At 43.0% G+C, this 144,179-nt stretch overlaps 3 protein-coding genes across 3 annotated transcripts; 1 reads left to right on the forward strand and 2 right to left on the reverse strand.

Annotated features, from left to right (window-relative positions):
- Positions 1 to 13,591: 13,591 nt before the first annotated feature.
- LOC122748281 (sialic acid-binding Ig-like lectin 10) lies at positions 13,592 to 44,774 on the reverse strand. The gene is given in 14 exon segments (XM_043993945.1): positions 13,592 to 13,682; positions 13,876 to 13,990; positions 14,091 to 14,375; positions 14,474 to 14,734; positions 16,385 to 16,669; positions 17,281 to 17,643; positions 17,729 to 17,787; positions 40,656 to 40,758; positions 40,859 to 41,143; positions 41,243 to 41,491; positions 42,902 to 42,952; positions 43,309 to 43,593; positions 44,227 to 44,589; positions 44,675 to 44,774. Coding segments are annotated over 14 exon segments (2,838 nt in total). The 5' UTR covers positions 44,718 to 44,774.
- Positions 44,775 to 45,549: 775 nt separating this feature from the next.
- On the forward strand, positions 45,550 to 104,308 carry LOC122748282. The gene is given in 16 exon segments (XM_043993946.1): positions 45,550 to 45,564; positions 46,690 to 46,794; positions 66,119 to 66,343; positions 66,537 to 66,668; positions 70,406 to 70,550; positions 71,408 to 71,770; positions 72,373 to 72,657; positions 85,168 to 85,282; positions 85,529 to 85,888; positions 100,105 to 100,166; positions 100,252 to 100,614; positions 101,446 to 101,730; positions 103,169 to 103,429; positions 103,532 to 103,829; positions 103,924 to 104,031; positions 104,218 to 104,308. Coding segments are annotated over 16 exon segments (3,213 nt in total).
- Positions 104,309 to 132,788: 28,480 nt separating this feature from the next.
- KLK14 (kallikrein related peptidase 14) lies at positions 132,789 to 135,275 on the reverse strand. The gene is made up of 5 exons (XM_043993947.1): positions 135,233 to 135,275; positions 133,993 to 134,161; positions 133,505 to 133,758; positions 133,223 to 133,359; positions 132,789 to 132,941 (listed from the first exon to the last, which is right to left on the reverse strand). Exons 1-5 carry the CDS (start codon positions 135,273 to 135,275, stop codon positions 132,789 to 132,791), a joined length of 756 nt encoding a protein of 251 aa, XP_043849882.1.
- Positions 135,276 to 144,179: the final 8,904 nt, after the last annotated feature.

Genomic DNA, 144,179 nt, shown 5'->3' on the forward strand with positions numbered 1-144,179 from the left:
CTTCCAAGTATGAGCTTGTCATATGGTAGAGGAGCTAAGCTCATTCTTCCAGGACAGGATTAAAAGTTATGGGTGGAAATTGAAAAATGCAATTTTCGAATTGATCTAAGGAAAAGCATCTTAACAACTAGAAATCTGGGGCAACTAGGTGGCACAATAATAATAATAACAATTAGAACTCTCCAAACATAAAATGGGTTACTTCAGGACAGATTAGTACTTCCTCCCTTCTCCAAGGTCTCTAAGTAAAGGGAGGGTGACTATTTATTAGGTATGTAATAAGATATGTTTCTTCAACCATGGATTTCACTGGGGTTGATTTGTCTCTCAAGCTCCTTCCATCCTTACGAGTCAAAGTTTTAAGAGATTATTATCACCTTAATTGTTCTTTTTTTTCTGATAAAAGTATTTTATTTTTTCCAGTTACATGTAAAAATAGTTCTCAACATTTGTTTATACAAACTTTCCAATTTCAGATTTTTTTCTCCCTCCCTCCCTTCCCTCCCCCTCCCATAGACAGCTTAATGTAGTTGAAGAGGAAATTCATTTAATGGACCTCACTTTCCTTTTTCTCCATTGCATTTCCCAGAAGGCTGGGTGCTTTGTGAGGTATTAAGAAAAATCTTGCAAAGAGCAAGAAATGTGGTTAGAGAAGGTATGGGGCTAGTCAGAGCCAACAAGAAGAAAAGTGGCAGCTATATTTTGAACTCTGGTTTGGTTTACATCTTTTTTTTTTCTTAAATCTCTATTAGGTGCTTTTATTTATTTATTTGGTTGTTTTTTGTTCATTCATTCATTCATTCATTCATTCGTTTATTTATTTATTTTGTGGGGCAATGAGGGTTAAGTGACTTGCCCAGGGTCACACAGCTAGTAAGTGTCAAATGTCTGAGATCTGATTTGAACTCAGGTCCTCCTGAATCCAAGGCTGGTGCATTATTCACTGTGCTACCTAGTTGCCCATACTGGATCCTTTTTAAGGAAGTCATGCTGATCTGGAAGTTAAAGTGTTAAATAATTCTTGAAAAATCAACCAGGACCAGGGCCCCAGACCTAGCAGAAAAGGAGAAGAGAAACAGAAGGGAAGGGGAGACTAGAATGTTCCTTAAATCTCCCTGAACCTAGGCTCCCTTCAATGTACCCAACACTAAGGTCAATCTTAATAAATGAATGAATGAATAAAAATATTTATTAACTGCTTACAGTGTTCAACATACTGTACTGACTCTTGGGAATATAAACACAAAAACTGAGATAGTTTCTACTCTCAAGGAATTCACATTCTATAAGAGGAAGAAATAAAACTGACTCTAAACCAGAGGGAAAGGCCTCATGGTTCTCGGGGTAGCCAGCCAAACTCACGGCAGTGCCTCTTCTTTATTGTCACTTCCATTAATAAAGCCGTATATATTTCAGACACTGAATCCTTTGATATACCAAGGATTTTGGTGTTGAGAATTTTCTTTTCTGGGTCTTCAGTAATTTCAACTTCAGCACTTGTCAAAACAGTTGCCAGACCACATCTCCATAGAGACTAATGCCTGGGCTTATGCCTCTGAAGGACATGCTGGAATCATGGATGGTGGTCTGGGGGTGGTGCTATCAATCCCCAAGTTCTTGGGTTTACCTGCCCCATTTAATTTTAATTTTTTTTTAATTTTAGTGAGGCAATTGGGTTAAGTGACTTGCCCAAGGTCACACAGCTAGTAAGTGTTAAGTGTCTGAGGCCGGATTTGAACTCAGGTCCTCCTGACTCCAGGGCCGGTGCTCTATCCACTGCGCCACATAGCTGCCCCTTACCTGCCCCATTTAGCAATCGGTCAGCAGTTGTTGGTGGTGAGCAAGGTGAGACCCCTTCCCACAGGGATTGCTCCCTCAATTATGGCTGCAGGACATGGGTTGGAAGTAAGACTGATAGTCTAGGGGCAGCTAGGTGGCACAGTGGATATAGCACCGGCCCTGGAGTCAGGAGTACCAGAGTTCAAATCTGGCTTCAGACACTTAACACTTACTAGCTGTGTGACCCTGGGCAAGTCACTTAACCCCAATTGCCTCACTAAAAAAAGAAAAAAGACTGATAGTCTAGGGACTAGCTTCTTAAACTGTGAGTTGCAACCCCATATGGGGTTATGTAAATGAATGTGGGGGTTGTGAAAAATTTGACAATAGTAAAAGGTTATGTATGCCTATTTTATATACCTATATGCCTGAGGTAAAAATTTCTCAGGTAAAAAGGGGTCACAGTAGAAAAAGTTTAAGAAGCTTTGGTCTAGGGTGTGCTGCTACTCCCAAGGTTCTTGGATTTACCAGTCAGAAACCATTAGACTCCCTACCCCCTTGCTACACTCTGTTCTCAGTGACATTATAAATGCTGTTCTTTCAGTGTCAGAAAGAGGATCAGATTATTAGGGAGCTGAGAGGACCACTTTCCCAAAAGACAGTTGTATGTATGTGTTTCTTTCAAGGAGCTTTCTTGATTTCACTTCCCACTATGATTTCATTAAATGTCTTGTATTGATGATTTAATGTCAGACTGGCTTGATTTTGAAAGAGTTCATTGGCTGGGGTTGGACCATGCTAACCAAACTTGCTTAAAACTGCTGACAAAAATTATCACTGCAAGCCCAGGAAGCAGCAAGAGTACTCAGAGTCATCTGGGGAGTGGGAACTGAAAAACCATGTGAGTTTGGCAACTGCAGTGTGACGCTTCTGCATCATATCGAGCTTGCTAAGCATTCAAACCTGTAGTTTTTTTTTCTTATGAGCTATTGTCTAGGCATGCTTGCCCTATGGTACAAAATGTTTTTCCAGTGTTTTAAAAATGATTTTATCTGTTATTCAGACTAGTTTCCCTGTACGCAATGACCAAATTACACACACACACACACACACACACACACACACACACACACACACAGAGATTGTTTGATTGTTTGTGTGTCTCATTGCATAGTCTGGCAAAGCAAATTCCCACATTGGTAATGCCTGAGAATATATGTCCCTTCCTGAATTTAAGTTCCTCACCTCTCTGTCAGGACTCATCTCTGTTCTTTTAGATTTGTGGTTTGTTATTGTTTTGACCAGTGTTTCTAACTCTTTGAAAAATGTTCCATTACCAGGGCATCTACTTGGTGCAGTGGATAAAGCACCAGCCCTGGATTCAGGATGACCTGAGTTCCAGTCTATCCTCAGACACTTGTCACTTACTAGCTGTGTGACCCTAGGCAAGTTACTTAATCCTCATTGCCCCACAAAAACAAAAAGTTTCATTACCACCTCCCACACCTTACAAGCACCATTTCCCCCAATCTTAACAGTATTTTATTTTCTCCAGTTAACATGTACAGATAATTTTTAACATTCATTTTTATAAGATTTTGTAGTTCCAAATTTTTCTCCCTCCTTCCTTTTCCTCTACCCTCCCCAATATAGCAATCAATGTGATATAGATTATATATGTACAATTATGTTAAACATATTTCTACATTAGTCATGTTGTGAAAGAAGAATCAAAACAAATGGGGAAAACATCAATAAAAACCCCACAAAAAAATGAAAACAATATGAAAAGCACCTTTTTACAAGGAAATTAGAGATTCTGAGAAACAGGTGAAGAGGGAGTGCATTCCAGACAGGACAGTTTGGCCAAAGATACAGAGGTAAGAAATGAAGTGCTGTGTTTGGGTAACAGTAAGAAAACCACTTAAAGCCAGATGGTACTTTAAATAAAGGAGAATGATGTGCAATATGGCTGGAAGGGTAGGTTGGGGGCCAGTTGTGAAAGGCCTTAAATATCAAAGAAAGGAGATAATATTTTATCCTAGAGGTAATAGTGAGCCCCTGGAATTGATTAAGTAAGGGAGTGAGATGGCAAGACTTAGAGTTTAAGACAATCACATTGGCAGCAGTGTCATGAATGGAAGGAAAGGAGAAAGTCAAAAGGGAGAAAAAGATCGCAGGAAGATCACTTAACAGGATATTGTGCTACCCTAAAGATAGCCAAGAGAGTCCAGAGAGGGGTGGGTGAGACTGTATGGATGGGGGGACAGACATGACACATGTTGTGAAGGTCTAAAGGACAAGACTTGGCAAGCAACTAGATAGGAAGGTGAGGAGAGGAATTGAGGATGGTACCAAAGTAAACCTGGGGCCCTGGGAGAATACTGGTGTCCTTGACAGAAACAAGAAAGTTTGGACGTGGGGCAGTGGCTTGGGGGGGAGGTGGCAAAGATAATGAATTCAGTTTTGGACATGTTGAGTTTGCGACACCTACAGGACATTCAGTTGGAAATGTCCTAAGAAACACACAAGTCATTCCCAGTTGTGTATTTCAATCAATCAGTCAATCGACAAGCATTGATTAAGTGCTTACTCTGTTCCAGGCACTTGGTTAAACACTGCGTATATAAAGACTGGGAAAAACACAATCTCTCCCCTCAAAGAGTTCACAAGCTAATGGGGGAGACAATATGGCACTTCCAGGATATATATTGAGAAAATGGAAGGAAATCTCAAAAGGGAAGGCACTAGGGGCAGGGTGGGGGTGGAAGGAACACCTCCTGCAGAAGGTGGGATTTGAATTGAATCTTGAAGGACGCCAGTGAATCCAAGGAGGGAGAGATGAGGAGGGAGAACATTCCAGGTGAGAGGGACAAAAAATCTTGTTGGTTCCCTGGGACCTCCTAGAGTTTGGGTTATGCAGGTAGAACCTTGCAAAGTCTGCATTGTCCTCCACACCATGATGAGATACTGAAGGGGGACTTTAGTCAAGGAGCAGGGCTCCCTACCTGTTCTGTGTCTCAGATCCCTTTGGCAAACCTATGGGCTCCTCAGATCCCTGGTTTTAAATAATTGATGGAAATGCTCATTTTAGGTGAGAGGTTAGTGATGATATAGATGTAACATTTCCTCCAAGTTCATAACCCCCTGAAATCTATCCAGAAACCCTCACTTTAAAAGCCCTGCCTTACAGTGTGTTTATTAAATGGAATGGAAAGGGGGATCCCCCATGCCAAGCTGACAGATGTCTTCGAGGATGTTTTCCCTTTCCCTGGTGAGACTCATGTGCCCCCCTTTTGCAATATTCCCCCCTTATCTTACCTCCCTTTAGCTCCCACCCCCAGATTTCTGTTCCAGCAAAGGAGGAAACTGAGGGACAGAGGGGAGGTTACTTGTATTAGGTCACAGAGAATTGGCAGCAGCTTCAGTAGTAAAGCCCTACTTTCCTCACTCCAGCACCAATGAATTATTCCATTAACACATTCCCCCAATTTATATTTTAATTACATTTGTGTGAAACAAATTTTACATATATCATATATGTGTATGTATATATATATATATATGTATATATATATATATATATATATATACGTGAAGAAATCTCTGTCTGGCTATCTATGTGTCTGTCTCTATAGCTATCTGTCTATCTCTATTTCTATCTAATTCTATTTATCTATATCTATCCATACCTGTCTATCTATATCTATTATCTATCCATCTAACTAGCTATCTTTCTGCCTGTCTCTAGATGTGGGAATTGTAAGAATTGAATGAAACACACTGACTTCATATTGTGATTCAGTTCTAGATCTATCTCAGCTCCCTTTCTTGTGAGAAAATTTTATTCAGTTATGAGAATTGTGAGTAAATTTTGTTGCATTGTTTGAACCTATCCCTGTGTGCCTGGGAAGGTAGATCACCTCTACCAGTGCTTATAGACCCTTAATGAAGAATGTAGGTTATGACGACTAGAAACATGGTTAGATCAAAAGACTGATGGAAGTTTTCTGAAGGAAGGAAGGAAGGAAGGAAGGAAGGAAGGAAGGAAGGAAGGAAGGAAGGAAGGAAGGAAGGAAGGAAGGAAGGAAGGAAGGAAGGAAGGAAGGAAGGAAGGAAGGAAGGAAGGAAGGAAGGAAGGAAGGAAGGAAAGAGAGAGAGAAAGGGAGGGAGGGAGGGAGGGAGGAAGGAAGGAAGGAAGGAAGGAAGGAAGGAAGGAAGGAAGGAAGGAAGGAAGGAAGGAAGGAAGGAAGGAAGGAAGGAAGGAAGGAAGGAAGGAAGGAAGGAAGGAGAGAGAGAGAGAGAGAAAGGGAGGGAGGAAGGAAGGAACAAAGGCAATAGTAAGAAGGTGAGTTCTAACCTTATCCTTCCCTGGTTGTGTTATCTTGTGCATTGCTATATAGAAGATGAAGTTCTGGACTCACAGTTAGGAAGACCTGGGTTTGATACCTCCTTGGATATACACTGTATGTGTGTATACCTTGAGCAAATCTCTCTTTGCTTCAATTTCTTTTTTCATAAATTGAGAGGTTTGGGCTCAGTGTCTTCAACGGTTATTATATGTCTAAGTTTATGATGTTATATTTCTTTCTGAGCCTCAGTTTCCTCATGAGTGAAGTGAGGTGAAAAAATACTCAAGCCCTAGGCAAAGGGGTTTCATAGTAGGTACCTGGTAAAGATTAAGCTAAAATGTTTGATAAATGACCTTACTACTGGACTTCGTACTTTGTCCTGTTTCTCTCTAATGCTCTTATATCTCATGACATATTAGCATTCATTGAGTTTATGTCTTATTTCTTTGTTAGACTAGAAGCTGCATGGTGGGGGTGGGGGGAGATTTGGTTGATCCAAATCCTGTGTCTCTCCCAACACAGAATGGAATGGGAAAGTCTAGAGGCTATAGCTCTAATCACGGAGCCAACCCAGCTTAGCAAAGGAACAGTAAAGAAGCTCAGCCAAGTGGGTCCAATGGACTGACCCATCCAGGTGAGATGCTCTGCCCTGTAAAGAGCTAACCCAGCTCAGTGGTAGGGTGACCCAGCCTAGCAGTGGATTGGATTAGCATAGCACAGGGCCACCAATCTAGCAGATACCACATTCATGAGTGAACTTCACAAGGACATGTCAGGAAAGACAAAAGTCACTGAGGCCCTACAGTCCCAGAGTTGTAAGTTGCCTTGGACACATATTTTACCTGTACAGATGCCTCATTATGATTTACTAAAAGTATGTGCTCACTCTCTTCCCCCATACAGACATCCACTATGAGCATTGGTGGGAAAGTGGGTGTCAGGTTTATATGAGGGATGCTTGTATGTATTGTTCTTGTTATGCCATTGGACTGTTATTGGGAAGCTCACTAATAGGGGCTCAGGAGCTACAGCATTGGATAGACAGTGGCCCAAAAAATTATCCCTAGAGCCCAAGTAGCAGCTGACTCTCAGGGGATCCCAATCTGTGAAGAGAAGTATAAGTTTGGGCAGAGGCTACTACAATTGACTTGTATTTTATCCCTTTATGAGACTGAAAATTGATTCTTTGACTGTGTCTTATCCAAATCTGTATGGAGCAGGTGTTTAATTAATGTTTGTGGAATGAATGATCATGGAAGGGAGGAAATGACTTGCAAACCATCCAATGTAGAACCAAGGCTGAGTCCTCACCAGTTGTTCAGTGGAACTTAATCTCTGAGTACTCAGTGAGGGGGTCTGTGGATCCATGGTGTTCTCTTGCTTTCATTCCTTGGAAGTTGAGACAGGCATAGTGCAACTCATCTGGTGCATCCTCTGGAGATGCTGGGGTATTGACTGTGTCTGTAGCTGGTGAAATGGGATGCAAGGACTGGTCACCCCAGGATGGCATCTTGGGATTCTGGAATAAAGTCAAAGGGGAGTTCAGTCAAATCAGGTCCCCAGGATTCTGAAAGAAGGAGAAGGTGGGGAGATGGCCTTGGGACAGAGAGGGAGCTTTGGACTGAGAGAGTTGGGTGAACAGTTGGGGGCTGGGGGTTAGCATACTCTACCTCCACTCCTACCCCAGATGCTGTTGCTGCCGCCACTGATTTCTTCCTGAGCATCTTTACTCTGAGAAGGTAGAAAGGCAGAGTTGTTGCTGTGCAAGGAACTTCAGACTTGGGTCCTGTTATTTACACTCTGTGTGACCCTGGGCATGCTGTTTTCCTTAATGACCTCCTCCTTTCTCATTGGCAAAATGGGTCAGTCCTTAGGGTCTTCGATGGGACTTCCAGCTGTGACATTCTACTATTCTATGATCTCTAAGCTCCAAATTCCATGAACCCATGAGCCCCAGGAGTGTGTAGGAAAGACCATAGGACTGAGGATCAAAAGACTTGGACTTGCCACTATTTCCCTCTGGGGTCTTGGGTCAACCTCCTTACTCCAAACCTCTGTTTTCTCATCTGTAAAAGGAAAGGCTGACATGAAACTGTCTCTAAGGTCTCTTCTTGTTCTAAATCCTGTGATCCAATGGGATAATACTGCTTCCTGTCATTAAGGAATGAATTTTCCACTATGCTTCCCAAATGGGTTCTCCGTTCAGCAAGGCAACCCTTCTTCTTCTGCATAAACAAGTCTCCATCCCCCTAACCACAGCAGTAATTTCACACCTTGTGAAGCCTCTCCTAGCACCTCACCCCTTACCCTCACAGCTGAGGACCGTGCCTCAGACTTCACCAAAAAGATTAAGGCCATTTGCTGAAAACTTCTCTCCTTGTCCTTTCCTTACATCACTGAAACACATCACTGAGATGTCTTCCTCACCTCCTCCTTTACTCTTATCATGGTTGAAGAAGAGGTCCTCTTCATTGTCAAGGCTAAACCTCTACTGCACCCTTGACCCCATCTCTTCCTGAATTAGATGCTTTCACTCTCTCACTCACTCTCTGTTATCTTCAATCTCTGCCTACCTACCTACCTACCTTCCTCCCTAAATACCAATGAATATTTCCATGTTTTATCCATCATTAAGAAATAAAAATCACTGATCACTTCTTGAAAGGATGCCAAAATGAAAACTCCTAGCAATATTATAGCCAAATTCCAGAGTTCTGAGGACAAAGAAGATATTGCAAGCATCTAGAAAGAAATAATTAAAATACTGTGGAAGCACAGTGAGGATCACATGAAATTTAGCTTCAACTATTGTAAAGGAGAGCTGAGTAGGGCAGCCCCAGGCTTGAAGTCAGGAAAACTCATCTTCAAGAGTTTGACCCTGGGAAAGTTCCAATTTCTTGATTCTCAAGTCTCAGTTAGCTATGTGATCCTGTTTGCCTCAGTGTAAAATAAGCTAGAGAAGAAGATTGGAAACCATTCTAGTATCCTTGCCAGGAAAAACCCAAATGGGGTCACAAAGAATCAGGCCCAAATGAAACAATTGAACAACACCTATAAAGGAGCTAAGAGCTTTGAATATGATGTTTCAGAAGGCAAAGGAGCTAGGATTGCAACCAAGAATAACCTAGGTGGTGAAATGGAGTATAAGAAGACTTTCAAGCAATCCTGATGAAAGAGCCAGAGCTGAATAGAAAACTTGACATTAAAACAGAAGACTCAAGAGAAGCATAATATTGTAAACCTGAAAGGGAAACCATAAGGGATTCATAAGGTTACACTACTTATATTGCTATATAGGAAGCTGATATGTATAACTCCTAAGAACTTTATCATTATTGGGGCAGTTAGAAACTGTATATATGGAGAGGTAATGGGTATAAGTCTATTATTCTGGGAGGATATCAAAAAAGGATAGAAGAGTGTGAAAGGGATTCACTGGGAGAAGAGGAAAAGGAGAGAAAGAGTAGGAGGAATTACCTAATTTAAAAGGGTTGTGCAAGAAAGAGCTTTTATGATGCAGGCAGTGGGTTTCATTTGAACAGCACTCGTCTGAACTGACTCAAAGAGGGTACCCCCCCCACACACACATACATTGAGTCAGGTCTAGAAATTTATCTTACCCAACAGAGGAAGTAGGAGGGGAAGGAGGTCTAGCAGTACCAGAACTCTACCACAAAGCCATAATCATCACAACATTCTCATAGTAGATGAGAAATAGAGGGTTGATGAATGGATTAGGCACACAATACTCCAAAGCAAACAACCACAGGACCTAGTGTCACTCACAGACAAGCTCCAAGATCCAAGCTATTGGATCAACAAACACAGTTGGGAAAACTGGAAACCAGTCTGGCAGAAATGAGGTAGAGACCAAATCTCACCTCATAGAGTAAGATAAGCTCAAAATGATACAGGATTTAGATGCAAAGGATAATATCATAAGCATGTTTGAAGAACATGGAAAAAAATTACTTGTCAGATCTATTCCTAAGGGGAAGAGTCTATGGAAGAGCTAGAGAGGATCACAGGAGGCAAAAAGGATATTTTTGGTTACATGAAATGAATGTATTTCCACAAATATAATCAATGAATCCATTAGAAGGAAATCAGGATACAGAAAAAAGTACATCACATTTCTTTTTTAAAGAGTCTTATTTCTCAAATATATTGGAAACCTAGCCAAATTTATAAAAATAAGAGGCATTTTTCAATTGATAAATTGTCAAAGCATATGAACAGGTAGTTTTCAGAAGAAATCAAAGCTTTCACCAGTCATATAAAAAATGCTCTGTCACTCATTAGAGAAATCAATATTAAAACAACTCTGAGGGGCAGCTAGGTGGTGCAGTGGATAGAGCACTGGCCTTGGATTCAGGAGTACCTGAGTTCAAATCCGGATTCAGCCACTTGACATGTACTAGCTGTGTGACCCTGGGCAAGTCATTTAACCCCAATTGCCTCGCCCCCCCCCCCAACAAAACAAAAACAAACAAACAAACAACTCTGAGGTGCTTCCTCATGCCCATTATACTGACTAATAAGACAGAAAAGAAAAATGTAAAATTCTGGAGGGGATGTGCAAAAATAGGGTCACTAATGCACTTTTGGTGGAGCTGTGAAATGGTCTAACTGTTCTGTAGAAACTTTGGAATGATGCCCAAGGGCCTATAAACTGCTGATCCAGCAGCCCTGCTACTAGTTTTGTGCTCCAAAGAGATCAAAGAAAGAAGAAAAAGATGTCCCTGTACAAATATATTTATAACAGATCTTTAGATGGGGGCAAAAAAATTGGACATTGAGAGAATAGCCATCAGTTGTGGAATGGATGAACAAGTTGTGGCATATGATTATACTACTGTGTTATAAGAAATGAAAAAGTTGGGGACAGAGGAAAGGCAGTGACTTGCCTGACCTCTCTCCAAGACCCCTTAAAATACCTTCAAATAATACCATAAGACAATTCAACAATTCCTGGAGCAGCAGAATCCACAAAAAGATGATGAAATAATTTTCCTTTCAAAGACAACTTAGAAGGGGTAGCTAGGTTGCACAGTGGATAAAGCACTGGCCCTGGATTCAGGAGGACTTGAGTTCAAATCTGGTCTCAGACTCTTGACACTTAATAGCTATGTGACCTTGGGCAAGTCACTTAACCCTCATTGCCCCACAAAAAAGAAAAAAGAAAGATAACTTAGAAGGTTGGCAGGAAAGGTCTTTTGTACTAGGGTTAGAATGGAGCATAGTCCAGCACAGGCTGCACCAACACACACCCAGCCTAGCCCCAGCACCACAAAACCAGAAGCAGACCTTGGTAGCCTCTGAATCATTACCAGCAGCAACTGCTTCTGAAACTCTTAGCCCACAGATGGTCTGGGAGTCAAACAGTTGGCCAGAAGGAGACTATAAGGGTTTCTGCTAGCACTGAAGCAGGGCTCTGTGGTTTTTCCCATACTCCCACCCAGGTCACAGTCTTGGGTGGTGGTCCCAGGCCAGGGAGGACTACAAGCACACTAGAACTTGTGGCCACAGTGGAGTGGGATTCTGTTCATAGTTTCAGGGTAGAAAAGTAGGCCTGTGGTTGCTTGCAGGGTAGAACACAGGCCAGGAAAGTAGAAAATATACCTCTCCTTAAACCATACTACTTTGGAAAAACTAAAAACTTACAAATCCCTAGAAGTATCTCTAAAAACAGCTGCACAAACCCCATGAAGCTTGGGACATTGTGCCCTTCACCATGGAAGCAGTGCCCCACTTTAACACACTTAAAAGTCAAAATATATATAAAAAAAGTCAAGAAATAGGCTTTGAAAATAAGCAAACAGAAAAAATATACTGACCATAGAAAGTTTCTATGGTGACAAGGAAGATCAAAATATGGCCTCACAAGAAGATAACAAAGTCAAAGCTCCTACATCCAAAGCTTCCACGAAAAATATGAATTGGTCTCAGGACACAGAAGTGCTCAAAAAGGATTTTGGAAATAAAGTAAGAGAGGTAGAGGGAAAAATGGAAAGAGAAATGAGAGTAATACAAGAAAATCATGTGGTAAAAGTCAACAGCTTGGTAAAGGAAACAGAAAAAAAAAATACTGAAGAAAATAATGCCTTAAAAAACAGACCAGGCCAAATGGTAAAAGAGGTACAAAAATCCAATGAGGAAAAGAATGCCGAAAAAAGCTGAATTGGCCAAATGGAAAAGAAGGTACAAAAACTCTCTGAAGAAAATAACTCCTTAAAAATTAGGATTCAACAAATGGAAGCTAATGATTTTGTGAGAAATCAAGAAATGATCAAACAAAACTAAAATAATGAAAAATTAGAAGGCAATGTGAAATATATCATTGGAGAAGCAACAAACAAGAAAAACAGATCTAGGAGAGATAATTTGAAGATTATTGCACTACTTGAAAGCCATGATCAAAAAAATTACCTAGGCATCATCTTCCAAGAAATTGTCAGGGAAAAGTGCCCTGATATTCTAGAACCAGAAGGTAAAATAGCAATTCAAAGAATCCACCAGCTAGCCATACCAAATCTGAAGCTATACTATAAAGTGGCAGTCATCAAAAGTATTTTGTACTGGCTAAGAAATAGAGTGATGGATCAATGGAATAGGTTAGACACAGGAAACACAGTAGTAAATGACTTTAGTAATGTACTGTTTGATAAACCCAAAGACTCCAGCTTCTGGGATAGGAACCCAGTATTTGACAAAAACTACTGGAAAAACTGGAAGACAGTATGGCAGAAACTAGGTATAGACCAACATCTTACTTACACCATATACCAAAATAAGGTCAAAATGGGTACTTGATTTAGACATAAAGGGTGATACCATGGATAAATTAGGAGAGGAAGGAATAGTTTACCTCTCAGATCTATGGAGAGGAGAGCAATGTATGACCAAACAAGAGATAGAGAATATTATGAAATGAAAAATGGATGATTTTGATTACATTAAATTAAAAAGGTTTTGTACGAACAGAAGCAATGCAGACAAAATGAGGAGGGAAGCAGAAATCTGGGAAACAATTTTCACAGGCAGTGTTTCTGAGAAAGGCCTCATTTCTAAACTATATAGAGAACTAAATCAAATTTATAAGAATGTAAGTCATTCTCCAATTGAGAAATGGTCAAAGGCAGTTTTCAGATGAAGAAATAAAACTAACATTTATATGTCACTTAGGGCACTGTGCCAAGCACTTTAGAGATATGATCCCGTTTAATTATGATAGCTAACATTTATATAGTGCCCTGGAAATTAGGTGCTATTAATATCTCCATTTTACAAATGAGGAAACTGAGGCAGAGTTAAGTGACTGGCAGGGTTCACACAGCTTCCAAATGTCTGAGGCAGGATTTGAACTCAGATCTTCATGACTCCAGTCCCACATACATATATAGATATAGCTGTGCCGCTGGCTCCCCCTTTTGATCGTGGAAGCTCCACTGGATCTGGAATCAGGCCTGGATTCTTTGAAGTGATGACTTGACAACATGCCAGGTCATACGTGTGACCTTGAGCAAGTCACTTCTGCTCCATGAATCTCAGCTTGTTTGGATTTTTTATCTGCAGAAGGAAGGGCACGGGAACTTCCCTTCCAATCCCACATCTCACAGTCCTAGGAAATCTGTGCCTGAACTCAGGAATTCATCAATATCTGAGGATTTCTGAGACCTCAGAGCAGGTTGTAATTTCCTGAATCCCCCCCAACCCCCGCCCCCAAGCCCCTGCACATCCCAGCCCTGGCACTCACAGGAGGAGGAGGAGGCAGAGGGCCAGCAGACTTGAGACACCAGCTCCACAGAGGACCCCGGTGATGATACCTTTTTGGAACGCATGGGACAGAGTGCTCCTATCTGCACAAAAGAGAAGTTTGGGGTGAATGTGGGGGTGGCCATGGTGGGCCCTCTGCCTCACTGCCCTCTGCCCCAAGAGCCTCCCTCCTCAGTCCTTCACCTGGCACTAGCTGGAAGAGAAGGGTGTGGGTCCCTTGTAGGTTCTTCCCCTCACAGCTGATGTCAATGTTGGGGACCCTGTCCATCTTCACACTCAGGGTGCTGTTGGCCCATGGCCCAGACCTGGATGATATCACCTGGAAGGTGTTACTGCTACTATTGCTCTCCACAAGCTTCCCCCCCACCTGCCAGTGCAGGGAGGGGGCTGGCTCTGCTTGGACAGAACAGGTACAGGACAAGCCTTCCTCAGCCCAGGAGCAAGAAGGCCTGAGAATCCTTGGGGGATCTGTGGGAAGATACAGGAGACCCCCCCCCTTACTGGGTAACGCTCCTTTACCCACTATGACCCAAACACCCTGTGGTACACAGCCCTCTCACACTCACACTGCACAGAGAGGCTCAAGGAGACCTGCTGGGAGCCTAGAGTATGCTGGGCATGGCAGGTGTAGTTCCCTCCATCTTCTGGCCTCAGGTGGGGCAGATCCAGGGGCAGGACTCCATCATCTGAGAACTGGGAAGAAGCCAAGGTCTGGTCCCCCAGTATCCAGCTCAGTGTAGCTGGGGGATTGCTGTGGGCAGCACAGAGCAGGTGAAGGGATCCTCCCTCCTGTACCACAAGAGGTGAGCTCCTTCCTGGGACCCAAACTGAAAAAGATCAGGATGTCCAAGTGAGAACCTGGAGAGACTTCAGAGATCACACAGTCACCACCTTCATTGTACCCAGGAGGAAACTGGGAGCTGGAAAGCTGATGTGTCTTCCCCAGGGTCAGACAAGGAAGGGGAAACTGGAAGAGGACAAGAGCCCAGGCAGGAAGGAAATGCCCCAGGCCCAGCCCAGCCTGGACTTCCTGCCGCCTTCTCACTCCCCTCCATCTTACCTGACTGGTCCCCAGGGCCAGGAAATGGAGTCCTCACCTGTTTCTCTTTCTGCTACCAGCCCACACTCAGCCCGGGTTGTGTTCTCTTTGTTTCTGTTTTTTGTTTTCTTCCCCCCTCCCCTCCCTCTTTCTCTGCTTCTTTTTCTCCTTCCTTCCTTCCCCCCTTCTCTCTTTTTTCACTGTACAAATTTATGAAACGATAATATTTTTTTTAAAAGGAGCTCTCAGGGGACTGAAATGTCCATGCAGTGAGCCTGGGAATCTTGTATCATTTGAACCCAGTGTTATCACCTGTGGGAGGCAGATTCCTCCACCCAGCCCCCTGTGGCCTGAAGGCAAATACTGCACTTTCATGACTGAAGGCTAAAGGGTCAACCTGGATGGCCATTGTCCAGGCCCCAACTCACAGCAGCTCCTAGGCCCATTCCCCCCATGGCCTCTTCCTCCACAAGCCCCTCAAGCTCCCCAGGTGAGCCCTGAAACCACAGTGATTGGACCAAGTTAGCAATGCCTCCCATGTGACCTGGACTGTTCAGTCCCAGTTCAGCTTCCCCAACAGGGAAACATTGATAGGGACAGTGGATGGAGCAGTGCCCTGGGAACTGGAACAACCAGGTGGGTCTTGTACCTCTCAGCCTAAACCGAGTTTGGTGGAGAGGTTACTACTGTTACACCCTGCATTTAGAGTTGACATCTCTGGTGCTGGGTCTGAACTGAGCCAGGCCTTCCTCACAGCTCTGAGCATCAGCTTTTTCATCTGGGAAATGCGGATAAGAACTCTCCATCTCCTTACTCATGGGGAGGAGGAAAATTTTCTATCCCTTAAAGTCTTAAGTAAATATGAGATGATGAAATTCCAAGGGGAGGGGCAGTACAGGACAAAGGGCACCAGGTCCAGGGGAGTGAGAGTCCCTGTCTCTCCTGTCTCTGACAATAAGGCCCACCCTCAGACTAAAAGCTGAGGCACCTGAGGTCCCCTCCCTGCCCTCACCCTTGGGCTCTGCTCTTACCTGTTTTCCTGTTGTCTTGGGAGATGGTGATGGTCGCATTCTGCACATCTGCAAGAGAAGGAGGAGTCTGGCTGGGGGTGGGGGGAGGGGGCTCTCTGTCCAGCCCAGCATCATGCTGGGAAGAGATGAAATCCCAGACTCAGAGAACATCAGAATGGGAAGGAAGCTCAGAGTCTGTCTGGGCTAATCCCCTTCTGACTGACATTGGTACATGAAACATGGAAGCTGAGAGAGAGAAAAGATAGGAAAACCCAGACTATGTCTCTACCAGGAAGCAGCTTTCCCTGACCTGGTCCAGGAAAAAGGCATCTGACTTCCCAGGGCTGGACCGTGACCCTGGCATCTTGATGCAGCCCTCCCTAGCCCCCCTCCCCTGGGGGAAGCAGACCCCCTGCCCCAGCACTCACAGGACACATTGAGTTGGATGGTTCTCTCTGGGCTCAAACGACCTCCAGGCAAGGTCACCTGACAGGTGAGATTGGTGCCATGATGCTGGTGTCCAGGGATGAAGGAAACCTCTGAAGAGTGGGAGGCCCCAGAGCTTCCTGGCTGGGAGGAGACGGTAGCCCCCATCCAAGAAAAGTTGTAGGCCAGATTTTCTCCACAAGCCCAAGGAAATGTGCACTTCAGAGTCACTGGGTTCCCTGACTCTAGCACCTCTGGAACATCCATGTCTGGCTTCTGGATCAAGTCTGGAGAGGAGAGAGACAGTGATCCAGGGGAGGGGGAGGGGAATTAGGTTTCAAGTGTCCTTGCAGATGTTGGTACCTGCACCATCCCCCAGGTCCCTCAGGTGTCCCCACATAGTATGGCACCCTTGGTGCCCCTAATCCTTACCAGGAGCCTCCCCTGCCATCCTCAGGGCCTGAGACACTCAGAGATTAGAGGGCAAGAGGAAGTTCCATTAAAAGCATCATTTTACTTCAGGGGATACTGAGTCTCAGAGAGGGGAGGGATTTGCATGGTAAAAGGAGGAGTGGGGAAATCTGGGATTTGAACCTAGTTCCTTTCTCAGCAGATATAGGCTTCTTTCCAGCACAAACCTGGCCCCTCTCAGCCTTGCCTGGGGCCTAGTTGCTCATAAAGAGGAGCTCACCAAGTTCCCAAATTTTATAGCTCTGGAGTTTCAGGAAAGCTCTTCAGACCCTGCTCTGGATCTGCCCCCTCCCTAAGTGGGGTCCCCACCTGTGCTCCATGGTCTCTCACCCCTCCACATGGAGCTTGAGGGGTCTCCAAGGCCAGGCCATTCCCTAGACCTTCCTGCCCCACACAATGAGAACCTCCCATGACAGGAGCTTCCTACCTGTCACATTCACATAAAGTAGCTTCTGTGTGTAACTGTATCTTTCCTTTCCATTTACAACCCGGAAGAAGTATCTGCCACTGTCTGAGAACTGGATGTCTTTGATGCTCAGAGAGCAGTTGTTCATCTTGGGATTCCCAAGGAGATGGAATCTCCCCTTGGCTTGCTCCTCCACCATCTGATATAGGTTATTTGTGGCCACAGGCTTTCCACTAAAAACATCAGTCCCTTCTCTGAACCAGAATCCATAAACTGGCTTGCTGTTAAAGGGTGAGGGGTAGTTGAAGGTGCAGGGAACTCGGGCACACAGCCCCTCCTGCACACTCACCCAAGGCTGCATCTCCAGTGTCTGGGACGAGGACCCTGAGGGCAGACAGAGGCCTGGTCAGCACCTGCAACTCTTCCCACCCCCCTCAGCCCAGTTTCCCTCTGCCCCAGGCCCACTCACCCTCCCAGAGCAGGGGCAGCAGCAGCAGCAGCATCTCTGGGGCAGCAGAGAGCCAGGTTCTGGTGGGTCACGATGTCACTCCCCCAACACCAGGGCTCCCTCTGGTCATCTCTGTCAGGCTCAGGGCAAAAAGGAAGCTAAAAGAGGAAGCCCCTGGGTGGACAGAGAGGGAGGCCTGTCCTCAGAAGAGGAAGCCCTGTCTTCTTCCCCAGTGGGCTCCTGTCCTCCTTAGCTGAGCTCAGTAGGGAGGGGCCTCCTGTCCTGGAGCAGCTCCAGGGATATTCAGGACTCCAGGGCTGGGGGAGGACAGAGCTGGTGCACAGGCTGGGGCCAGGGATGTTGTCTGGAAGAGAGGGTCTGTGTGGCTCATAGAGCTGCAGGGACCAGAGCAGGGGCTGCCCATCACACACGGCTGCACCTGTCCTGTACAACTGACACAGTAACACCTGAGGTGAAATCCTGACTCACGCATTTCCTGCAGTGCCTTTCCCCTGGGTGAGCCTCAGTTTTCCTCTCTGTAAAATGAGCTTGTGGTGAGGAGTGAATGTTATATTTCTGAAGTGTTTTGCAAACCTCAAATGCTACAAAAACATTGGCAATTATTAATAGTACTTTACTCCCCTCTAGGAACTCTGTAATGCAGCTCTACCCACCAACTGCCTATTCCTTGGGCATGTCATTCCCTTGCTCATCCCCAGGTGTTTGCCCTGGCTGTGCCTCATGCCTGGAAGACTTTGACCCCTCATTTCCTTCCTCCTGGCTTCTATTAAATCTCAGCTCCAGTGGTTGTTCTGCTTCCCCTTTCTGTTTGTCTCCTCTACTCTCCATCTTTCTTCTACATGCCTGGTTGTTGACGTGGTGTTTTCCCATGAAAATGAGAACTCCTGGTGGATGGGGCTGGTTCTGCCTTTCTTGGTATCCTCAGGGCTTAGCACAGTGCCTGACATACAGAAAGGAATTGATAAATGCTTAACTCTTAACAGAAGGCCAGTTCTTTGTATTCTGATTCCTGTGGTTTTTGCTCACAGTGTTTACTAGGACTGACATTCCCCTTGCTTCATCAGTTCATACTGATCTATGCTTCTCTGAATTACCATATCCGCCCTTCCAATTTCCTAACACCATATTCTAGTATTTTCATATAACATAACTTAGATTTCCCACCACCTTTGCATATCCACTTACCCATTTCTATGTGGTGGTGGTAACATTTTTGCCACCATGATTTTATGTTATGGGCATTCTGATAGTTATGGGACCTTTCTGCCTTGTCTTTAACCTTCTGAGGATTCAGTCTCAGTAAAAACAATAGCCAGGTGTCAACAGGCAATGATAAGGTTATGAGACATGTGAAAACCAGGTTTATTGTGAGAGAAATGAACATGTATATGGAGCCCAAAGGGTTCCCAGTCTTTATAGAAGTTTGGAGGACAAAGGAAAGAGAGAATCCCAGGAAAAGGTTTGACATTGGAGGGGGAACAGTGTAGTAAAGATGGGAAAAAAGACAAGAGCACTCCCCACAGGGAGGACCAAGGTGATGGCAAAAGCCTCATTCTTTTCCCTTGCAAACTGTTAGACTCTTTTTGGAGGGGGGTTGTTCTTTTTTTTGGTGAGGCAATGGGGGTTAAGTGACTTGCCCAGGGTCACACAGCTAGTAAGTCTTAAGTGTCTGATTTGAAGGCTGGATTTGAACTCAGGTTCTCCTGAATCCAGGGCCAGCACTCTATCCACTGCACCACCTAGCTGCCCCACTGTTAGACTCTTTTAGCAGCCCTTAACACAGGCCAATCATACAGCTGGAGACCTGTCCTTCAACCTGGAGATTACAGATTCTGCAAAGACATATGAAGGGACTACTGTAAAGTGCTACTGATTCAAAGAGAACAAGTATGATTTGTACGCCCTTAAGAAGCGTACTGTAAAGTCAGGGCAATGGGAGGATAAGCTCATGCCTAGACTAATCAAAAGCTCCCCTGGACTTACTCTTCCAGCTCCCATTCTTCAAACTGACAGTTTCCGTGTCGGTGAGAAGTGGAGTGATTCCCAATGGCAAAAAAATTTTGCTTTTTTTTCCATTCACTTTTTTAAAAAATTGTGGCAATTTATATGGAAGATTCCAATTTCAAGTTTGTTTATTTTTTTCATTTCTCTCTCTCTTTTCTGTCTGTCTGAAAAAATAAAGCCTTCAAAATGTTGTGGGCCCAAAGTTCCCCAGAAGTTCTCTGGGGCACATTGAGGAATCTTCTCCTTGAGAAACTAAACCAGAGGACAGATACACCTAGAGAGATAAGCAGAACCAAATCAGACTGAGCTAGCTTCGGGACCTCCACCCTTCATTCTGATCCCCCTTACCCCTGGGGAGATAACTTTGGGTGTGGCTGTGGTCTTTTTGTCCTGAAGAGAGAGATGGCTTGAGAGATCCATAGCCACCCCTCACCCAATTCCTCTAGCCACCACCAGTGGGGGATGGTCCTCCCTCACTAAAGAAACTTTCCACAGGCAGATGGTCACTCCCATCAGTCCCCTATAAAAGTACCTACCAGTCTCCTTCTTGAAGAGATTGGTACCTCAGAGCCATGTGCTTTGTGCCATACCTATCTCCCCATGAGAAGCCCAAGGATTTCTTTCATGGTTTCCCTTCCCCGCCCTTCCCTTCCCTTGCCCCTAAATAAACTACCATCTTATTCTAACTACTTTTGTGTACAAGACGGTGTAATTCTTTAAAGAGGAATTCCTAAGAACCCCTACCCCTAACCCAAACCCCATACCCCATTTTCCCCCATAACATTTTGGCGCCCAAATGTTTGAAGGGACACAGGAATTTCCTCTTTCCTCTTAGCACAAAAAACTGGGGTGGGGGGGAGGGGAACCTCCCTTCTGGGTTTCCTTTCTCCTTCTCCCACCTGACTCAACCTCCCGTTCGAGTCACAGAGAGGTAGAGAGAGGATCAGCTTTTGCATGTGACAGTGGAGGGCAGCCTGGGTCTCCCTCCCTCGCCGAAAGCTCAACCAGACATCTGGACCATGCTTGGCACACAAAACCTGGAGGTAGGACCCTCCCTTCTGGGTTTCTCTTCTCCCTCTCCCACCGGACTCAACCTCCCGTTTGAGTCACAGAGAAGTAGAGACAGTTGGCTTCTGCACAACAGCAGAGGGCAGCTTGGGACTCCTAGATGTCCAAACCAAGCTTGGACCCTCCACGTTTCTGGGTAAGAACTTTTATGCTTTGCCAGCACCCTGCTCTTCCACGAGACAGGCAGCTGTGTTTCTCTCCCTTGAGAAAGCTAACCTCACCCAATAAGAGACTCTTACCCACCCCATCTAAGCCCTATTAATGGGGAATCATTACAAGTCTAAGGAACAGGTTGACTCATCTGATATGCCTTCCTCCCCTATTACTCCATCCCCTCAGGCCACACCACCCTCTTCTCCTCCAGTTTTCCCTTTACTCCCTGCTTCTCACCCCCTCCTCTTTACCCCTCCCTTCCAAACTTCTCAGCCAACTCTTGGAAGGGGCTTCAGTACCCTTCTCCATATTTTCTCCCCCTATCCAGTTTGTTCCCCACTCTCCCGTCTCCCACGCAGCTGCTCCCATCTGCATTACCTGGTATGCCCTTTGCTCCACCTCTACCCACCATGGCCACCCCTCCCCCATCCACCACCCCCTCCGCTCCTCTCCCTCCACGGATTCCCCACAGGTGGCTATCTCCATTCCTTCAGCAACCACACCCCGTCCTACTCAGCCCTTTCGCCTGGCCAGGCCTCAGGAAATCTGCATACCAATTCCACCTGCTCCTGTATCCCCACCAGCCCCCCTGCGCCTCTTATGGGAAGTCCCCATGGGGGATTCCACAACTAGGGTCCATATTCCTTTTTTGATGGGTGATATGTATCAGATTAAGGAGAAATTGGGGCGTTATTCAGAGAACCCCACAATGTTTCTAGATGGTTTTATGTCTGTGACCATGCAGTTTGACCTTTCTTGGTCTGACTTACAAGTTATCCTTGGTGGCTATTGTATCCCCATGAGAAAAAGCGAATCATAGACCTGGCTATACAAGCTGGTGATGAATATGCCACAGGATGACACCTGGGCAGGAACCCCAGGCACCATGGCAGTACCCTAGAGCAATCCCAGCTGGAATTATCATGACAGGGAAGATAGAGCTCAGAGGGACCACACGGTTACTTTTCTCATTGAGGGTATGAAAAGAGGGGTCAAGAAACAGGTCAATTATGAAAAAGGTGAAGGAGATAACACAGGGGTCTGACAAAAATCCTGCTGACTATGCCAAAAATGTTATGGGGGGGAAATGGGGTATGGGGTTTGGGTTAGGGGTTCTTAGGAATTCCTCTTTAAAGAATTACACTGTCTTGCACACAAAAGTAATTAGAATAAGATGGTAGTTTATTTAGGGGCAAGGGAAGGGAAGGGGGGGAAGGGAAACCATGAAAGAAATCCTTGGACTTCTCATGGGGAGATAGGTATGGCACAAAGCACATGGCTCTGAGGCACCAATCTCTTCAAGGAGGAGACTGGTAGGTACTTTTATAGGGGACTGATGGGAGTGACCATCTGCCTGTGGAAAGTTCCTTTAGTGAGGGAGGACCATCCCCCACTGGTGGTGGCTAGAGGAATTGGGTGAGGGGTGGCTATGGATCTCTCAAGCCATCTCTCTCTTCAGGACACAAAGACCACAGCCACACCCAAAGTTATCTCCCCAGAATGAAAGGTGGAGTTTCCAAAGCTAGCTCAGTCTGATTTGGTTCTGCTTATCTCTCTAGGTGTATCTGTCCTCTGGTTTAGTTTCTCAAGGAGAAGATTCCTCAATGTGCCCCAGAGAACTTCTGGGGAACTTTGGGCCCACAACAAAAACATAGTTGTATAATCTGGCAAAGCAAATTCCCACATTTGTAATCCCTGAGAATGTATGTCCCTCCCTGCATTTTAAGTTCATCACCTCTTTGTCAGCAGGCATTCATCTCTATTCTTTTGGACTTGTCATTTGTTATTGTGTTGACCAGTGCTCTGAAGTCTTTCAAAATTGTTTCCTTCATAATGTGGTCATCATTGCATAGCTGCTCTGCCTCAGCTCATGGAGAGTCCCTTGTTTCCTTTGAAATTGTCTACTTCATCCTTTCTTTTTTTTTTTTTTTTGGTTTTTTTTTAATGTATAAGGTATTTTATTTTTTCCGTTACATGTAAAGATAGTTCTCAACTTTTGTTTATACAAGCTTTACAATTTCAGATTTTTCTCCCTCCCTCCCCTCCCTCCCCCCTCCCCTAGACAGCAGGTATTCTGATATAGGTTATATCTATATATCTCTATACATATACATATATAGATATATACACACACATATATATACACATAATAACATTAATCCTATTTCTGCATTAATCCTGTTACAAGAGAAAAAATCAGAGCAGTGATGCAAAACCTCAAAATAGAAAAAAACAACAACAGCACCCAAAACAAAAGAAATTGTATGGTTCAATCAGCATCTATACTCCACAGTTCTTTCTTTCTTTGTTTTTCTTGGATTTGGAGATTCTCTTCTATCATGAGTTCCCTGGAACTCTTCTGTACCATTGCATTGGTGAGAAGAATATAGTCCATCACAGTAGGTCAACACTCAATGTTGATACTTCATCCTTTCTAATGGCACCATAACATCGAACTGCATTCGTCTGCCACAGTTTGGTTAGCCATTCACCAACAGGATAAAATTCCTTGGTTAACAGTTTTTGAGCCCCATGAAAAGAGCTGCTATCACTATTTCTATCCCCATGAATCCTTTTCCTTTTCCTTTGATTTATATGGAAATAGGTCTACTAGAGCCACAACTGGGTCTATGCAGAATTTGGTGACTTTCTGGGAATAGTTCCAAACTGCTTTTTTTTTTTTTAGTGAGGCAATTGGGGTTAAGTGACTTGCCCAGGGTCACACAGCTAGTAAGTGTTAAGTGTCTGAGGCCGGATTTGAACTCAGGTCCTCCTGACTCCAGGGCTGGTGCTCTATCCACTGCGCCACCTAGCTGCCCCTCCAAACTGCTTTTTAGAATGGTTGAACCAACCTGCAGTGCACTAGACTTGTACTTCATTCCCCTTTTGGATCCCTTTTTTCACTCTTTAAATTTCCTCCATCTTGTCCCTGGTTCCCCACCCCTTTCAGTTTCCTTTTACCTGACATCTTCCTTCATTAGAATGTGAGTTCATTGAAAGCAAGAATTGCTTTCCTTCCTGCCTATATTTGTATTCTCAGAGCTTAGCACAGAATCTGGGATATAGGATGGGATTAATAAATGCTTGTTGACTTGACTTGTCAACCAATGTACCTGCCCCACCCCCACCCCCAACAAAATTTGTCATTTTCTTCTGTTGTTAATGTTATGGGGTTGGGACACATCAAAGAATTTGGGACTATTAAAGTTTAAACTGGCCTCCTTAGCTAAAGGATGAACACACGGGGCACTAGGAGGCACAGTGGATAAAGCACCGGCCCTGGAGTCAGGAGGACCTGAGTTCAAATCCGGCCTCAGACACTTAACACTTACTAGCTGTGTGACCCTGGGCAAGTCACTTAACCCCAACTGCCTCACTAAAAAAAAAAAAAAAAAAGGATGAACACACCTAGAGAAGTAAGAGAGATAAGCCTATTAGGCGTGGCTGCTGCTTGATCAGCCCCAGGGGACAGGCGTAACTCCTGAAGTCCAGACCACCACCTCTCATTCAAGCCTTCCTTCACCCCCAAAGGGAACTTTTATCAGGTGGTGATCACCCCATCCACCATCTATAAAGCTCTTGCTTTTCTCCTGTTCTGATTTCAGAGAATCATATCTCTAAACCATTCTCTACCCTAGAGAGTTTATCTCTCTCGGTTCCTTTCTCTAGCACCTAAATAAAAGATTATTTTATCCTAATTGGATTTGTGTGCTAGAGGGTGTAACCCTTTAAAGAGGATTACCTAAGGACTCCCACCTTCACCAAATTCCCTTGTGATAGTTATCTTTGGCAATCTGATAAATGTGAAGAGGAACCTCCAAGTTCTTTTAACTTGCCTTTCTCTAATGTTGAGCGGCTTAGAACATTTTTTTTCCTTATGATTATTGCTACTTTAGTTTTCTTCCATTGAAAGCTCCCTGTTCTTATTCTTGACCATCAATCTATCTGAGACTCTTTCATGTTTGTACATTTTAGTCTGTGACTGATATGTCTTGGATGTGAGATATTTATCAGAGAAAATTCATGAAACCTTTCTCCTCAGTTGCCTATTCCCCTTTTAATTTTGACTATAGCAGTCTGTGTAAAAACTTTTTAATTTTCTAGAAGTAAAAATAGCCTATTTTGCTGAACTCTTCCCCTCTCCATAGATCTGAAAGGTAATATCTTCCTTGTTTTTCTAATTTGTTTATGATCTGACCTATTTATATGTAAGTGATATAGTCTTATCTTAAGGATACTAAGATCTTAAGCTTATCTGGATGTACCAAAAAAAGTGTTAGCTTAACCCTAATTTCTATCAAATTGATTTCCAGTTTTTCCAGATGTGGAAGTCTTCGTGTTTACCAGACACTATGCAGCTAGGTGGCACCTGGGCTTAGAATCAGAAACATTTATTTTCCTGAGATCAAAGTTACCTCAGCCATTTTCTAGCTGTGTGACCCTGTTTGTCTCAATTTGTGAAATGAACCAGAGCAGGAAATTCAAACTACTCCAGCTTCTCTGCTGAGTAAACCCCTAAAAAGGGTCATGGAGAATCAGAAATGACTGAAAAATGACTTAACAACAACAATAATGCTTTTCTATGTTGCCCACCTAAGTTGTTCCATGAATGAATTTTTTAAATTAATGATTTATTATGCACCTAAAAAAACAAAACCAAAGGAACAATTTTTTTTTTGTACTTCAAGGTCAATTTAGATATACAAAATGAATATAAATCTGACAAAGTATTGCCTCTGTATTAGTTTTCATTGTCTGTGTCTTCATTTGGCTCTGTATTTACAAATATACTCCTTTTCTCATGCGGTCCTTAGGGATTTTACTGTTTGGGTGCCCTTTTTCCGCTTTCACATTACTTCATATGAGTATTTCCAAATTCCTTCATGTTCCTTGTGTTTATTAACCAATGTCATTGAGTCATTTCCTTATGTTGATAGCTATTCAGCCATTTGCCAACTGTTGATCACTTCTCCCCAGTTTTTTAAAAGGCTCTATCCAGATTCAAAGGCCCCAGGGAAACACTGGGAACCTCAAAATGCTCTGGTTCATTGCCCCTGTCTGTATAGGCAGAGAACCTGGGAGCTTCAGTAGCTGCCCCTCTCCAAGGGGAGCTACCATCTCCAACCCCTTACAAGCACCTTTTTACAAGTAAATTAGAGACTGAGAAACAGATGAAGAAGGAGTGCATTCCAGGCAGGACAGCTGGGCCAAAGACACAGAGGTGAGAAATGAAGCATTGTGTATGTGGAACAGTAAGAAAGCCATTTAAACCATAGGAAGGAGAATGATATGGCTGGAAGGGTAGGTTGGGGGCCAGTTGTGAAATGCCAAATAAAGGCAATCACATTTGATCTCAGAGGTAATAGTGAGCCACTGGAATTGACTAAGTAGGAGAGTGACATGGCCAGACTTGGAGTTTAGGACAATCACATTGGCAGCAGTGCCAGGAATGGGAGGAAAGGAGAAAGTCAGAAGGGAGAAAAGGATGGCAGGCAGATCACTTAGCAGGGTATTGTGCTACCCTGAAGATAGGTGAGAGAGTCCAGAGAGCGGTGGGTGAGGCTATAGGGATAGGGGGACAGACATGAAACATATTATGAAGGTCTAAAGGACAAGACCTGGCAAGTGACTGGATATGAGTGAAAGGAGAGAAGTTAAGGTAAACTTGGGACCCTGGGAGAATACTGGTGTCCTTGACAGAAATGAGAAAGTTTGGAAGTGGGGCAATGGTTTGAGGGGTGGCAAAGATAATGAGTTCAGTTTTGGACATGTTGAGTAAGAGACACCTACAGGACATTCAGTTGGAAATGTCCCAGATGTGTATTTCAATCAGTTAATCAATCAACAAGCATTAATGAAGTGCCTACTGTGTGCCAGGTACTGGGTTAAACACTGGGTATATAAAGATTGGGAAAAATACAATCTCTCCCCTCAAAGAGTTCACAAGTTAATGGGGGAGACAATATGGCACTTCCAGGATATATATGGGGAAAATGAAAGGAAATCTCAAGGAAAGGCACCTAGGGGCAGGGTGGGGGTGGAAGGAACACCACTGAAAAGCCTCCTGCAAAAGGTGGGATTTGAATTGAGTCTTGAAGGAGGCCAATGAATCCAAGGAGGGAGAGATGAGGAGGGGGAGCATTCCAGGTGTGAGGGACAAAAAATCTTGTTGGTTCCATAGGCCCTCCTGAGTCTGGCTTCTGCAGGTAGAACCTTGCAAAGTCTGCATTGTCCTCTGCACCATGATGAGATACTGAAGGGGGATTTTAGTCATGGAGCAGGGCTCCCTACCTGTTCCATGTCTCAGATCCCTTTGGCAAACCTATGGGCTCCTCAGATCCATGGTTTTAAATAATTGATGGAAATGCTCATTTTAGGTGAGAAGTTAGTAATAATATAGATATAACTTTTTCTCTGAGCTCATAAACCCCTGAAATCTATCCAGAAACTCCCACTTTAAAAGCCCTGCTTTACAGTATGTTTATTAAATGGAATTGAAAAGGGGATCCCCCTTGCAGAGCTGATAGTTGCCTTGGAAGTTGAGTTCTCTCTTTATTTAGTGAGACTCATGTGCCCTCACTGGATTACTGCTGCAATATTCCGCAGTTCCCACCCCCAGCTTTCTGTTCTAGCAATGGAGGAAACTGAGGGACAGGGGAAAGATTACTTGTATTAGGTCACTCAGAGTTGGTGTCAGATACAGGAGTAAAACCCCACTCTTCTCACTCTAACATATATATATTTGGTGAGGCAATTGGGGTTAAGTGACTTGCCCAGGGTCACACAGATAGTAAGTGTCAAGTTTCTGAGGCCTGATTTGAACTCAGGTCCTCCTGAATCCAGGGCTGGTGCTCTATCTACTGCACCACCTAGCTGCCCCTCCAATTTATATATTTTTTTTCCAATTTATATTTTAATTAAGTTTGCATGAAATTATTTTTGTATTCAATTGCTATCATAGCAGGTTCATAACTAGACACAAACTGAGGAAAAAATCTGTATGCATTTATACATGTATTTGTATATATAACTGTGTAATTTAAGATTCTAAATGTGGATTCTAATGTGTTCCCCCAGTTTGGGGGAAACTGACTAAAAATCACTGATAAAACGAGTTTAGGTTTTTAAGGGTTTATTGGAAAATAGAAAGAAAAAGATTGAGAACAGAATTCTAACAGCCTGGCATTCCTATCTTTCCTCAAATTTCCTGTGAAGTCCTCTGCCGCCACCACCATCAAGTCCGGAAGCCAAAAAAAAGGCCAGCGCTCTCTGCGCAGGCTCCCTTTCCTCCTTCCTGTCTCCTCCCAGACCATAGGAGGCTCCTCCAGTTGATTGGCTGGTAGCCTTGATAGACAGCACCCATGAGCAAACGTCATTTCCTGACACCAAGGAAAAGCCACAATGCCTCTGAGGCATTTTCCTCATGGTGGAGCTCTCCCACAGCAAGTCTCCAGTAGGTGGTGTCATTCCAATCATTACAGTGCACAGTCATGCAACGGTTCCCCCGAGAATGGTAAATTAGGGAGTAGTGTTGCTGGATTAAGAACTGTGCAGCGTTTTAAAGTGATATTCTCATTACCTAACAGGGTTATTTCATACTTAGCCAGCCTTTGATCTGAAAAGGCTTGTGTCCTGTGACGTAGTAAGAGAGCCTCCCCTTCGTGAGGGCATTGCACAGTTAGAGGGTTACCTAGGACCAAATCAGAGGCTTTTTCTACCAAAAGCGCTGTGGCCGCCACTGCTCTAAGGCAAGGTGGCGCTCCAGCCGCTACAGGGTCCAGCTGAATTGAATAGTAGGCTATAGGGCGTTGGTTAGGCCCCAGTGACTGAGTCAGGACTCCAGAAGCCACCCCACTTTGTTCATGCACAAAGAGAGTGAAAGGCTTACTATAATCTGGTAGTCCTAGGGCAGGTGCTGATAACAAGGCCCGTTTTAATTCTTTTATGGCTGAGAGATGCTGGGGATCCAACTGTAAAATGTCTGGGACAGAACTTTTTGTTAGAGCTATGAGAGGTTTAGTAATTTCACCAAGAGAGGGTATCCATTATCTACAGTACCCAGCTGCTCCCAGAATGGCTCTTAATTGCTTCTTAGTAGAGGGGGCAGAAAGTTGTTGAATGGCCTGGACTCTCTTAGAAGAGACAGAGCGAGTTCCAGCAGCCAAAATAAATCCTAAATATTCTACCTGGGGCAAACACCATTGTACCTTTGTCTTGGAAACCTTGTGTCCTCTCTTGTGCAGCTCCAGCAGTAAGTGACGGCTATCTTCCTGACAAATTTCAGCATTAGGAGAGGCTAAAAGTAAGTCATCAACATATTATACTAGTGTGGAGCCTTTAAAGGTAATGGAGGCCAGATCCTGCTGTAAAATTTGGGAAAATAATGTAGGACTGTCTACAAATCCCTGTGGGAGTCTAGTCCAGGTCCACTGTCTATTTTTCCAGGTAAAAGCAAATAAATATTGGGAGTCCTCATGTACTGGTATGGAGAAAAAGGCAGAGCAGAGGTCTACCACTGTGAAACATGTAGATTCATAGGGAATGGAAGAAATTATCGTAGCCGGGTTTGGAACTATAGAATGTCTAGGAATAACATAATTATTAATCGCTCTAAGATCTTGCACAAAACGATAAACAGGTTTACCATCTGGCCCAGGCTTGGGTTTTTTAACTGGCAAAATGGGAGTATTGCATGGAGAGTGATGACATGGAATAATAATACCCTGGCTTTTCAAAGCCTCAATTATAGGGGTGATCCCTTCTATTGCTTCCCTAGACAATGGATACTGTGGAATGGAAGGGGGTGGTCCCCCCTTAACTTTAAAGGTAACAGGCATGGCAGACTTAAGGAGCCCCACCTCATTAGGGGATGAGGCCCATAAAGACTCAGGAATGTCAGAGGGGATTTTGGATACCTCCCCTGCTGTTCCTTGAGCTTCTGTAAGTAAAATTGGTAATAAATGAACAGTATCCTCTGGCAATTGTAGGGAGACAGCCCCATCTGGAGCACAAGATATGGTTGCTCTAAGCTTACAAAGGAGATCATGACCTAATAAATTTACAGGGGCATCAGGCATGAGTAAAAATGAATGTTCTACTGTTAAGGGCCCCATAGATATCATGCGAGGATTCAATTTTGCCATTCTCTGACTCTTTCCTGAGACTCCTACTACATTCAAAAATCCTACAGGTCTACACCCAGCATCTGGTTTGCTTATTAATACTGATTTAGAAGCTCCTGTGTCTAGTAAACAGTCATAATACGTGTCCCCTACTTTGAGGGTCACATGAGGTTCATTACTCTGGGGAGGTGAATGAACTGGCACAAGTGCATTCAAAAAATCCAGATCTGGGAATATGTTGCTTTCATTATCTTTGTTCCATTCCTCCCCTTCCTCTTGTCAATCCTGTGCCCCCCTTTGAGGGAGTCCATGGTTACCCTGATTCTGGTTCTGTCCTTCTGTTCCTCCCTGATAGGGTCTACGGTTATTCTGATACTGTCTCTTTGTATCCCCCTGAAAAGATTAATATCCATTTTGATTCTGCCTGTAATAAGGGTTATAATTACTCCAGTTGTTTCCTTTCTGATAAAAGTTTCCAAAATTATTTCGATTTCCCCCAAAGAATTCCTCAAGGCTCTCGGTCATTGTCCTCTTAAGGTCTTGTTTTCTAGTTCTACATTCCCTCAAGAAGTGTCCTTGTTTTTTGCAGTACTCACAAAATTTAGGGGGTTGATAACGATTTTCAATTTTCCAGTTTCTCTGCCCTGTTGTTTCCTGTACTGGAGCTAAAATGTCCTGTCTGTTCCTTTCTTCTCTCTCATTTCCTTCGTAAATATATGTTGCTATTTCTTTAAGTCTGTCAGGACTCAAACTATTCCACCCAGGACATTGCTTTTTAAAATATTTCCGAATTTCTGGTAATGACTGGTTTACAAAATGAGAGCAGATAATATGGGCGTCTCTACTGTCTAATGGGTCTAGTCTAGCATATTGCCTGGCATACTTACACAGCCTGTCATAAAATCTATTAGGTCTCTCATCAGGTCCCTGAACTATATCTATAAATTTTTGCCAGTTATCAGTCTTTCTAATACAGGATTCCATTGCCTTCAGCAATGTTTCCCTTGCATCTTTCAACATATCAAAATGCTCAGGGTTATTGGGGTCCCAGTCAGGGTCTTGAATAGGCCACCCAATATCAACCTTTCCCGTGGCTTCCAGGCTGTTTGCTGCAGCTACTATATCTGCTCTTTCTCCTGGGGACAATATTATTTCCATAAGGTCAGTAACATCATTCCAAGTGGGCTGATATGCTCTAAAAATTGCTCTAAACTGCCTGATAACTGCTGTGGGATCTTCATCAAATTTAGGAGTGCTTTGTCCCCATAAAGCCAAATCCTTGGGTGTAAAAGGTGTGTATTGTCTGAGCTTACGTATAGTACCTTTTTGACCATGGGCGAGGATCTCTTGAAGGGGAAAAATTTTTACTTTCTCTGTCTCCTCTACAGGGGAATCATTTCTTTCTTTCTTTCTTTCTTTCTTTCTTTCTTTCTTTCTTTCTTTCTTTCTTTCTTTCTTTCTTTCTTTCTTTCTTTCTTTCTTTCTTTCTTTCTTTCTTCCTTCCTTCCTTCCTTCCTTCCTTCCTTCCTTCCTTCCTTCCTTCCTTCCTTCCTTCCTTCCTTCCTTCCTTCCTTCCTTCCTTTCTTTCTTTCTTTCTTTCTTTCTTTGGCATGGAGGAAGTAGAGGGCGAGGGAATAAGAGTTGGGTCATTTGGAATTTCAGTCTGAATGGCCTTGGATTTAGTTGTACTATTGGGCGTTTCGGTTTGGCAGGCCATGTCTTTCTGCCAGTCTATTGTTTCAGTTTGGGAGGCAGACTCAGATGTAAACTGGGGCCTGGATTTTCCTCGTTTTATATTTTTAGTATGATAATTTTCACTTGCTCTGGCCCAGATTTTCCAATAATGTAAATGTTCAGGTGGACATCTACTTAGGGTTCTTTGCAAATGCCTCAATGTTTGGGGATCAAATGACCCATATTTGGGCCATTCTTCCTGTAATTCCTCATGCCACATAAAACACAGTCTGATAAGCTCTCCTCTGGTCATGGTTGTATTTAGTCTAAGTTTTCCCTCATTCCAATCCATAAGTAGCTTTCCTAATGGGGAATCCCAGGGAATCATCTTTATTCTAACATTATCTAGGGCATGCCAAATTCTCCATACCACACCACAAAGCCCCACAAAACCACAAAGAGTAATAAAAATATATTCAAATTCAAGCTGGCCAACATCTTTGATTAGTGAAGGTAAAGCTAGAAAAGGGGTACTTAGGATGTTTAAAAGATCCATTTGAAATTTAAAATAGCCTATACTTGGTAGTTCTTTTCAATTTAAGGGGACAAGGGAGGGGAAATCTTACCCAATCAGAAGATCAGAAGATGAACGTTCGGTTTTCCTCTTCGTGGTCAGCCAAACTGTGTAATTTAAGATTCTAAATGTGGATTCTAATGTGTTCCCCCAGTTTGGGGGAAACTGACTAAAAATCACTGATAAAACGAGTTTAGGTTTTTAAGGGTTTATTGGAAAATAGAAAGAAAAAGATTGAGAACAGAATTCTAACAGCCTGGCATTCCTATCTTTCCTCAAATTTCCTGTGAAGTCCTCTGCCGCCACCACCATCAAGTTCGGAAACCAAAAAAAGGCCAGCGCTCTCTGCGCAGGCTCCCTTTCCTCCTTCCTGTCTCCTCCCAGACCATAGGAGGCTCCTCCAGTTGATTGGCTGGTAGCCTTGATAGACAGCACCCATGAGCAAGCGTCATTTCCTGACACCAAGGAAAAGCCACAATGCCTCTGAGGCATTTTCCTCATGGTGGAGCTCTCCACAGCAAGTCTCCAGTAGGTGGCGTCATTCCAATCATTACATCACATATATGAATGTATCATATGAAGAGATATCTGTCTGACTATATCTATGTCTGTCTGTCTCTATTTCTATCCGTTTATATCTATCTGTTCCTGTCTATCTATATTATCTATTGTCTATCTCTATAACTATCTCTCTGTATGTTTTTCTCTAAATGTGAGAGTTGTAGGAATTGAAAGAAACACATTGACTCCATCTAGTGACTCAGTTCTAGATTAACTCAGTTCCCTTTCTTTTTGATTATGGGTCTAATCTGTAAAGAATAAATTTTGGGGGCAGCTAGGTGGCGCAGTGGATAGAGCACTGGCCTTGGAGTCAGGAGGACCTGAGTTCAAATCCGGCCTCAGACACTTAATACTTACTAGCTGTGTGACCCTGGGCAAGTCACTTAACCCTAATTGCCTTACTAAAAAAAAAAAGAATAAATTGTGATTTGAGGTTTCTATGACCCCATCTTTGGCTAAAATTAGAAGCTCCAGTAAGTGCCCTGGCCGGCCTCAGGTGCCACCGCCTTCCTGCTGGCACAGTGCTCCACCCACTGGCTGTGGCCATTGCTATGATGCTGCAGCTCGCGTCATCACCACACACTGATGCCTACATGGGCCTGGCCAAATTACCATGACTAGAAACCTAGTGCGGGCAGTCAGGTGACCTTCAGCATCTGGAAGTTGGGAAGGCTGATGGTTCTACAGCCGCCTGTTAATTCTGTCAATCAGGGCTGCCAGCCAATTAGCTCGGGGCTGAGTTTGTATGGCCAGGTTTCTGGATTGGGAGGGGGTTTTCTGGGAAGGTGAAGGGAAAAGAGATTCATTCTGGCATGAGAGAGGGAGAGAGATGGGACACAGCTAAGTGCTCTTTGGGAATTGCTGAGCCGGGGTGGTGGTGTGATTGCAGGTTGTATAATTTTCCTTCTCCTATTCCTTTTTTCTTTGTCCCTATTTTTATTAACCTTACTTGTGTTTTAAATTTGTTCCCATCAATAAACCCCGTTTTGTTATTTCTGAAAGAGGCTGTTTATCTCCTTTCTTACCCCAATATTACAGCGAGCTGCCCAATTAATTCCCCCATATTACATTTGGCCCTTACAAATCTAATTTTTTATTGTAAGAAAATTTTATTCAGTTATAAGAATTGTGAGAAAACTTTATTGCATTATTTGAGCCCAACCCTGCATAGTGGGAAGCTGCACCCTGACTACACATTGCTTAGAAACCTTTAGTGAAGGAAGTAGGTTATGCTGGCTAAAAACCTCATCAGATCCAAAGATTGATGGAAGGAATTTTCTTATAATTGTCCATCTCATGCAAGTAGGAAAGAAAGAAAGACACTAGTAAGTGGGAGTTCAAATTCTAGCCTTATCCCTCCCTGGTTATATTATTTTGTGCATTGCTATACAGAGGATAAAGTTCTGGACTCAGAGTCAGGAAGAACTGGGTTTGAAATGTCTTTGGATATACACTCTATATGTATATACCTTAAGCAAGTCACTTATTGTCTCTTGGCTTCAATTTCCTTATTCATAAAATGAGGGGTTTGGCCTCAGTCTCCTCAAAGGTCCATTATGTGTCTATATCTGTGATGCTCTATTTCTTTCTGAACCTTAGTTACTTCATGAGTGAAGGGAGGTTGAAAATATCCAAGGCCTAGGCAAAGGGGCATGATAATAGGTATGTAGGATATATTAAGTTAAAATGTTTGATAAATGAAGTTACTACTGGGACTTAGTCAGTATTTTGCTTTTTTTTCTCTGATGCTGTTATACCTCATGGCATATTAGCATTCATTGAGTTTATGTCTTAATTCTTTGATAGAGTAGAAGCTGCATATAGTGGGGGGGGGGGGAGATTTGGTTGATCCAAATCCTGTGTCTCCCCCAACACAGAATGGAATGAGAAAGTCTAGAGGGTATAGCTCTAATCATGGAGCCAACCCAGCTTAGCAAAGGAATAACAAAGAAGCTCAGCAAAGTGCGTCCAATGGACTGATCCATCCAGGTGAGATGCTCTTCCCTGTGAAGGGCTAACCCAGTTTAATGGTAGGGTGTCCCAGCCTAGCAGTGGATTGGACTAGCCTAGCACAGGGCCACCAGTCTAGCACAGACACCACACTCATCAGTGAACTTTACGAGGACTTGTCGGGAAAGACAAAATCACTGAGGCCCTGCAGTCCCAGAGTGGTAAGTTGCCTTGGCCACATGTGTTCCCCAAGCAGGTGCCTTATTATGATTTAAAAGTTTGTGCTCATTTTGTCCTCTCATACAGATTTACGTGGTGTGAATTGGTGGGAAAGTGGGTGTCAGATTTATATGAGGGATGCTTGGATGGATTGTTCTTGTTATGCCATTGGAACGTTATTGGGAATCACACTGATGGAGGCTCAGGAGCTACAGTATTGGATAGACAGTGGCCCATAAACATTACCCCTGGAGCCTGAGGCAGTAGATGACTCTCAGGGGATCCCAACATGGGAAGAGAAGTGTCGGTTTGGGCTTGTCTTTTATCCCTTGACTACACTTTACTCCCCCATGAGTCTGGGGCTGTATCTTATCCAAATAGGTATGGAGACGGTGTCTAATAAATGTTTGTGGAATGAATGATAATAGAAGAGAGAAACTGACTAGCAAACCATCCAATGTAGACCCAAGGCTGAGCCCTCACCAGCTGCTCAGTGGAACTTAATCTCCGAGTACTCATTGAAGGATTCAGTGGATCCATGGTCTTCTCTTGCTTTCACTCCTTGGAAGTTGAGGCAGGCATAATGTAACTCATCTGGTGCAACCTCTGGAGCTGCTGGGGTTGAGGCTGCATCTGCAGCTGGTGAAATGGGATGCAGGGACTGCCCCTCCTGGGACGGCCTCTTGGGATCCTGGAATAAGGGCAAAGGGGAGTTTAGGGAAAGCATGTCCCCAGCACCCTGAAAGAAGGAGTAGAAGGTTGGCGATATGGTCTTGGGTCAGAGAGGGGGCTGGGGACTAAGAAAATTTGGTGAACAGTTGGGGCTGGGGCTTGGCATACTCTACCTCTGTTCCTCCCCTGGATTCTGCTGCTGCTGCCACTGACTTCTTCCTGATCATCTTTACTCTGAGGAGGTAGAAAGCAGAGTTGGTGCAGTGAAAACAACCTTAGACTTGGATTCTGTCACTTACTCTCTGCCTGACCCTAGACGTGTCATTTCCTCCATAGCCCCCTCTTTTCTCATTAGGAAAATGAGGCAATCAGACTCTGAGGGCTCTGAAGTTCCTGTGAAATTCTATTGTTCAATGCCCTCTAAGGTCTAAAGTCCATGAACCCATGAACCTCAGGAGTGTATAGGAAAGACCATGGGACTGAGGATCAAGAGACTTAGACTTGTCACTATTTCCCTCTGGGGTCTTGGGACAATCACCTCCTCACTCTAGGCCTCTGTTTCCTCTTCTGTGAAATGAAAAGCTGAGATAAAACTTTCTCTAAGGGCTCTTCTGGTTCTAAATCTTGTGATACAATAATGTTTCCTATTATCAGGACATAAAGGCATTTTCTGTTTTAAAATTTTTTTATATTTTAAAAATTTTTTAATAATAAACTTTTTTTTTTTAGTGAGGCAATTGGGGTTAAGTGACTTGCCCAGACTCACACAGCTAGTAAGTGTTAAGTGTCTGAGGCCGGATTTGAACTCAGGTACTCCTGATTCCAGGGCTGGTGCTCTATCTACTGTGCCACCTAGCTGCCCCAATAATAAACTTTTTAATTTGTAGTTTGGGGTTCCAATTTTTGTTCTTCTTTCTCTCCATCTCATCCTCCCTCCCTGAGGCAGCACACAATTATATATGGGTTATACATGTATGATTATGTAAAACATTACCATATTTGTCATTTTTTACAAGCAAGCTTGATTAAAAGAAAAAAAGGAAAGAAAGTGAAAAATAGCCTGCTTCAGTCTGTGTTCCATCACTATCAGTTCTTTCTTTGGAGGTGAATAATATATTTCATCAATAGTCCTTTGGGATTGTCCCGAATCTTTGCATTGCTGAGAATAGTCAAGTCATTCATAGTTTTTCATCAAACAATATTGCTGTCTCTGTGCACGATGTTCTTTTAGTTCTGCTCACTTCACAATATATCATCTTATACATGTCTTTCCAGGCTTTTCTGAAGTCATCCTGCTTGTCATTTCTTATAGCACAATAATATTCTATCATGGTCATATGTGACAGTTGGTTTAGCCATTCCCCAATTGATGGACATTCCTTTGATTTCCAATTCTTAACCACCACAAAAGAGCTGCTATATATATCTTTGTACAAATAGGCCTCTTTCGCTTCTGGAGGATGTTTGTGGGATATAAACCTAGCAGTGGTATTGCTGGATCAAAGGGCACACATAGTTCTATATTTAAAGGCATTTTCTACAGTGCTTCCCAAATGCATCTTCACTGGAGGAAGGCAATCCTTTTCTTCCTGCTTAATCAATTATCTATCCCTTGAACCACAGCAGTAATTCTAAACCTTCTCATCTTTCTTCAAGCCTCTCCTGGCACCTTACCCCTTACTTCTTTTTAAGTGAGGCAATTGGGGTTAAGTGACTTGCCCAGAGTCACACAGCTAGTAAGTGTTAAATGTCTGAGGTCAGATTTGAACTCCGGTCCTCCTGAATCCAGGGCTGGTGCTTTATTCACTGCACCCCCTAGCTGCACCCCCTTACTTTCTCAGCTGAGGACTGTGCCTCAGACTTCACCAAAAAGATCGAGGGCATTTGCTAAGAACTCCTTCTTCTCCCCTTGCCCTCTCCTCACATTTCTGAGACATATCACAAGATATCTTCCTCACCTCCTCCTTTACTCTGATCATGGATGAATATGAGGCTCTCATTTTTATCAAGGTTAAACCTTTACCTGCACCCTTCACCCCGTGTCTTCCTACATCAGATGCTCTCACTATGTCACCCACTCTCTGTTGTCTTAAATCTATGCCTATCTACAAACTTCTGCCCCACTATGAAGAAACATTTCCGGGGCAGCTAGGTGGCGCTGTGGATAGGGCACTGGCCCTGGATTCAGGAGGACCTGAGTTCAAATCTGGCCTCAGACACATAACACTTACTAGCTGTGTGACCTTGGGCAAGTCACTTAACCCCAATTGCCTCGCCCCAAAACAAAAACAAAACAAAATAAAAAGAAACATTTCCCTGTTGTCTCCATCCTTCAGAAATGAAAAGCACTGATCACCTTCTGAAAGACACCCCAAAGTGAAAACTTCCAGTGATGTTAAACCCAACTTCCTGAGCTCTGAGATCAATGAAAAATATTGTAAGCAGCTAGAAAGAAATAGTTCAAATACTATGGAACCACAGTCAGGATCACATGAGATTTAACATCAACTAGGGCAAAGGGCAGCTAGGTAGGACAGTGGATAGAGTGGCAAGCCTGCAGTTAGGATGACTCATCTTCATGAGTTCAAATCCAGCCTCAGGCAGGGTTGAGAGAATACCCATCAATTAAAGAATGGCTGAAGAACTTATGGTATATGATTATATTATTGTGCTATAAGAAATAAAATAGTATCTGAGTTCAGAAAAGGATGGGAAGACTTATATGAACTAATGGTAATCAAAGTGAGCAGAACCAGGACAACCTTGTACACAGGAACAACATGCATTTATTGTAGGGATGATCAACCAGGAAAGAATAAGCTACTCTGATCACGACAATGATCCAAAAAATTTCAAAGGTCATGATAAAAAATTTGTCTACCTCCAGAGAAAACTGATGAACTCTCAGGGAAAATTGAAGTATTTTTTCAATTTATTTATTTATTCATTCATTCATTTAATTTTGCTTTATCTTTTTAGACTACATGACTTTTATGGAAATATGTTTTTCATGACTTCATATATAGAATGAGTATTATATTTCTTTCCTTCTCAGTGAATGGGAGAGAAAGAATTCAGAACTGAAAACAAAAATTTTAATTAAAAACTGAAAAAGTAAAAAAAAAAAATAAAAAGACTGATGATGATGCAAAAGGACCTCACCAACCAACTTAGCTTTTTAAAAAAGAGAGGCAACAAGAGGATGAATGAATGCAAGTATATCAATACCCTGGGAAGGTATGATCAATTATGTTCAAGCTGAGAAGGAACCAAACTTGGAGAAAGAAGCTAAGGATTATGAAAGTGATTTTAAACCAGTGAGGACAAGGGAGAGGGGAGAAGCAGAAAAAGGTACAGGGTCGCTGCTTGGAAAGATAGGGGAAAGGAGAATGCACTACAAAGAGAAGGCAGATTCTCATCTTGTAGCTGCTTTTTCCAATGAGGGGAACAATCTCTAGAGAGAAAAGGATGCAATGAAAGAGACAAAGGGACGAAGAAACTGTCAGAATTTCAGTTTGGGGCTTTAATTGGGGTTTTGCTGCACTAGGTATATTTCTTTTTTTTTTTTTTTTTGCAGGGCAATGGGAGTTAAATGACTTGCCCAGGATCACACAACTAGCATCAAGTGTCTGAGGCTGGATTTGAACTCAGGTCCTCCTGAATCCAGGGCCGGTGCTTTATCCACTGCGCCACCTAGCTGCCCCCTAGGTATATTTTTTTACGAGGACTTGGGAGTTCTCTTTGGGAAAGCAGAAAATAAATACACATCAATTGAAAAAGAAAAAACATTTATAAACAGCAGAGGTGCCACACAATGGAGAAGGGCAAGTGTCCTAATTTGTTACTTAAAGAGTGAAAGTTTCAACCTCTTTCCCAGGAAATCTTTGTCCTTTCTTTCAAGCACAATATGAACACATGTTTTGAGGAATAATCAGGCCCATTCACCGGACCACCTCCTCTTCCTCTCATTGCTTTGGGGAAAGGGCGGTGGATGGTGTGGGGTCAAATCCAGCTCTGCTACTTAACTATCTGAGACATTGAGCCCCTCATTCAGCTTGGGGGCTTGAAAGCATCAAGGAAGAAAAGGAGGAAACAAGAATTCATAAAGTACATACTTTGTTCCAGGCACCGGGCCAGGAGCTTTCAAGATAGGACCCCAGTTAACAACAACAACATCACTTAACCCCCATTGTCCCACCAAAACAACAACAACAACTACTAACATATACATAGCACTTATTACAGGCAAGGTTTTGTGCTAAGCACTTTACAGATGAGACCCTGATTAAATAATACTACTAATATCTAACACGTATATGTCAATTAGGGCACTGTACCAAGCACTTTACAGATATGATTCATTTAATTATTATAACTAACATTTATATAGTGCCCTGAATGTTAGGTGATATTATTATCCCAATTTTACAGATGAGGAAACTGAGGCAAATGGTTTGAGTGACTTGCCCACGTCCACACAACTTCTAAATGTCTGAGGCAGGATTTGAACTCAGATCTTCATGTCTCCAGTCCCACCACTGTATCTATCTAGACAGATAGATATAGGCACATACATGCATAGATATAGCTGTGCCACTGGCTCCCCCTTTTGATCATGGAAGCTCCACTGGATCTGGAATCAGAGGCATGGATTCTTTGAAGTGATGACTTGACAACATGCCAAATCATACGTGTGACCTTGAGCAAGTCACTTCTACTCCATGAATCTCAGCTTGTTTGGATTTTTAAACTGCAGAAGGAAGGGCACAGGAACGTCCCTTCCAATCCTACATCTCACAGTCCTAGGAAATCCGTGCCTGAACTCAGGGATTCATCAATATCTGAGGATTTCTGAGACCTCAGAGCAGGTTGTAATTTCCTGAATCCCCCCCACCCCCAAGCCCCTGCACATCCCAGCCCTGGCACTCACAGGAGGAGGAGGAGGCAGAGGGCCAGCAGACTTGAGACACCAGCTCCACAGAGGACCCCCGTGATGATACCTTTTTGGAATTCATGGGACAGGGTGCTCCTATCTGCACAAAAGGGAAGTTTGGGGTGAATGTGGGGGTGGCCATGGTGGGCCCTCTGCCTCATTGCCCTCTGCCCCAAGAGCCTCCCTCCTCAGTCCCTCACCTGGCACTAGCTGGAAGAAAAGGGTGTGGGTCCCTTGTAGGTTCTTCCCCTCACAGCTGATGTCAACATTGGGGACCCTGTCCATCTTCACACTCAGGGTGCTGTTGGTCCATGGCCCAGACCTGGATGATATCACCTGGAAGGTGTTACTGCTCCTATTGCTCTCCACAAGCTTCCCCCCCACCTGCCAGTGCAGGGAGGGGACTGGCTCTGCTTGGACAGAACAGGTACAGGACAAGCCTTCCTCAGCCCAGGAGCAAGAGAGGCTGAGCATACCTGGGGCATCTGTGGGAAGATACAGGAGACGCACTTTTTAGTGTGTGACACTCTCCTTTCCCCACCAGGACCCAAACACCCCATGGTACCCAGCCCCCTCACACTCACACTGCACAGGGAAGCTGAGGGAGACCTGCTTGGAGCCTAGAGGATGCTGGGCATGGCAGGTGTATTTCCCTCCATCTTCTGGCCTCAGGTGGGGCAGATCCAGGTGCAGGGCTCCATCATGTGAGGGCTGGGAAGAGGCCAGGGTCTGGTTCCTCAGCATCCAGCTCAGTGTAGCTGGGGGATTGCTGTGGGCAGCACAGAGCAGGTGAAGGGATCCTCCCTCCTGCACCACAAGAGGTGAGTGCTTTCCTGGGACCCAAACTGAAAAAGATCAGGATGTCCCGGTGAGAACCTGGAGGAACTTCAGAGATCACACCGTCACCACCTTTATTGTATCAGGCAGGGAACTGGGAGCTAGAAAACTGATGTGACTTCCCCAAGTTCAGACAAGGAAGGGGAAAATGGAAGAGGACTGGAACCCATGCAAGAATGAAATGCCCCAGGCTCAGCCCAGCCTGGACTTCCTGCCCCCTTCTCACTCCCCTCCACCTTACCTGGCTGGTCCCCAGAGCCAAAAAATGTAATCCTCACTTGTTTCTCTTCCTGCCAGCCCATGCTCAGTCTGGGTCATGTTCCCTGCCTTTCCCTTGGGTCTTATTTTTATATATCTTTCCTCCCTCCCTCCCTCAGTTTCTTCTTCCTTCCTTCCTCCCACCCTTTTTTTATTATCCCTCTTTTTTTTACTGCATGAATTAATGGAGAGATATTTTTAAAAAATTAAATAAAAGGGGCAGCTAGTTGGCGCAGTGGATAGAGCACTGGCCCTGGAGTCAGGAAGACCTGAGTTCAAATCTGGCCTCAGACACTTAACACTTACTAGCTGTGTGACTCTGGGCAAGTCACTTAACCCCAATTGACTCACTAAAAACAAACAAACAAACAAAAAAATTAAATAGAAGAGTTCCTAGGGGACTGAAATGTCCACACAGTGAGCCTGGGAATCTTGCTTCATAAGCACTTCCCTGACTGAAGGCCAAAGGCTCAGCCGTGATAGCCAAGCTTCAGGCCCCATCTGAGAGCAGCTCCTAGGCCCATTCCTCCCATGGCCTCTTCCTCCACAAGCCCTTCAAGCTCCTGAGGTCAGGCCTGAAGTCACAGTGAAAACACCAAGTCAGCAAAGCCTCCCATTTGGCCTGGACTGTTGAGTTCCAGCTCAGCTTCCCCAACAGGGCAACATTGATAGGGACAGTGGATGGAGCACTGCCCTGGGGACTGGAACACCTGGGTAGAGCTTGTACCTCTCAGCCCCAGCCTGGTTTAATGGAGAGGTCACTACCCTTAGACCCTACAGTTAGACACTGCATTTAGATTCTACACTTCACATCTCTCTGGTGCGCGATCTGAAGTAGTCAGGCCCTCCTCACAGCTCTGAGCCTCAGCTTTCTCATCAGGAAAATGGGAATAAGAACTCTCCCACTCTTTATCTCACTGCACTGTTGGGAGGAAAATGGTTTCTCACCCTTAAAGTCACAAGTAAACATGAGCTAATGCAATTCCAAGGGGAGGGGCAGTCCAGGACAAAGGTCCCCTAGGCCTGGAGAATGAGAATCCTTGTCTCTCCTGTCTCTCCCATCTCCCTGGCATCCAGGCCCACCCTCAGTCTAAAAGCTGAAGCACCAGGGGCCCCTCCCTGCCCTCACCCTGGGGCTCTGCTCTCACCTGTTGTCCTGTTGTCCTGGGAGATGGTGATGGTCACACTCTGCACAGCATCTGTAAGAGAAGGAGGAGGCTGGCCGGGGGTGGGGGCTCTCTGCCCAGCCCAGCATCAGGAAGGGAAGACATGAAATCACAGACTCACAGAACATCAGAGTGAACACCAGGGAGCTCAGAGTCTGTCTGGGCTAATCCCTACCTGACTGACATTGGTACATGAAAACATGGAAACTGAGAGAGAGAAAAGATAGGAAAACCCAGACTATGTCTCTGCTGGGAAGCAGATTTCCCTTCCCTGGTCCAAGAAAAAGGCATCTGGCTTCCCAGGGCTGGGCCAGGACCCTGGTATCTTGATGCAGCCCTCCCTAGCCCCCCTCCCCTGGGGGAAGCAGACCTCCTGCCCCAGCACTCACAGGCTACATTGAGTTGGACGGTTCTCTCTGGGCTCAAATGGCCTCCAGGCAAGGTCACCTGACAGGTGAGGCTGGTGCCATGATGCTGGTGCCCAGGGATGAAGGAGACCTCTGAGGAGTGGGAGGTCCCAGAGCTTCCTGGCTGGGAGGAGAGGGCAGCCCCCTTCCAGGAGAACTTGAAGGCCCTATTTTCCCCACAGGCCGAGGGAAATGTGCACTTCAGAGTCACTGATTTCCCTGACTCTAGCACCTCTGGAATGCTGATGTCTGGCTTCTGGATCAAGCCTGGAGAAGAGAGAGACAGTGATCCAGGGGAGGGGGAGGGGAATGAGGCCTCAAGTGTCCTTGCAGATGCTGGTACCTGCACCATCCCCCAGGTCCCTCAGGTGTCTCCTCATAGTATGACACCATTTGTGCCCCTGAACCTTACCAGGAGCCTTCCCTGCCGTCCTCAGGGCCTGAGACACTCAGAGATTAGAGGGCAAGAGGAAGTTCCATTAAAAGCAAGAAAGAACAACGCCTTCATTTGACATAAAAGGAAACTGAGTCATAGAGGGAGGGGGGGGGAATTCACATGGTAAAGGGAGAAGGAATGGGGAAATCTGGGATGTGAACCTAGTTCCTTTTGCAGCAGATACAGGCTTTTTTCCAGCACAAACCTGGCCCCTCTCAGCTATGCCCGGGGCCTAGGTGCTACCAAAAAAGAGTCCACCAAGTTCTAGCCCTTTGTAGCTCTAGAGCTTCAGGCTTGTTCTTCAGACCCTGCCCTGGGTTTGCTCCCTCCCTAAGTGGGGTCCCCAACTGTGCTCCATGGTCTCTCACCCCCCCACATGGAGCTTGAGGGGTCTCCAAAGCCAGTCCCTTCCCCAGACCTTCCTGTCCCACACCCTGAGAACCTCAATGACAGGAGCCTCCTACCTGTCACAGTCACAGAAAGTGGCTTCCCTGTGTAACTGTATTTTTCATGTCCATTTTCAACACGGAAGTAGTATCTCCCACTGTCTGAGAAGTGGGCATCTGTGATGCTGAGAGAGCAGTTGTTCTTCCTGGGATCCCCAAGGAGATGGAATCTCCCCTGGGCTGTCCCCTCCACCATCCAAAATGGGTCATTTGTGGCCACAGGAGTCCCATGGTAAACATTAGTCCCTTCTCTGAACCAATAGCCATGAACTGGGTTGGTGTTAAAGCGTGAGGGGTAGTAGAAGGTGCAGGGGACTTGGGCACACAGCCCCTCCTGCACACTCACCCAGGGCTGCATATCCAGTGTCTGAGACGAGGACCCTGAGGGCAGACAGAGGCCTGGTCAGCACCTGCAACTCTTCCCACCCCCCTCAGCCCAGTCTCCCTCTGCCCCAGCCCCACGCACCCTCCCAGAGCAGGGGCAGCAGCAGCAGCAGCAGCAGCAGCATCTCGGGGGCAGCAGAGAGCCAAGTTCTTGGGGCACGGTGTCACTCTCCCAACACCAAGGCTCCCTCTGGTCATCTCTGTCAGGCTCAGGGCAAAGAGGAAGATAAAAGAGGAAGCCCCAGGGTGGACAGAGAGGGAGGCCTGTCCTCAGAAGAGGAAGCCCTGTCTTCTTCCTCAGTGGGCTCCTGTCGTCCTTAGCTGGGCTCAGTGGGGAGGGGCCTCCTGTCCTGGGGCAGCTCCAGGGACATTCAGGACTCCAGGGCTGGGGGAGGACAGAGCTGGTGCACAGGCTGGGGCCAGGGATGTTGTCTGAAAGAGAGGGTCTATGTGGCTGTTAGGGCTGCAGGGGCAAGAGCCTGTGCTGCCCATAACACACGGCTGCATCTGTCCTGTACAACTGACACGGCAACCAACACCTGAGGTGAAATCCTGACTCAGGCATTTCCTGCAAGACCTTTCCCCTGGGTGAGCCTCAGTTTTCCTATCTGCAGAATGGGGATAATAGTACCTACCTCTCAGTCTTGTGGTGAGGAGTGAATGTTATATTTCTGAAATGTTTTGCAAACTTCGAGTGATACAAAAATGTTGGCAATTTTTAAAATTACTTTACTCCCCTCCAAGAACTCTCTAACTCAGCTATACTGGCCACCTGCCTGCTCCTCGGACAGAACATTCCATTTCCCATCTCCATGCTTTTGCCCTGGCTGTGCCTCATGCCTGGAAGGTTTTCACCCCTTGTCTTATACCTCCTGGCTTCTATCGAAACTCAGCTCCTGTGCTTGTCCCACTTCCCCTTCCTGTTTATCTTCCTCCGCTATCCTCTCTTCTATCTACATGGTTGTTGAGCTGGTGAGTCCCATCAGAATGAATATCCCTAGTAGACAGGGGCTGGTTCTGCCTTTCTTGGTATCTTCAGTGCTTAGCACAATGCCTGACACACAGTAAGGGCTTAATAAATGTCTGATGACTTGACAGGATTCCTGTGGTCTTAGTTCACATTCTTTGTCTGGTTTTCCCTTTCCCATGTTTCATCAGTTTACACAGATCTTCCTACACTTCTCTGAATTCCTCTATCCACACTTTCATCTGTAGAGCACCATATTCCAGTATTTTCACCCCACCTATTTTAGCCAGTCTTCCCACTACCTTTGAATATCCACTTTCCTGTTTTTGTGTGGTGGTGGCAATATTTTAGCCATCAAAATTTTATGGTATGGATATTTTTATAGTTATGGGACATATCTGTCTTGTCTTTTTCCTTCTTAGGATTCAATCTCAGTAAAAACAATATCCAAGTGTCAACAAGGAATCACAATGTCAGGAGACTTATATGAAAACCAGGTTTATTACAAGAGAAATGGATGTGCACATGGAACCTCAGAAGTGTCCAGTCTTTATAGAAAGTTACATTTTTATAATAGCAGGACAAAGGGAGGAAGGGATGCCAGGAAGAGTCTTGACATTGGAAGGGGGATGGAGCAGCAAAGCTGGGGAAAAGACCACTCCCCACCGGGAGGAGCGAGGTGATGGCAAAAGCCTCTTTCTTTTCCCTTGCAAACTGCCAGACTATTTTTTTTTTTTGCAGGGCAATGAGGGTTAAGTGACTTGCCCAGGGTCACACAGCTAGTAAGTGTCGAGTGTTTGAGGCTGGATTTGAACTCAGGTCCTCCTGAATCCAGGGCCAGTGCTTTATCCACTGCGCCACCTAGCTGCCCTCACTGCTAGACTATTTTAACAGCTCTTAACATGGGTCATTGAGGCAGCTGAAGACCTGTCCTCCAAGCTATTGGTTACAGACTCTGAAAAGACATTTGAAGGGGCTCCTCTCAGGCAGGTAATGTGCAAAGTGCTATTGATTCAAGGAGAACAAGTATGATCTGCCTGCCCTCAGGGAAATTACTGTCAAGTCAGGGCAAGGGGAAGATAAGCTCATGCACAGACTAGTCCAAAGCTCCTCTTGACTCACTCTTCCAGCTCCCGCTCATCATGCTGACAGTTTGGGGTGTGGGTGGGGAGAAGCGGAACACTCCCCCGGGCTCTCCTCTGGGGCCCCCACCATCCCCTGCTTTATGCACCAAGGTAGGCCTCCTCAAGTCCCTCCCAAGCTGGGAGTCTGCCATCCTTGGGCCGCCCTCTTGGTGCATCAGCTCAGTGGTGCCTCTGCTTCTTTCAGTTCCACAATGCTTCCCTTGTGGACATTTTCCTTCATCCAATGGCTAACTGTCCTAGAAAGCTTTCAAATTGACTGAAGGCTTATCCACACATTGTGGAGAGTTTAGAGGAAAGGACCTTAATACCTACTTTACTCTGGTATTGATTGATTGATTGAGGTCCAGGTGTCTGGACCTCCTATGATTAATTAGTGTGAGGCTGGAACCCCACCCCTACACAAAATATGTACGTTAAATATGGAGACTTGATGCCTGCTCAGATAACCTAAGACTGAAGTATTTCAGGTCCTGTAGATATGCTTCAAAGTCCTGTTACACTACCTGATTTTAGTTACTGAAATGGTGCTGATATAATTGTGTGCTGTGTCTGTAGGCTTGAAGTAGTTTCCTTCCTTCTCTCTCTTGACATGATCACATTGTATGGGATTCAACACGCAAAAGTACATGAGACAAACATCCAGGTATGGTGAAAAGAGAAGATAAGTGGTTATTTAATTCTTTCCTTTTGAATTTCTGTTTCAAAGTAGTATTACATACTATGCTTTTGGGGATTGTCTGCAGCAAAACCCATTTTCCTAGACTTTAATTGTAACTACATTATATATATATATATACACACATATACATATATACATATACATATGTGTGTGCATGTATGTATGTATACCTATATATGATTCCTGTGAGCAACATATGATTGCTTTTTTCAACCACTCTATTACCTTTTTTATTTCAAAAATTATGCAGATTTATGTTTAGGGTTAAAATTTTCAAAGTTGTGTTTTCCTCATCTGTCCTATTTTGTAAAACTTGAATTAATTAAGGAAGCAAAATCAAGAAAAGAGTAGCATTGTGCATACCCTTTGACCCAGCAATACCACTTTTAGGTCTTTTCCCCAAAGAAATCATGTAAAGGGGAAAGGGACCCACATGTACAAAAATATTTATAGCTGCTCTTTACGTGGTAGCAAGGAATTGGAAGTTGAGGGGGTGCCCATCAATTGGGGAATGGCTGGACAAGTTGTGGTATATGAATACAATGGAATACTATTGTGCTGTAAGAAATGATGAGCAGGAGGAGTTCAGAGAAACCTGGAGGGTCTTGGGTGAGCTGATGATGAGTGAGATGAGCAGAACCAGAATAACATTGTACACAGTATCATCAACATTGAGTGTTGATCTACTGTGATGGACTATATTCTTCTCACCAATGCAATAGTACAGAAGAGTTCCAGGGAACTCATGATAGAAGAGGATCTCCAAATCCAAGGGAAAAAAATAAAGAACTGTGGAGTATAGATGCTGAATGAACCATACTATTTCTTTTGTTTTTAGTGCTGTTGTTTTTTTTCTATTTTGAGGTTTTTCATCATTGCTCTGATTTTTTCTCTTATAACAGGACTAATGCAGAAATAGGATTAATGTTATTATGTGTATATATATATATGTGTGTGTGTGTATAGATATATATATATGTGTGTATAGATATGTATATGTATATAGATATAATCTATATCAGATTACCTGCTGTCTAGGGGAGGGGGGAGGGAGAGGAGGGAGGGAGAAAAATCTGAAATTGTGAAGCTTGTATAAACAAAAGTTGAGAACTATCTTTACATGTAATGGAAAAAAAATACCTTATATGTAAAAAAAAAAAAAAAAGAGTAGCATTGTATATTGATGGCACCATGCGGTTTGCAGAGCCCCAGGCCAGTGTGCGCCAAGGCATAAAAACCTCAAATAACAATTAATTCTTTACAATTAGTATTGCTCATAAGAAGGAAATCTGGAATCCATTGGGGGGAAAGTATGAAATGAAGCATTTGGAAGAAGATGATAGAAGGAAGAAACAAAAGTATTGCTCTCCCTTGCTACAGACCCCCTAGATAGAAAAGGCAAAAGAGATGTGGAGTTTGTCAGTTAGAGCACAAGCCTGACATAGATACGTGCTATTGTAGACATGAGGGATTTCAATTATATACACTTGCTCTCTCTCTGTCTCTCTCTGTCTCTCTCTGTCTCCCCTTTATCCTCTCTGTATATCTGCTTATCTCTATGTTTCTTTCTGTCTATATTTTTGTGTGTCTCTCTCCCTTTCTCCTCATTTTCTCTCTATCTCACTTGTTCTTTCTTCCCCCTCCCTCTCTCTCTGTCTCTCCTTTATCCTCTCTGTATCTCTGCTTATCTCTGTTTCTTTCTCTCTGTACTTTATGTGTGTCTCTCTCCCTTTCTCCTCATTTTCTCTCTTTCTATCTCACTTTTTCTTCCCCCCCCCAACCTTTCTTCTCCCTGTTTCTTTCCTCTCTCATCTCTCTTCTTTTTCTCCTTTTACTCATTTCTCTCTAGGTAACTCTCTCACCCATACACAGACATACAAACACAAGTAGAGTATGTAATAAATTACTGATTTACAATAGTGCTAGTTTCCTCTTTCAAAGGGTAGAAGAAACAATAAGGAGAAAGCCTATTCTGGAGTAAACTCTTTGCCAGGGTGAAAATGATGATAACCCCAGAGGAAAGTGACCAGTCCATCCTGGTCTATCATAGAAAAAGATCCCCATAGTTCTTGGGGTAGGATATCCAGCTCATGGCGATGCCTCTTTATTATTGTCACTTTCATTAATAAAGCCATGTTTATTTCAAACATAGAACCCTTTGACAATGCCAAGGATTTTGGTATTGACAATATTTTTTTCTGGGTCATCAGTAACTGCAACTTCAACACCTGTAGAAACAGTTGCCAGATCACATCTCCATAGGGATTAATGCCTGAGATTATAGTTCCGAAGGTCAGACTGAAATCCTGGGTGGTGGTCTGGGGTATTAATAAGAGGATGGTCTCTCTAAGACCAAAAATTAAAATGGCAGTGGACTTAAGCTGATATACCCTTCCCTTCCTTCAAGAAGTTTAGGGGGAGAAAGGTGTGATTCTCAGCTTGTTGTTTATATCCACAGGGCCTTGCATATAGTGGGTCTTTAGTGACTGACTGGGCTCAAGGGATAGAATTTGTCAATAAACATTTGCTGAGGAGGTGGCTAGGTGGCTAGGTGGCACAGTGGATAAAGCACCAGCCCTGGATTCAAGAGTCCCTGAGTTCAAATCTGACCTCCGACACTTGACACTTACTAGCTGTGTGACCCTGGGCAAGTCATTTAACCCCCATTGCCCTGCAAAAAACAAAACAAAAAACAAAAAACAAAAACATTTGCTGAATTCCTGATATACATTTCCAAACAGTAAGTAGTTTGTCAAATAGCAGTCTTATTCCATTTATCTATCTATCTATCTGTCTTCTATCTCTATCATCTCTCTGTCTATTCTCTCTCTCTTTGTCTGGAAATTGAGTGAATCCCATTGATTCCAACTTGTGGCTCAATTGTAGACCTAGTTCACTTCCCTTTCTTTTCTTTTTTTTCCCCCTTTCTTTTCATTTATAGGTCTAATCCAATTTCTTTCTTGTGAGTGGCAGAGCCAAGATGGTGGAGTAAAGGTATTAAGTGCTCAGAGGTCCTGACACAATTACTCCAAAAAACTCCAAACAGCCATAAGACAACCCCTGGAGCAGCAGAACCCACAAAAAGACAGGCTGAAGGGGACAGATAGGTAGCACTCTGTATAAAGCACCAACCCTAGATTCAGGAGGACCTGAGTTCAAATCCAGCCTCAGACACTTGACACTTACTAACTGTGTGACCCTAGGCAAGTTACTTAACCCTCATTGCCCTGCAAAACAAAACAAAACAAAACAAAAAGACAGGCTGAGTTTATTTTCCAGCCAAAGATGCCTTAGAAGTTCAGCAGGAGGGGGCTGCAGTGCCAGGCTGGGAGTGGAGTCCAAACTCATGATCATGCTGACACATATCCAGCCCTAAGCAGGCTGTGCAAGAGAAACTTACCCCTGAGCCTCTGAATCAGCTGCAGTGCCAGCGTCTTCTGGAATTAAGCTCATGGGCTGGTGAGAGGGCTGAACGGCTGGCCAGGAAAGAGAACACAAGAGTATCTGTGGGAGCTGAGGAAGAGGAATTCAGTTATCATACCCCAGTGGGGAACCAGGAAGAAATCTTGAGTAGCAGAGGCCCAGGTCGGGGAGGGGCACAGGCTTGTTGAAGCTAACAACCACAGCAAACAAAATTTTGTTGCCTGGTTAATTAGCAAGTTGTCCTGGGGTTATTTACAGACCAAAGCATAGGTCAGGTGAGTGAAAAACCTGCCCGTCCTTCAATCGTACCACCTGGGACCCCCTGAAGCTTGGGACAGTGCAGCCTGGGAGCAGTGCCCCACGTTAAGAAGGAGTTAAAGTCAATTACAAGATGAGAAAAGATGAGCAGATGGAGAAAGATGCTAACCATAGAAAGCTTCTTTAGTAACAAGGAAGATGGAGGTACACCCTCAGAAGAGGATAGCAACATCAGGGCAGCTACATCCAAAGCTTCCAAGAAAAATATGAATTTGTCTCAGGCCATAGAGGCTCTCAAAAAGGACTTTGAAGATAAAGTGAGAGAGGTAGAGGAAAAAACAATTTCTTTCTTGTGAGAAAACTTCCTTTAATTATGGGAATTGTAAGGAAATTATATTGCATTGTATGAATCTATCCCTGTGTGACTGGGAAGCTGGGCCACCTCTACCTGTTGCTTAGGGGCCCTTAACTAAAAACCTAGGATATACTGACCAGAAACCTGGTCAGAGCCAAAGACTGATAAAAGGAGCTTTCTCACAATTGTACATCTCATGTAAATCATTTTTGTTGTTGTTATTTTTTTTGTTTTTGTTTTTGTAGGGCAATGAGGGTTAAGTGACTTGCCCAGGGTCACACAGCTAGTAAGTGTCTGAGCCCAGATTTGAACTCAGGTCCTCCTGAATCCAGGGCCAGTGCTTTATCTACTGTACCACCTAGCTGCCCCACAATTGTATATCTCAAGCAACCCATTGGCCTTATCTGAAAAATGGTCCCATACTAATCAATTACTGTGTCCTTGTTCCTTTGATTGGATACAGACACTTGGTGGGGAGTGAGATACCTCTTTTTCTGATTTCAAGGAATTTCATTGATTTGCTCTTACCCTCCAAACTCAGAAAGTCCCTAATCTTTCCTCCAGTTAGAAATCCGATTATCTAATTATACATCTTGCTTCGTATCTTGCTCATGATTATCTATTAATGCATAAAAGCTTGTCTTCCCTGTATTTGGACTCCAGTGCCAAACTGAGGAGAAACTCATCCCAATCTATTATGCAATTGAAATGCATTGCTTGATTAATTGATATGCTACTCTTTGACCCAGAAATACCACTTATCAATCTGTACCCCGAAGACATCAAAGAAAATGGAAAAGGCTCTATACATACAAAAATATTTATACGGGCCTTTTTGGTAGTGGCAAAGAACTGGAGACTGAAGGGGGTGTCCATCAATTGGGGAATTGCTAAACAAGTTGTGGTATATGATCATGATGCAATACTACTTGGCTGTAAGAAATGATGAGCAGGATGCTTTCAGAAAAACCTGGAGAAACTTACGTGAACTGGTACAAAATGAAGAGAGTAGAACCAGGAGAACATTGTTTACACAGTAATAATTTTGTATGATGATCAATTGTGAATGACTTAGCTATTCTCAGGAATACATTGATCCAAGACAACTCTGAAGGAGTTATGATGAAATTTTCTATCCACCTCCAGAGAAAGAACTGGAGTCTGAATGCAGATAGAAACATACTTCTAAAACGTTTTTTATTATGCTTGTCTTTTGGTCTGCATGTTCTTTGGCAATACAGCTAATATTAAAATGTTTTGCATGACTGCACATGTATATTCTTTATCAAATTGCTTGCCTTCTCAAGGAAGGGAAGAGAAGGAAGAAGGAAATAGTATATAACTCAAAATAGTTTTTAAAATAAATGTTAAAATTTTTGTTTATATATGAGAAAAATATAAATTAAACAAATTGAGATGCTCAGAAGGTTGAACCTTTGTTTCCTCAGTTATTTCACAATCTCACTCATCACAGTATATTTTTATACGTCTGCCTATCTCTATCTCTCATCTATCTGTCCATCTCTCCATCTATCCACCTCTATCTCAGTTCAACTCATTTTCATATTGGTACAGTCCTCTACAGGTTTGAAAGGCCACAGAGTCAGGCAGTAGAAAGAGACCCTTCTTTGCAGTGGGAAGAGATAGGTTTGGAACCATGCCTTATCACTTCATGGCCATGTGACTTGATGGAAATTGCATTTCCCCTCTGCTCTTCTGTTTCTCCATTTGATAAGCAAGAAGGTTGTACCAGATAATTAGGACAGGAACTCATGTAAGGTCACACAGCAAGTCCATTTCAGAGCAGAAACTTAAAGTTTGGCATTCTCTGTCCCGAGGTCTTTTTACACTCTCCATTACCCCATTCTGTTTGTCTGTCTGTGATGGTTAAAAATATGAGACCCATAATTTCTGGATAATTTAATGATTTTATTAATATGGCTTATGGCTTATTAATAAAATGAGGTCTATTTCTATCTCTCTTAGGCCAAAGAACCTTTCCTTACCGTTTGGTCTCAATTCACATACTTTTCTGCTGTAGAAGATCCATCACATAGAAATGGAATCCAATTGGTTGACAAGATTTGGAGGTGGGTTCTACTAAAATGAAATCAAGGGATATGTGACGCCAGTAAAGCTGACATCAAGGAAAAATGTAGAGATACACACACAAGCTGATGGGGACAAAATGGTTCCCATCTAGAACTGATGCAGGCCAAATCTCATCAGTAAAGTCCTTCAGCTCATCTAGACAAAAGAATCTGTCTCCACCCAAGGCTCCTTTTGTGGGCTTGGCCCAGATGGTGGAAGGATTTGATGAAATCTCTGAAGGAGAACTTGACTTTTTGGAGTTGGGGGGTGGGGTGGGGTGGGGAAGGAAAAAGGACTAAGAATTAAGAGGAAGTCTCTGGGTCACCCAAGATATTGATTATTGATAATTATTTCTCATACTTCTGAAAGAGCATGTAGGCATCTAAAAAAGCTGAAGCTAATGTGAACACACAGGCATTGTAAGCATTGACTTCAGGATTTCCAAATATACTGAAGGGTGTGTCCATCAATTGAATCCCCAGCCTTGGCCTGCCCTTTACTTGGTCTGTTGCATTTTCAGAGGGGTGTGTGTGTGTGTGTGTGTGTGTGTGTGTGTGTGTGTGTGTGTGTGTGTGCGCGCGCGCGCATGCGCACGCATGTGTGAGACTATAATGAGATAATCAGAGGCAATACAAGGCTTCAGAAATGGAAAACACCTCATATGTTGTGAAAATGTTTATTTCTCTCTTTTATTTAATAACTAATTATTGTATTGGGACCAAGTTTTTTTCCCTTTTTCTACTTCCTCATCCAGAAACCAAACAATGTGGGAAAATCTTCCTAAAGCACTTACCCAGCCGGGATGGGTAATCTAATTCAATCTAATTAGACAGTAAAAGAAATTCCAAGTTTGGGCTAATGGTACATTCCTGCTCAATGTGTTTGCTGGTCTGGGAAAGTATTGATTCTCCCTTTTGTCAGACAGGTTATATGGAAATTGATAAGTCCCTTGATCAAGATTTGGGTGACCCCAGTCATGTACCCCAGGGCCCTCATTGTAATGTAACCCACCCTCTCATAGTAATATTCATTTTCTCATTAATTGTTAGCCAATCAGTGTTGATTGCCACCCTGAGGAACAGCCATTCTTCCGAGGGCGTGTAAACTGTGAGCCCACCAGCATGAGGGGGCTTTGGTCTAAGAGAGAGGTTCCTAAATGACCATCCTTTAATTAAAATCCTGGCATTATGAATAAAATAATTGTTACCCAGAAATAATGTCTCTTAGACCTTTTTAAACACCACAATTAATGGCAACCCAAACGAAGGGATCAGAGACCCTAGATTCTTAACAAAAAATTCCCCTTGGGCCAGTGTGGACAGCTTCTCCACACTGGGAGTTCTGTTAGGACTCCAACTGAGATCTGACTCTCTGCTTTACTGACAATTAAATTATATCTGGGTAAGTTTATATGTTTTGTGTCTGTCTATTTTGACACTGCAGCTCTCTGAATTTTCATTCTTGGGAGCAGAGAAATCTTCAATAGAATTTTGGAAGGTCTTTTGGAGAGATCCCCTCAAGCCAGGCTTTCAGGAGTAGATGGAAGTGCACATAAGTTGTATAAAGCCTCTGCCCAAGATACCATTCAGAAAAGCTCTGTTTTTTCTCTATTTTGGGGGGTGATTAGTCAGGGATGTGACCACCTGGGGAGTTCTCAGTTCATTTTGGAGTCTTGGCCTGGGCACCCCAGTTTTATTTCTTTTCCTTTTAAAAAAAAATATTTTATTTATAGTTTTCAGTTCTGTTTCTCTCAGACTGATGAGAAATGAACTTAAAAAGCCCCTTTTAAAAATAACTAAACAAAACAGGATTAATTGATGGGAAAAAATAAGGACAAAGAAAAGCAGGAAATACGACCTGTAAACTCACCCACATGACTCAGATGCTTCGTGTTTAACTCTCTCTATCCCTCTGCGTGTCCGTTTAGCTTTCTCACCTGCCACCATGAACTCTTTTGTCTCTCTCTCTCTCTTCTTCTCGTCTCCTCCTCCTTCTTCTCTACCCCCCAGAATAAAAAAACCTTTCTCTCACAGGAAACCCAGGCTGACCACCCACACACCCCAAAGCCAATTCACTGGCACCCATAGGGGCAGTGCCCAAGGCCAGCCAGGGTACAGGGTTTCCTTGCATACCCCCACTTGGCGGAGGGAGCCAGGGCTCAGGTTTTCCATGTATACTCCCGCTGGGCAGAGGGAGCTGGGGCACACCAGAGGCTTTCCAGTTTTAGCCAAAGATGGGGTCCCCCAAATCACAATCAATTTTTACAGTTCAAATTTCTATTCCTCCTTCCCTTCCTCCCCTCCTCCCTCCCCAAGGTGGCAAACAATCTGATATAGGTTATTCATGTATGATCATGCAAAATATCACCATATTTGTCACTTTTTACAAGCAAATTAAATCATTAAAAAAATCTAAGAATGTGGGGCAGCTAGATGGCGCAGTGGATAGAGCACCGGCCCTGGATTCAGGAGTACCCGAGTTCAAATCTGGCCTCAGACACTTAACACTTACTAGCTGTGTGACCCTAGGCAAGTCACTTAACCCCAATTGCCTTACTAAAAAAAAAAAATGTAAGAATGTGAAAAATAGCCTGCTTCAGTCTGTTCCATCAATATCAGTTCTTTCTTTGGAGCTGGATAGTGTGTTTCATCATTAGTCCTTTGGGATTGTCTTGGATCATTGTATTGCTGAGAATAGTCAAGACATTCACAGTTCTTCATTAAACAATATTGCTGTCTCTGTGCACAAGGTTCTTTTAGTTCTGCTCACTTCCCAGTACATGATTCGATACATGTCTTTCCAAGCTTTTCTAAAGTCATCCTGCTTGTCATTTCTTATTGTACAATAATATTCCATCACTATCACATACCACAGCTTCTTTAGCCATTCCCCAGTTGATGGACATTTCTTTGATTTCCAATTCTTAGCCACCACAGAAAGAGCTGCTATAAATAGGCCTTTTTCCCTTCATTGGGATGTCTTTGGGATATAAACCTAGTAGTGGTATTGCTGGATCAAAGGGTATGCACAATTCTATAGCCCTTTGGACATAATTCCAAATTGCTCTCCAGAATAGTTGAATCTTCTCACAACTCCACCAACTGTGAATTAGCATCCCAGCTTTCCCACATCCCCTCCAACAATCAATATTTTCCATTTTTGTTATATTTGCCACTCTGATAGGTCTAAGGTGATACCTCAGAGTTGTTTTAATTTACATTTCTTTGATCAATAATGATCTAGAGCATTTTTTCATATGATTATTGATAGCTTTGATTTTTTTTGTCTAAAAAATGCCTGCTCAAATCCTTTGATCATTTATCAATTGGGGAATGACTTATATTTTTATAAATGTGACTCAGTTCTCTATATATTTGAGAAATGAGAACTCTATCAGAGATATTTGTTTCAAAAATTCTTTCCTAGTTTTCTACTTCCCTTGTAATCTTGGTTACATTAGTTTTGTTTTTACAAAAGCTTTTTAATTTTATATAATTAAAAGGAAGCTGAGGTCAGATGGAAGGGTTCCAACTTTCATAAAAGCTACTGTAACTCCTGGGGAGTTTAGCAAGTAAGTAAAACTGCCTTGAGAACAGTAGGAGGTTCTTCCAAACTAGGAATGTAGCTATTACATCCCAACTTTAATTTATGTTTTTGTCTGTGTTTTGTCTTTGTCTTTAAGATATAGCCTGCACAGGTGGAATCCGGGAAGGAATTTTCTCTCTGAGCATTTCCCTGAAGTAAAAGGCCCAGTTTTTACCGAGGAGCCCAGAGGTGTAGCCAGCAAGGGCTGATGAGAAAAAGACACTTTTGATTTTTTAATGGGCAAGTGAAGTAAAATTAAAATCCATCTAAAGTAATCTAAAATAGGATTTTTTTTCTCTGCACAAAGAAAGGAAGAGAAAAAGAAAAGACAGGGTCAGTGTGGCCCTGGTGAATAATGGCCCAGCCTGTGTTATGCAAAATTTAATAATATAGATAAAACCGAGATGGTTATTGAATATATAAACCACCTGGATTTGATGGAACTGCCTTATTTTCCAAAAGAATCTTATGAAATTGGATTAACAAGATCAAAATGCCCTCCAGCTCAACCTAGACAATATACAAGTGGGTGTCAAGCAAAAATCAATTATTTGTGTATTGTATACCATTTGCCTCTCCAAATTTCTGTAACTGTAGAGCTAACAGATAATTTTCCTTCCCCAGGAAAATTGCTACAGTTTATGGCTCTCTGAGAAACATCTTTGAGAGGAACAGTGTGACCTCAGCAGGCATGATACATTATTCGAGTCCTGGGGGTTACTTCCTTCCCCCCTCCCCCATCTCTACCTTTCCTTCCTTTTTCCCTGCTAGTGAACTAGTAGAGTATGTTCCTCTCAGATAGGAACTACATAATTCAAGCCCTAGAAGGCTTATTCCCACTCACCAAAATTTTCCCTGCTAAATCAACAGAGGTTTTCTGAAGTTAGATAACAAAGAATCGTAAAATCTCAGTGTCTGGTTGTCCCATGGGGCAGGGGGGTCTACATGTTTAGAAGGGTTGTGAAGAATGTGAACCTGGATAGGGAAGGGATCTTGCATTAGATCTTGGATAGAAAGGGGAACTTCACTGTAGTAAGGGAGGCCACTCTCCTAGAGTGCCTGACATTTATTTCAAGATCATAATAAAATAGCCTTTATTCCTTACACCAGACTGGGAGTCATGCCTCAGTTTACCTGTTTCTAACAATTGGGGGCTTGTCCGGGATTTGGAGGTGATTGAGTGGGAGGAGTTTCCACCAGTGACAATCACAGGAGGGGAGCCCCACTAGTGTTTGGTGGCCTATGGTCCCTGGTGGCTTACACTCTGACTAGCATCACTGGCCTGAGACTGTTAAATGGGATCTGATGTGAACGAAGGAATGCAGGGGAAAGCTAACTGACTTGGCCATGGGAGCAGGAAAATCTATGTATACATAGATCAAAGTCTGAAATGTGTCATCACTGGGACACAAAATATGACCTTGTTGCTGCAGGAATCCTCACAGGAGACAGGACAGAGATGGCAAGTCTTAGTCAGAAGAGGGGTAGTATGTGGAGTCAGGGGAAAACAAAAGAAAAAGATCTTACAGCTGTTGGATTTATTCATTTTGTGTGTGTGTGTGTGTGTGTGTATTTGTATGAACAATAAGTGTTCATGGTTGTTTCATAAGGCTGATTCTAACTTTTAAATGAGAACTAAAAGTTTTTGCCCTGGGAGTTGGGGGAGGTTGCAGGATTGTAAATTACTCAGAATTTGAATTGGGCCATTGAAATGTGGATTCCATGCTATCCATTCATAGCCTTAGGTAATCACTGAGCTGCTGAATGACAAGAAAAGAGGTGAGTATATGATTTTTTAAAAAATTTCCATTTTGTTCAGTAATCAATTAAGGAGATCCTAGTGAACACCTGAATTTTGTAATAGGCAGATGAATGGTAAAGTAACTTTTAAATTGATCTTTGCACCATGTGTCCTAAAGCCTCATTCCCCGTTTCCATGTGGCAGTTTCTGCAATGGGAAGGAGAAAGCCAACTGATAAGCATCTAGTGCCTAAGATTTTGATCTGTCTTAAATTATTTTGTAGTAGAATAGTTTAAAATCAGGAATTATTTGTAATATGTATAAGTTTTGAAGAAAAATATCTTTTTTTAAGTCTCTAATAATTGAACCACACTGCCTAAGAACAATTTTTGGCTTCGAATTACTTAACTATAGTAAAAGGTGCCTGCACCCATGAAGAAGCTCCTGAGTGCATTAAGCACCATCACAAGCTATTTCTAAAATCTAGAAATGTCTCAGGGTAAAAGGTTGGGGCATATAAATTTCAAATTATCTAATTTAGCTGAGCCCCCTTATAGATCTGTTGCATTGCAAATGGTTAAGAAATATATTTTTGTTGTGTACAAAAAATTATTTTAAAATGATTAGAATTGACTGGAGATAGGGACAAACTGGATTGGCCTATTGGAGCTCCTTTGACCAGTCTAAATTAGGTTAAAGAAAAGCTGAAAAGAAATTCTACGGGATTGTTTCATGTGTGTCTATATTGTCTCTGTGTAAATGTGTGAGATTGTCTTGTGTGTTCAGGTTTCTGTTGAAGATGTAAGTTTGAGCTTGGAATTTAGAAGAAAAGTTTTGCTTAATTTTTTGATAAAGTTGCAGTGACTAGGTTGAGGAAGTGGGGGAAGGACAGAAAAAAACTCACTGCTCTAGCATTAGAAAGCTGAATGTGGCATTAAACTATTAATTTAAACCAGAAAAAGAAAAGTTTTATGTTATCAGGAAATCAAGAAGGGTAATTGAATTTGATTGGGCTATCTATTTAAGAAATTTTGGGAATCATACAAACTATATACTGCCACTTAAAAAAAAATCTTTTGTAGTGAAATGGTTAAAAAATAACAACAAGAAGAAAATAGGAAGTGATTAGAATAAGTGGTTATGGGATGAATTAATGCTAAAATGAAATTATCAATTGAGATTCTATATGATATCATTTGGAAAATAAATTCAGGTGTAATTGAATCAATTCTGGTCTCATTTTAAGTGAAATTTGTTACTATAATGCTCTATTTGTATAGTTTTAAGCCTTTTACCTCAGTTAGGTGATTTGTAATATGTAAAGGAAAAGTGCCCAACAGTTTAATAGTTCATTGTATTAGAGATATTGTCAGAATGTGGATTCTTTAAATTCTTTTGGGTTATTAATTTAATTGACTGTAATGGTGGTTTTCTGTGAAGCAGGCATAGTTAGAACCTTTTAGAATATCCTCAGCTATATTTTAAGGCTTTAATATCTAACCAGATGCTCAGTAAAGTACAGTGATTTTCTTTTTCTTAAGAGCTAGAAATTATAAAGAAAAGATAAAAAAAAAAATCAGCCTCTAACCATTGGGCAATACTGTCCTAAGCATGAATTTCAAACTCTGTCTTCAGTTTCCAATGAGTAGGGTTAGATAATCATCTACTTAATTGTGTCTAGCCACCTTTTAGGATAAATCCCTAGAAAGACATTAAATCTAATGACATATAAATATTGGATGTAATTTTTTAAAAAATTTACATAACAGAGATAAAGATATGGAAGTTTCATGTGATTTCTTTGTGAAATTCAGCTTGGTGTTCCAAGGGTAGGATGTGACTTGGAAACCCTTAGAGCAGCTCCTTATCTTGAAAGTCAGGAAGACAAAAAACAAAACAAAACATCTAGAGATAAAAGACCTGGTCTCACTAGAAACTGCTGGGTTATTTTATTGTTCTCACTGAAGTTGTATGTGATCTCGGATACTATAATTTGAAACAACAACAAGAGATAATGAGAGAATTTTAAAAGGACCTAATAAAAATCTGTTATTAATATTTCCTTTTTGGTTTAGAAGAAGCAGAAATTCCTCCCCACTGCAAACATATGTGGATGAGAGAGAAGGGGGCAGGGGTAAAGTTAACTTTCTTCAACTTAATCTTGGGAAATTCCAATCTTAAAGGTTGCTTTCTGGCTTTGAGGATTAAATAAGAGATAAATATTTCTTATTTGAAAGTATTTTATCTCATGAAGGTTTGGTGAATATTCCTATTAACATCAGGATAAATTTTAAGCTGTTTCATACACACACACACACACACACACACACACACATATATTTCAGGATATAATGTGTACATGTTCAATTAACACTTGTGTGATTTAGAAGGCCTGCTATGTTATTTGGAAGCTAATTTCTTGTGATGACAATTTAATATTGATAGCCATCATGTCCAAACCTACTGTGATTTGTGAGACTTTATTAATTGATGGAAAAGGATTTTCTGGGACCCTGAATATTTTAAATTTTGAGTTTCATTCTTAGAGTTGGTGTGTCCTGGCATATTTCTATTGTAAGAGTAGAGAAAGTGGAAGTTTGTTATTGCAATATTGAATTAATTGGTTATTAAATTAATTCTAGAACATCTAAATTACTGTACTAAGCTGTGAGAAAGATCTTGCTGTTTTGATCTTGTGAGAAATGGGTAGTTGTCTCCTCTCAATGTGGATATAACAGTCAGTCATACTCCCCCTGACCTGTTTGTAGGACAAAGGTCTCAGATCCCCTTCTCCCCCTCAGGTTAGCAAGGCCACATGGTTCAAGGAGCCCTGGTCTCAATAAGGTCTGCTCCAGAGTTGTGTCCATATAAGTATAAGGTCCACTCCTGAGTTATGCCCATACAAGGAAGAGGGGTGGGAATACTGCGTTCTGATTAGCTAGTTTTTTCGCGTAGATTGTAACCCCACCAGTGATGAAAAAGGGGAGGTCCATTCGCATTAGGGACTAGGGTATAAAACAGGGCCTATGCGCCCCCTTTCTGGGCACCCACTAGCTGCACACTAGGGTGCCTCCTTCTCATGAGAAGAAAATAAAGCCTTTGTCACTTTGCTGCTGAGTTCCTGAGAATTATTGAGAGGAGGATGGATTTTTCCCTCACAGATCTGAATTTATTGGTATTAAGCAATAGTTAAATTGGTGCCTGAACTTGTCATATGTATAAGATATGTCAGTGAACAATAGTAACTTATGAGCTATTGCATATCACCTTAATGGGGAATCTGAGTTTACTTATGTTGCTATTTAATTGGAATGAGAACATGTGTAGAAACACATGCAGACTAGTTGTCACTTTAAAGATGTTCCCATTGTTTAAAGGAATTCTGAGGACAGTATCCTATTTTTATGTTTACCTGATTAATACCTGAACCTGTTTTACTGTATACTACTATGTGAAACATTTTCTAGTCTTTTCTCTGTATGCAATTTGGGATTCATTACACTTATTACAACACTTTTGTTGTTTGTTATTAAGCATCTTAAAGCAAATCCATTTGTTTAGTGTTAACTTGGGGATGAAAAGCATCTATTTAACTTAAGTACAAGTTAGTTAATGCTTGCTGTCTAGGATATGTGATACTTGAGAAGTGAGTTCACTTCCAGTACTGATTACTGGAACTTGCTATTTAAGATATTATGGAAAAAAAAAAAAAAAAACAAGGGGCAGCTAGGTGGCGCAGCGGATAGAGCACCGGCCCTGGAGTCAGGAGTACCTGAGTTCAAATCCGGCCTCAGACACTTAACACTTACTAGTTGTGTGACCCTGGGCAAGTCACTTAACCCCAATTGCCTCACTAAAAAAAAAAAAAGTTAAAAAAAAAAAGATATTATGGGAATATTAACTATTATTACTATGAGTTTGACTCCAGTTATAATCATCAAGGAATGTTGAGCCATATGACCCATGTTGCCAGCAACCATATGAGGTTTTTACAAGTATTTGCTGCAGGTGGAGTTCTCTTGGGGAAGGCTTGGAGATCTACTTTTTGGCAAAGGCTGAGGTAGGCATCTCCTGACTCAGTTTCCCCAAATATTACATATGGAATGTAAACTCTCCCATGTGGCTGATGTTAAGTCTGATATAGTGCATTGGCTGTCTTCAGAACTTCTACTGGGAGTTGGAAAGCACTTTTCCCTCAGAGCTTTGTTCTTCTTCTTTTATGGCAAATTCCTATAATCATGTCACTTGATCAGCATGAACACAATATTGTCTCTTCAGTCCTAGGTTAGATGCAGGTATAAGATTCAAGCTATTTGGCCTAGAAACTCTAGTCCCTTTCAGATTTTAAACAACTAGAATGTATAAGCATTTAGCTTTGTCATCTGTTATTAGTTATGCATTTTAAAACTAAATCAGAGGGGGTAGCTAGGTGGTACAGTGGATAAAGCACTGGCCCTGGATTCAGGAGTACCTGAGTTCAAATTCAGCCTCAGATACTTGACACTTACTAGCTGTGTGACCCTAGGCAAGTCACTTAACCCCCATAGCCCTGCAAAAAAAAAAAGGGTATTAAAAATGAATCAGAAACATCTCAAGTTTGTTTCAAGAAAAGTAGAGGGGGGTAACTGAAAGAATGTTTTGTTACACCTATGGAAAGGTCAACTTTAAGTTTATTATGTAACGTGGAAACAATTTCTGTCTGTAGAGCATGTCCTGTAATACAAACATGGTTTATTATGGACAACTTATTTGACATGCACTGTTTTGAAATTAAGTGCTTAAGTGTCATCCTTAGTCTTTACTACAATTGAAGTTAACTGAGGGGGGCAGCTAGATGGTGCAGTGGATAGAGCACTGGCCCTGGATTCAGGAGGACCTGAGTTCAAATCCGGCCTCAGACACTTAACACTTACTAGCTGTGTGACCCTGGGCAAGTCGCTTAACCCCAATTGCCTCACTAAAAAAAAAAAAAAAAAGAAGTTAACTGAGGAACTTTTATGTGGTCATCTTCTGACAAAGGTATTCTGTGACCTAAATTTAAACAATTGAGTGAAGATTTTGGCCTTCCTTCTTTGCACCAGACTGGGAATTTTGCCTTGGTTTAACTGTTTCTAACAATAGGATAACTCGCTTGGTGCTTGTCATAGGGCAAATACTATTTAAATGTTAACTGTTTTTATTATTTCTTTAATTAGATGTAATTGCTTAATACTTGGTAACTTCCTACAGGGTTTTAGAGGTGATCAGTATACAATGCCTATGGTGATGAGATGAATACTTTTTTGTGTAAGGTAATTTGGAAATGGGCTCATATGAAACAAGATTCCCAGGCTCACTGTGTGGACATTTCAGTCCCCTGAGGACTCTCTGTCTTTTAAAAAAAAATATTATCTTTCTCTTAATTGGGAGGATGGGGTTGAGAGGAAAGGAATGAAGGAAGGAGGGAGGGAGGGGGAGAGAGAGAAAGAGAGAGAGAGAGAGAGAGAGAGATGAGAAAGAGAAAAAGGGAAGGAAACAAGGAGGAAAAGAAGTAATAAAGAAAAAAGAAGAAATGAAGTGTCAACCTGAAATTTAAGGAAAACAATATAACAAAATAAAAGTCTTTAATATACAAGAGCTAGGAGTACCCCAAAAGGGGATCTGGGGTCAGGGTTTATACAGGGTAGTAAAGGACAGAGAGAGACGAGATTGCCTTTGGATAGAACAAGTTTCTCACAGTTTCACAAAATAGGTTCTTTTGCATAGTGCGCTAAAGTACAGGAGGAAAACATGGGTCTCAGGGAGGGAAGAGTTTGGAGGTTCTATAAAATAATCAGAACCCAGAATGATAATGTTGGGCCAGACCCAGTCAAGGCAATGGCTTGGAAAACCAAACTAGAAGGATATCAGGCAATTCTCAGTCAGTTGTGTTTGTCAGAAGGAAGAAGAAAGAAATGGAAAGAGAGACAGAGAAAGAGAAAGAGAGAGAAAGAGAGAGAAAAGGAGAGAGGGGGGAGAGAGGGAGAGGGAGGGAGGGAGGGAAAAAAGGAGGGAGAGAGATTGAGGGCAAGCCAATGAAAAGTGTCTAACAGAAACAGGCCATGTGACCCAGGTGAAGACTCCATTTTATGGCTCTGGGAACCAGCAAGGTGAGATGGAGTGGAGTGAGAAGGGGGCAGGATGTGGAAAAATTGTAACACTAATGCATTGTTGGTGGAGCTGTGAATTGATTCAAATATTCTGGAGAGCAATTTGGAACTATGCCCAAAGGGTTATGGGACTGTTCATACCCTTTGACCCAGTGGTACCACTACTAGGTCTGTATCCCAAAGAGACAAGGGAAAAGGAAAAAGGACCCACATGTGCAAAAATATTTATAACAGCTCTCTTTGTGGTAACAAAGAATTGGAAATTGAGGGGTTGCCCATCAATAAGGGAATGGCTAAACAAGTTGTGGTATATGAATGTATTGGAATACTATTGTGCCATAAGAAATGATGAGCAGGAGGAGTTCAAAGAAACCTTGAAGGACTTACATGAACTGATGCTGACTGAGAGGAACAGAACCAGGAAAACATTGTACTCAGTAACAGCAACATTGTGTGATGAACAATGGAGAGAGACTTGGCTCTTCTCAGCAGTGCAACAATCCAAAACAGTTTCAAAGAATTCATGATAGAAAATGTTCTCAACATCCAGAAAAAAAGAACTGTGAATTATGAATGCAGATTGAACCATAATGTTTCTACTTTTGGACTGTTTTTTCCCTTCTTTTTTAAGGTTCTTCCCTTGTGCTCTGATTCTTCTTTCACAAGATGACTAATGTAGAAATATGCTTAATGTGAATGTACATATACAATCCATATCAGACTGCTTTCCATCTTGGGGAGGAGAGAGGGAAGGGGGGGTGGGAGAAAAACATTTTTGGAACTAAAAATCCTGTGAAAACAAATGTTGAAAACTATCCTTATATGTAACTGGAAAATAATAAAATACTTTAAAAAAAGAAAGTGACAAATATTAAAGTATTCATTTAATAAGAGAGAGAGAGAGAGAGAGAGAGAGAGAGAGAGAGAGAGAGAGAGAAGGGGGCAGGACATCCAGGCTGAGCTGGGCTTAGGGCATTTCCTTCCTGCCTAGGCTCCAGTCCTCTTCCAGTTTCCCCTTCCTTGTTGATCTTGGGAGAATTCACATCAGCTTTCTAGCTCCCAGTTGCCTGCTGGGTATGATGAAGCTGGTGACTGGGACATCCTGATCTTTTTCAGTTTGTGTCCCAGGAAAGAGCTCACCTCTTGTGGTGCAGGAGGAAAGGTCCCTTCACCTGCTCTGTGCTGCCCACAGCAATCCCCCAGCTACACTGAGCTGGATGCTGGGGGACCAGACCCTGGCCTCTTCCCAGCCCTCAGAAGATGGAGCCCTTTCCCTGGATCTGCCCCACCTGAGGCCAGAAGATGGAGGGAACTACACTTGCCATGCCCAGCATCCTCTGGGCTCCCAGCAGGTCTCCCTGAGCCTCTTTGTGCAGCATGTGAGGGGGCTGGGTACCATGTGGTGCTTGGGTCCTGGTGGGGAAAGGAGAGTGTCACCCAGTACAAGTGAGATATCTGCTCTATATTCCCACAGACATCCCTCTGAGGCTCAGTGCTTCTTGCCCCTGGGTCAAGGAGGGCTTGTTATGTACCTGTTCTGTCCAAGCAGACACTGCCACACCCTTACACTAGTGGGTGGGGGGAAGCTTGTGGAGGCCAATAGTAAGAGCAAAACCTTCTGAGCCCTATCCACCAATTTTGGGTGTCACCAGCAGCCTGAGTGTGAAGGTGGAGCCCAGCCACAACCTCAGTTCCTATGGTGAGGTGAGGACCTACCATGGAAAAGACAGTCTCAGGGTCTGGCTGGTGCCAGGTAAGAAGGCTGGGGTATGTAGAAGAAAGCAGAGCTGTGAGGGGGCTGATTCAGGGGGCAGGTAGAGGCCAGAGAGGAGAGCTGAGGCTGAAGGGATAGCCAGAGGCTGAGGCGCTGCCAGAGAGGCCAGTGAAGTGTATTGGGCAGAACCCAGTATAAGAAATCTGAGCCAGGAGACTTGGGTTTGAAGCATACTAGCCTTCATCTCTGCTTCTTTTGCCCAAGGAGAAAGCAGACTGTGATTCCCGCAAGGTTTGCTGAAATCCCAGAAGGCTTCATTTTCAGTGTTCCCCCAATCTACTAACCTGGTCTGGGGAAACTTGGGATCCAGGCCTGGGGTGAGAAACATCCTCCGATGTGAGAATTAACACCTGGGCCAGAAGAACTTGGTCCCTAAAAGAGTGGACAGATATGATTGATGAGCCTCTCTCCATAACATATAAAATATCAGGAATTATGGGAGAGGAGCAGTAGGATTGAAGACAGGCAAATGTCCTGGTTTTATTTTTAGAAAGGAAAAAAACAGAACATACAAACTATAGGCTAAGGACCTTGACCTCCATGTTTGTAAAGTCTGAAGATGGAATAGTAAAGGGGTGGCTGGTGAACAGTGAGAAAGGGAAACTGATTGCAAAGACTCAGTGAGCTTCACCAAGAGCAGGCTAGGACTCCCCAACCTCATGAGTTGGATCTGGTACTAAGCCAGCAGAGGAAAGGAATGCCCAACGTAAAGAGTACCTTGATTTTAGCCCAGCATTAGGGAGAGCATTCATGGCCTCTTTGTGGAGAAGAACTGGGGATTGATGCAGGTGGAACTGCGCATGGACAAACAGGCCAGCTCAGTGGGCTAGAGTTCATGGAGGCCGTACCCTTCCACATGCCACGTCCCTCCACCAGTGATTCCCTTGTTCCTTGTTTTAAAACCAGGGCTTCCTTTGGGTCCTGCCATCCTGTAGCATCTCTCTCATTCTCCAGTATGGTTCAAAAATGACCCCAAGAAGCAGTCATGAGTCCTCTGTGCTGCTTCCTTCATTCCCTGGGGATCCAAGGTTGACTTTGTCAGGGGTTAGGACTCGAATCCTTGAGGGCAGACATATGCTGGCTTTTCATCTATCTCCTCACCTGTCTTATGTGAAGTCAAGTCAGCAAACATTTATTAAACACCTACTGGGTACCAGGGTCCTAGGTGTCTGTGCAGGGGAGCTTGGGATGTTCTGGAAGACCAGCACCTCTGGGCTGAGGGCAGCTGAGCCCTTTTCAGGGCTGCTCATCCTGGTGCCCAGAGGGGAACACAGCTGTCCAGCTGTGCTGGATCAGAGCCAGGACAAGGGGACCATCACCTCCCCCCCTTCAGTCCAGGCACAGGCCTCTTTGAATGCAGCCTGGGATTGAGGGAGCCTGGGGCTGTCATGTTTCTCAGCTGAGTCTTCCTGGGCTTGGAGTCTCCCCAACCTGCCCCAGCTGGGCTGGACTCCTCATTGTCTGCCCCCTCAGTCTCCTCTCTCCCAGCTCTGGGACTTGGGGCCTCAGACCCTCTAGGTCTGGAAGGTCCTCCCCAGGCCTGCTGAGCTGCTGAGTGATCACTTGTCCTTTTCAGTGGAAGCAATGTCACCAGGGATGTGACAACAGGCAAATACATTGTTCAGTCTCTTTGAGCCTTGTTTTCTTCATCTATGAAATGGAAAGAGAAACTCCCTAAGTCCCTCCCTCCCTCCCTGGCTTTCTGTGAAGCTCCCGTGAGATGATGCCTGTTCAGGGCTTTCTCAGCCTTAGCTAGAGAAATGTCAGTTGTCTTGACTTAGGGTTCAGCCAAGCCACCCCCTCCAGGCAGCCTTCTGGGCTTGCCCTGCCCAGCACACTCTGTCATCTCACCCTACATTGAGGACTAATACAAGACTAATTCTCAGCCCCAGTGTTTAGATATGTGGCAGTTCCTGCCCTCAGGAGGCTTATAGTGAGAAATAACCTGTCACACAGATCCCTGAGACAAGCAAAATCCCGTGGTGACAAATGTATCAGAAAGAGGCAGATGAAGGGCCTTTCAAATTGCATGCATTTTGTCTTTTCAAATTAATCCCATTTTTCCTCCCTTAGTGTCTTCAGAATTTTATTTTATTTTATTTTTTTGGCGGGGCAATGAGGGTTAAGTGACTTGCTCAGGGTCACACACCTAGTAAGTGTCAAGGGTCTGAAGCCAGATTTGAACTCAGATCCTCCTGAATCCAGGGCCAGTGATTTATCCACTGCACCACCAGCTGCCCCCAGAATTTTATTTTTAACTGTCCTCCTTGCTTCCTGGGCTGACTACCTCTGTGCTGTGCCAATCTGTTACATGGGATCCCATCTGTCCTTCCTCTGAGCCCTTTGAAATCCCCTTGCCAATATCTGGAGTGCATGTCAGACCATGCCCAAATATCCTTTGCTTCTCTACCACAAACTCTAGGGTGGAATGGTGACTTTCCTCTGGGGTTGTCACCATTTTTACCCCAGCAAACAGTTCCTCCCTTTTTGTGGAATCAGCTCCAGAATAGGGTTTCTCCTTATTGTTTTGTCATGGGGGAAATGGGGTACAGCGTTTGGGATAGGGAATAGGGGTAGGAGTTTGGGGTTCAGGGTCCTTAGGAATTCCTCTTTAAATAATTACACCCTCTTGCCCACAAAAGTGTTTAGAATAAGATAATAGTTTATTTCGAGGCTGAGGAAGGGAAGGGAAACCATGAAAGAAGTCCTTGGACTTCTCATGGGGAGAAAGGCAGGACACAGAGTTTAGCTCTGAGATACCAATCTCCTCAAGCAGGAGACTGGCAGGTACTTTTATAGAGGACTGATGGGGGTGATCATCTGACTGTGGAAAGTTCCTTTAGTGAGGGGGGACCATCCCCCACTGGTGTTGGCTGGGGGGAGTTGGGTGAGGGGTGGTGCAGATCTCTCAAGCCATCTCTCTCCTCAGGACACAAAGGAAGCAGCCACTCCTAATCTTATTGCCCCAGGGTTGAGGGAGACTAGAATGAAGGGTGGGGGTCCTGGAGCTAATTCAGTCCGATCTGGTTCCACTTATCTCTAGGCATGTCTGCCCTCTGGTTTAGTTTCTCAAGGAGAAGGTTCTTTGATGTGCCCCAGAGAATTTCTGGGGTGCTATGGGTCCATAACATTCCCCACTTCTCTATATATAAGAAAAGGGGATGAAGATACTTCTGAAACTGCTTCATGCTGAGCAGGGGTTGAAGAAATCACGGCACAGGGGAGGGGGAGGGGAGAAATGGAGAAGGCCTGGTCCTGAGTGTGAAGAGCTGTGAGGTCCCGAGGGTGAGCAGAGACAATATAGGCACAGTGGGTATCTGCCATGAATCCTTAAGCCTAGATGGAACAGACTTAAACAAAGATTTTAAAAGAAACCAGGGCAAAAAAAAAAATGAAAAAGGGTTTATCAGATAAGGAGTAAAAAGTGTCACTGCTTTTTCCCCAGTGGAAGCTGGAAAGGCTGAATGCAAGACAGGGCGTGGCCTGCCTTACAAGAGTTAAGTAATCAGATCAAAGCTTAGTTCTGTGAAAGGCAGTGTTTGTTTACATTTTACAGTCCTTTCCTGATCCCCAGGACTTTGTGCCTTGATTGAATGCTAGGACCTGAACAAGAAAGTAAGACAGAGGTCGCCCCTGAATCATCTCTAGACTTGCCTCTTATCTCCAGGTTGCCCATGGGCTTAGCCCTAAAGATGTCAGGACTACACTGGGGGACAAAGAGGTAGGAGAGCTGACCTCACCTTCGTGGGTCGTCCCCTGCTCCTGTGTCCCAGTTTACTACAACTGCCAGAATCTTGGCCACCCGGAGATCTGTTGGTAGCAGATGTGGTGATGGCTGCTGCTATTAGCAAGGCTTGGTCTATGGAGCGGGCACGAGCCATCTTTTCTCTCTCTTTGGCTACTGCAAGTTCCCTATCATCAAAAATCTTAAATGCAACATCAAGGAGTTGTGAGGATGGGATCTGGGGACCCCAGTCTAACTCCTGGAGTTCTCTCCTAATGTCAGGGGCAGATTGACTTACAAAATGCATATTGAGGACTGTAATTCCTACCTCCTTCTCTGGGTCTAAGTTTGTGTATCTCTTCATAGAGTCCATGAGGTGACTCATGAAAAGAGCAGGATTTTCCTCAGACCCCTGTGTGATCTCCTTCACCTTCTCATAGTTGACTTGTTTCTTAACCCCCCCTTCTCATTTCCTCAACCAGGCAGGTGACCATGTGGTTCCTATGAGCCCTATCTTCTCTGTTATGATAGTAGTTCCTGAATGTCTCTGGAGCTGCCCCAGGACAGGAGGCCCCTCCCCACTGAGTTCAGCTAAGGAAGACAGGAGCCCACTGGGGAAGAGGACAGGGCTTCCTCTTCTGAGGACAGTACTCCTTCTCTGTGAACCCAAGGAGTTCCTCTTTTAGCTTCCTCTTTTCCCTGAGCCTGACAGAGATGACCAGAGGGAGCCTTGGTGTTGGGAGAGTGACACTGTACCCCCAGAACCTGGCTCTCTGCTGCCCCAGAGATGCTGCTGCTGCTGCTGCTGCTGCTGCTGCTGCTGCTGCTGCTGCTGCTGCTGCTGCCTCTGCTCTGGGAGGGTGAGTGGGGCTGGGGCAGAGGGAGACTGGGCTGAGGGGGGTGGGAAGAGTTGCAGGTGCTGACCAGGCCTCTGTCTGCCCTCAGGGTCCTCGCCCCAGACACTGGATGTGCAGCCCTGGGTGAGTGTGCAGGAGGGGATGTGTGTCCAAGTCCCCTGCACCTTCTACTACCCCTCAGACTTTAACAGCAACCCAGTTTATGGCTATTGGTTCAGTGAATGGACTGATGTTTACCGTGGGACTCCTGTGGCCACAAATCACCCATTTCGGATGGTGGAGGAGCAAACCCTGGGGAGATTCCATCTCCTTGGGGATCCCAGGATGAACAACTGCTCTCTCAGCATCACAGATGCCCAGTTCTCAGACAGTGGCAGATACTACTTCCGGGTTGAAAATGGATATGAAAGATACAGTTACACATGGAAGCCACTTTATGTAAATGTGACAGGTAGGAGGCTCCTGTCATGGGAGGTTCTCAGGGAGGTCTGGGGGAGGGACTGGCCTTGGAGACCCCTCAAACTCCATGGGGGAGGGGTGAGAGACCATGGAGGACAGGTGGAGACCCTACTTAGGGAGGGGGCAGACCCAGGTCAGGGTCTGAAGACAATGCCAAAGCTCCAGAGCTGTAAAGGGGAGAGAACTTGGTGGGCTCCTTTTTGTGAGCAACTAGGACCCAGACACAGCTGAGACGGGCAGGTTTAACAAGAACCTGCTGTGAAAGGAACTAGATTCAAATCTCTGATTTCAAACTGATTCTCTTTGTACTATATAAATCCCCCCCTCTTGGACTCAGTATCCCCTTATATAAAATGAAGGCATTGTTCTTTCTTGCTTTTAATGGAACTTCCTCTTGCCCTCTAATCTCTGAGTGTCTCAGGCCCTGAGGATGGCAGGGGAGGCTCCTGGTAAGGATTAAGGGCACCAAGGATGTCATACTATGAGGGGACACCTGAGGGACCTGGGGGATGGTGCAGGTACCAGCATCTGCAAGGACACTTGAGCCCTCATTCCCCTCCCCCTCCCCTGGCTCACTGTCTCTCTCCTCTCCAGACTTGATCCAGAAGCCAGACATGGATGTTCCAGAGGTGCTAGAGTCAGGGAACCCAGTGACTCTGAAGTGCACATTTCCTTGGGCCTGTGGAAAAAAAAGGCCCTTCAATTTCTCTTGGAGGGGGGCTGCCCTCTCCTCCCAGCCAGGAACCTCTGGGACCTCCCACTCCTCAGAGGTTTCCTTCATCCCTGGGCACCAGCATCATGGCACCAACCTCACCTGTCAGGTGACCTTGCCTGGAGGCCATTTGAGCACAGAGAGAACCATCCAGCTCAATGTGTCCTGTGAGTGCTGGGGCAGGAGGTCTGCTTCCCCCAGGGGAGGGGGGCTAGGGAGGGCTGCATCAAGATGCCAGGGTCCTGGCCCAGCCCTGGGAAGCCAGATGCTTTTGTCCTGGGCTAGGGCAGGGAAAGCTGCTTCCTGGCAGAGACATAGTCTGGGTTTTCCTATCTTTTCTCTCTCTCAGTTCCCATGTTTTCATGTATCAATGTCAGTCAGGTCGGGATCAGCACAGGTAGCCTCTGAGTTCCCTTCCCACTCTGATGTTCCATGATTCTGGGCTTTTATGCCTTCCCTGAATGACTCTGGGCTGGATAGAGAACTCCTGCCCCCAGCCAGCCTCCCCCTTCTCTTGCAGCTGCTGTGCAGAGTGTGACCATCACCATCCCCCAGGACAACAGGACAACAGGTGGGAGCAGAGCCCCAGGGTGAGGGCAGGGAGGGGACCCCAGGTGCCTCAGCTTTTAGACTGAGGAGGGGCCTGGATGTCAGGGAGATGGGGGAGACAGGAGAGATCGGGACTCTCACTGTCCAGGCCCAGAGGCCCTTTTTCCTAGACTGCCTCTCCCCTTGGAATTGCATCAGCTCATGTTTACTCATGACTTTATGGGTTAGAAATCACTTTCCTCCCAACAGTTCTATGAGATAAAGAGTGGGAGAATTCTCATCCCCATTTCCCACATGAGGAAGCTGAGGCTCAGAGCTGTGAGGAGGGCCTGACTACTTCAGACCGCGCACCACAGAGATGTGAACTCTAAGTATGGGGCCCAAAGGCAGTGACCTTGCCACTAAAGTAAGTGTAGGCTTAGAGGTACAAGTCCCACCTAGTTGCTCCAGTTCCCAGCCCTGTTCACTTTCCCTATCAGTGTTTCCCTATTTGGGGAGTTGAGCTGGGACTCAACAGTCCAGGACAAATGGAAGGCTTTGCTAACTTAGTGAATTCACTTTGGCTTCAGAGGTTATCTGGGGAGTCTGTGGGCTTGTACAGGAAGAGGCCATGGGGAATGGGTCTAGGAACTGCTTTCAGATAGGGTCAGGAGGTTGACTATCCAGGATGACCCTTAGGCATCCAGTCAGTGAAGTGCTTTATTTGCCCTGAGCTTCTGGATGAGAGAAACTGGCCCCTATTGGTGATCACATTGGGTTTATATGAAATAAGATTCCCAGGCTCATTATGTGGACATTTCTTTCTCATGGGAGCATTGTTTTTTGTTTATGTTTTTCATGTTATTCTACTCTTAATTGGTATAATGAAGAGGGGGAGGGAATGATAAAAGAGGAAAGAAATAAAGGAAGGAAAACAGAAACCAGGAAGAAAACAATCAAGGAAGAAAGGAAAGATGGAAGGGAAAAAAGAGGCCAAAAAGGGAAGGAATTAAGAGGAGGAAGGAAGGAAAGGAGGGGGGAAAGAAGGAAAAAGAAAGAAACAACAAGAAGGAAGGAGGGAAAAAGGTAGAAAGGAAGGATGAAAGAAAAAAGGAAGAAAAGAAGGAAATAAAGATTTAGAGAGAGAACAAAACAAGGTGGGGAAGAAAGAGAGAAAAAAGAAGGAAAGATGGAAGGAAAGTAGGAAAGGATGAGGTAAAGCAAGGAGGAATAAAAGAAAGAAGTAAAAAGAAGATATGAAAGAAAACAAAATGATAGAAGAAAGGAACAAAAAGAATGAAAGGAAGAACGAATGGAAGAAAGAAGAGGAGAATGAAGAGAGGGAATGAAGGGTGGAAGGAAGGAAGAATAGAAAGAAGAAAGTAGGAAGGAAGGGAGGAAGGAAGGAATGAATGAAGGGATGAAAGAACGAAGGAATGAAGGAAGGAAAGAAGAATGGAAGAAAGTAAGGGAAGGGAAGGAAGGAAGAAAAGATAAATAAAAATAGGACCTGAGGGAAAGGCAAGGAACAAGACCCAGCCTGGTAGCAGAAAGAGAAACAGATGAGGACACCATTTTCTGGCTCTGGATGTTGTTGGAACTTGCAGCCAAGTCCTGGAGTGGTAACTCACCCAAAGAATTGGAAGCTCATAGCTAATCTTGGAAGATGAAAAGATTTATTAGGAGAGAGGAATATATGACTGGGAGACAGTGTCACTATGGAGACCTGTCTTGCTGAGAAAGAGAAGAGTTGGTTTCTTATATGTTTACAAACAAAAAGAGCTGTCAAAATAACTGGGAGGAGCAAAAGAACTGGGAAGGGAAACAACTGGGAGGGAGTGCCTGGAGTTTGAATAGCACCCATCCATATCAATATATCATATTTGTTCCTTGTAGCCCAGGATCTTTGTGCTTGGCCACACCACATTACTGAGGTGGGAGTCAGAGCTGCTTTTCCCTTGGGAATGTTTAAGGATTCCTTGGGGGTTGGGGTCATTGAGTTTCTTGGGGTCCCACATCCCACTACATTTCCCCCTTTCTTATTTCTGGGAATAAAGGGGCAAAGGTCTGTTTTCTGTAGCTTCTTCAAGGCTGAAAAATAGGGCATAGAGATGTCCCTGTTGATTAAGGAGAGAGGAAGCAAAAGGTGTTGTGGGAAAGGTTGCAGGGGAATCACAATGGCTTCAGTGAAAGAAGTGACTAGAGAAGTGACAGTATTACAAATACAAGGTCCACACAGCAAGATGCATTTATAGGTATGAAAGGAGCAAGTAATGCTCCTGCTTCTCCTAATGGAAACAGGGCATTATCACTCCAGGTAGAAGAGAATTCAAAAAGTATGGGAGAGCCCAGAGGATGGAGAGGAGAGTGGCCATGGGTGGGATGGTTCAGTCCCTAAGGCAGCAGGCAGTGTAGGAACTAAAGGTGCAAGGAGCAGAAGCTTGATTAGAAGGTGTGGTCACAAGTAAAAATAAGGTGAGTGACCACACACTTAGACTGAAAACAGTAAGATCTTACATACTTTCATTGTGCTCATATATTCTATTGACTACATGCTCTTATTATAGAAATCTCCTAAAAAAGGAAAAGCAGGGACATGATTATAATAGCATCAAATTTGTCCTCTGGGCTTAAGCCTAAGAGAACATATATGGCAGGATAAAACATCCTTAGCTCTGTTTAATTTCAGGTGAGAACTACTGGTAAGTGACAACTAGTCATGCAGTAATAATTCTACCTCTTGCATTCTCTCCAGTGGTGGATTACTGACTTGATGATCCATCAGACAACTCTACCCGAATTCAAAGCTCAAAACAATATCAATGTTTCAAGTAATTTTTGACTTGATTCTCGAGGATTCCTTAAGTATACCATCATATCATCTGCAAAGAGTGATAGTTTTGTTTCCTCCTTGCCTATTCTAATTCCTTTAATTCCTTTCTCTTCTCTGATTGCTAAAGCTAACATTTCTAGGACAATATTAAATAATAGGGGTGATAATGGACATCCCTGTTTCACCCCTGATCTTATTGGGAAGGCCTCTAATTTATCTCCATTGCATATAATACTTGCTGATGGCTTTAGGTAGATACTGTTTATTATTCTAAGGAAAGCTCCCCCTATTCCTAAACTCTCTAGTGTTTTTATTAGGAATGGGTGCTGTACTTTGTCAAAAGCTTTCTCTGCATCTATTGAGATAATCATATGATTTTGGTTGGTTTTCTTATTGATGTGGTTGATTATGTTAATAGTTTTCCTAATGTTGAACCAGCCCTGCATTCCTGGTATAAATCCCACCTGGTCATAGTGTATTATCCTGGTGATCACTTGCTGTAATCTCCTTGCTAATATCTTATTTAAGATTTTAGCATCAATATTCATTAGGGAGATTGGTCTATAATTTTCTTTCTCTGTTTTTGCTTTGCCTGGTTTTGGTATCACCACCATATTTGTGTCATAAAACGAATTTGGTAGAACTCCTTCTTCACCTATTTTTCCAAATAATTTGTATAATATTGGAATTAATTGTTCTTTAAATGTTTGGTAAAATTCACCCGTAAACCCATCTGGCCCTGGGGATTTTTTCTTAGGGAGTTCATTAATAGCTTGTTCAATTTCTTTTTCTAATATGGGTTTATTTAAGGATTTTATTTCCTCTTCAGTTAACCTGGGCAGTTTGTATTTTTGTAAATATTCATCCATTTCATTTAGATTGTCAAATTTATTGGCATACAGTTGGGCAAAATATTTCCTAATTATTGCTTTAATTTCCACTTCATTGGTGGTAACATCACCCTTTTCATTTTTGATACTGGTAATTTGGTTTTCTTCTTTCTTTTTTTTAATCAAATTAACCAGTATTTTATCTATTTTATTGGTTTTTTCATAAAACCAGCTCTTAGTTTTATTGATTAGTTCTATAGTTTTTTTGCTTTCAATCTTATTGATTTCTCCTTTAATTTTCAGGATCTCTAATTTAGTGTCTAATTGGGGATTTCTAATTTGTTCTTTTTCTAGCTTTTTAAGTTGCATGCCCAATTCATTAATCTCCTCTTTCTCTTTTTTATTCATGTAAGCATTTAGAGCTATAAATTTTCCCCTAAGCACTGCTTTGGCTGCATCCCATAGATTTTGGTATGTTGTCTCATTATTGTCATTCTCTTGGATAAAGTTATTGATTGTTTCTATGATTTCTTGTTTGGCCCATTCATTCTTTAGAATGAAATTATTTAGTTTCCAATTGATTTTCATTCTACTTTTCCCTGGCTCTTTCTTACATGTAATTTTTATTGCATCATGATCTGAGAAGGATGCATTTACTATTTCTGCCTTTCTACATTTGACTATGATGTTTTTGTGCCCTAATACATGGTCAATTTTTGAAAAATGTGCCATGTACTGCTGAGAAAAAGGTATATTCCTTTCTATCCCCATTCAATTTTCTCCAGACATCTATCATGTCTAACTTTTCTAGTAATCTATTCACCTCTTTCACTTCTTTCTTATTTATTTTTTGGCTAGATTTATCTAATTCTGAGAGGGGGAGATTCAGATCCCCCACTAGTATAGTATTACTATCTAATTCCTCTTGTAACTCATTTAACTTCTCCTCTAAGAACTTGGATGCTATACCACTTGGCGCATACATATTCAATATTGATATTACTTCATTATCTATAGTACCTTTAAGTAAGATGTAATTTCCTTCCTTATCTCTTTTAATGAGATCTATTTTTGCCTGCACTTTGTCTGAGATAAGGATTGCTACCCCTGCCTTTTTTACTTTAGCTGAGGCATAATATATTCTGCTCCAGCCTTTTACCTTTACTCTGTGTGTATCTCTCTGCTTCAAATGTGTTTCTTGTAAACAGCATATTGTAGGGTTCTGGTTTTTAATCCACTCTGCAATTCGCTTCCGTTTTATAGCAGAGTTCATCCCATTCACATTCACAGTTATTATTACTGACTGTCTATTCCCCTCCATTCTATTTACCCCCTTTGTACTTTTCCCCCCTTCTTTCACCCTATTCCTCCTCACCGACGTTTTACTTCTTACCCCTGCCTCCCCCAATCTGCCCTCCCTTTTTATCACCCCCCTCTCTTTTCTTTACCCTTTTCTCCCTTGCTTTTGTCCTCCCTTCTCAGTCCCCCCCTTTCCCTTCCCCTTTTGTTTCCCTAAAGAGTGAGTTAAGTTTCTTTATCCCAATGAACGTATATGTTATTCCCTCTTTGAGTCAAATCTAATGAGAATAGGGTTGAAACCATGTTCCCCCCTCCTTTCTTTCCCTCTATTATAATAGGTTTTTTTCCACCTCTTCATATGATATAATTCATCCCATTCCACCTCCCCTTTCCTCTCCTCCCCATAGACTCCCTTTTTATCCCCTTAATTCTTTTGTATCATCACATCAAAGACAATTTATATTTATCCCCTCTATATAAAGTCCTTCTCTCTGCCCAAATACATTTACAGTTCTTAAGAGTTATGAGTATTATCTTCCTGTGTAGGGATATAAACAGTTTAACCTAATAGGGTAACTTTTTTTTTCCCCCTCTGTTTACCTTTTTAAACTTCTCTTGAGTCTTGTATGTTGAGATCAAATTTTCTATTCAGTTCTGGTCTTTTCACCAGGAAAGATTGAAAGTCCCCAATGTCATTAAATGTCCATCTTTTCCCCTGAAAGAAAATGCACATTTTTGCTGGGTAATAGATTCTCGGCTGCAATCCAATCTCCTTTGCCTTCCGGAATATCATATTCCAAGCCTTGCGGTCCTTTAATGTTGAAGCTGCCAGGTCCTGAGCAATCCTGACTGTGGCTCCATGATATTTAAATTGCTTCTTTCTGGCTGCTTGGAGTATTTTCTCCTTCACCTGATAATTCTGGAATTTGGCTACAATATTCCTTGGAGTTTTCCTTTTGGGGTCTCTTTCAGGAGGTGATCGATGGATTCTTTCAATGATGATTTTATCCTCTGATTCTATGATATCAGGGCAGTTCTCCTTAATAATTTCCTGGAATATGGTATCTAGATTCTTTTTCTGGTCATGGCTTTCAGGCAGTCCAATGATTCTCAAATTGTCTCTCCTCGATCTGTTTTCCAGATCAGTTGTCTTTCCAATGAGGTATTTCACATTTTCTTCTATTTTTTCATTTTTTTTATTCTGCTTGACCGATTCTTGGTGTCTCATGGATTCCTTTTCTTCCAACTGTCCCACTTTAATTTTTAAGGCATTGTTTTCTTCAGTGAGATTATGCACCTTTTTTTCCATTTGGCTAAGTGAATTTTTTAAGGTATTGTTTTCTTCAGTGAGATTATGTACCTTTTTTTCCGTTTGGCTAAGTGAATTTTTTAAGGTATTGTTTTCTTCAGTGAGATTATGCAGCTTTTTTTCCATTTGGCCAAATGAATTTTTTAAGGCTTTGTTTTCTTCAGCTTCCTTTTCTAAGCTGCTGATTCTTTTTTCATAGTTTTTTTGTGTTGCTTTCATTTCTCTCCCCATTTTTTTCTTCTACCTCTTGCAATTGATTTTTAAAATCCTTTTTGAGCTCTTCCAGGAAGGCTTTTTGTTCTTGCGACCAATTCACCTTCCCTTGTGAGGCTTCAGATGTAGACAATTTGAGGCTATTGTCCTCATCTGAGTTTGTGTTGGCTTCTTCCCTATTGATACAGAAGCTCTCAATGGAGAGGGCTCTTTTTTGCTTCTTACTCATTATTGCAGCTTATTTATTTATTCTTTAAGTTGAGGTCTGCTCTGGGGGCACCAGGGTCCCTGTTTTGGGCTTCTTGTGCAGGTGTATAGGTGCTGTGTGACCGGGCTTTTACTCTGAGGCCTTTATGGTGTGTGGAGATCCCCTGTCCTGCACTTCCTGTCTGATTGTGCTCGGCCAGCCAGGCGCCAGACCCCGGCGTCTGATCCCGCCGTTCGTGGCCCTCTCGGCCGGTACAGGTAAGTTTTTCCACTGTCCTTCTTGGCCACCAGATTTTTGAACCAGGTTCCGGGAGCCTCAGTTGTTCGGCTGTGACCCGCAGCTCCTGCTGATTTGCCCCGACCCCCTCGGCGCTGGGTTGCTGCCCTGCGCTGGGCCTCCCTTTTGCCCGAGTCAGACCGACCTTTTCCTGAAGTCTTCTAAATTATCTCTGGTTGGAGGACTGTGTCTCTCTGTCTCTTTGCAGGTTCTGTAGTTTCAGAATCCGTCCAGAGGCTTGATTTAATGTTCGTTTTGAGGGAACAGAAGGAGAGCTCAGGCAGCTTGCTGCTTCCTCTCCGCCATCTTGGCTCCGCACTCAGTTGCTGGCTCTTTTAACAAAAATAAAAAGAAAAATAGAAAATCCACAAAAACAAAGCATTAACATGATCTTATCTCCCATTTGTCTGGTTAAACAGACTAAAATCAAAAATAGGGTAATTAGGGAGTTTAAAAGGTCCATTTGAAAAAATTTAAAGGGAAAACACAGCCAGTACGCCAGTATTTAGCAGTTAAAGGGAGATAGGGGAAATTTCTTACCCAACCAGAAGATCAGAAGACTGAGGTTTAGCTTTCCTCTTCGTGGTCAGCCATCCGTTAAGGGCTAAAATTCTAGCTAATCTGTCTAAAATATCTAATGAGTGGTCGCCAATAAATTATAAGCTTTAGCAAGAGTTAGACTTTTAAGCATTTATTAAGGAGAATAAGAATTTGGTAAAGAGAGAGAAAGGCCTAGATTCCTATCTATTAAAGGGAGAGCACATTTCTAGCTCCGCTCTCCACCAGAGTCCAGAGGAAAGAGCGCGAGACTGAGCGCCAGTCTCTTCCTTCCTCCTCCCACTAGCCCGCGTCACTTCCTGACGCCAAAGAAAAGACTCCTGGTCTTGCCCTCAAAGACCTTCGCTTCATGGGTGGAACTCTTCTACAGTAAGTCTCCAGCAGGTGGTGTCATTCCAATCGTTACACATTTAACCCCAATTGCCTCACCAATACATATATATATATATATATATATATATATATATATATATATATATATATATATATATATATATACACATACATACATACACATACATATATACATATATATACATATACATATATATATACATATATATATATATATATTAGAAGAAAACAAAATTAGGATTTTTAAAAAAACTGGAAACAAAACCAATTGATTACCAATCAAACGATCTTAACTTAGCTGCATGTGCATTTTCTCTCTACTTTACACTGAATAAGTTGGGGTTAAAATTGCAGGCTTTTGCAGCAGCCTTTACAAACAGAGGCATTTAAGGCTTAATGCTGACAGGGAGTGGCATGTTTCACAGGAGTTAAATCATTCTCAATTTCAATAGCACAAGATGATGTTGAGGATTTTGTATAATAATTACAATAGCCAATAACCAATAGACTCACCCTTTCCAGTTGCCTTGCAGCTCTCAATCTTGTAGGATTTGAAGGGTTAGTTTACAGATTAAGAGAGCCTTCACCAACATTAATTACTTTAAAAAAAAAAACAAAGTTTTTACAATGTTCATCTAAGGCTATGAATGCCTAGCAGAGAATTTACATTCTTTTTTAATTTTTTTAGTGAGGCAGTTGGGGTTAAGTGACCTGCCCAGGGTCACACAGCTAGTAAGTGTTAAGTGTCTGAGGCCCGATTTGAATTTAGGAACTCCTGAATCCAGGGCCATTGCTCTATCCACTGGGCCACCTAGAATTGCCCTGAGAATTTACATTCTAATACTAAATTCAAACTCTGAGTCTTTCACAATGTAAAGACATCCTGTCTGCCCTTCCCCCACCTTCCCATACTGGCCAGAATTGGGGAAGGCAAAGCAATCTTAGAATAAGCTTTATCAATTAAAACCAAAAAATCCTTTCCATCCAGACTGACAAGTAGAATGTTGACAAACAAATAAAACACACAAACAAAGCAACAACAGTGAGGTAGTGAAGGTTACTTCTTCCTGTCTACCTTTCTAGAGCCCACTCCAGGTGTGGTAGAGGCTGATCAGAAGGAAGGGGAGAGTGCAGCTGCAAGAATGTCAGGATCAGGAGGGCCATATTTATTAAGTGAGGTGAAGGTGGTAAGGCACATACTACAAGAGTCCCATAACTCTGAATCTTGACTTGGAAACATAAATGCTAAAATATAAGGGACTTCCTTCCATTTCCCCTCTCTCCTGCAGTACAGATCCTAATTGAAGGATAGTGTTATAATTTAAAATGCTATTCACGGCTAATTTCTCCTGAATCTCTAAATTGTGTAACAGTCATTTGGTGTTACAATAGGAAATCATTCGCTTCTTTCTTTTTAATCACTTTAGTCCAATTTGTTCCAAATTTTAAGGATACATGGTGGGGGTGGGGGTGGGGATGTCACATGGAGTGTTTTCTCCTTGTCCCTTATCATGGTGGGGACCAAAACCTAGAGATGACCACACCTGCTTCCAAGTGGGTGCCAACAGAAAGCCAAAGAGTGTTTCTCAAGTCAGTCTCTCTCCCAGCTGTAGAGAAATGGAAACCTAGACATGACCTGGCTAGTCCGACCTCAGACTTTGGGGGCCCAACTCGGGCTCCTGACAGGAGACAGCACAGTGCACACCCCACCAGGGGAATCCAAGAGCCAAATGAGCAGTCCACCTTTTTACCTTTCATCCCAGGCTTTTGGCACCAAAATGTTGAGGGGATTTGCAAACTGAATGGAGCGGCTAGCTCACCCAAAGGATTGGATGTTCACTGTGAATCTTGGAAAATAAAAAAGACTTATTAGGAGAGAAGCACATATGGCTGGGAGGCAGTTACTACTGGAGACTGTCTGACTGAGAAAGAGAAGAGCTGGTCTCATATGTTTACAAACAAAGAAAGCTGTCAAAACAACTGGGAGCAGGTACAAAGCAACTGGGGAAAGGAGACAAATGGGAGGGAGTGACTGAGTATGAATAGCGCCAATCCAAACCGATTTTTTTTTTTTTTTTTGCTGCTGCACTGCATTACTGAGGTGGGAGGCAGAGCTGTTTTTCCTTGGGAAAATTGGAGGATTCCTTGGGGATTGGGGTCTTTGGGTTTCTTGGGGTCTCCCATCCCACTACACTTTGGTGAGAGCATTCGTGGCCTTCTTGTGGAGAAGAAGGAGAACTGGGGATTGATGCAGGCAGAACTGGGCATGGACAAGCAGGCAAGCTCACTGGACTGGAGTTCATGGAGGCCGTGCCCTTCCACACACCACACCCCTTCCCTTGTTCCTTGTTTTAGAACCAGGGCTTCATTAGGGCCCTGCCAGCCTGTGGCATCTCTCTCACTCTCCAGTATGGCTCAAGGATGACCCCAAGAAGTAGTCATGAGTCCCCTGTGCTGCTTCCTTCCTTCCCTGGGGATCCAAGATTGACTTTGTCAGGGGTTAGGACTCGCATCCTTGAGGGCAGACATATGCTGGCTTTTCATCTATCTCCTCACCTGTCTCATGTGAAGTCAAGTCAGCAAGCATTTATTAAACACCTGCTAGGTACCAGGGACCTGGGTGTCTATGTAGGGATGGTTGGGGTATTCAGGAGGACTAGCAGCTCTGGGCTGAGGACTGCTGAGCCCTTTTCAGGGCTGCTTGTCCCCCTTGGGTGTCCACCTGATTCACCCAGTGTCACCTGTGGCTCCAAGAAGCTGTAGCATGACTGGAAAAGAGAATGAGTGTGACAACTCTGGGCAGCTCTGCCTCACATCCAATTCATGCACAAGTGAGGACGTCCCCCATGATGTCACTGGCCTTCTAAGGGATAAACAGACAACCTGGTGCAGGCTCAGAGCTAAGTGTTGGGGAGAAACAGAGGCCAATGACAGTCCCTGGTGTTAAGAGGGTCCCAGTCTGCTGGGGGACACAATAGGCAGACGGTTGGGTCTGACAAATGCTCCATATGGGAACATTGGCAGAATGTCCCAGGGACGACACTCGCATGAGTATTGATTTCCCTGTAAATTGTTATGATTCTATTCTTCCCAAGCCCAAAATCATTGTTTGAAGAGAAAATGGAAGCAAACCAGAGCTGAGAGAAACTTTAGGATTTATGTGATGGAGCTCAGGTTTCCCCTTTAAGGAAGAAAGTCAGAACAGGGAACAAAGGAGCTGGGAGGGCACCTGGAACATGGAATGTCAGAGCTGGAGGGGCCTTGGAACAGGGGATGTGAGGTCTGGGCAGGGCCTTAGAAAACAAAATAGAATATTAGAGGACAAAGGGGACTTAGAACATAGCCTACAGAACATTAGAGCTGGAGGGACCTTAGAACATGAGGCCTCAGGACTGTCAGGAGCCTTGAGCTGAGAACACAAACTGTGCCTAGGACTGCATTCCTGCTGGTCGTGGAGGGCCAGTCCCTTCCTCAGTCTCCCTTCAGAGGGCTGAGTTGGGCCCACAGACATGGCCCTCCTCCCAGGCCTCTGATGCCAGAAGCTCTGCCCCCAGGGCAGCTGATGAAGGGGCACCCACTTGCCAAGCCCAGCCCAGTCCCCTGAGTGTCTCTGTGCCCAGAGCAAGGGAGGGGGAGGGGGCTAGATAAGTGGACACTGTCAGGCTTGGGGGAGAGGGGGCAGTGCTGTGGGCCCCTTGGGGCAGAGATCTCTCCTGTGCTCCCCACTGGGAGACCAGCTGAGAGAGAGCAATGACTTGCCAGGCATTTGTGTCAGAGATGTGGTGGGCAGGGTCAGTCAGGACAGGGGTGATTGGGTGGAGGCACGGAGGCAGAGGACAGAAGAGAGGAGAATGTCTGGGGTGGGGGCATCTGCGGGGGGTGGGGCAGGAGAGTTAGTGCTGGGGGGGGGCTGACAGAGGCAGGTGCTGGGGGGCAGCCCCTAAAGTGTTTGGGCTTCAGACCCTCCCTTGAGGGCATGCCTGTGGTGATTGTGCTGATCACAATTTCCCTGCCTTGTTCTGTCCCTGATCTGAGCACACAGCAGCCCCTAGAACCAGGCAGTAACAGATGGTTAAGGCAGGGATGAGAGCCTGGACGCCTGCCCTGTGCCACTGGCCTGGGCTCTGTCTCCCACCCCAGAGAAGGGCCAGGCAGGCCTGACCCTTGGGAATTCAAGGAGGGGCCTGGACCCTGAGAGGGAGGGAGGGAAGAGGGGAAGACCTGAGGCCTCAGATACAATAAGTCTCCTTTGAACACCCTCCCCTACAGTCTGCTCTGCCCAGGACAACAGCTCCTGGCCACTGATGTTCACCCTGCTGAGGGGAGCACTCATGGGGGCTGGCTTCCTCCTCACCTATGGCCTAACCTGGCTCTATTACACCTGGTGAGTGTGTCTGCCCTCTGACCCCAAGACTGGCATCCCATGCCCCTCCCTCCCTGCCCCAACCCCCTCCTCACTCTGCTTCCCAGAATCAGTCCCTGTGCTCACTTCTCACCCCCTCGCTCCCTTGGCCTTAAGCCCCTGGCTCTTCCCCCTGTGACTCCAGCACTGGGCCTGTTTCTCCCACAGGAAGCCCCCAGGGAAGTTCACCGCCTAGCTCCTGAAGCAGCCCCCTCGTCTGTGTGACAGCCCTGCTTCTGGCTTTGAACCCAGCCAAGACCTGCCTCCTGCACCTGCCACTCAATGGCTCCTTCCTGATCTTTCCCGGAACCCACGGGCTGTTCTCCTTCTTTGTCACCAGATGATGGCAGGCCTCTTCTGTTCTGAAGGGGCTCAGTTTTCCCCAACACTCACCCCTATCACTCCCTGTGAAACCCCACAGCTTCCCAAGGGTTACTTCCCAGAGATGGCACTTGGGGGTGGTCCCTCCCTCCTGCAAAGAGTTCCCACACTCATTGGGAGCATCCCTGGAACCCCTCTTGCTTCAGTCAGAGGTTCCCAGCACATCTACAGTAGCAGGCTCCATCACAGGGGGTCTCCAGAGCATGGGTATCCTGTTTGCTGGATAAAACCAGGCAGGGCAGCAGACGCAGAGTGGAGTGAGCTGAGAGTCCAGATTCTGCCCTCTAGGTAGGAAGGTTTTGGGGAAACTTCAGCCTCCAAAGGGGAGAGAAGACTGATAGAACCTCTTGAATTTCCCAGCCCACAACCCTAAGCTCTGAATGGATAAAGCCCAAGTTCAGGCCTGGGGAATCTGCTCCCCAGTCACTGTTTTGCATGTTTTATCTCCAGGAAAGTTTCCCTAGGAAGCCCAGAATTAGCTCCTTTCTAAGCCACTGCAGATGGGAGTAAAAGAACATCAGTGGATTTTGCAAGCCCCAAAGGTGCACCAAAACATATTGGATATAGGACAGCTTCCATTTCACCCCACACACAATGCAAAAATAAGAAGAAAAAAAATTCCATAAATTAATGGTAACAGTGGAGTTCCTAGTCCTGATTTAATCCTCTTCATCAACACTCATTCCCTGGCCCATCCTCAATCCTTAGAAATGGAAAGATGCTGAGAATATAATTACCAGATCTTAAAGATCCTTCCCACCATCTACTCATTCTGAGCATTGGCAGTCCTCACTCTATTTTTACATTATGGTGAGCGCTCATCCATTTTCTTTCCTGGCCTTGCTTATATTTTTGGTAATTTCCTTTTATTTCTTTTTAATTTCAATTTGCAAGTCCATTTGTCTTTTCAAATTAATCCCATTTCTCCTCACTTGGTGTCTTCAGAATGTTATTCTTAAAAGTCCTCCTTCCTTACTGGGCTGACTACCTCTATGCTGTGCCAGTCTATTCCATGGGATCTCATCTGTCTTTCCTAAGAACCCTTTGAAATCCCCCTTGCCAATATCTGGAGTACCTGTCAGACTATTCCCAGATGTCCTTTGCTTCTCAATCACAAACTTGAGGTTGGAATGGTCACTTTCCTCTGGGGTTATCACCATTTTTACCCCAGCAAAAAGTTTCTCCCTTTTTGTGGAATCATCTCCAGAAGAGGGTTTCTCCTTATTGTTTCTTCCACTCTTTGAAAAAGAAAACCAGTACTCAGGTATATCAATCATTTCTTACATATTCTTCTTTTGTGTATGTGAGTGTTAAAGAGAGAAATGAGTGAGGGGAGAGATAGAGACAGAGACTGATAGAGAAAGGTGAGAGAAAGAGAAGAGAAAATGAGAGAGGAAAAAAGAGAGGAGGGGTGAGAGAGGTAATAGAGAGGAGAAAGGGAAAGAGAGAGAGAAGGAGAGAAAGAAAGAGAATGGGCGAGAGAGACATAGAGAAATATAGAGAGAAACAGAGACAGACAAGCAGAGATACAGAAAGCAGGAAGGGGGGCAGCTAGATGGCACAGTGGAAAGAACACCAGCCCTGGATTCAGGAGTACCTGAGTTCAAATCCGGCCTCAGACACTTAACACCTACTAGCTGTGGGACCCTGGGCAAGTCACTTAACCCCAATTGCTTCACTAAAAAAAAACAAAAAACAAAAAACAAAAAACAGAAAGCAGGAAGGGGGGAAATCGAGAGAGAGAGAGAGAGAGAGAGAGAGAGAGAGAGAGAGAGAGAGAGAGAGAGAGAGAGATCCAGCAAGTGTATATAATTAAAATCTGTCATGACTACAATATCATGCATCGGGCTTGTGATCTAATGGATAAACTCCATATTTCTTTTGTCTTTTCTATCTAGGTGATCTGTAGTAATGAAAAGAAATACTTTTGGGGCAGCTAGATGGCACAGTGGTTAAGCACCGGCCCTGGATTCAGGAGTACCTGAGTTCAAATCTGGCCTCAGACACTTGACACTTACTAGCTGTGTGACCCTGGGCAAGTCACTTAACCCCCGTTGCCTGCGGAAAAAAAGAAATACTTTTGTTACTTCCTCCTTTGGTCTTCTTCCAAATACTCCATTTCATACTTTTGCCCAACTGGTTCACAGATTTCCTTCTTATAAGCATACTGAATATATTATATACATGTATATGTATATATATAATGATACTCCTTTTTTTTATTTTGCTACTTGAGTTAGTTGAATTTTTTAATGTTAAGGGCTAAAATTCTAGCTAGTCTGTCTAAAATATTTAATGAGTGGTCGCCAATAAATTATAAGCTTTAGCAAGAGTTAGACTTTTAAGCATTTATTAAGGAGAATAAGAATTTGGTAAAGAGAGAGAGAAAGGTCTAGATTCCTATCTATTAAAGGGAGAGCGCATTTCTAGCTCCCTTCTCCGCCAGAGTCCAGAGGAAAGAAAGCGAGACTGAGCGCCAGTCTCTTCCTTCCTCCTCCCACTAGCCCGCGTCACTTCCTGACTCCTGGTCTTGCCCTCAAAGACCTTCCCTTCATGGGCAGAACTCCTCTACAGTAAGTATCCAGCAGGTGGCGTTATTCCAATCGTTACAGTCCCCCCTGTTGTTCCTCAAGAAACAAATGTTTCCTTGACGGAACAGTAAAAACAATATGATAACTATTGCTAACTAATAATATGTGAACAACAATATAGAAAAGGAAGAGAGGAAAGTTTTGTCCAGAGGGGCAATTTTTTTTTTTGTCCTCATGAACCGACGCTTTGACATTAGTCTTGCAAAGGGAGGGCCTCTGCAGAGAATACATGTTACAGATGGTGTATATTATAACAGAAAGAGAAAAAAAAAACAACAAAAACAACAAATCAAAACTGTTCATTTAAAGTCTCTGAAAGTCTTTTCTCAGATGTCCTCTAGGTGTAGTCATGGAATGGAAGTCTTTTCAGGGGTTGATGTGTGGATGCTGGTAATCAGCCAGGAAAATTTCCTACAAAATTGAGCTTAACACAACTTTAAAATAGCTTTGTCAATAATCAAATCAAACAATGAAAGTTCTCAAAACATGTCTAAGGGAATTCAGAATCTTAGTTGTTACACATGAAACATATAATAAAACAAAAATTGAACCATTCTTTAAAATTATAATATTACTATAGTCCCCCCCTTATGGAGGGTAATTGAGAAGACAATTGCTACGATATTAATTATTAAAAATAATTTTTATCTTTGTTTCATCACTTTTTGCATCATCTGCCTAATTATCCTCATGCCACTATGAGAAATTAAAAAATCTAATATAATTGGTAACAGGTGTCAAGGCCAAATTCAACACTGTATTTATCATGACACCTGAGATAATTATGGGGGTTACCATAAAAGAACAGAGAAATGATGGGATATGAGCATTCCCACACTTGAGCAATATGTACTGCCCATACAGTATGCCAGGTCTAAAATAGGTGGATGGAATATATGTCCATGCCACCGAACATATTGGAGGAAACTGAGTCAGACTTAATCAGATGCATGGGATTGAGATGTCCATGGCATCAGGCATATAGGAGGGAGCATAGAAGCCAGGTGTAGGAGCGAGATGGGTGGGATGAATACTTCCAGCCATCTGTACAATATTGTGGGGAAAAATAAAATAAAATATTAAACCAAGAGAATCCAACCTCAACATTTGTCAAAAGCCGTTCCCTCGGCCATACCTTGACTTCATGCATGTCTCCCCTCATGTGACAGTTCAGTGTCTGCTCTTGCATGTATTCCTCTTGTGATTGGATGGCATCTTGGCCAACTGGCATCTGATAACTCAGAATAAAGGCAATTAATGTCTTAAATGATAAGTTCCCATAATCCAAGTCTCATATGGATTTAAAATTGAGGATAAAAAATGATTGCAAAAAATGTGAATACATCTTGACTCAAAATATAATATATAATTATGCAACAATTTCAAATAATACCCTTTTTTTTACTTAGTATACAATTACTTTTGTGAAAAATCAGAACATACTTAAATACAAGTTAAAGCACAACAGAATCTCAAAGAACTTTTTTTTTTTGAAAAAAGAAAACTTTTACAAATGTTCCCCTCTTTTTTTTTTTTTTTTTGGGAATATGCTTATCAAAAATAATACTTCTAGAATCAATTTACACTTGCCATGGCAACCAATTTGCCAGGGAAATGCTTTAAAGAGTTTGATCAAATAATCAGTTGAGGAAAAAAAAAATAACAAAACAAACAACTCAGAATATGGGAGCACAATACTCCTAGAATTAACATTGTATTATGAAATCAAAACCATGTTTCAAAATTAGATAGATGAATGAATAGAAGAAAATACACGTGGAATAATAAAAGACAATGAAATTCAAGCTAGGGAAATCTAAATGAATATGAATTTAATATTAATAAGAGTACTATAAAATATAAACTTGATCACATGACTATAAAAAGCTTTTACAAATATTCTCCTTGTTTTAAAAACTAAGTATAAGACACAATCTCAAAAGCATGAAAATCTCTATGAAAATAAACCCATACCATTAATTTCAAAATGTATATGTAATAGCATAGAAATCCTATGTAACCTCTGAACTGATATTAATACTCTGAGTGAATTCAGAACACCTTTGATTCCGATATCTAAAATCCCCAATACTCATATCAATACCTTGCTGCTTACTTCTACATTTCTGTAAAATATATACCCTTCCATGGCAAAAGAAGCAGAGTCTTGAACTATGTTGATGGTTGTCATTCTTATTCAGCTTAAGTTTTTCTTCTTTAACCCCTTTATATTGTCTGTCAGTCTTTTCACCATACAAATGCTTTATAAGATTACTAATTAAAGACAAAAGCAGGTTAGCAAAATTATGAACAAAACAAGCATATCTGGAATTTAAAGAGTTTTCTAAGATTGTCTCAAAAGCACAGCCAGGCCGGGGAAGGGCTGAGCCTGAAGCTGCAAATGCAGGTAGAAAAAGTTGAGCATGCGCATCAGATCTCTGGACTTCCCAGGCAGGGGAAGCAATGGGCTTGGCCATAGGAGGAGTAGAGGGTGGGGTCTGGAGAGGAGGGGAGGGACCAGAGCAATTTGAATCAGACTTGATTTTGAACTCAGGCCTGGATTCCTCTTCCCCCACTTTGCCTCCAGGTGCTAGGGGATTAAAAGCTTCTAGAGGGTGGGTCATTGCCTCCAGGCATGCAAAATTAGAGCAACAATTAGTGTTAGAACTGGGAAAGGCTGCAGGAATCTCTTCAGGTTTCTCTGAAAAAGCATGGTTGGGAGAGGGGGAGATATTTCCTTGTGTGAGTAAGTTGCTGGCTCTTTTAACAAAAATAAAAAGAAAAATAGAAAATCCACAAAAACAAAGCATTAACATGATCTTATCTCCCATTTGTCTGGTTAAACAGACCAAAATCAAAAATAGGATAATTAGGGAGTTTAAAAGGTCCATTCGAAAAAATTCAAAGGAAAAACACAGCCAGTACACCAGTACTTAGCAGTTAAAGGGAGAGGGAGGGGAAATTTCTTACCCAACCAGCAGATCAGAAGAAGACTGAGGGTTAGCTTTCCTCTTCGTGGTCAGCCATCTGTTAAGGGCTAAAATTCTAGCTAGTCTGTCTAAAATATTTAATGAGTGGTCGCCAATAAATTATAAGCTTTAGCAAGAGTTAGACTTTTAAGCATTTATTAAGGAGAATAAGAATTTGGTAAAGAGAGAGAGAAAGGTCTAGATTCCTATCTATTAAAGGGAGAGCGCATTTCTAGCTCCCTTCTCCGCCAGAGTCCAGAGGAAAGAAAGCGAGACTGAGCGCCAGTCTCTTCCTTCCTCCTCCCACTAGCCCGCGTCACTTCCTGACTCCTGGTCTTGCCCTCAAAGACCTTCCCTTCATGGGCAGAACTCCTCTACAGTAAGTATCCAGCAGGTGGCGTTATTCCAATCGTTACATTAAAAATAGAACAGATGAGGAAAACACAAACTAAAAAATTATAACCCTCAATGTAAATCTGCTCAATTTTTGAAAAAAGGGTATGGAATGGTAGAAAGAAAGCAATAATATTTTACCCAGACAAATGATATAAATGTACATATGCACACACATTATATATACAATATGTAGTCATATATATAATTATATGATCTAAATTAGTACACACGATAGATAGATAGATAGATAGATAGATAATGTTATGGGCCCAGAGCACCCCAGAAATTCTCTGGGGCACATCAAAGAACCTTCTCCTTGAGAAACTAATTCAAAGGACGTATGTACCTAAAGAGATAAGTGGAACTGCATGCTCCCGGACCCCCACCCTTCATTCCAGTCTCCTCCATCCCTGGGGAGATAAGATTAGGTGTGGCTGCTGCTTTTGTGGCAGAGACCTGAAGCCACTCCTCACCCAACTCCTGCAGCCACCACCAGGGGGGAAGGCCCTTCCTTAATAAGGGAACTTTCCACAGTTAGATGGTCACCCCCATCAGTCCCCTATAAAAATACCTGCCTGTCTCCTGCTCAAGGAGATTGGTATCTCAGATCCACACTCTGTGCCATGTCTTCTCCCCATGAGAAGTCCAAGGACTTCTCTCTTAGTTTCCCTTCCCTTCTCCAACCCCTAAATAAACTACTATCTTATTCTAATTGCTTTTGTGTGCAAGAGGGTGTAATTCTTTAAAGAGGAATTCTTAAGGACCCCTAACCCCTACCCAAACCCCCTACCCTATTCTCCCCAAGTCAGATAGATAGATAGATAGATAGATAGATAGATAGATAGATAGATAGATAGATAGATAGATAGATAGATAGATGGATGGATGGATGGATGGATGGATGGATGGATGGATGGATGGATGGATGGATGGATGGATGGATGGATAGATAGATAGATAGATAGATAGATAGATAGATAGATAGATAGATAGATAGATGGATGGATGGATGGATGGATGGATGGATGGATGGATGGATGGATGGATGGATGGATAGATAGATAGATAGATAGACACAATAAAGGGCCAGATAATCACTAAAAGCATAATCTGTAATATTACTTTGAAACAGAAATACAGAAGAAGAGCTAAATGACCACTTACTCTGCTCTTTTCATCACACATAGATGTTTGTCTCTCGGTGTGCTTTTGCTTGTTGCATCCACTAAAGTCTGATCATGTCAAGAGAGAGAAATAAGGAAATTATCTCAGGCCTCCAGACATAGCACAAAATAATACCAGCACCACTTCAGTAATTAAAATCAGGTAGTGTAACAGGACTCAAGCGTTTCTGCGGGGCAGCTGGGTGGCTCAGTGGATAGAGCACCGGCCTGGAGTCAGGAGTACCAGAGTTCAAATCGGGCCTCAGACACTTAACACTTACTAGCTGTGTGACCCTGGGCAAGTCACTTAACCCCAATTGCCTCACTAAAAAAAAAAAAATCAAGCATTTCTGCATGTCCTGAGATGGCACCTCCCATACGGATGCTTCAATTTTATGTTATGTGAGCATGCCTCAATCTCCATATTTACATGCATATATTTTGTGTAGGGGTAGGTCTCCAGCCTCACACCAATTAATCACAGGAGGCCCAGATCCCTGGAGTCAATCAGTCAATCAATCAATCAATCAATCAAATACCAGAGTAAAGTAGGTATTAAGGGACTTTCCTCTGAACTCTTCACAGTGCATGGACAAGCCTTTGGTCAATTTGTAATATTGTAGCATATTTAGCCATTGGATAAAGGCAAATGTCCATGGGGGAAGCATCATGGGACTGAATGAAAGAACCAGAGGCACCACTGAGCTGATATACCAAGGGGGAAGCCAAACTCCCAGCTTTGGAGGGCCTTGAGGAAGTCTACCTTGGTACATATAGCAGAGGAGAGTAAGGGCTCCAGAGGAGAGCCCTGAGGAGTGTTCCACTTCTCCCCACCCACACTCCAAACTACCAGTTTGGTGAATGGGAGCTGGAAGAGTGAGCCCAGAGGAGCTTTTGACTAGTCTGTGCATGAACTTTTCCTTCCCTTGCCCTGACTTGGCAGTAAGCTCCTTAAGGGCAGGTAAATCATACTTGTTCTCTTTGAATCAGCAGCACTTTGAAGTCCCTGCCCCGGAGGAGCCCCTTCCTATGTCCTGACAGTGTCTGTAATCTATAGCTTGGAGGACTGGTCCTCAGCTTGGAAGGTCTAAAATTCTAGCTAGTCTGTCTAAAATATCTAATGAGTGGTGGCCAATAAATGATAAGCTTTAGTTTCCTAGAGTAACTCTCCAGCAGGTGGCGTCATTCCAATCATTACAAGCTGCATCACTGCCCCGTGTTAAAGGCTGTTAAAAGAGTCTAGGGGCAGCTAGGTGGCACAGTGGATAAAGCACTGGCCTTGAATTCAGGAGGACCTGAGTTCAAATCCAGCCTCAGACACTTGACACTTACTAGCTATGTGACCCTGGGCAAGTCACTTAACCCTCATTGCCCTGCCAAAAAAAAAAAAAAGTCTAGCAGTTTGCAAGGGAAAAGAAAGAGGCTTTGCCATCACCTTGCTCCTCCCCATGGGGAGTGGTCTTGTGTTTTTTCTCACCTTTGTTGCACTGTTCCCCCTCCGATGTCAAGCCTCTTCCTGGTACCTCTCCTCCCTTTGTCCTACTATTATAAAAAGAAAACTTCTGTAAAGATGGGTCAACCTCTAAGTTCCACATGCATGTTCATTTCTCTTGTAATAAACCTGGTTTTCACATAATTCTCATGACATTATAAATTTCTGTTGACACCTGGGTGTTGCTTTTACTGAGTCTGAATCCTAAGAAGGACAAAGACAAGACAGAAAAGTCCCATAACTATCAGAATATCCATAACAAAAATCATGATGACTAAAATACTACCACCACTATCACACACACACACAAAAAGTGGGTATGCAAAAGGAGGAAGTCTGACTAAGCTATGTGGGATAAAAATAATGGAATATGATGCTTTAAGAATTAAAGTGTGGCTATGGGAATTTGGAAAAGGATGATAAGTATGGATGGATAAAGCATGGGAAATGTGAAACCAGGGGAAGAATGTGAACTAAGACTGCAGAAATCCAAATGAAAAGAATAAACATTCCATCAAGATTCATCAGGCATGGGGGCAGCTAGGTGGCTGGGTGGATAAAGTACCTGCCCTGGATTCAGGAGGACCTGAGTTCAAATTCGGCCTCAGACACTTGACACTTACTAGCTGTGTGACCATAGGCAAGTCACTTAAGCGTCATTGTCCCACCAAAAAAAAAAAATAATAATAATAAAAATGATGCAGGCATGCTAATCCATTGTTGGTGGGGTTGTGAACAGACCCAAACATTCAGGAGAGCTAGTTGGAAGTGTGCCAAAATGGCTATAAAACTGTGCATACCCTTTGATCCAGCAATGCCACTGATAGATCTGTATCCCAAAGATATCCCAAAAAAGAGAAGTCCTATTTGCACAAAAATATTTATAGCATTTCTTTTGCTTTAATTTCCACTTCATTGGTGGTAAAAATCACTCCTTTCATTTTTGATACTGGTAATTTGGTTTTCTTCTTTCTTTTTTTTAAATCAAATTAACCAATGATTTGTCTATTTTATTGGTTTTTTCATAAAACCAGCTCTTAGTTTTATTGGTTAATTCTATAGTTTTCTTGGTTTAAATTTTATTAATTTCTCCTTTAATTTTCAGGATTTCTAATTTAGTGTTTAATTGGGGATTTTTAATTTGTTCTTTTTCTGTTTGTTTTTTTTAGTTGCATGCTGAATTCATTGATCTCCTCTTTCTCTTTTTTATTCATGTAAGCAGTTAGAGATATAAAATTTCCCCTAAGCACTTCTTTGGCTGCATCTCATAGATTTTGGTATGTTGTCTCATTATTGTCATTCTATTGGATGAAGTTATTGTTTGTTTCTATGATTTGTTGTTTGACCCACTCATTCCTTAGAATGAAATTATTTAGTTTACAATTAATTTTCAGTCTACCTTTCCATGGCTATTGATTACATATAATTTTATTGCATCATGATCTGAGAAGGGTGCATTTACTTATTTCTGCCTTTCTACATTTGACTATGATGTTTTTGTGCCCTAATACATGGTCAATTTTTGAAAATGTTCCATGTACTTCTGAGAAGAAAGGTATATTCCTTTCTATCCCCGTTAAATTTTCTCCAGACATCCATCATGTTTAACTTTTCTAACATTCTATTCACCTCTTTAACTTCTTTCTTATTTATTTTTTGGCTAGATTTATCTAATTGTGAGAGGGGAAGATTAAGGTCCCTGTTAGTATAGCTTTGCTGACTATTTCCTCTTGTAACTCATTTAACTTCTCCTCTAAGAATTTGGATGCTATAGCACTTGGCGCATACATGTTTAGTATTGATATTACTTCATTATCTATAGTACCTTTTATCAAATTTCCTTCCTTATCTCTTTTAATTAGATCTATTTTTGCCTTCGCTTTGTCTGAGATAAGGATTGATACTCCTGCTTTTTTTAACTTTAGCTGAAGCATAATATATTCTGCTCCAACCTTTTACCTTTACTCTGTGTGTATCTCTCTGCTTCAAATGTGTTTCTTGTAAACTGCATATGGTAGGAGTCTGGTTTTTAATCCACTCTGCTATTCATTTCCATTTTATGACAGAGTTCATCCCATTCACATTCACAGTTATTATTAGTAACTGTCTATTCCCCTCCATTCTATTTACCACCTTTGTACTTTTTCCCCCTTCTTTCACCCTTCCTCCTCAGCAGCATTTTGCTTCTCACCCCTGCTTTCGCCAATCTGTCCTCCCTTTTATTAGCCACCTCCCTTTTCTTTATCCTTTTCTCCCTTGCTTTTGCCTCACTTCTATCAGTACCCCCCTTTTCCCTTACCCTTTTACTTCCCTAAAGAATAATCTAAGTTTCTTTATCCACTTGAATGTATATGTTATTCCTTTTTTGAATCAAATCTAGTGAGAGTAAGGTTGAAACAATGTTCACCCCTCCCTTCTTTCCCTTTATTGTAATAGGTTTTTTGCACCTCTTCACATGATGTAATTCACACCATTCCACCTCCCCTTTTCTCTTTTCCCCATAAACTCCTTTTTTAACCCCTTCATTTTCTTTATATCATCACATCAAAGACTATTTATATTTGTACCCTCTGTGTATAATCCTTCTGTCTGCCCAAATACATTTACAGTTCTCAAAAGTTATAAGTATTATTTTCCCGTGTAGACATGTAAACAGTTTAGCCTTATTGAATAACTTTTCCCCCCTGTTTACCTTTTAAAACTTCTCTTGAGTCTTTTATGTTAAGATCACATTTTCTATTCAATTCTGGTCTTTTCATCAGGAAACCTTGAAAGTCCCCTATTTCATTGAATGTCCATCTTTTCCCCTGAAAGAGGATGACAAGTTTTTCTGGGTAATAGATTCTTGGCTGCAATCCAAGCTCCTTTGCCTTCTGGAATATCACATCCCAAGCCTTGTGATCCTTTAATGTTGAAGCTGCCAGGTCCTGAGCAACCCTGACTGTGGCTCCATGATATTTAAATTGCTTCTTTCTGGCTGCCTGGAATATTTTCTCCTTCACCTGATAATTCTGGAATTTGGCTACAATATTTCTTGGAGTTTTCCTTTTGGGGTCTCTTTCAGGAGGTGATCGGTGGATTCTTTCAATGACAATTTTATCCTCTGATTCTATAATATCAGGGCAGTTCTCCTTAGTAATTTCCTGGAATATGGTGTCTAGACTCTTTTTCTGATCATGGCTTTCAGGCAGTCCAATAATTCTCAAATTATCTCTCCTGGATCTGTTTTCGAGGCCAGTTGTCTTTCCAATGAGGTATTTCACATTTTCTTCTACTTTTTCATTCTTTGTATTCTGTTTGACTGATTCTTGGTGTCTCATGGAGACATTTTCTTCCAACTGTCCAATTTTAATTTTTAAGGCATTGTTTTCTTCAGTGAGATTATGCATCTTTTTTTTCATTTAGCCAGATGAATTTTTTAAGGAATTGTTTTCTTCAGTCAATCTTTGTGTTTCCTTTTCCAAGCCATTGATTCTTTTTTCATAATTTTCTTGTGTTGCTTTCATTTCTCTCCCCATTTTTCCTCTACCTCTCTCAATTGACTTTGAAAATCTTTTTTGATCTCTCTTCCCATTTTTTTTTTCTTCTACTTCTCTCAATTGATTTTTAAAATCCTTTTTGAGCTCTTCCAAGAAGGCTTTTTGTTTTTGAGACCAATTCCTCTTCCCTCTTGAGGCTTCACATGTAGGCAATTTGAGAGTATTGTCCTCATCTGAGTTTGCATTTGCCTCTTCCCTGTTGATATAGAAGCTCTCAATGGTAAGAGCTCTTTTTTGTTTCTTACTCATATTGCAGCTTATTATTATTATTTTTTCAAAGTTGAGGTCTGCTTTGGGGGCACCAGGGTCCCTGTTTCAAACTTCTTGTGCAGGGGTATAGGAGCTGTGTCACTGGCTTTCTACACTGAGGCCTCTATGGCTTGTGGATTTCTCACCTTCTTAGGCTTGCTAGCAGCATGCACTGGGATGTCCAGGCCTGGTTGCACCTGTCCTGTGTGTGGCCCTCTAGCTGGCAACCTGCCCTCTCGGCTGGTGCAGGTGGGTGTCGCCATTGTCCTGTTGTGCCACCAGCTTGTTGAGCCAGGATCTAGAGGCCTCAGTTGCTCTGCGGTGGCCCACAGCTTCCTGCTGACTTGCCTCGACCCCCTCAGCATTGCACTGCAGTGTGCTGCGCCTCCCTTTTTCCTGAATGAGACTGACCTTTCCTGAAGTCTTCTAAATTATTTCTGGTTGGAAGACTGTGTCTCTCTGTCTCTTTGCAGGTTCTATAGTTTCAGAGTCCAACCAGAGGCTTGATTTAATGTTCTTTTTGAGGGAACTGAAGGAGCTCAGGCAACTTGCTGGCTTCTCTCTGCCATCTTGGCTCCACTATAGCATTTCTTTTAATGCTGGCGAAAAATTGGAAATCAAAGGAATGCTCATCAATGGGGGAATGGCTAAATAAACTTTTTATATATGATTGTGATGAAATATTATTATACTAAAAAAATGACAACAAGCAGGATGATTTCAGAAAGGCCTGAAAAGACTTATATGAACTGATGTATAGTGAAGTGAGCAGAACCAGGAGAATGTTGAGCATAGTGACAGCAATATTGTTTGATGAGGAACTGTGAATGGCTTAACTATTCTCAACCATACAATGATCCAAGACAATCTCAAAGGACAACTGAAGAAGTATACCATCCACCTCTAAAGAAAGAACTGATGTTGAATGAACACAGACTGAAGCATGCTATTTTTCACCCTCTCTTTTTCCTTTTGTTCACCTTTTCCTGTACAAAATGACTAATATAGTAATGTACATAATTGCACATGTGCAAAATATATCTGATTGCTTACCACCTCAGGGTAAAGGGAGGAAGAAGGGACAGAATTTGGAACTCAAAATTTTAAATAAAAATGCTTATTTTTAAAAAATCCCCAATATTATTAAGCTCGTATTCTGTATCAGACATTGTTCTAAGTACTGAGGATACCGAGAAAGGCAAAACCAGGTGCCCTCCACCAGGAATGTTCATTTTCATAGGAAGACACCATGTCAATAACCAGGTATGTAGAAGAGAAATGGAGAGTAGGGAAGATCAACAGAAAGGGAAAGCAGGAGATGGCATTGGAGGTGAGGTTTAATGGAAGCCAGGTGGAAGGAAATGAAGAGGCAAAGGCTTGGAGATGGGATATGGAATACCAGACCCAAGGAAGAGGCAGTTGGCCAGTGTAACTGGATTAGAAAATTCCTAGAGGGTGGTAAGTAATATAAAAAAGTACAATGATTTTCTATCACTTGAAGGTCTGCAAAACACTTCATAAAGATAACATTCACTCCTCACCACAGGCTGAGAGGAAGGTGCTGTTATTACCCCCATTTTACAGAGAGTAAAACTGAGGCTCACCTAGGGGAAAGGCCCTGCAGGAAATACCTGAGGCAGGATTTCACCTCAGGTGTTGCTGATGGCAGCTCAGTTGCACAGGACAGGGGCAGCCCCTGCTCTGGCCCCTGCACCCCTATCAGCCATATAGACCCTCTCTTCCAGACAACATCCCTGGCCCCAGCCTGTGCACCAGCTCTGTCCTACCCCAACCCCTGAGTCCTGAATGTCCCTGGAGCTGCCCCAGGACAGGAGGCCCCTTCCCACTGAGCTCAGCTAAGGCCAGGAGCCCATTGGGGAAGAGCACAGGGCTTCCTCTTCTGAGGACAGTCCTCCCTCTCTGTCCACCCTGGGGCTTCCTCTTTTAGCTTCCTCTTTCCCCTGAGCCTGACAGAGATGACCAGAGGGAACCATGGTGTTGGGACAGTGACACTGTGCCCCCAGAACCTGGCTCTCTGCTGCCCCAGAGATGCTGCTGCTGCTGCTGCTGCCCCTGCTCTGGGAGGGTGAGTGGGGCTGGGGCAGAGGGAGACTGGGCTGAGGGGGGTGGGAAGAGTTGCAGGTGCTGACCAGGCCTCTGTCTGCCCTCAGGGTCCTCGCCCCAAACACTGGATGTGCAGCCCTGGGTGAGTGTGCAGGAGGGGCTGTGTGTCCGAGTCCCCTGCACCTTCAACTACTCCTTACCCTTTAACAGCAACCCAGTTTATGGCTATTGGTTCAGAGAAGGGACTCGTATTTTCCATGGAAGGCCTGTGGCCACAAATGACCCATCTCGGATGGTGGATGAGCAAGCCCAGGGGAGATTCCATCTTCTTGGGGATCCCAGGATGAACAACTGCTCTCTGAGCATCACAGATGCTGAGTCCTCAGACTGTGGCAGATACTTCTTCCGGGTTGAAAATGGAAAGGAAAAATACAGTTACACAGGGAAGCTACTTTATGTGAATATGACAGGTAGGAGGCTCCTGTCATGGGAGGTTCTCAGTGTGTAGGGCAGGGAGGTCTGGGGAATGGACTGGCCTTGGAGACCCCTCAAGCTCCATGGGAAAGGAGTGAGAGACCATGAACCACAGGTGGGGACCCCACTTAGGGAAGGGGCAGATTCAGGGCAGGGTCTGAAGAACTTGCCTAAAGTTCCAGAGCTGTAAACCCTGGGAACTTGGTGGGGTCCTCTTTGTGAGCCGCTAGGACCCAGGCAAGGCTGAGAGGGGCCAGGTTTGTGCTGGAAAGAATTCTACATATGTTGTTCCAGGAACTAGATTCAAATCCCAGATTTCCCCATTCATTCTCCTTTTGCCATGTAAATCCGCCCTCCCTCTGGAACTGAGTTTCTCTTTATATAAAATGAAGGGGTAGTTCTCTATGGTTTTTCTTTTCTTTTCTTTCTTTCTTTCTTTCTTTCTTTCTTTTTTTGTTTTTTTTTTAGTGAGGCAATTGGGGTTAAGTGACTTGCCCAGGGTCACACAGCTAGTAAGTGTTAAGTGTCTGAGGCCGGATTTGAACCCAGGTACTCCTGACTCCAGAGCTGGTGCTCTATCCACTGCACCACCTAGCTGCCCCTTCTCTATGGTTTTTAATGGACCTTCCTCTTGACCTCTGATCTCTTGAGTGTCTCAGGCCCTGAGGATGGCAGGGGAGGCTCCTGGTAAGGAGCATGAATGGTGTCATACTATGAGGGGAACACCTGAGGGACCTGGGGGATGGTGCAGGTACCAGCATCTGCAAGGGCACTTGAGGCCTTATTCCCCTCCCCCTCCCATGGCTCACTGTCTCTCTCCTCTCCAGACTTGATCCAGAAGCCAGATATCAGTGTTCCAGAGGTTCTAGAGTCAGGGAAATCAGTGACTCTGAAGTGCACATTTCCCTCGGCCTGTGAGGGAAATAGGGCCTTCAAGTTCTCCTGGAAGGGGGCTGCCCTCTCCTCCCAGCCAGGAAGCTCTGGGACCTCCTTCTCCTCAGAGGTCTCCTTCATCCCTGGGCACCAGCATCATGGCACCAACCTCACCTGTCAGGTGACCTTGCCTGGAGGCCGTTTGAGAACAGAGAGAACCATCCAGCTCAATGTGTCCTGTGAGTGCTGGGGCAGGAGGTCGGCTTCCCCCAAGGGAAGTGGGGGGCTAGGGTGGGCTGCATCAACATACCAGGGTCCTGGTCCAGCCCTGGGAAGCCAGATGCCTTTTTCCTGGACCAGGGCAGTGAAAGCTGCTTCCCAGCAGAGACATAGTCTGGGTTTTCCTATCTTTTCTTTCCCTCATTTTCCATGTTTTTATGTACCAATGTCAGTCAGGTCAGAATTAGGCCAGATGACGCCTGATCTCCCTTCCCACCCTGATGTTCTATGAGTCTGCAATTTCATCTCTTCCCTGTCTTATGCTGGGCTGGACAGAGAGCCCCCACCCCCAGCCAGCCTCCTCCTTCTGTTGCAGATACTCTGCTGAGTGTGACCATCACCATCTCCCAGGACAACAGGACAACAGGTGAGAGCAGAGCCCCAGGGTGAGGGAAGGGAGGTGCTTCAGGCTTTACTTTGAGGGTGGTCCTGGATGTCAGGGAGATGGGGGAGACAGGAGAGACAGGGACTCTCACACCCTAGGCCCAGGTGCCCTTTGTCCTGAGCTGCCATTCCTATTGGAGTTGCATCAGCTCATGTTTATTCATGACTTTAAGGGTTAGAAACCATTTTACAACAATGCTCTGAGTTAAGGAATGGGAGAGTTCTTATCCCCATTTCCTAGATAAGAAAACTGAGACTCAGAGCTGTGAGGAGGGCCTGGCTTCGTTCAGACCCTGTACCACAGAGAAGTGAACTCTAAATGTAGAGTCTAAAGGTACTGTGTAACCTCTCCATTAAACCAGGCTGGGAATGAGAGGTACAAGTCCCACCCAGGTGTCCAGTTCCCAGGGCAGTGCTCTGTCCACTGTCCCCATCAATGTTTCCCTGTTGGGGAAGCTGACTTGGGACTCAACAGTCCAGACTGAATGGGAGGCTTTGCTAACTTGGTGCTTTCACTGTAATTTCAGGGCTGATCTGGGGAGTTTCAGGGGCTTGTGGAGGAAGAGGCTATGGGGGGAATGGGCCTAGGAGCTGCTCTCAGATGGAGACTGAAGCTTGGCCATCATGACTGAGCCTTCAGATCAGGAAGGAAGGAAAAAAAAGATAAACAAAAATAAGAACCAGGGGAAAGGCAGGGAACATGAGCCAGGCTGAGTGAGGGCTGGTGGCAGAAAGAGAAACAGGTGAGGGCTTCATTTCCTGGCTCTGGGGACCAGCCAGGTAAGATGGAGGGGAGTGAAAAGGAGGCAGGAAGTGTTTGCTTGGCTGGGCCTGGGGAATTTCCTTCCTGTCTGGGCTCCTGTCCTCTTCTACTTTCCCCATTCTTGTGTGACTTTGGGAAAGTCACATTAGTTTTCTAGCTCCCAGTTTCCTCCTGGGTACAGTGAAGGTAGTGACTGTGTGAGCTCTGAAGTTCCTCCAGGTTCTCACTGGGACATCCTGATCTTTTTTCAGTTTGGGTCCCAGGAAAGAGCTCACCTCTTGTGGTGCAGGAGGGAGGGTCCCTTCACATGCTCTGTGCTGCCCACAGCAATCCCCCAGCTACACTGAGCTGGATGCTGGGGGATCAGACCCTGGCCTCTTCCCAGCCCTCACATGATGGAGTCCTGTCCCTGGATCTGCCCCACCTGAGGCCAGGAAATGGAGGGAAATACACCTGCCATACCCAGCATCCTCTGGGCTCCCAGCAGGTCTCCCTGAGCCTCTCTGTGCAGTGTGAGTGTGAGGGGGCTGGGTACCATGGGGTGCTTGGGTCCTGGTGGGGAAATGAGAATGTGAACTACTAAGAGAGAGAGGGTCTCCTGTATCTTCCCACAGATGCCCCAGGTATGCTCAGCCTCTCTTGCTCCTGGGCTGAGGAAGGCTTGTCCTGTACCTGTTCTGTCCAAGCAGAGCCAGCCCCCTCCCTGCACTGGCAGGTGGGGGGGAAGCTTGTGGAGGGCAATAGCAGTAGCAACACCTTCCAGGTGATATCATCCAGGTCTGGGCCATGGGCTAACAGCACCCTGAGTGTGAAGATGGACAGGGTCCCCAACATTGACATCAGCTGTGAGGGGAAGAACCTACAAGGGACCCACACCCTCCTATTCCAGCAAGTGCCAGATTAGAGACCGAGGTGGGAGGCTCTTGGGGCAGAGGGCAGTGAGGCAGAGGGCCCACCATGGCCACCCCTACGTTCACCCTAAACTTCCTTTTTGTGCAGATAGGAGCACTCTGTCCCATGCATTCCAAAAAGGTATCATCATGGGGGTCCTCTGTGGAGCTGGTGTCTCAAGTCTGCTGGCCCTCTGCCTCCTCCTCCTCCTGTGAGTGCCGGGGCTGGGATGTGCAGGGGCTTGGGGGTGGGGGGGATTCAGGAAATTACAACCTGCTCTGAGGTCTCAGAAATGCTCAGATATTGATGAGCCCCTGAGTTCAGGCACAGATTTCCTAGGACTGTGAGATGTAGGATTGGAAGGGAAGTTCCCGTGCCCTTCCTTCTGCAGATAAAAAATCCAAACAAGCTGAGATTCATGGAGCAGAAGTGACTTGCTCAAGGTCACACGTATGACCTGGCATGTTGTCAAGTCATCACTTCAAACAATCCAGGCCTGATTCCAGATCCAGTGGAGCTTCCACAATGAAATGGGGAACCTGGTGGTGCAGTGGATAGAGCACTGGAGTTGGAGCCATGAAGATCTGAGTTTGAATTCTGACTCGACCATTACAAAACTGTGTGAACCTGGGCAAGTCACTTACATTGTTTGCCTCAGTTTTCTCATCTGTAAAATGTGGATAATAGTAGCACCTAACTTGCAGGGCACTATATAAATAGTGGTGGTGGTGGTAGTAGTAGTAGTAGTAGTAGTAGTAGTAGTAGTAGTAGTAGTAGTAGTAGTAGTAATATTTATTGAATGGGGTCCTATCTTTAAAGCCCCTGGCATAGTTCCTGGAACAAAGTAAGTATGTCATGAATTCCTGTTTCCTTCTCTTGTTCCTCCATCCAAGTCTCCAAGCTGAATGAGGGGCTCTTTGTTTCAGCTACTGGGTAGCAGAGCTGGACCCCCACACTATGCAGTGCTTGTCACACAAAGCAATGAGATGAAGAGGAGGTGGCCTGGTGAATGGGCCTACTTATTCATCCAAACAGGCTTTTATATTATCCTGGACATGAGGAGGGGAGATTTACTGGGAAAGAGGCTAAAAATTCCACTCTGTAAAAACAAATCTGGATACTTGCCCTTCTCCATTTTGTGTAGCCTCTTCTCTGTTAAAAAAAAAAAAGTTGTTTTTTTTTCCAATTCATGAGCACTTATTTTTTTTTCTCCTTCCCAAAGAGAAAAGAAACCCAAATCCTTGTAAGAAATATACCTAGTGGGGGCAGCTAGGTGGCACAGTGGATAAAGCACTGGCCTTGGATTCAGGAGAACCTGAGTTCAAATCCAGCCTCAAACACTTGACAATTACTAGCTGTGTGACCCTGGGCAAGTCACTTAACCCCAATTGCCTCCCTAAAAATAAATAAATAAACAAACAAACAAACAAACAAACAAACAAATAAATAAATAAAAACAACAACAAAGAAATATACCTAGTGCAGCAAAACCCCAATTAAAGCCGCAAAATGAAATTCTGACATGGTTTCTTAGTCCCTTCGTCACTTTCGTTGCATCCTTTTCTCTCCAGAGTCATTCCCCTCAATGGAGAAATCAGCTACAAGATAAGACTCTGCCTTCTTTTTGCAATGCATTCCTTTTCCCCATCTCTCTAAGCAGTGGCCCTGTGCCTTTTTGTGCCTCTCCCTGCTCCCCTGGCCTCACTGGTTTGAAATCCTTTTTCTTGTCCTTAGCTTTTGTCCCTAGGTTCAGCTCCTTCCTAGCTTGAACATACCTGATCACAGCTTCCCAGAGAATTGCTCCACTAGCATTCCTTCAACTTCTTATTGCCTGTCTTTTTTAAAAATCCAAGTTGGTTGCTGAGTTCCTTCTGTGTCCACATTAGTCTTTTCATTTTATTTTTTACTTTTTCCTTTCATTAAAATTTTAACTTTCAGATCTGAATTCTTTCCTACCCCTTGAAAATATATGTATGCATTATCTATTATGCATGTGTATGTATGAATATGAAGTCATTCAAAACATATTTCCATACTAAGCACATAGCCAAAAAAAAAAAAAAAGGAAAAATTTGAAAAGTGAAAAAATACTTCAATTTGCACTCAGAGTTCATTAGTTCTCTCTCTGGAGTTAGTTTTTTTTTTTAATTTTGAGACATTTGGAATTTTTTTTTTTTGGATCATTGTCTTGATCTGAGTAACTAAATCTTTCATGGTTGATCATCTTTACAATAAATGCATGCTGATACTGTGTACAAGGTTCTCCTGGTTCTGCTCACTTAACTTTCTCATTAGTTTCTATGTCTTCCCAGGCTTTTCTGAAATCACCCACTTTTTCATTTCTTATAGCACAATAGCATAATTGTATATCACAACTTGTTCAGCCTTTCCCCAATTGATATCTAGTCTCCTCAATTTCCCATTATTTTGTCCCCACCAAAAGAGTTGCTAACAATATTTTTGTACACATAGGTATTTTTCCTTTTTCTTTGATCTCTTCAGAGCACAGACCTAGTGGCAGGACTACAGGGTCAACAGTTTTATAGTCCCTTGGGCATTGTTCCAATTTTTTTCCAGAATGGTTGGACCAGTTCACAGCTCCAACAAAAGTGCATTAGTGACCCTATTTTTACACATCCCCTCCAGCATTTGGTGTTTTTCTTTTCTGTCATATTAGTCAGTATAATGAGCATGAGGGAGTACCTCAGAATTATTTTAATGTGCATTTCTCTAATTATTAGTGACAGAGCATTTTTATATGACTATCAAAAGCTTTGATTTCTTCTGAAAACTGTCTGTTCATACGCTTTGACCAATTATCAATTGAAAAATATCTTTTCTTTTTTGTACATTTGTCTCAGTTCCCTATATATTTGAGAAATGATACTTTTATCAAAGAAATGTGACAATTTTTTTTCTATTTCCTGCTTTCTTTTTGACATTGACTTCATTGGTTTTGTTTGTGGAAACACTTTTTCATTTCATATAATTAAACATATCCATTTTGCCTCTGGTGACCCTCACTAGCTCTTCCACAGGCTCTTCCCTTATCTATAGATCTGACAAGTACTTTTTTCCCATGTTCCTCTAATATGCTTATGATATCATCCTGTGCATCTAAATCATGGATCCATTTTGAGCTCATCTTGTTCTATATATGGGATGAGATCTGGTCTGTACTTTGTTTTCTGCCAGACTATTTTCCATTTTTCTCAGCTGTGTTTGTTGATCCAATAGATCTTGGAGTTTGTCTGTGAGTGACACTAGGTCCTGCGGTCATTTACTTTGGAATAATTGCGTGCCTAATCCATTCATCAACCCTCTATTTCTCATCCACTATGAGATTGTTGTGATGATTCCTGCTTTTTAGTAGAGTTCTGGTACTGCTGGGTCTCCTTCCCCTATAATTTCCCTATTGGGTAAGATGAATTTCTAAACCTGATTCTCTCTCTGTGTGTGTCTCTGTGTGTGTTTCTCTCTGTGTGTTGTTTCTTCAGTGAGTCAGTTCCAATAAAAATGAGGTTAAAGTGATATTTATTCTCCTGCCTCCATTTCCCCCTCCCTTGTAAAAGCTCTTTCTTGTATGACTTTTTTTACCTGAGATGACTTCCCCTACTCTTTTTCTCCCTTTCCCCTTCTCCTAGTGAATCAATCTTTCTCAATCTTCCATCACTTTTGAACATTCTCCCAACATAATAAACCCATGCCCTCTGTCCAAGTACATGGCTTCTAAATGTCCCAATAAGGATAAAGTTGTGGGGGCAGCTAGGTGACTCAGTGTATAAAGCACCGGCCTTGGATTGAGGAGGACCTGAGTTCAAATCTGGTCTCAGACACTTGACACTAGCTGTATGACCCTGAGCAAGTCACTTAATCCTCATCCCCCACCCCTCCAAAAGGATAAAATTGTTAGGAATTTCATATAAGAATGTAAACATTTTAATTTGGGGGGGGGGGGCTTAGGGTTTCTCTTTCATGCTTCCCTTTTTATGTTTCCCTTGAGCTTCTGTTTAAATGTCAAATTTCCTATTCAGTTCTGGTCTTTCCATCAGAAATGCTTGAAAGGGGGCAGCTAGGTGGCTCAGTGGATAGAGCACCGGCCCTGGAGTCAGGAGTACCTGAGTTCAAATCCGGCCTCAGACACTTAACACTAACTAGCTGTGTGACCCTGGGCAAGTCACTTAACCCCAATTGCCTCACTAAAAAAAAAAAAAAGAAAAAGAAATGCTTGAAAGTCTTCTTTTTCACTAACTGTACATATTTCCTCTGTAACATCATACTCAGCTTTTTCAACTAGTTAATTCTAGGTCACAGCCCTAACTACTTTGCTTTCTGGAACTTCATATTCCAAGCTCCCCATTCATTTCCAGTTGTTCATTTATTTCATTTGGATCTGATTCTTTGTGCCCCCATTTCAGGTTTTTGTGGCAAGGATACTAGAGTGGTTTGCCATTTCCTTTTCCAGCTCATGTTACAGATGAAGAAACTGAGGCAAACAATGTTATGTGATTTGCCCAGGGTCACACAGCTAGTAAGTGTCTGAGACTAGGTTTGAATTCATGAAAATAAGTTTTCTTGACTTCAGTCTTGGGGTGCTCTTTACTGTCCTACCTAACTACCTTTTATAATAATTTGTGGCAAATCTCATGTGATCCTGACTGTGGTTCAACAGTCTTTGAACTGTTTCTTTCTGGATGGTAGCAATATTTTCTAATTGTCCTCAGAGCTCTGGAATTTAGCTACCATATTCCTAGGAGTTTTCATTTTGGGGTCTCTTTCAGTAGGTGATCAGTGATTTTCATTCCTTAAGGATGGAGACAACATGGAAGTATTTATTGATAGTGGGGCAGGAGTCAGGAGATAGGCAGAAATTTAAGACAGCAGAGAGCGGGTGACATAGTGAGAGCATCTGATACAGGAAGATATGAGGTGAAGGGTATAGGTAGAGGATTTAGCCTTGACAAAAATGAGGACCTCTTCTTCATCCATGATCAAGGTAAATGAGGAGGTGAGGAAGACATCTTGTGATATGTCTCAGGGATGTGAGGAGAGGACAAGAGGAGAAGGAGTACTCAGCAAATGTCCTCAATATTTTGGGTGAAGTCTGGGGCACAGTCCTCAGGTGAGAGGGTAAGGGGTGAGGTGCCAGGAGAGGCTTGAGGAGAGATGAGAAGGTTTGGAATTTCTGCTGTGGTTAGTGAGATGGAGAGCTAATTAAAGCTGGAGTAGAATGATTGCTTTGTTCCAGTAAGGACCCATTTGGGAAGCACAGTGGAAAATGCCTTCAGGGTCTGATGATAGAAAAGAGTATTTTCCCATAGTATTATAGTATATAGAACCAGAAGAGACCTTAGAGATAGTTTCATCTCAGCCTTTCATTTTACAGAAGAGGAAACAGAGGCTTAGAGTGAGGCGATGATTGATCCAAGACCCCAGAGGGAAATAGTGGCAAATCCAAATCTCTTAGTCTTCAATCCCATGGTCTTTCCTATACAATCCTGAAGTTCATGGGTTCATGGAATATGGGGCTTAGAAGTCATAGAACAGTAGAATGCCACAGCTGGAAGAGATGTCAGAGACCCTAGAGACTGACTTATTTTACTAATGACAAAGGAAGAGGCCATTGAGGGAAATGACATGTCCAGCGTCAGGCAGAGATTAAGTGACAGGATCCAAGTCTAAGGGTCTCTGCACTGCACCAACTCTGCCTTTCTTCCTCCCCAGAGTAAAGATCCTCAGGAAGAAGTCACTGGGAGCAGAAGCATCCAGCAGGAGAGCAGAGGTCGAGTATGCCAACCCTCAGCCTCCAACTGTTCACCCAACTCTGTCCCAAGGCCATGTCCCCCCACCTTCTCTTCCTTCTTTCAGGATGCTGGGGAGCTGCTTTGCCTAAACTCCCCTTTGCCCTTATTCCAGGATCCCAAGAGGCCATCCCAGGAGGGGCAGCCCCTGCATCCCATTTCACCAGCTGCAGATGCAGCCTCAACCCCAGCAGCTCCAGAGGATGCACCAGATGAGTTGCATTATGCCTGCCTCAGCTTCCAAGGAAAGAAAGCAAGAGAAGATCATGGATCCACAGACCCCCTCACTGAGTACTCAGAGATTAAGTTCTACTGAGCAACTGGTGGGGGCTCAGCCTTGGGTCTACATTGGATGGTTTGCAAGTCAGTTTCTCTCTTCCATTATTATTCATTCTACATTTATTAGACACCTTCTCCATACCTATTTGGATAAGATACAGTCCCAGACTCCCTGGGGAGTAAAGTCTAGTCAAGGGATAAAACACAAGCCCCTGCCCAAACATACACTTCTCTTCCCATGTTGGGATCCTCTGAGAGTCATCTACTGCCTCAGACTCCAGGGGAAATTTTTAATGGCCACTGTCTATCCAAGGCTGTAGCTCCTGAGCCCCCATCAGTGTGATTCCCAAAAACATTCCAATGGCATAACAAGAACAATCCATCCAAGCATCCCTCATATAAACCTGAGACCCACTTTCCCACCAATTCACACCACCTATGTCTGTATGGGGGGAGAGAGTGAGCACAAAATTGTAGTTAATGGTAATGATGCACTTGTACAGGGAACACGTGTGGCCAAGGCAACTTACCACTCTGGGACTGCAGGGCCTCAATGACTTTTGTCTTTCCTGACATGTCCTTGTGAAGTTCACTGATGAATGTGGTGTCTGTGCTAGACTGGTGGCCCTGTGCTAGGCTAGTCCAATCCACTGCTAGGCTGTGTCACCCCACCACTGAGCTGGGTTAGCTCTTCACAGGGCATAGAATCTCAGTTGGATGGGTTAGTCCATTGGACTCACTTGGCTGAGCATCTTTTCTGTTCCTTTGCTATGCTGGGCTGGCTCCATCATTAGAGCTACAGTCTCCAGAATATCCTATGTCATTATATGCACTGGGGGAGACAAAGGAGATAAAGGTCCTATCCCCCTGCAGCTTCCAGTCTAACAAGGAGATAAGACACAGACTCAATGAATTCTAATGTGCTATCATATAAAAGAGCATCAGAGAGAAAGGGAACAATGTGCAGAGTAAGTCCAGTAGTAAGGTCATTTATCAAATAGTTTTGCTTGATTTTTACCAGGTACCTCCTATGAAACCCCTTTGCCAACGTCTTGAATATTTTTAACCTCCCTTCACTGAGGCTCAGAAAGAAATATAGAATCACAGATATAGACACATAATGGACCTTTGAGGATACTGAGCCCAATCCCCTCATTTTATGAATAAGGAAATTGAAGCCAAGAGAGAATAAGTGACTTGCTTGAGGTATATCCATATGCAGTAGATATGTGAGGAAATATCAAACCCAGGTGTTCCTGACTGTGAGTCCAGAACTTTATCCTCCATACAGCACTGCACAAAATAAAAATAACATAACCAGGAAGGGATAAGGTCAGAACTCAAACTCCAAGTTGCTAGTGTCTTTTTGTATTTCTTTTTTTCTTTTTTCCTTCCTTCTGTCCTTCTTTCCTTCCTTTCTTTTTTATTCCTTCTTTCTTCCTGTCTTTTTTATTAATTCTTTCTTCCTTTCTTTTTTCATTTTTCTTTCTTCCTTCATTTTTTTCCATTTTTCTTTCTTTCCTTCTTTTTTTCCTTCCTTCCTTATTTTCTTTCTTTCCTCTCCTCTTTTCTCTTCTCCTTTCCTTCCTTCTATTTTATTTCCTTCCTTTCTGTTATTCTCTCTATGATTTCTTTTTTTTGTTGTTGTTATTTCTCTCTTCTTGTCTGTCTGTCTATCTCTACTACAATTTCACTGGCCTACCAATGCATATTGTACTTTTATCCTTAGAGGTAACCTGAATAACCTAGGGTTCTGAAAGGTTACTGACATGCCCCAAATCACAAAATCAGTTGGGTAAGGAGATGACAGAACAGTGCCAGCTCTAGAGTTATAGGATCTAGGTTCAAATCCCATCTTTGACATCTCTTACCCTTGTGACCGTGCACAAATCTCTTATCTTGCCTGGCTTGAGTTTCCTTACCTCTAAAATAAGCAGGTTGCATTAGATCATCTTGAAAGTAGACCATGGCTCCAAATCTATGATCCCATGACTTGAATCTAAATCTTCATGGTGGAGAGGCTAATTCTACACAAGACTTGTTTTTGCAATGACTTAACTATGTATATATTTTATCTCCTCTTCCTCACACCCTAGGGGAATGAAAGCTCCCAATTCTCTTCCTTTGTTTCCCCAGTGCCATCACCACAGTTCACATTTAATAAATGTTTGCTTAATTGAACTCTGCCTCCAAGTCTGACATTCCTTTTGCTACTCCACATGGCCCCGGTGGTACTTCAGGAATGGGATGGAGGAGTTGGTAACCAGAGTTGAGGAAACATACATCCAGGCAGGGAAGGAACCCATGTCCAATGGAACCTAAAGTCTACTCTGTCTTGTGTTCTATAGGCCACTCCCAAGGTTGCCAGGGCACCAGAAACATTCATTTTGGAGGTGGGGGATGTGGTTTCAAAACCACATGTATCTACATCTTGGTGGCTAAGTGTATTGAGCTGAGTTTGAATCCCACCACATAACCTCTGTCTGCCTCATCTGTGTCTTTAGATGTAACAGGAGGATATTGGATCCCTATGGTCCTTTTTCCATTCTCAAACTATGATCCCATGATCTGAGGTGAGATGTCTCATGATAGTAGTCATTAGCATTTACATAGCACTTTAAGCTTTTCCAGCTGCTTTACAAATATTCTCTCATCTGAACATTACAGCAGCCTGGGAAGTAGGTCTTCATATTATCCTCATTTTACCAATGAGAAAATTGAGTCAAACCAGAGGTTAAGTGACCTGCCCAGGGTTACATAGCTAGGAAGCATCTAAAACAGAATTTGAACTCAGGTCTTCCTGACTCCAAGTCAGATACTCTGTGCATGTTGGCACTATTTGCCTGCCTACAGAAAGCTAGAAATATGAGCTATTATCACCAGCAAAACCTAGCTCATGTCCCTTCCTCGATTTCTCTGTATGCATCTGTAAAAAGACTAGATTGAATTGTGACATTTGAAAAGGTTTGAGAGGCATAATTTCTGGGTCATTTAATTGTTTTGTTAACAATGCCAACATTGTAATAAAAGGATGGTCAATTCGGCTGTATCTCTCCTTGGACCAAAGCCCCCCTCATGCTGGTGGGTTCACAGTTTACATGCCCTTAGAAGAGCAGCTGTTCCTCAGGGTGGGAATCAACACTGATTGGCTAAGAATTGAGAAAAGGAATATTACCATGAGAGGGTGGGCTATATTACAATGAGGACCTTGGGTTACATGACTAGGGTCACCTAAATCTTGGTCAAGGGACTTATCAATTTCCATATCACCTGTCTGGCAAAAGGGAAAATCAACACTTCCCCAGACCTGTCTGAGTAAAGACAATGAGCAGGAATGCACCATTAGAATTTCTTTTACTGTCTAATTAGATTCCATTAGATTACGCATCCTGGCTGGGTAAGTGCTTTAGGAAAATTTGACCACATTGATTGGTTTCTGGATGATGAAGTAGAAAAGGAAAAAAAAAAAAAAAACTTGGTACCAATACAACAATTAGTTATTAGATAAAAGAGAGAAATAATCATTCATTGTAGCAAATAAGGTGCTTTCCAATTCTAAATCCTTGGATTACCACTGATCATCCCACCATAGTACCCCCTCCACTCCAAGGATGCAAGAGACCAAGCAAAGGCCAGGCCAGGTCTGGGGGTTCAATTGCTGCCCCTCTTTGGAAATCCTTCACACAGTGCTTACAACGCCTCTGTCTTTTACATCAGCTCTAGCTTTTCTAGAGGCCTGCATGCTCTTTCAGAAGGCAAGCTGTGGACAGACAGACAGGTTGGGGTAATGAAGAGTGTAGAAAGGCCTCAGGATAGAGAACATCAAACTTTAAGTCTCTGCTCTGAAACTGACTTTCTGTGTGACCTTCCCCTGTCTGAGACAACAACACCTCGATCACTTATCTCACAGGGCTGTGGTGATAATTCAGTTATCTTGTACAACTCTCTTCTTTATCAAATGGGGAAACAGAGGGGCAGAGGGGAAATGCAATTTCCCTGAAGGCACAGAGAAGTGACAGAGCCTGGTTTCAAAGCCAGCTCCCCTCACTGAAAAGCAGTGTCTCTTCCTACTGCCCGATGCTGTGGCCTTTCAGATGTGGGGAGGACTATCAAAGTTTAGAGTGACCAAATAGACATCAGGACAGACATAGCTGAGAAGTAAGAGAAGATAAAATTCTATAGCAGGAACACCAGTTAGGAGTCTACTACTTGGCCAGAGCTAGGAGATAGAGACCATCTTTAAAAAAAAACAAAACCCTTAGCTCTCAGGAATATGACAAGCATCCAAGCTTTCCCCACCCACCCCCCCAAAAGGGAACTTTCCAGTTTTCAAGTGGTCACCACATCTATCTTGTATAAAAAGCCTTTTCCTTCCCACAATCTTTTGAGGAAATTCTTTCGAACTATTTTTCCTCCCTGAGAGGCTGTCTAACTTTCCTTTTAGTCACCTTCCTTAGTGCCAAATAAAGACTAGTTTAATTCTAACTGGACTGTGTAGCAGAGTGTAATTCTTTATTGAGGAATACCTAAGAACCACCGCAAACCTCCCATGTCACGTATAAACAAAAAAATTTAACAATTATTTTTGAAAAATTTTGATTTCTATATTCTTTCCTTTCCCCCCTCCATTCCCCTTCCTTGAGAAGGCAAGCAATTTGATATAGATTATGAATGTGCAGTCATGCACAATATTTTCATACTGGCCATGTTGCAAAAGAACACGCAGGCCAAAAAACCCTCAAAGAATAATAAACAACGTTCTAAAAGTATGCTTCCATCTGCATTCAGACTCTGGTTCTTTCTCTGGAGGTGGATAGCATTTTTCATCCTAAATACTTCAGAGTTGTCTTAGATCATTGTATTGCTGAGAATAGCTTGGTCATTTAAAATTGATCATCATACAAAATTACTGTTACTGTGTACAATGTTCTCTTGGTTCTACTCTCTTCGTTTTGCACCAGCTCATGTAAGTATCCCCAAGTTTTTCTGAAAGCATCCTGCTCATCATTTCTTACAGCAAAGTTGTATTCCATCATATCATATACCACAACTTTTTCAGCAGTTCCCCACCTGATGGATACCCTCTTCAGTCTCCAGTTCTCTGCCAACACAAAAATGCTGCCATAAAGGTTTTTGAATATATAAGACTTTTCCTTTTTTCTTTTTTTTTTTGGTGGGGCAATGAGGGTTAAGAGACTTGCCCAGGGTCACTGTAACAATTGGAATGACGCCACCTGCTGGATACTTACTGTAGAAGAGTTCTGCCCATGAAGCAAAGGTCTTTGAGGGCAAGACCAGGCTTCAGGAAGTGACGCGGACTAGTGGGAGGAGGAAGGAAGAGACGGGCGCTCAGTCTCGCGCTCTTGCCTCTGGACTCTGGCGGAGAAGGGAGCTAGAAATGTGCTCTCCCTTTAATAGATAGGAATCTAGGCCTTTTTCTCTCTCTTTACCAAATTCTTATTCTCCTTAATAAATGCTTAAAAGTCTAACTCTTGCTAAAGCTTATAATTTATTGGCGACCACTCATTAGATATTTTAGACAGACTAGCTAGAATTTTAGCCCTTAACAGATGGCTGACCACGAAGAGGAAAGCTAAACCTGTCTTCTGATCTTCTGGTTGGGTAAGAAATTTCCCCTCCCTCTCCCTTTAACTGCTAAGTACTGGCGTACTGGCTGTGTTTTCCCTTTAAATTTTTTCGAATGGACCTTTTAAACTCCCTAATTAGCCTATTTTTGATTTTAGTCTGTTTAACCAGACAAATGGGAGATAAGATCATGTTAATGCTTTGTTTTTGTGGATTTTCTATTTTTCTTTTTATTTTTGTTAGAAGAGCCAGCAACTTACTCACACAAGGAAATATCTCTCCCTCTCCCAACCATGCTTTTTCAGAGAAACCTGAAGAGATTCCTGCAGCTTTTCCCAGTTCTAACACTAATTGTTGCTCTAATTTTGCATGCCTGGAGGCAATGACCCACCCTCTAGAAGCTTTTAATCCCCTAGCACCTGGAGGCAAAGTGGGGGAAGAGGAATCCAGGCCTGAGTTCAAAATCAAGTCTGATTCAAATTGCTCTGGTCCCTCCCCTCCTCTCCAGACCCCACCCTCTACTCCTCCCATGGCCAAGCCCATTGCTTCCCCTGCCTGGGAAGTCCAGAGATCTAATGCTCATGCGCAACTTTCTCTAACTACATTTGCAGCTTCAGGCTCAGCCCTTCCCCAGCCTGGCTGTGCTTCTGAGACAACTTTAGAAAACCCTTTAAATTCCAGATATGCTCGTTTTGTTCATAATTTTGCTAACCTGCTTTTGTCTTTAATTAGTAATATTATAAAGCATTTGTATGGTGAAAAGACTGACAGACAATATAAAGGGGTTAAAGAAGAAAAACTTAAGCTGAATAAGAATGACAACCATCAACATAGTTCAAGACTCCGCTTCTTTTGCCATGGAAGGGTATATATTTTACAGAAATGTAGAAGTCAGCAGCAAGGTATTGATATGAGTATTGGGGATTTTAGATATCGGAATCAAAAGTGTTCTGAATTCACTCAGAGTATTAATGTCAGTTCAGAGGTTACATAGGATTTCTATGCTATTACATATACATTTTGAAATTAATGGTATGGGTTTATTTTCATAGAGATTTTCATGCTTTTGAGATTGTGTCTTATACTTAGTTTTTAAAACAAGGAGAATATTTGTAAAAGCTTTTTAGTCATGTGATCAAGTTTATATTTTATAATAGTCTTATTAATATTAAGTTCATATTCATTTAGATTTCCTTAGTTTGAATTTCATTGTCTTTTATTGTTCCATGTGTATTTTCTTCTATTCATTTGTCTATCTAATTTTGAAACATTGCAAGATGGTTTTGATTTCATAATACAATGTTAATTCTAGGAGTATTGTGCTCCCATATTCTGAGTTGTTTGTTTTTGTTATTTTTCTCAACTGATTATTTGATCAAACTCTTTAAAGCATTTCCCTGGCAAATTGTTTGCCATGGCAAGTGTAAATTGATTCTAGAAGTATTATTTTTGATAAGCATATTCAAAAAAAAAAAAAGAGGGGAACATTTGTAAAAGTTGTCTTTGAGATTGTGTTGTGCTTTAACTTGTATTCAAATATGTTCTGATTTTTCACAAAAGTAATTGTATGCTAAGTAAAAAAAAGGTATTATTTGAAATTGTTGCATAATTATATATTATATTTTGAGTCAAGATGTATTCACATTTTTTGCAATCATTTATTATCCTCAATTTTAAATCCATATGAGACTTGGATTATGGGAACTTATCATTTAAGACATTAATTGCCTTTATTCTGAGTTATCAGATGCCAGTTGGCCAAGATGCCATCCAATCACAAGAGGAATACATGCAAGAGCAGACACTGAACTGTCACATGAGGGGAGACATGCATGAAGTCAAGGTATGGCCGAGGGAACGGCTTTTGACAAATGTTGAGGTTGGATTCTCTTGGTTTAATATTTTATTCTCTTTTTCCCCACAATATTGTACAGATGGCTGGAAGTATTCATCCCACCCATCTCACACCTGGCTTCTATGCTCCCTCCTATATGCCTGATGCCATGGACATCTCAATCCCATGCATCTGATTAAGTCTGACTCAGTTTCTTCCAATATGTTCGGTGGCATGGACATATATTCCATCCACCTATTTTAGACCTGGCATACTGTATGGGCAGTACATATTGCTCAAGTGTGGGAATGCTCATATCCCATCATTTCTCTGTTCTTTTATGGTAACCCCCATAATTATCTCAGGTGTCATGATAAATAACAGTGTTGAATTTGGCCTTGACATCTGTTACTAATTATATTAGATTTTAAAATTTCTCATAATGGCATGAGGATAATTAGGCAGATGATGCAAAAAGTGATGAAACAGATAAAAATTATTTTTAATAATTAATATTGCAGCAATTGTCTTCTCAATTACCCTCCATAAAGGGGGGGACTATAGTAATATTATAATTTTAAAGAATGTTTCAATTTTTGTTTTATTATATGTTTCATGTGTAACAACTAAGATTCTGTATTCCCTTAGACATGTTTTTGAGAACTTTCATTGTTTGATTTTATTATTGACAAAGCTATTTTAAAGTTGTGTTAAGCTCAATTTTGTAGGAAATTTCCTGGCTGATTACCAGCATCCATACCTCAACCCCTGAAAAGACTTCCATTCCACGACTACACCTAGAGGACATCTGAGAAAAGACTTTCAGAGACTTTAAATGAACAGTTTTGATTTGTTTTTGTTGTTTTTTTTTTCTCTTTCTGTTATAATATACACCATCTGTAACATGTATTCTCTGCAGAGGCCCTCCCTTTGCAAGACCAATGTCAAAGCGTCGGTTCATGAGGACAAAAAAAAAAAAATCGCCCCTCTGGACAAAACTTTCCTCTCTTCCTTTTCTATATTGTTGTTCACATATTATTAGTTAGCAATAGTTATTATATTGTTTTTACTGTTCCGTCAAGGAAACATTTTGTTTCTTGAGGAACAACAGGGGGGACTGTAACGATTGGAATGACGCCACCTGCTGGATACTTACTGTAGAAGAGTTCTGCCCATGAAGCAAAGGTCTTTGAGGGCAAGACCAGGCTTCAGGAAGTGACGCGGACTAGTGGGAGGAGGAAGGAAGAGACGGGCGCTCGGTCTCGCGCTCTTGCCTCTGGACTCTGGCGGAGAAGGGAGCTAGAAATGTGCTCTCCCTTTAATAGATAGGAATCTAGGCCTTTTTCTCTCTCTTTACCAAATTCTTATTCTCCTTAATAAATGCTTAAAAGTCTAACTCTTGCTAAAGCTTATAATTTATTGGCGACCACTCATTAGATATTTTAGACAGACTAGCTAGAATTTTAGCCCTTAACAGTCACACAGCTAGTAAGTGTCAAGTGTCTGAGGCCAGATTTGAACTCAGGTCCACCTGAATCCAGGGATGGTGCTTTATTTATTTTCCCACCTAGCTGCCCCCTCCATTTTGTTTGATGTCTTTGGGGGTACAGAAGCAGTAGTGGTATCTCTGGGTCAAAAGGATAGCACAACAATTTATTAAGCAATGCATGCTGATTGCATAACAAAGTTGGACCAGGTCTCCTTAGCTTGGCCCTGGACCCTGAATACAGGGGTAGATGGATTTTTATGCATTAAAAGATAACAATAAGAAGGATATGTGGGGCAACTGGGTGGCACAGTGGATAAAGCACTGACCCTGGATTCAGGAGGACCTGAGTTCAAATCTGGCCTCAGACACTTGACACTTACTAGCTGTGTGACCCTGGGCAAGTCACTTAGCCCACATTACCCTGAAAACAAAAAACAAAAAGAAGAAGAGTACAAAACAAGATGTATAATTAGATAATCTGATTTCTAATTGGAGGAAAGATTAAGGACTTTCTGAGTGGGAAAGGGCAGATACAAATCCCTGAAATTGGAAAAAGACATATCTCATTCCCCATAAGTTTCTGGATATAATCAAAGATACAAAGACATAGTAACCAATTGACTAGTATGAGGCCAGTTTTCAGATTAGGTGTATGTGTTGCTTGAGATGTACAATTGTGAAAAAGTTCCAGGCATTAATCTTTGAATTTGACCAGATTTCTGGGCAACATATCCTAGGTCTTTAGTTAAGGGTCCCTAAGCAACAGGTAGAGGCGGTCCACCTTCCCAGCCACACAGGGATAGGTTCATATAATGCAATATAATTTCCCCACAATTCCCATAACTGAAGGAAGTTTGCTTACAAGAAATTGGATTAGACCTATATTTGTTTGTTTGTTTGTTTTTTTTAAGTGAGGCAATTGGGGTTAAGTGACTTGCCCAGGGTCACACAGCCAGTAAGTGTTAAGTGTCTGAGGTCGGATCTGAACTCAGGTACTCCTGACTCCAGGGCCGGTGCTCTATCCACTGCGCCATCTAGCTGCCCCTAGACCTATATTTGAAAAGAAAAGGACCTAAACTAGGTCTAGAATTGAGTCACAAGATGGAGTCAGTGGGGTTCACTCAATTCCCAGAGAGAAAGAGAGACAGACAGACAATAGAGATATATAGGCAGAGATGGAGAAATAGGTGATACATAAATATAAATATAGATAGATCAATAGATAGATATTAGATTAGATTAGATTAGATTGCTGTTTGATGAACCACCTACTGTTTAGAAGGGTATATAAGCTGTGAGACCACTGCAATTTTGGTCTTTGGTCTTAGAGAGACAGCCAGTGTCCATCCTTTTATAAATAACATGCTGACCTTATTAATAAAATGATAAAATTATCCAGTAACTATGTGCTCAAAATTTTTAATCATCAGAAACTATTTCCACAAAGTTGCCAAACTCTGAATACCATTTGAACAAGCTGTGACTCTAGTAGACCTATATCCAAAAAAAAAAAAAAAAATCAAAGAAAAAGGCAAAGGATCAATGTGGACAAAATAATTACAGCAGCTCTTTTCGTGGTAATCAAAAATTGGAAACCAAGGGGGTGTCATCCTATTGGAGAATGGCTAAACAAATTGTAGCAGATGAATGCTATGGGATATTCTTGTGCCATTAGAAAGGATGAAGTGAATAATTTCAAAGGAAATGGAGAACCCCTCCATAAACTGATGAAAAACAGCACTAGAATAGTTTATGCAATGCTAACCACATTATGAAGGAAACAATTTTGAAAGATTTCAAAATGTCGGTCAATACAATAACAAACTACAACTCAAAAAGAATGGAGATGAGTACCTTCTGACAGAGAGGTGATAAACTTAAAATACAGGAAAAGACATACATTCTCAGGCATTACCAATGTGGTAAATTTGCTTTGCCAGATTATAAATTATGTTTTGAAAGCTTTATTTTTCAGAGAGAGAAAGAGAGAGAGAGAGAGAGACAGACAGACAGAGACAGAGACAGAGAGACAGAGACGGGCTTGTGATCCAATTGATAAACTCCACATTTCTTTTGGTATCAACACCATATTTGTGTCATAAAAGGAATTTGGTAGAACTCCTTCTTCACCTATTTTCCCAAATAATTTGTATAATATTGGATTTAATTGTTCTTTAAATGTTTGGTAGAATTCACTTGTAAACCCATCTGGCCCTAGAGATTTTTTCTTAGGGAGTTCATTAATGGCTTGTTCAATTTCTTTTTCTAATATGAGCTTATTTAATGATTTTATTTCCTCTTCAGTTAACATGGGCAACTTGTATTTTTTATGGTGACCACACGTTAGATTTTTAGACATCACAGTTAGATTTGTTTTTTGTTTGTTTGTTTGTTTGTTTGTTTTTTAGGCAATGGGGATTAAGTGACTTGCCCAGAGTCACACAGCTAGTAAGTGTCAAGTGTCTGAGGCCAGATTTGAACTCAGGTACTCCTGAATCCAAGGCCAGTGCTTTATCCACTGTGCCACCTAGCTTCCCTGACCCACTCATTCTTTAGGATGAGATTATTTAGTTTCAAATTAATTTTCAGTCTACCTTTCCATGACTCTTTATTACATGTAATTTTATTGCATCATGATCTGAGAAAGATGCCTTTACTATTTTTGCCTTTCTACATTTGACTATGAGGTTTTTGTGCCCTAATACATAGTCAATTTTTGCATATGTGCCATGTAATGTGGAGAAAATGGTACATTCCTTTATATCCCCATTCAATTTTCTCTAGACATCTATCATATCTAACTTTTCTAACATTCTATTCATCTCTTTAACTTCTTTCTTATTTATTTTGTGGTTAGATTTATCTAATTCTGAGAAGGGAAGGTTCAGATCCTCCACTAGTATAGTTTTCCTATCTGTTTCCTCTTCTAAATCATTGAACGTCTCCTCTAAGAATTTGGATGCTATACCACTTGATGCATACATGTTTAGTATTGATATTACCTTTGAGCAAGATGTAGTTTCCTTCCTTATCTCTTTCATGTAGTTCTATTTTTACCATTGCTTTGTCTGTGATAAGGATTGCTACCTTTGCTTTTTTTTTACTTTAACTGAATCATAATATATTCTGCTCCAACCTTTTACCTTTACTCTGTGTATATCTCTCTGCTTCAAATGTGTTTCCTGTAAACAGCATATTGTAGGATTCTGGTTTCCTGGAATGTGGTATCTAGATTCTTTTTCTGATTGTGGCTTTCAGGTAGTCCAATAATTCTCAAATTATCTCTCCTGGATCTGTTTTACAGTTCAGTTGTCTTCTATTTTTTTATTCTTTTTATTCTGTTTGATTGATTTCTGGTGTCTCATGGAATCATTAGCTTCCATCTGCCCAATTCGAATTTTTTTAAATAAAATTATTTTATTATTTTCTAGTTACATGTAGAGATAGTTTTGAACATTTGTTTATATAAGATTTCCAATTTCAATTTTTTCTCCCCCCCTCCCCCCCCCTAGACAGCAGGTAATCTGATATAGGTTATGTATATTGTGTTAAGATAATGGATTTAGCAGATACTCAGGGACCCATTTGGAGATTTAAACTGATTGAATTGGATAAGGTGGCTAACTGGATTATTGACTCCTAGTTAACTAGATTGTAAACACATCTGGCTGCTACTTAAGAAAGCATGGTTCTCACAAGCTAAGAACTTTGAATTTTGACCACCTTCCGGCCCAGTCAACCAATCAGCTTGAAGAACCTCCCATTTCTGGGAGGGGACAGGAAGGAGGAAGCTGAGCCTACGCAGAGAGCTCACTCTTTTTGGCTTTGAGACAATGTGGTGGTGGCAGAGGACTTCAAGAGTGGAAGTTAGGGATCATCAGGTTGTAGGAATTCTGATCTCAATCTTTCTCTTTCTTTTACTATCTTTCAATAAACCCTTAAAAAACCTAAACTCAGTTATCAGTGATTTTAGTCAGTTTCCCCCCAAAAGTGGGGGGACATATTAGAATCTACATTTAGAAATTTAAATTACAATATATATATAATAACATTAAACATGTTTCTGAATTAGTCATGTTATAAGAGAAGAATCAGAGCAAAAGGGAAAAATCTCAAAAAAGAAAAACAACAGCACCAAAAACAAAAGAAACAGTATGGTCCAATCAGCATCCATATTCCACAGTTCCTCTTTTTTTTTCCTTTTTTCTGGATTTGGAGAGCCTTTTCCATCATGAGTTCTTTGGAACTTTCTTGTACTATTGGATTGGTGAGAAGAATCTAGTCTATCACAGTTGATCAACACATAATGTTGATGATACTATGTATGCTCTCCTGGTTCTGCTCATCTCACTCATCATCAGTTCATGCAAGTTCCTCCAGGTTTCTCCAAACTCCTCCTGCTCATGGTTTCTTACAGCACAATAGAATTCCATTACATTCATATACCACAACTTGTTCAGCCATTCCCCAATTGATCGGCAGCCCCTCAATTTCCAATTCCTTGCCACCATAAAAAGAGTAGCTATAATTATTTTTGTACATGTGGGTCCTTTTCCCTTTTTTATGATCTCTTTGGGAAAAAAGACCCAAAAGTGGTATTGCTGGGTCAAAGGGTATACACAGTTTTATAGCCCTTTGGGCATAGTTCCAAATTGCTTTCCAGAATGGTTGGATCAGTTCACAGCTCCACCAACAATGCATTAGTGTTCCAATTTTTCCAAAGCTTCTCCAACATTTATTATTTTCCTTTTTGTCATATTAGCCAATCTGATAGGTGTCAGGTGGTACCTCAGAGTTGCTTTAATTTGCATCTCTCTAATCAATAGTGATTTAAAGCATTTTTTCATATGGGAATAGATAGACTTGATTTCTTCATCAGAAAACTGCCTGTTCATATCCTTTGACCATTTCTGAATTGGGGAATGACTTGGATTCTTATAAATTTGATTTAGTTCCTTATATATTTTAGAAATGAGACCTTTATCAGAAGTACTGGCCATAAAAATTGTTTCCCAGTTTTCTGCATCCCTTCTAATTTTGGATGCATTGCTTCCATTTGTACAAAACCTTTTTAATTTAATGTAATCAAAATCATCTATTTTGCATTTAATAATATTCTCTATCTCTTGTTTGGTCATAAATTGTTCTCCTTTCCAAAGATCTGAAAGGTAGACTATTCCTTCTTCTCCTAATTTACCTATGGTATCACCTCTTATGTCTAAATCCTGTACCCATTTTGACCTTATTTTAGTATAAGGTGTCAGATGTTGTTCTATGTCTAATTTCTGCCATACTATCTTCCAGTTTTCCCAGCAGTTTTTGTCAAATATTGAATTCCTATCCCAGAAGCTGGATTCTTTGGATTTATCAAACAGTACATTACTAATGTCATTTACTATTGTGTCTCCTATGCCTAGCCTATTCCATCGATCCTCCACTCTATTTCTTAGCCAGTACCAGATAGTTTTAATGACTGCTGCTTTATAATAGAGCTTCAGATTTGGTACAACTAACCCACCTTCCCATGAATTTTTTTTCATTATTTTCCTTGATATTCTTGACTTTTTGTTTTTCCAGATGAATTTTATTATTTTTTCTAGCTCTATAAAATAATTTAAGGTAGTCTGATTGGTATGGCAGTGAATAAATACATTAATTTAGGTAGAATTGTCATTTTTATTATATTAGCTCTGCCTATCCATGAGCAATTGATATCTTTCCAATTATTTAGATCTGATTTGATTTGTGTGAAAAGTGTTTCGTAATGGTGTTCATAGAGTTCCTGGGTTTGTCTTGGCAGGTAGACTCCCAAGTATTTTATATTATCTACCATTACTTTAAATGGAATTTCTCTTTCTATATCTTGCTGCTGGACTTTGTTGGTCATGTATAGAAATGCTGATGATTTATGTGGATTTATTTTATATCCTGTTACTTTGCTAAAGTTGTTAATTGTTTCAAGTAATTTTTGAGTTGATTCTCTAGGATTCTCTAAGTATACCATCATATCATCTGCAAAGAGTGATAGTTTTGTTTCCTCCTTGCCTATTCTAATTCCTTTAATTCCTTTTTCTTCTCTGATTGCTAAAACTAACATTTCTAGTATAATATTAAATAATAGAGGTGATAATAGACATCCCTGTTTCACCCCTGATCTTATTGGAAAGGCCTCTAACTTATCTCCATTACATATAATGCTTGCTGATGGTTTGAGGTAGATACTGCTTATTATTTTAAGGAAAGTGCCACCTATTCCTAAGCTCTCTAGTGTTTTTATTAGGAATGGGTGCTGTATTTTGTCAAACACTTTCTCTGCATCTATTGAGATAATCACATGATTTTGATTAGTTTTCTTATTGATGTGGTTGATTATGTTAATGGTTTTCCTAATGCTGAACCAGCCCTGCATTCCTGGTATAAATCCCACCTGGTCATAGTGTATTATCCTGGTGACTATTTGCTGTAAACTCCTTGTTAATATCTTATTTAAGATTTTAGCATCAATATTAATTAGGGAAATTGGTCTATAATTTTCTTTCTCTGTTTTTGCTTTGCCTGGTTTTGGTAGCACCACCATATTTGTGTCATAAAACAAATTTGGTAGAACTCCTTCTTCACCTATGTTTTTCCAAATAATTTGTATAATATTGGAATTAATTGTTCTTTAAATGTTTGGTAGAATTCACCTATAAATTCATCTGGTCCTGGGCATTTTTTCTTAGGGAGTTCTTTAATGGCTTGTTCAATTTCTTTTTCTAATATGAACTTATTTAAGGATTTTATTTCCTCTTCAGTTAACCTGGGCAATTTGTATTTTTGTAAATATTTATCCATTTCATTTTGATTGTCAAATTTATTGGCATACAGTTGGGCAAAATAGCTCCTAATTATAGCTTTAATTTCCACTTCATTGGTGGTAAAATCACCCCTTTCATTTTTGATACTGGTAATTTGTTTTTCTTCTTTCTTTTTTTAAATCAAATTAACCAGTGGTTTATCTATTTTATTGTTTTTTTTTTCATAAAACCAGCTCTTAGTTTTATTGATTAATTCTATAGTTTTCTTGCTTTCAATTTTATTAATTTCTCCTTTAATTTTCAGGATTTCTAACTTTGTATTTAATTGGGGATTTCTAATTTGTTCTTTTTCTAGCTTTTTAACTTGCATGCCCAAGTCATCAATCTCCTCTTTCTCTTTTTTTATTCATGTAAGCAGTTAGAGCTATAAAATTTCCCGCAAGCACTGCTTTGACTGTATCCCATAGATTTCAGTATGTTGTCTCATTATTGTCTTTTTCTTGGATAAAGTTATTGATCAATTCAAATTTTAAGGCATTGTTTTCTTCAGTAAGCTTTTGTACCTCCTTTTCCATTTGGCCAAATGAATTTTTTAAGGAATTGTTTTCTTCAGTCAATCTTCGTGCTTACTTTTCTAGGCTATTGATTCTTTGTGTTTCCTTTTCCAAGCTGTTGATTATTTTTTCATAATTTTCTTGTGTAGTTTTCATTTATCTCCCCATTTTTCTTCTATCAATTGATTTTTAAAATCCTTTTTGAGCTCTTCCAAGAAGGGTTTTTGGTCTTGAGACCAATTCATCTTCTCTCTTGAGGCTTCACATGTAGGCAATTTGAGAGTATTGTCATTATCTGAGTTTGTGTTTTGCTCTCCCATGTTGACACAGAAGCTCTCAATGGTAAGGGCCCTTTTCTATATCTTATTCATATTGTGGCTTCTTTCTTTCTTTTTTTTTTTTAAGTTGAGGTCTGCTCCTGGTGTACAAGGGTTACTGTTTCAAGCTTCTTGTGATGGGAGATAGGAGCTGTGTCACTGGCTTTCTACTCTGAGGCATCTGTGGCTTGTGGATTCCTCACCACCCTGGGCTTGCTCCCTGGGCTTCCTCCTGGTGTTGGGATGGCCTGGCCCAATCACACCTGTCCTGTGGGTGGCCCTCTAGCTATCAGCCTGCCCTCTCAGCTGGTGCTGGTGGATCTCACAATTGGCTTGCTGTGCCACCAGCTTGATAAGCCAGGATGAAGGGGCCTCAGTTGCTCCACTGTGGACAAGAGCCTCCTGCTGACTTGGCCAGACCCCCTCTGTGCTGTGCTATGCTGAGCTGTGCTACACTCCCCTTTTGCCAAGTGAGACTGACCTTTCCTGAAGTCTTCTAAATTATCTCAAGTTGGAAGATTGTGTCTCTCTATCTTTTCATAGGTTCTGTATTTTCAGAATCTGTTTAGAGGCTTGATTTAATGTTCTTTTTTTAAAAGATTTTATTTATTTATATTTTTGTGAGGCAATGAGGGTTAAGTGACTTGCCCAGGGTCACACAGCTAGTAAGTGTCAAGTGTCTGAGGCTGGATTTGAACTCATGTCCTCCTGAATCCAGGGCCAGTGCTTTATTCACTGTGGCATCTATCTGCCCTGATTTAATGGGTTTTTTTTGAGGGAAAACGCAGGAGAGCTTAGGCAACTTCCTGGTTTCTCTCCCCATCTTGGCTCCACCACTTCTGTTTCTACAAGTACTGAAGTCACAGTTACTGAAGACCCAGAAAAGAAAATTCTCAACACCAAAATCCTTGGTATTGTCAAAGGATTCAATGCTTGAACTAAACATGGCTTTATTAATGGAAGTGATAATAATGAAGAGGCATTGCCATGAGATGGCTGTCCTACCCTAAGAACCCTGGGTTCTTTTTCTATGACAAACTAGGATGTAGTGGTCACTTTCCTCTTGGGTTATTACACTTTTTACCCTGGCAAAAAATTTACCCCTTTTTTTGTGGAATCAACTCCAGAATAGGGTTTGTCCTTATTGTTTATTCCACCCTTTGAAAGAAGAAACCAGCACTAATGTAAATCAGTAATTTATTACATCCTCGGGGGCAGCTAGGTAGCGCAGTGGATAGAGCATCGGCCCTGGAGTCAGGAGTACCTGAGTTCAAATCCGGCCTCAGACACTTAACACTTACTAGTTGTGTGACCCTGGGCAAGTCACTTAACCCCAATTACCTCACTAAAAAAAAAAAAATTATTACATCCTCTCCTTTCGCCTATGTGTGTTTAAAAAAAAGAAAGAAAGAAAGAAAGACACGAGTGACAGGAGAAAGAAACAGAAACAGAGAGAATGAAAGAGAAAGGGGGAGAGAAAGAGAAGAGTAAATGAGAGAGAGGAAAGGGAAAAAAAGAGAAAAGATATGAGACAGGAAAGAGACAGGGAGACAGAAGAGAAGGGGATAGACAGAGAGGGAGAGACAAAGAGACAGCAACAGAGACAGATAAAGAGATAGTGAGTGACAGAGAGACAAAGACACACTGAGAGACAGAGAGACAGAGACAGTGAGAGATCCAGCAAGTATATATAATTGAAATCTCTCATCTCTACCATATCATGTCTCTTTCAGACTTGTGATTCAATTGATAAACTCCACATTTCTTTTGTCTTTTAGGTTGAGGTGGTCTGTAGTAAGGGACAGAAATACTCTTGTTTTTTCTTCCTTTGGTTTTCTTCCAAAAACTCCATTTTATGCTTTCCCCCAATTGGTTCCCATATTTCCCCATATGAGCAAATGATCAATGTATAATGCTACTCATTCACTCACTTTACTTACTTACTTTCTTTAAAAAATAGAATAAAGGAGGGAACAAAACTTCAAAAAATATTGTGATGATGTAAGTCTGTGCAATTGAATGCTGGAAGATTAGCACTTCTGGGCTGAGGGCTGCTGAGCCCTTTTCAGGGCTGCTCATCCCCCTTGGGTGTCCACCTGATTCACCCAATGTCACCTGTGGCTCCAAGAAGCTATAGCATGGTAGGATCACACCCTGGTGAAACCTTCTTGGCAGATGGATAAATGAGATAGAGAGTGAAAGGCCTCAAATCCCTCAGGGATTTATGGGGGTGTCCACCCTAAGCATGGGGAGACTGCCCCTGGCAGGATGGGCCAATGAGAACAGTGTTTTCCGGTGGCCATGAAGGCAGCTGAAGCAGGTGATGGGGAGTGCACCGAGCTTGGTCAGACACCACGGATGCCAAGGTCATTTATCACCTCCTGGGTCACCTCCAGTGGTCCTGACTTCTGTCCTGCCACTGGACTTGGAGAACAGGAAGAGGGAGAGAGGCTGTGACTCTGGGCAGTTCTGCCTCACATCCAATTCATGCACAAGTCAGGACATGCCCTGGGATGTCATTGGCCTTCTAAGACATAAAGAGATGACCAGGAGCAATCACAGGGCTAAGTGTTGGGGAGAAAAAGAGGCAAATGACAGTCCCTGTATCAAGAGGGTCCCAGTTTGCTGGGGGAGATGACACGCAGACGGCTGGGTCTGACAAACACTCCAAATGGGAATATTGGAAGACTTTCCCAGGGACAACACTGGCATGAATGTCCATTTCCCTGTTAATTGTTTTTGTTCTATTCTTCCCGGGTGAAGAATCAGTGTCTTTGAAGAGAAAATAGAAGCAACATCAGAGCTGAGAGAAACTACAATTTAGGAAGATAGAGCTAAGGTCTACCCTCTGTGAGATTTAAAATTGGATATTAGATCATAAATCTCCCCTACTTAACCTTTCCCTTAATTTATCTCCCAAACTAGTAAATGGAAGCAGGTTTTGGTTTTCTAGATAGACCTTTTTATTTATAGTTATGATAGTCACAAGGTGATGTTGGTTAGAAGGATAGGAAAGTAGAAACACAATACAAATCGTCTTAAGTCTAAGCTTAGTCTATATTCCTTATAACAACTCACCAAACCGACGAGGCCACCAACCGACAAGGCCACCTTTGGAGAGAGAGTCCGTGCCGCGCCATCAGGAGTCCCGCCAAGCAGGCAAAAAAGGCCTCTCTCCTTTTCTCCACCCCGGAAGTCAAAAAACCCGGCAGGCAGTCTGACATGCGCAGCAGGCGCACTGTACCTGGCAGGCAGTCTGACATGCGCAGCAGGCGGACTGTACCCGGCAGGCAGTCTGACATGCGCAGCAGGCGGACTGTTCATCTCCTCCCCAAAAGGGTGGTCCTTGAAAAACTGGCGTCTTTCAGTTATCCTAACCGACTGTTAAAAACTTTCATATTTTACCACACCTCTAAGGAAAAAAAAAAAACTTAGAATAGGGGATGTCAGAGCTGGGAGGGGCCTGCAAACTCAGAAGAGAATATTAGAGGCCAAAGGAGCCTTAGAACATAGCCTATGGAACATCAGAGCTGGAGGTACCTTAGAACATGAGGCATCAGGATTGTCAGGAGCCTTGAGCTGAGAACATAAACTGTGCCTAGGACTGAGTTCCTCCTGGTCGTGGAGGGCCGGTTCCTTCCTCAGTTGACCTTCAGATGGGTGAGCTGGGCCCACAGACATGACATCCTCCCAGGCCTCTGATGCCAGAAGCTCTATCCACAGGATAGCTGATGAAGGGGCACCCACTTGCCAAGCCCATCCCATATCTCTGAGTGTGTCTGTACACAGAGAAAGGGAGGGGAGGTGGCTAGATAAGTGATCACTATGAGGTTGGGGGAGAGGGGGCAGTTCTATGGCCCCCTTGGGGAAGAGATTCCTCTCCTGTGCTCCCCACTGGGAGACCAGCTGAGAGGGAGCAATGACTTGCCAGGAACTTGTGGTGCCCAAGGGCTGTGTCCCCCCCAGACCTCAGACTCTGTCTGTCCATCCTTTCTTGGCTTGGGGTAAGGGAAGATGAAATAGGAAATTGGTGTTTGGAGACTGACCAAGGAGGTGAGTGTGCACAGAGAGGGACCACGTCTGCTGCTTCTGAGAATGGTGTGGGCTCCCCTCGGGACTCTGGGCCAGGAGCCAGGTTCTGAGCCAGCTCAGAGCATGTGAGGGAACACAAAGGACTCTGGCAGGACCGACCTCTGCTTATCTGTCTAGGTATCTGTTCATCTGTATCCATCCATCCATCCATCCATCCAGCCAGCCAGCCAGCCAGCCAGCCAGCCAGCCAGCCAGCCAGCCATCTCTATTGTCTGTCAATCTGACTCTGACCACCTGTCTCTGGCAGCTCATATGCCTTATCTGAAAACTGGCCCCATGCTGATTGATCAGTTACTGTGTCCTTCGTCCTTTGCTGACAATTGGGGTGAGATACCTTTTTTCCATCTGTTTGCCATCCCCTTCCCAATTCAGAAAGTCTCTAACCTTTCCTCCAATTAGAAATCAGGTGATCTAATGATACTTATTGTTCTACTTATTGTTCTCTTTTAATGACTAAAAATCTGTCTCTTCCTGTATTTTGCCTGGCACATAAGTGCGTAATAAATGTTTGTTGACTAACAGACAAAAGTAGGGCTCATGTCAGGGAATTAGACAGGCAAGATAGTGAGCTGAAGACCAAGAGGGTGAGGAGAGGAAGAGCCACAAACTGTGGGCCCCTAGTCCTAGGCCCAAGCCTAAGCAGCTCCAGACCTGGCCCTTCCTACTCCAGGTCCTGTGGGGTTAATGACGCCTCTTTAATTTCCTTGCTAATTAGGGGCCCATTGTCTGGGCCTGAACTGGAAGGGCTGGTCTGTAGGGAGTGTTGGAGTCTCTGCCCACTCCCAGTCCCTGGGGCCCAGAAGAAATTGGGAGAGACAGACACTGGGAGAGAGCTTAAGTTTCTAAATTGGAAGGGGCTTTATTAGAAGCGTCTATAGTTCTTCCTTAAGGTGCCCAGGCAGATAGGACCACAGCTGGGAATTGGACTCCGGCCCATTCCCAGAGTGCTGCAGTGTCTGCATGGAGGCTGAGACAAACAGCAAAGTTCAGAAAGCACAGAAACCCAAAAGACAAAATACATCAACCCAGAAATAAAGAGACAGAGACAAAGACCAGATAAAGAGGAAGAGAGAAAGAAGCAGTGTCAGTGGGGGGAATCCTGTCTCCAGCACCTGCCTCATCATGAGCTCTGCCCCCAGCATAACCACTAAGAATGTGGGGGACCCGAAGCAGGAACTGAGATCCAGTTCATTACCCAAGTATGGAGGTGAAGACAAGGCTGTGGCAAGAAAGGGGTGGTGATGGTCAGGATGGAAGGAATCGGGTTTGGTGACAGTGGGTCATTGGGACAATGACATGGGCTGTGTGGGGATGTAGGGACAGTGAGGAGAAAGCCTTGGTGATACGACAAAGGTGCTGAGAGGGTCTATAACGATATGGAGCCAAGGCCACGGAGGCTGGAAATGATGGGGGAGGCAGTGAAATGCAGGAGATGTGGGGGGGCCATAGACTGTTAGGAGCATTTGGGACGAGACACAGGGGATGGGGGGAGGGGGCATCCTCCCTGCACGGCGAGGTCAGACCTTTTATTTCTGCTCTTCCACGACCTACCCCAGAGGGCTCCAGTCTGTCCCTACCCCCAGCCGGCTTCCTTCCCTCTCCCACCAGCCAGCCATTCTTACGTACCCCCCTCCCTCACACAGGACACCCCAGTCCCAAAGGAAGCCCCGCAGGTTTTATTTATCTCAGACTGTTGGTGGTGGTGGAGGGGTGTGACAAAGAGGGACCAACTCGGTTACTCTGGATACCTGAGCAAGGCAGTGGGTTCATGAAAGGGGCTAGGGGACCTGGGAGGCTGGGGAGAGATCTGGCTCTGTGACATCCTAGCTATGTGACATTAGAGGAGGTCACTTCAACCCTCAGTTTCCCCATTTCTAAAAATCAGAGTACATGGTCTTTCAAAAGGTCCTTTCTGGCCCAAAAGTCCTTTCTACCTCTAGCTCCTTTTGATTCTTTTTCCATGTATCCAAATCCAGACTAGAGATGGGGCTAGGAAACCTGGGTCCCCCAGAGGCCCATGGCTGGGAAATCAGGGTTCTCCAGTCCCATCCTTGAGGGAGGGGGAGGTCAATGGTCAACTGGGTAGATCCGAAGCATCACAGGCCTGGGTTCCTTTGTAGATTCTGGGGCTGTAGTTTCAGTCCCCTGAGGTGCCTGGGGACAGGCTGGACTGGCCAATCTTCCTGGGGGGCCTGGGGGGAGGGGGGCGTAGCTTGTCACTGCTTCTTCTACTACTGCTTCTGCATTTCATTTAGAATCCAGGTCCGATAGCGGCACAGGTTGGTGTAGACACCGGGATATCCGGCCAGGGCACAGTGTTCCATGCCCCAAGACACAAGGCCTTGCAGGGCCCCATTGCACACCAAGGGGCCGCCAGAGTCACCCTACAGAGAGCAGGGCAGAAGGGCACGGGGACATGAGAAATATAGACAGACAAAGAGAAGAGACAGAAGTTTCAGAGACTGGAGACATCAGGAATAACTTTTCCGTGCCAGTCTCTCCACCACCTCTCCCTGCCTGTGACTGGGTCTGCCTCCAGTGGACTTCTGGACCCAGCAGGGACAGCTTCAGTCCAAGCTCCCATCTGACATCCTGAGGGATGGGACTCCATGCGCCCACCCCCCCAGCCAGACCCTTTCTAGGCTTTCCCAGGCCCGGGACTCACCTGGCAGGAGTCCTTCCCACCTCTCTCAGTCCCCGCACAGACCATGCCTGGGGTGATGGCATTTCGGTAAGCTTTTTTGCATTTTTCCACAGATGTGATACCTATGTTCAGGCACTGGAGGGTGCTGGGATATCTGACTATAGCCAGAGAGAGAAAGGGAAGCCAGATCAGCCCTGGGAACTGAAGTGGGGACCCAGTCATGAGTCCCAGCATCACCCCTCCTCAAACGCCCGGTTATTATAGAACACCCCCCTGCCCCAGCTTTGACCCAGGTGCCCCTACCAAAAGGACTGGAGACAGTACCCCAGCCAGACACCAGGCAGGTTGTCCCAGGACTGACACAGTCTTTTGCCAGAGAAATGGGCTGAACTTCTGGGGTCAGACGTGCTGACTTCTCAAGGTAGAGCAGCATGAGGTCGTTGTTATTAGTTCTGGAGTTGTACTGGGGGTAGGGGATCCGGCGCTGCACCCTGATCGATTGCTGGGAGCGCTCCTGGTGATTGAGATTGTGCTTCCCCAAAACCACTCGAAGGTTCCTTGTTAGAAAGTGAGTCTGCTCACGCTGACGTCAATTTGTCCCTCCCAGTGCCAATCCCCCCCGCAACCAACCCTTCACACCGGTGCCATAGCTATAACCTGAGCCCTTTCTTCCTGCTCTCCCTCCCCCCCAATCTATAGAGAACCCCATACAGTAGGTTGGGCTGAGAGGGTTCAGGACTTGGTAGGGCTGCTAATCTAGCAGTGGGGTTTGGGGGGGGGGCGCCACTTACCAGTGGTTACAATGAGCTGCTGTGAGGACCCACCGAGCAGACAGCAGGACACCCCCACAGTGGAAACTCTGAGCAATGTACAATGCGGCCTGCCAGGGCTGGGAGTGGGGAATACAGGTTTGCCCACCAATGATCTTTTCTTCATTCCTCTCCGCAGCGTTGGCTGGGGCTGAAGAATGGGAGGTCGGGAATTGGAGGCAATTCTGGAGCCCCAATCTCTTCTCCTTCTGGTCCACTTGTTCACACATATGGACGGGATAACTTATTTCCCATCAACTATGGTTGATGACTAAAGGGAACTTCAAGAGGGGTTTGTATAAATGAGCTAACAGTCCTTTTGTAAGAACCCAAAGATGGGGGCAGCTAGAAGGCACAGTAGATAAAGCCCCAGGCCTGAATTCAGGAGGACCTGAGTTCAAATCCAACCTCAGACACTTGACACTTACTAGCTGTGTGACCCTGGGCAAGTCACTTAACCCCCATTACCCCACAAAACAACAACAAGAAATAAAAGAAGAAAAAAAGATAAGAGATGACTATTCTCATGTTAGGGATGACAAAACTGAGGCCCTGTGAAGATTAAGTGACTTGTCCCTGCCCATACAGCCACTAAGGAACTGCATTCCAAGCCAGATCACCTGACTTCATTGTCTCCTATCTCTCCCCTTGCCTTGGCTCCCTCTACACCCCCACCCCCACCCCATTCTGTAGACTCCCACAAACTGTATCTACCCTCCTATCCCCTTAGGGACCCACCATTCCCCTGGCCCCCATGCTAGTCATCTGCGTCCTAAGGCTGCACAATCTCTTGGAAGACCCAAACCTCCTTGTAATCTTCGATGGCCTCCACTTGTGAGGATCCCACAACCCCTTCCTCTCCTAGAACAAGCTCCTTTGCCTTCCTGCCCCCCCCCATCATCCGCTCACATAGCCCCCTCCATCCAGTTTGTCCACATGAAATCATTCTCTCCCACCACCTTCTTGTCCTACTCACTCCCACATAATCTCTCCACACTTCAGAGGGTTGTTCAAAAAATGAAACAAAACCTAGTTTGGCAATTGGCACACAGTAGGCACCATCTGGATGCTTATTCCCTTCCAAACCTCGCCCACCCCCTCCCCATGCACACACTCGCCAGATTCTCCTACACCGGCTGTTCTACTCTTCCCAACAAAGACCCCCAACACCCCGTGTTTCCTCTCCCCTCCATTTCTCTCTCCCACCAGTTGATCCTCTTACCAGAGACCCACAGAAGAAGCAGCGTTAAGACCAGGGGCAGCATATCTGAAGGGATCTCAGGGTGGGCTGGGTGAGGTCTGAAGAGAAACAGAACCAAAGTGAGGAACAAAAACACATGCTTTGAAATTCAGGTACAGAAATGGGTGGATGGAGACAGACAGTACCAGAGGCAGAGACGGTGCCACCGTCTAGGTCCTGGAGGGAGACACAGGACAGAGAGCTAGGTTTCTGCTGGGAGGGGTGTCTGCAGAGAAGCACCCGTCCAGGAGGAGGTCCCTTTCTCTTGTCTGCTCTTCCAAGAAATCCCAGGTGGTTTTAAACTCTGGTGGAGGCAGGCCCCACCCCTGTGGCCAGAGAATGATTTTTATGGTTGAGTCTTCCAGTTAATAAGCTCCCGCCCAGTGGTTCTGGATTCTAATCCAGAAACCAAGAAATGGGAGGGGATGGCAATCCCAGAACGCTAGAGCAGGAAATGAGGGATGGGGTGGAAGAGAGAGTGGGCTGAAAGAAAGAGTAGGGAGGGGGCAGACCATGCAAAGGACCAAGACACTGGGAGACAGAGCTTAGTTGTTTTGTCCCTGGAGTTGTTGTCATTGTTCAGCTGTCTCCAACTCTTCATGACTCTTCTTGGGATTTCCCTGGCCAGAGGTACTTGAGTGCTTTGCCATTTCCTTCTCCATCAGGGTGAAGTGACTTGCCCAAGGTCACACAGCTACCTAGATTTGAACTCAAGCCCTCCACCTTCTATCCATTTCAGCACCTAGCTTCCCCAGAGGCATTATGAGCTGTCTTCGAATTTCCCCTGGCTTCCCTTGAGCCTCAGCTCCAGGCCCACTTTGTGTAGGTGACAATAACTGTTCTTCCCCCTTCTCCCCTCTGCCCCTCAACACCCCATGCCTTCTCCCTTCCATGTTCTCTACAAATCTTGTACATATTTAATTATTTATATGGAACTTCCTGACATGGGCTTGGAATAAATCATAAGTTTCTCCTGTGGGAAGTAAAATCAAAGGTGACCAGATAACAGGGCATACATACAGAGGAATCAAAAGGCTACTAAAGTTTAGATTGGACAACTAGATATCAGGACAGATATGTCTAAGAAAAAAGGGGAGATCAACTTTTATAGTAGGAAAGTCAATCAGGTGTGGCTACTACCTGACCTGAGCTAGGAGACAGAGATAACCCCAGAGGTCAGGGCCATCATTTCAAAAAATATCCCACTCCAGTCTCAAGAATATGACAACCATCCAAGCTTTCCCCCGCCCCCCACAAGGGAGCTTTCCAGTTTTCAAATGGACACCCCAGCTATCCTCTTGAAAAGCTTTTGTCTCCCTTCTGTTGGGGGAGGAGGATGTTTCTGAGCCCTCCTTCCCAGGGGTGAAGTCTTTGACTTCCCACTGGGTCACTTTCCTAACACCAAATAAAAATGACTTTAATTCTAATTGGACTGTGTGGGAGAGGATAATTCTTTATTGAGGAATACCTAAGGACCCCCACCTCTCACCCGTGACACTTCCCAAATTAGACTGTCAGCTCTGTGAGGGCAAGCATTGTTTTTTGCCTTTTTTGCACCCCTTGGCATTTAGCATAGTCCTGGGCACCCCACGAGCACTTAATAAATGTTTGTCGACTGATATGACCCCTGTGATGTTGGGGGTTGGAAGAGAGGGCCTCTACAGTCACTTTGATGTATGGATGGATTTAACTGATGGTGAGGTATCCCAAAGAATTACAAGATTCAGTGACTCAGTTTCCAGTTTTATTGAAAGACTGCATGGCCATAGGGAGAACACCAAAGGAGAAAGATGTCTCCATTAGGGAGATGAAAACGATCATATTAATAGTGAAAAATGTAGGTTACTCCATCATTGTCTTAATCTCCTCCTTGTGGGAGGTTCATATCCTATTCTGAAAATTTTGGGGTTCTAAGATTTCCTCCCAAGGCAGGTACCTTTTTACATAAGGGCATATTTTGGGGATTTAAATGTTATAAGATGAACTTAAGGACACATTTGGTCTTTTTGTGCATGTTCGTAAAAAGCTGTTTAAACTTGTCAGACCCCAAGGGTCTTTCTGTTTATGGTATCTGGGTTGTTGTGAGTCCCTGAGTAGATAAAATATGTGAAATGCTTTGCAAACTTTACAATGATTTAGCCATTCTCCTATGAGGTTAAAAAACTGGGAAAGAAGCATCAGAAGATTAGACAGAGAAAGAGATGGTGACAGGGGTAGGGTATAGGTGAGGGGAGGAAAGATGAAGAAGCTTCTGGAGTATGTGGGCAACGATGGTCAGTCAGTCATGACATGGGCTCAGAATAAATCAGAAGTTTCTCCTGTGAGAAGTAAAAGCAAAGATGATGAGATAGCAGGACAGACATAACTAGGAATCAAGTGACTACTATAGTTTAGATTGGCTAACTAGATATCAGGACAGATATATCTAAGAAATAAAGGGAGATAAAATTCTATAGCAGGAAAGTCATGTGTGGCCACTACCTGACCTGAGCTAGGAGACAGAGATAAACCCAAAGGTCAGGACCATCATTTCAAAAAAATTCCTCTTGACTCTCAGGAATGACAAGCATCCAAGCTTTCCCCACCCCACCCCCAAAAGGGAACTTTCCAGTTTTCAAGTGGACAACCCATCTATCCTCTATAAAAGCTTTTGTCTTCCTTCTGTTGGGAGAGGAGGATGTTCCTAAGCCATCCTCCCTGGTGGTAAAGTCTTTAATATCCCACTTGGGCATTTTCCCTAGTGTTAAATAAAGATTACTTTAATTCTTTCTTTTTTTAGAATTTTATTTTCCAAATTACATGTAAAAGCAAATTTTGACATTGATTTTTTTTTTTAATTTTGTGTTCCAACTTCTCTTCCTTCCTCCCTTCCCACCCCCCCCCCCAAGAGCTCAAGCAATTCAGTATAAATTACAGATGAATAGTCATGGAAAACAACTCTACATTACTTAGGTTGTGAGAGAATATAGATAAAAACAAAACTTCAGATTAAGGAATTGTCAAAAAAAAATGTTTCAGTCTGTTTTCAAATACCATCAGTTCTTTCTCTGTAGTTGTATTGCAATTTTCATAAGTTCTTCAGAGTTATATTGGATCATTGCCTTGCTGAAAATAACCACGTGCTTCCCAGAAGATCATCTTGCACTAATGCTGTTATTTTGCATATAGTACATTTCTCTCTGCTTCAGTTCATGTGGATCTTTCCAGGTTTTTCTGATAGTATGCTGTTCATCATAACTTTTATATAGTACCTTAAACTTGAGGAAGAATTTTCTTCACAATAGCCCAGCAGAGCAGGTACCATATGTTTTGACATTGTAGTCAATCATCATAACTATTTTCCTCCATCCTATTCCCTTCCAATGATATTTACTCTATTTTCTATCTTATTTTGTCCTATTCCTCCTCAAAACTGACTGCCCCTCCCCAGTTCTACCCTCCCTTCATTCGCCCTTCCCTCCTTATCCTCTTACTCTCCTACTTTCCTGTAGGAGAAACCTCTGATTAGGTTAAGGTCTTTGAGCTAATTCTGTTTTTCAAATTTTTCTTCCTCCCTCCTCAACTCTCCCTACGAAATCAAGCAATTCAATATATGTCACACATGTGCTGTTATGCAGAACATCTTCACCTTCCTCAAAAGTGTTTTGCTTTTTACTGCTTTCTCCCCCAATCTGCCCTTCCCTCATTCCCTTCTCCACTGCCCCCCCCCACCATCTCCTTCTCCTCCTACTTTTCCTCAAGGTAAAAATATATTACTATACCTGCTTGAGTATGTATGTTATTCCCTCTTTGAGCCAATTCTAATGATATTAAGGTTCACTCACTCCCCCACTCCTTCCCCCTCTTCCCCTCCCCTTCATAAGCTTTTTTCTTGTTTCCTTCATGTGAGCTACCTCTCCCCTTCCCCCTCCCCCAGTCTATTCCTCCTACCCCTCAACCCTAATTTAAAGATGTCATCATGGGTTAGCTAGGTGGCATGGTGGATAAAGCACCAGCCCTGGGCCCAGGAGGCCCAGGAGGCCCAGGAGGCCCAGAGCCCAAATCCGGCCCCAGACATAAGACAACCCACCCTGTTTGCTCCACAAAGAACAAGGATACACAAAAAATAAATACCATCCCTTCATATTCAGTTCAGACCTGTGTCCTCTGTGTATTCCTTACTGAAAAAGTTCTTATGAGTTGGAAGTATTATTTTCTCATGTATGAATGTAAACAGTTTAACCTTTTAATGTCCCTCATGGTTTATTTTTCCTGTTTACCTTTTTATGATTCTCCAGGGTCTTGTATTTGAAAGTCAAATTTTCTATTTAGTTCAGGTCTTTTCATCACAAATGCCTGAAAGTCTTCTTTTTCATTGAAGTCCCATTTTTTTTTCCTCTGAAAGATTATATTCAGTTTTGCTGGGTACATGATTCCTGTTTGTGGTCCAAGTTCCTTTGCCCGCTGGAATATCATATTCCATGCCCTCCAGTCCTTTAGCATATATTCTGCTAGATCTTGTTTTATCCTTATTGTAGTTCCAAAGTATTTGAATTCCTTCTTTCTAGCTGCTTGCAATATTTTCACCTTGATCTGAGAGTTCTGGAATTTGGCTATAATATCCCTGGAGGTTTTCCTTTTGGGATCTCTTTCAGGAGGTGATCAGTAGATTCTTTCAATTTCTATTTTAGCTTCTTCTTCTAGAATCTCTTGGATTCTGACAATCTCTTGGAAGATGGTGTCTAAGTTCTTATTTTGATCATGGCTTTCAGGTAGTCCAATGATTTTCAAATGATCTCTCCTGGATTTATTTTCCAGGTCAGCTGTTTTTCCAAGGAGATATTTCACATTGCCCTCTATTTTTTCATTCAATTGGATTTGCTTTACCATGTCTTGGTTTCTCATAAAGTCACTAGCTTCCATTTGTTCAATCCTAATTCTTAGGCAATTATTTTCATCAGACAGCTTTTTTATCTCCTTTTCCATTTGACTTTTCAAACTGTTGACCTTTTTCTCATGACTCTCCTCCATCACTCTCATTTCTCTTTCCATTCTTTCTTCCCTCTCTCTACACCTTCCTTCTATCTCTTCTACTTTCTCTTCAAAGTCCCTTTTGAGAGTTTCCATGGCCTGAGACCAGTTCATATTTTTCTTAGAAGCTTTGGATGTAGGTGCCCTGAGGTTGTTTTCCTCTTCTGAGGGTGCACCTTGATCTTTCTCATTGCTGAAGAAACCTTCTATAATTCTGAACTTTCTTTGCTTGCTCATCTTTTACTTGACTTTTAGCCCCCTACTGGGGGGCCCTGCTTCTAGGCTACACTACTACCCCCAGTTTCAGAGGGTCCCAGGTGTTTTGGTTTGAAGGAGGGCAGGTTTTTCTCTCGCTTGGTCTGTTCTTTGGTCTGAAGATAATCTCAAGCCAACTTGCTAGTTAACCAGCCAGCAGAGTGCTATGGTGGTTTTTATCTTTGATGAGCCTGCGCTCCTCCCCAACCTGGGCCTCTCGCCACTCAGAATTTCTTCCTGGATCCCTGCTGGGGTGGGACAGCCTAATTCCTCCCTAGGTCCCACTGATACCCCTGCACTTTCCTCCCCAGCCAGCTGTTCAGCCCTCTCACCTGATCTCAAGCTCTGTTCCAGAAGACACTGGTGCTGCAGCTGATTCAGAGGCTCGGGGGTTAAATTCCTCTGGAACAGCATGCCCAGGGCCTCTGTTGGTGTGGCTCTTGTCTGGGACAAGTCCATGGAAACAAAAGAAATGGAGGTACACTCTTTTGTTTATCTCTGTGAAGAACCACATCTAGATACTGGACACTGCATTTTTTTTTTTTTTGCATATTCTTCCCTGAGGTCATCTGTAGAGTTCATTTTAATTTAGAACAACCTCAAGTCATGTCAACCAATGGAACTGGATGATGCTAACCAATTAGCATTGATCAATGTACCCATCTCTATCAAAAGAGCATAAAAACCTTGGTCATGCCAGAGTCACTCTCTCTTTCCTCTCTCTTTTGGCTCTAGATGCTGTCTCTTGGTGTGCTCTCTTCCTCTTAAGACAATGTAGGCATGAAGACCTGAGACCATGAGAAATTAGGGAGACATGCAGTAAATGCTTTACTAATTTATATTAATTAATAATAAATACTTGCTGCCAAAATTGGTGTAATAGCCGTTAAGATATAAATAGCAATTAATTTGTAAAATAGAGTTTAGCTTAAAATTAAAAAAAATACACATTGTAATATGGCAGAAACTAGGCATAGACCAACATCTTACACCATATATTAAAATAAGGTCAAAATGGTTAAATGATTTAGACATAAAAGGTGGTACCATAGGTAAATTAGGAGAGGAAGGAATAGTTTACCTCTCAGATCTATGGAGAGGAAAAAACAATTTATGACCAAACAAGAAATAGAGGATATTATGAAATGAAAAATGGATGGTTTTGATTACACTAAATTAAAAGTTTTTGTACAAACAGAATCAATGCAGACAAAATTAGAAGGTAAGCAGAAAGCTGGGAAACAATTTTTACAGCCAGTGTTTCTGATAAAGGCCTCATTTCTAAAATATATAGGGAACTAAATCAAATTTATAAGAATGAAAGCCATTCCCCAATTGAGAAATGGCCAAAGGATATGAACAGGCAGGTTTCAGATGAACAAATCAAAGCTATTTATTACCATATGAAAAAATGCTCTAAATCCCTATTGATTAGAGAAATGCAAATTAAAACAACTCTGAGCTACCACCTCACACCTATCAGATTGGCTAATATGACAAAAAAAAATAATAAATCTTGGAAAAGCTGTAGAAAAATTGGAACACTAATGCATTGTTGGTGGAGTTGTGAACTGATCCAATTATTCTGGAAAGCAATTTGGAACTCTACCCAAAGGGCTATGGAATTGTGCTTACCCTTTACCACTACTAGGTCTATATCATGAAGAGATCACAAAAAAGGGAAAAGGACCCTCATGTAGAAAAATGTTTATAGCAGCTCTCTTTGTGGTGGCAAAGAATTGGAAACCGAGTGAATGCCCATCAATTGGGGAATGGCTGAACAAGTTGAGGTATATGAATGTAATGGAATACTATTGTGCTCTAAGAAATGATGAGCAGGCAGATTTCAGAAAAAACCTGGAAAGACTTAAGTGGGCTGATGCTGAATGAAGTGAGCAGAAGCAGAAGAACATTGTATACAGTAACAGAAACATTGTATGATGATCAACTGTGATAGACTTAGCTCTTCTCAGCAACACAATGATCCAAGACAATTCCAAAGAACTCATGATTTAAATGTTCACACCCAGAAAAAAGAACTGTGGATTCTCAATCAAATTGAATCGTACTGTTTCTACTTTTTTTTCTCTTTTTTGAGGTTTTTCCCTTATGTTCTGATTCTTCTCTTATAATATGACTAATGCAGAAATATATTTAATGTGATTGTACATATATAACTTATATCAGACTGTTTTCTGTCTTAGGAAGGATCTGCAAGATTATATGCAGGATAAGGATGGATGCTGCATATCCTACTGATTATTCAAAGATCCTCTCCCAGTTATCTTGCCCTTTTCCTCCCCTTTGTTTTGAAAAGATACAAAAAAGCCAGGTCTTTTCTCACTCAAGCTGGACAGTTTTCCATTTTGATGTGTCCCCCAGCCATACATTCCTTTCCCCTAATAAATCTTTTTATTTTATAAGATTTGTGATGAGCCTCCAATTCTTTGGGTGAGCTACCCCACCCCTATCCAGATCACAGTCCCCCCCAACAAGGTTAGATTAGTCAGAATCATCTCATGTTATAGGTACCCCACCAAAGGAATGGCAAGTGCTTCAGTTTTACAGATCCACCACAGGAAATTGTCCCAAGATCCCATTTTTGTCCTATGTCATTCCTCAGGAGGGAGAGGGCTCAGAGAGTTCTGATACAGGGATAAGTGAGGATCTATAAAACCCAAGGGACACTGACAATAATTGATGTAGGGTTGAGACAACAAATGGTTAGGACCACAGACATAAAAGTTTCCTTAGGAAACCATCCTGGCACAAAGAATGGTATTCCTCCCCAAGATGTCAGCAGTGTCATAGAATGACTACAGATAAATCTATATCCTGCAGGAGTACAGATAGATCACTTGGTTGATGTTAATAATTGAGTAATATTAGCCCCACATTCAGAAGGATTTGTAATATCACCGTCTGTAAGGGGCTAAAATTCCAGCTATGATGTCTAAAATCTAATGATTAGTTGCCCCAAATTAGAAGCTTTAACAAGAGTTTAGACTTTTAAGCATTTTATTAAGGTGCATTAGAATTTAGTGATCAGAGAGAAAGAGGTCATGATTCCTTCATCTATCTATCTAAGGGAGCCAGCATCTCTGCTCCAGCTAAGCCGAGGTCTCAGGCAAAAGAGCCCTTTCCTCCCAGGCTTCTTCCCAAAACCTCCTGCAAAACCAGAAACAGGGCCATCCACACACACAGCCCCAAGCTAATTGGCTGGCAACTTTGATCAACAGGACCCATGAGCAAACATCACTTGCTGACGCCTAAGCCACCTGGTCTCCCCTCAGGCCAGAGCTCACAATGTTCCTCACAACAGGGGGTGTCATTCCAACTCTCACAGATTGTAGCAGGAAACAAACATACCAAGTCTTGAAATTACAGGCCTGAAATATGGCCTGGAGGCATTAAGGCCTTGAGCTAGGGCCCCAGAGTTCTCTGCTCTCTGTCAATGTCTCTTACATACCCATTAGTCCAAAGGGCCTGCCTTAGCTACTGCTTCACCTAATGAAGCCAGGGCATCATCACTCCCAGTAGCAGAGAGTGCCTAATTAAAAAATATGGGAGAGCCCAGAGGATGGTGAGGGGAGTGACCATAGGTGGGATGGTTCATTCCCTGAGGTGGCAGGCTGGGTAGAATAGGCACAAGGAGAAGAAGGGT

The sequence above is a fragment of the Dromiciops gliroides genome, chromosome 3 (assembly GCF_019393635.1).
Source record: "Dromiciops gliroides isolate mDroGli1 chromosome 3, mDroGli1.pri, whole genome shotgun sequence".
Taxonomy (NCBI): domain Eukaryota; kingdom Metazoa; phylum Chordata; class Mammalia; order Microbiotheria; family Microbiotheriidae; genus Dromiciops; species Dromiciops gliroides.

Excerpts from the sequence above, each read along its gene's own strand:
- KLK14 (XM_043993947.1), bottom strand. The coding sequence starts at position 135,275 with ATGCTGCCCCTGGTCTTAACGCTGCTTCTTCTGTGGGTCTCTG. Across the intron at positions 134,162-135,232 it reads GCTTCTTCTGTGGGTCTCTG|CCCCAGCCAACGCTGCGGAG; the intron begins GTAAGAGGATCA and ends CCCATTCTTCAG. Across the intron at positions 132,942-133,222 it reads GTGGGAAGGACTCCTGCCAG|GGTGACTCTGGCGGCCCCTT; the intron begins GTGAGTCCCGGG and ends TGCTCTCTGTAG.